The sequence below is a fragment of the Zasmidium cellare genome (assembly GCF_010093935.1).
Source record: "Zasmidium cellare ATCC 36951 unplaced genomic scaffold M409scaffold_52, whole genome shotgun sequence".
Taxonomy (NCBI): Eukaryota; Fungi; Ascomycota; class Dothideomycetes; order Mycosphaerellales; family Mycosphaerellaceae; genus Zasmidium; species Zasmidium cellare.
In genome coordinates this window covers 82,851-219,816 of record NW_022986996.1, presented here as the reverse complement: position 1 = coordinate 219,816, position 136,966 = coordinate 82,851, and the positions used below count along the sequence as shown (strand labels likewise).

General features: G+C 53.5%; 31 protein-coding genes across 31 annotated transcripts; 18 read left to right on the top strand and 13 right to left on the bottom strand.

Annotated features, from left to right (window-relative positions):
• Nucleotides 1-436: 436 nt before the first annotated feature.
• Nucleotides 437-1,320, top strand: M409DRAFT_60321 (uncharacterized protein; the record flags this gene model as incomplete). Its single annotated transcript, XM_033814436.1, has 2 exons — nucleotides 437-725; nucleotides 839-1,320. 2 exons carry the CDS (start codon nucleotides 437-439, stop codon nucleotides 1,318-1,320), a joined length of 771 nt encoding a protein of 256 aa, XP_033660958.1.
• Nucleotides 1,321-8,819: 7,499 nt separating this feature from the next.
• On the bottom strand, nucleotides 8,820-9,701 carry M409DRAFT_29515 (uncharacterized protein; the record flags this gene model as incomplete). Its single annotated transcript, XM_033809506.1, has 1 exon — nucleotides 8,820-9,701. One exon carries the CDS (start codon nucleotides 9,699-9,701, stop codon nucleotides 8,820-8,822), a length of 882 nt encoding a protein of 293 aa, XP_033660957.1.
• A 3,099-nt stretch (nucleotides 9,702-12,800) lies between these two features.
• On the bottom strand, nucleotides 12,801-13,466 carry M409DRAFT_29514 (uncharacterized protein; the record flags this gene model as incomplete). Its single annotated transcript, XM_033809505.1, has 1 exon — nucleotides 12,801-13,466. One exon carries the CDS (start codon nucleotides 13,464-13,466, stop codon nucleotides 12,801-12,803), a length of 666 nt encoding a protein of 221 aa, XP_033660956.1.
• A 5,529-nt stretch (nucleotides 13,467-18,995) lies between these two features.
• M409DRAFT_60318 (uncharacterized protein) lies at nucleotides 18,996-20,673 on the bottom strand (the record flags this gene model as incomplete). Its single annotated transcript, XM_033814435.1, has 5 exons — nucleotides 18,996-19,278; nucleotides 19,338-19,623; nucleotides 19,692-19,904; nucleotides 19,940-20,023; nucleotides 20,226-20,673. 5 exons carry the CDS (start codon nucleotides 20,671-20,673, stop codon nucleotides 18,996-18,998), a joined length of 1,314 nt encoding a protein of 437 aa, XP_033660955.1.
• A 965-nt stretch (nucleotides 20,674-21,638) lies between these two features.
• Nucleotides 21,639-22,665, top strand: M409DRAFT_60317 (uncharacterized protein; the record flags this gene model as incomplete). The annotated part of the gene is made up of 3 exons (XM_033814434.1): nucleotides 21,639-21,893; nucleotides 21,952-22,106; nucleotides 22,191-22,665. 3 exons carry the CDS (start codon nucleotides 21,639-21,641, stop codon nucleotides 22,663-22,665), a joined length of 885 nt encoding a protein of 294 aa, XP_033660954.1.
• A 1,578-nt stretch (nucleotides 22,666-24,243) lies between these two features.
• M409DRAFT_29512 (uncharacterized protein) lies at nucleotides 24,244-24,627 on the top strand (the record flags this gene model as incomplete). Its single annotated transcript, XM_033809504.1, has 1 exon — nucleotides 24,244-24,627. The coding sequence occupies one exon, from the start codon at nucleotides 24,244-24,246 to the stop codon at nucleotides 24,625-24,627; it is 384 nt and encodes a 127-aa protein (XP_033660953.1).
• A 10,853-nt stretch (nucleotides 24,628-35,480) lies between these two features.
• On the top strand, nucleotides 35,481-36,002 carry M409DRAFT_60316 (uncharacterized protein; the record flags this gene model as incomplete). Its single annotated transcript, XM_033814433.1, has 1 exon — nucleotides 35,481-36,002. The coding sequence occupies one exon, from the start codon at nucleotides 35,481-35,483 to the stop codon at nucleotides 36,000-36,002; it is 522 nt and encodes a 173-aa protein (XP_033660952.1).
• A 736-nt stretch (nucleotides 36,003-36,738) lies between these two features.
• M409DRAFT_29510 (uncharacterized protein) lies at nucleotides 36,739-38,458 on the bottom strand (the record flags this gene model as incomplete). Its single annotated transcript, XM_033809503.1, has 2 exons — nucleotides 36,739-37,070; nucleotides 38,299-38,458. The coding sequence occupies 2 exons, from the start codon at nucleotides 38,456-38,458 to the stop codon at nucleotides 36,739-36,741; spliced, it is 492 nt and encodes a 163-aa protein (XP_033660951.1).
• A 905-nt stretch (nucleotides 38,459-39,363) lies between these two features.
• Nucleotides 39,364-40,911, bottom strand: M409DRAFT_60314 (uncharacterized protein; the record flags this gene model as incomplete). Its single annotated transcript, XM_033814432.1, has 4 exons — nucleotides 39,364-39,537; nucleotides 39,746-39,976; nucleotides 40,122-40,575; nucleotides 40,634-40,911. 4 exons carry the CDS (start codon nucleotides 40,909-40,911, stop codon nucleotides 39,364-39,366), a joined length of 1,137 nt encoding a protein of 378 aa, XP_033660950.1.
• A 1,700-nt stretch (nucleotides 40,912-42,611) lies between these two features.
• On the bottom strand, nucleotides 42,612-42,995 carry M409DRAFT_29509 (uncharacterized protein; the record flags this gene model as incomplete). The annotated part of the gene is made up of 1 exon (XM_033809502.1): nucleotides 42,612-42,995. The coding sequence occupies one exon, from the start codon at nucleotides 42,993-42,995 to the stop codon at nucleotides 42,612-42,614; it is 384 nt and encodes a 127-aa protein (XP_033660949.1).
• A 7,114-nt stretch (nucleotides 42,996-50,109) lies between these two features.
• On the top strand, nucleotides 50,110-50,817 carry M409DRAFT_60313 (uncharacterized protein; the record flags this gene model as incomplete). Its single annotated transcript, XM_033814431.1, has 1 exon — nucleotides 50,110-50,817. The coding sequence occupies one exon, from the start codon at nucleotides 50,110-50,112 to the stop codon at nucleotides 50,815-50,817; it is 708 nt and encodes a 235-aa protein (XP_033660948.1).
• Nucleotides 50,818-57,095: 6,278 nt separating this feature from the next.
• M409DRAFT_29507 (uncharacterized protein) lies at nucleotides 57,096-57,936 on the top strand (the record flags this gene model as incomplete). The annotated part of the gene is made up of 2 exons (XM_033809501.1): nucleotides 57,096-57,200; nucleotides 57,778-57,936. The coding sequence occupies 2 exons, from the start codon at nucleotides 57,096-57,098 to the stop codon at nucleotides 57,934-57,936; spliced, it is 264 nt and encodes an 87-aa protein (XP_033660947.1).
• Nucleotides 57,937-58,809: 873 nt separating this feature from the next.
• Nucleotides 58,810-61,212, bottom strand: M409DRAFT_60312 (uncharacterized protein; the record flags this gene model as incomplete). The annotated part of the gene is made up of 5 exons (XM_033814430.1): nucleotides 58,810-59,089; nucleotides 59,149-59,736; nucleotides 59,807-60,375; nucleotides 60,446-60,807; nucleotides 61,041-61,212. 5 exons carry the CDS (start codon nucleotides 61,210-61,212, stop codon nucleotides 58,810-58,812), a joined length of 1,971 nt encoding a protein of 656 aa, XP_033660946.1.
• A 4,274-nt stretch (nucleotides 61,213-65,486) lies between these two features.
• M409DRAFT_29506 (uncharacterized protein) lies at nucleotides 65,487-66,413 on the top strand (the record flags this gene model as incomplete). The annotated part of the gene is made up of 1 exon (XM_033809500.1): nucleotides 65,487-66,413. The coding sequence occupies one exon, from the start codon at nucleotides 65,487-65,489 to the stop codon at nucleotides 66,411-66,413; it is 927 nt and encodes a 308-aa protein (XP_033660945.1).
• Nucleotides 66,414-66,614: 201 nt separating this feature from the next.
• M409DRAFT_29505 (uncharacterized protein) lies at nucleotides 66,615-68,119 on the bottom strand (the record flags this gene model as incomplete). The annotated part of the gene is made up of 5 exons (XM_033809499.1): nucleotides 66,615-67,255; nucleotides 67,334-67,429; nucleotides 67,520-67,648; nucleotides 67,719-67,835; nucleotides 67,891-68,119. 5 exons carry the CDS (start codon nucleotides 68,117-68,119, stop codon nucleotides 66,615-66,617), a joined length of 1,212 nt encoding a protein of 403 aa, XP_033660944.1.
• Nucleotides 68,120-68,628: 509 nt separating this feature from the next.
• M409DRAFT_29504 (uncharacterized protein) lies at nucleotides 68,629-69,288 on the top strand (the record flags this gene model as incomplete). Its single annotated transcript, XM_033809498.1, has 1 exon — nucleotides 68,629-69,288. One exon carries the CDS (start codon nucleotides 68,629-68,631, stop codon nucleotides 69,286-69,288), a length of 660 nt encoding a protein of 219 aa, XP_033660943.1.
• A 181-nt stretch (nucleotides 69,289-69,469) lies between these two features.
• Nucleotides 69,470-70,840, bottom strand: M409DRAFT_29503 (uncharacterized protein; the record flags this gene model as incomplete). Its single annotated transcript, XM_033809497.1, has 1 exon — nucleotides 69,470-70,840. The coding sequence occupies one exon, from the start codon at nucleotides 70,838-70,840 to the stop codon at nucleotides 69,470-69,472; it is 1,371 nt and encodes a 456-aa protein (XP_033660942.1).
• A 989-nt stretch (nucleotides 70,841-71,829) lies between these two features.
• On the top strand, nucleotides 71,830-73,669 carry M409DRAFT_60310 (uncharacterized protein; the record flags this gene model as incomplete). The annotated part of the gene is made up of 2 exons (XM_033814429.1): nucleotides 71,830-72,102; nucleotides 72,161-73,669. The coding sequence occupies 2 exons, from the start codon at nucleotides 71,830-71,832 to the stop codon at nucleotides 73,667-73,669; spliced, it is 1,782 nt and encodes a 593-aa protein (XP_033660941.1).
• Nucleotides 73,670-74,707: 1,038 nt separating this feature from the next.
• Nucleotides 74,708-76,426, bottom strand: M409DRAFT_29501 (uncharacterized protein; the record flags this gene model as incomplete). The annotated part of the gene is made up of 1 exon (XM_033809496.1): nucleotides 74,708-76,426. The coding sequence occupies one exon, from the start codon at nucleotides 76,424-76,426 to the stop codon at nucleotides 74,708-74,710; it is 1,719 nt and encodes a 572-aa protein (XP_033660940.1).
• Nucleotides 76,427-76,651: 225 nt separating this feature from the next.
• Nucleotides 76,652-78,596, top strand: M409DRAFT_29500 (uncharacterized protein; the record flags this gene model as incomplete). Its single annotated transcript, XM_033809495.1, has 3 exons — nucleotides 76,652-77,083; nucleotides 77,132-77,247; nucleotides 77,303-78,596. The coding sequence occupies 3 exons, from the start codon at nucleotides 76,652-76,654 to the stop codon at nucleotides 78,594-78,596; spliced, it is 1,842 nt and encodes a 613-aa protein (XP_033660939.1).
• A 2,098-nt stretch (nucleotides 78,597-80,694) lies between these two features.
• M409DRAFT_60307 (uncharacterized protein) lies at nucleotides 80,695-81,925 on the bottom strand (the record flags this gene model as incomplete). The annotated part of the gene is made up of 2 exons (XM_033814428.1): nucleotides 80,695-81,635; nucleotides 81,760-81,925. 2 exons carry the CDS (start codon nucleotides 81,923-81,925, stop codon nucleotides 80,695-80,697), a joined length of 1,107 nt encoding a protein of 368 aa, XP_033660938.1.
• Nucleotides 81,926-84,686: 2,761 nt separating this feature from the next.
• M409DRAFT_60306 (uncharacterized protein) lies at nucleotides 84,687-86,669 on the top strand (the record flags this gene model as incomplete). The annotated part of the gene is made up of 4 exons (XM_033814427.1): nucleotides 84,687-84,892; nucleotides 85,287-85,801; nucleotides 85,853-86,371; nucleotides 86,545-86,669. The coding sequence occupies 4 exons, from the start codon at nucleotides 84,687-84,689 to the stop codon at nucleotides 86,667-86,669; spliced, it is 1,365 nt and encodes a 454-aa protein (XP_033660937.1).
• A 2,342-nt stretch (nucleotides 86,670-89,011) lies between these two features.
• M409DRAFT_60305 (uncharacterized protein) lies at nucleotides 89,012-90,998 on the bottom strand (the record flags this gene model as incomplete). Its single annotated transcript, XM_033814426.1, has 3 exons — nucleotides 89,012-89,803; nucleotides 89,858-90,797; nucleotides 90,856-90,998. The coding sequence occupies 3 exons, from the start codon at nucleotides 90,996-90,998 to the stop codon at nucleotides 89,012-89,014; spliced, it is 1,875 nt and encodes a 624-aa protein (XP_033660936.1).
• Nucleotides 90,999-91,618: 620 nt separating this feature from the next.
• Nucleotides 91,619-92,714, top strand: M409DRAFT_37821 (uncharacterized protein; the record flags this gene model as incomplete). Its single annotated transcript, XM_033810801.1, has 2 exons — nucleotides 91,619-92,186; nucleotides 92,221-92,714. 2 exons carry the CDS (start codon nucleotides 91,619-91,621, stop codon nucleotides 92,712-92,714), a joined length of 1,062 nt encoding a protein of 353 aa, XP_033660935.1.
• A 3,277-nt stretch (nucleotides 92,715-95,991) lies between these two features.
• M409DRAFT_60303 (uncharacterized protein) lies at nucleotides 95,992-98,523 on the top strand (the record flags this gene model as incomplete). Its single annotated transcript, XM_033814425.1, has 1 exon — nucleotides 95,992-98,523. One exon carries the CDS (start codon nucleotides 95,992-95,994, stop codon nucleotides 98,521-98,523), a length of 2,532 nt encoding a protein of 843 aa, XP_033660934.1.
• A 3,673-nt stretch (nucleotides 98,524-102,196) lies between these two features.
• M409DRAFT_60302 (uncharacterized protein) lies at nucleotides 102,197-102,734 on the top strand (the record flags this gene model as incomplete). Its single annotated transcript, XM_033814424.1, has 2 exons — nucleotides 102,197-102,314; nucleotides 102,427-102,734. 2 exons carry the CDS (start codon nucleotides 102,197-102,199, stop codon nucleotides 102,732-102,734), a joined length of 426 nt encoding a protein of 141 aa, XP_033660933.1.
• Nucleotides 102,735-104,572: 1,838 nt separating this feature from the next.
• Nucleotides 104,573-106,420, top strand: M409DRAFT_60301 (uncharacterized protein; the record flags this gene model as incomplete). The annotated part of the gene is made up of 4 exons (XM_033814423.1): nucleotides 104,573-104,650; nucleotides 104,721-105,003; nucleotides 105,056-105,174; nucleotides 105,293-106,420. 4 exons carry the CDS (start codon nucleotides 104,573-104,575, stop codon nucleotides 106,418-106,420), a joined length of 1,608 nt encoding a protein of 535 aa, XP_033660932.1.
• A 6,465-nt stretch (nucleotides 106,421-112,885) lies between these two features.
• Nucleotides 112,886-114,055, top strand: M409DRAFT_29494 (uncharacterized protein; the record flags this gene model as incomplete). The annotated part of the gene is made up of 1 exon (XM_033809494.1): nucleotides 112,886-114,055. The coding sequence occupies one exon, from the start codon at nucleotides 112,886-112,888 to the stop codon at nucleotides 114,053-114,055; it is 1,170 nt and encodes a 389-aa protein (XP_033660931.1).
• A 9,131-nt stretch (nucleotides 114,056-123,186) lies between these two features.
• Nucleotides 123,187-124,137, bottom strand: M409DRAFT_70685 (uncharacterized protein; the record flags this gene model as incomplete). Its single annotated transcript, XM_033818847.1, has 1 exon — nucleotides 123,187-124,137. One exon carries the CDS (start codon nucleotides 124,135-124,137, stop codon nucleotides 123,187-123,189), a length of 951 nt encoding a protein of 316 aa, XP_033660930.1.
• Nucleotides 124,138-132,379: 8,242 nt separating this feature from the next.
• On the top strand, nucleotides 132,380-132,832 carry M409DRAFT_29492 (uncharacterized protein; the record flags this gene model as incomplete). The annotated part of the gene is made up of 1 exon (XM_033809493.1): nucleotides 132,380-132,832. The coding sequence occupies one exon, from the start codon at nucleotides 132,380-132,382 to the stop codon at nucleotides 132,830-132,832; it is 453 nt and encodes a 150-aa protein (XP_033660929.1).
• Nucleotides 132,833-135,217: 2,385 nt separating this feature from the next.
• On the top strand, nucleotides 135,218-136,711 carry M409DRAFT_29491 (uncharacterized protein; the record flags this gene model as incomplete). Its single annotated transcript, XM_033809492.1, has 1 exon — nucleotides 135,218-136,711. The coding sequence occupies one exon, from the start codon at nucleotides 135,218-135,220 to the stop codon at nucleotides 136,709-136,711; it is 1,494 nt and encodes a 497-aa protein (XP_033660928.1).
• Nucleotides 136,712-136,966: the final 255 nt, after the last annotated feature.

Genomic DNA, 136,966 nt, shown 5'->3' with positions numbered 1-136,966 from the left:
TGGATGGCCAGAGAACCCGTCTTGGACATGCTGGTGCTGTATGATCGTGCGGTATGCTGATGGCGATTGTACTGGTCTTGGTTCAGGAATGAATTGGCCGGTGTCGATGCACTGGATGATGAGAAAGCGAAGACGCTGGAGTTTTGGTTGCCGGTATGCTTGCTGCTTTCGCGGAAGAGCTTTTTGACTGGGTGGCACCCTTTCCCCATTGATATCTTGCCGCTGATTACATCGATTCTGGTGCCCCTGCTGACAGAACTGTCTTTCAGCGAGCTGGGTTGCGTCGGGAGAATTTCGCTCTCCTCCGCCCTACCTTATCTGAGGACTCTCCTCACGGGAAAGTGTCAAATGACCACGATGCGAGTGGGACGGCTACATACCGACCTCCAGTAGGTATGTTTGAAGTAGGGCGTTGTTGTTGCCATCCGCATTCAATATGCTATCGTGTGAGAGACTGAAGTGCGAGAACGGGAGTGACAGGATGAAGCCGTTGAGCGACTTGCTGATGCTGTCGCCACGACAACTGAGCCTCCCAAGGACGGCGCCGGAGAAGATGCAGTGTATCGCAGGACTGATTCCGCAGCCATTACCGAGCATTCAAAAGGTCGCGATCAGCACGGTCACGGATGAGTTGCTGCGACGGCTTCCTTCTGAGTTCGAGAATCAGGTTGGACCACATATATGTTGGCAGGAGACCAGATCTGCGTGTCAGAGCTTGCCGAAGAGTGCGCAGTGCCGTTTCGGACGATCTGCTGTGAAGATGGGGTGCGGAAGACTCGGACGGGCAGAGAGTGGCCGTGTCCTTTCATTCCCGATCCTCTACTCAAACGCCGCACAGTCCTATACTGGATGGCCGTGCGCGGCATGTTCTCCCCGTGTCCGACTGCAGATGCATCTGCTTTCCCTACCTCCTGTCCATCTCTTGCCAGTCTCATACCTCATCATTGCCTTGTCCACCGCGCACACGGCGCATTGCGTCCTTCTACCACAAGACAGCATCTCCCATCATGGACGAGCCAGCCGCCATGGGACGCATCCGTCGCGCATCCACCTCTCACCCCTCCAGTACTCCTGCTGCTGCTTACTCGGCGCCGTGTACGTTCGGCGGTGGATGGCGTGTCGTCTGCGCCGGCGAGAGGAGGGGAGGTTCAGGTGCTGGCAGCAGGGAGGCAGGAACAGGTGCGCAGGCGTGAGGTTTGCGGATGCTGGCATGTGGTGATGGCTCGTCGTGGTGGATGCAGAGGGAGGAAGTCGGGAGGTGTTGCGGATGGGCCGGTGGTGAGGAGGGGAGCCGATTTTGCGGGGGCGGTGAGGTGGTGATCTTGGCGCTGGGGACAAAAACTTCCCCAGCTGGTGAGGATGATGTCATCCGCGGAACTCGGTCCGCTTTCCGCGCAACCTCCCTTCTCTCACCACTGCCACTACCGTCCGCTCTCACGTCCCTCATGCTCACATATATATGCCACCTACCTCGACAAGATCCAGTCGGCCGACAATGCAAATCTCCGACTCACGACAGACGACTCGCTCGAGCACATCCATCTGCAACCCCCGTTCCATTCCAATAAACCCCTTTCATCTAGCAGGCTGACGCATTCTCCCTCCTCACCAACGTCTTTTCGTGTCAGGTGCATGATGCGCTTTCAGCTTCATCCTCAACTCTCCAGTTACTCATGCTCCAGGACGTGGAGATGTGGGTTATCGTCGGTCTCCAGCTTCCATCGCTGCTCCAACACACGCTCACGGCGAGAGCCGAATCCGCGACGCAGGCAAGGCAGGTGGAGGTGCTTAAAGAGGCAATGAGAAAGCGTGGTAGGCGAGGTACTCGGTAGGTATGTCAGGCACCATCAAGGACGCATCTTTTCATGGCAGGCTCGCAGTGGACGTTCTATGGCGAACCTTCGGCCAAAGCCGGGGGAGACATTGATGAACGGTGTGCTGAGTCGTGCCGTCAATCACTCATTCGAATCTTCTACTGAAGCAGATCTCGATATTACAGGGAACGAATACAAAGTCTTCTCCATCCTAGGCTACGAGGAAACGGCATGTGTTGGCGTACAGTGAGGCTTTGATTCTCTCGGGCCAATCAATCTTCTCACGACTTCCAAATTGGTATCCTGCTGGAATACCAAGAGGGACATTCGCAGGCATACGCGGATATCCTGTGATTGCAATGTCATCCGAGGACGAAGGCCAGGGCACAGAAGTTGGTGTGGTTCGGCACTTGGATTCCATGTGGTATTGCAGGAAGGGTTCCAAATAACGAGGTACACCTCGAAAGGTACGAACACAGTAGCTCAGGCGGATCATTCGAGGCGAGGGGGAAGTGGGTGGAATGGGGTGGCAGACCAAGCGGCCAGCGAGGTAGGCATGCAAGCCGGCCGATACATGCAAGCCTGCTGTACTGCGGTCAGGCACTCCTCCCCTGCATTGCTCATCATCGCTAATACACCCCGACAAAGCCCATATCCATGCCCATATACACCCAACTGCTACCTCAGACCAACTGCCACCCCAATTCACCCCCACACCCAGACCACTCATCTACCCAACTTCTTTGCCGCACCCTCTCTCAAACTACAGTCTCGCTTTCGCCAAAGCCCACCCCAACCCCCAAACCTCCACACCAAACCCGCTCCCACCCCAAACTCCTACCCCAAACTCTCCCCATGTTAGGATCTCCCCGTGCCAAACTCACCCGCGGCCCAACTCTCTCGTCACCCAGCTCTCTCGTCGAACGCTCTCGTTATCCTCCCTTATTAAAAGCTCCCTCACCGAACCCCTCGTCAAACTCACCTGCCAACCCACATCTACACCAAACATTCTCACAAAACCTACAAACTCCTTCGCCCCTTCCCATTCCCCAAATCATCCTCTCCCCTACCGCAAACTCTCCCCCTCTCAAACTCTCCCCTAACCACAACTCTCCCCTAACTACAAACTCTCCGCCTCTCGAATTCTTCCTAACCCCGATTCTCCCCCAACCACAACTCTCCCCTAAACAAATTCTCCTCTGACTAACTTCTCCCCTGAATTACTTCTCCCCCAACCAAGCTCTCTCTAAGACCAACTCTTTCCCCAACCAAGCTCTCCCACTTACCAAGCTCTCCCTCCGCCAACTTCTCCTCGAACCAACTCCTCCTCGAACCAACTCCTCCTCGAACCAACTCCTCCTCGAACTAAGGTCTCCTCGAGTCAACTTGTCCCCCAACAACGCTCTTCCCAAACCAACTTCTTCCCCAGCCACGCTCTCTCCCCGACCAAACTCTTCCCCAACCAAGCTCCGCCCCGACCAAGCTCTCTCCCTAACTGAGTCCTCACCCAACCAACTCCTCTCCCAACCAACTCCTCTCCCAACCAACTCCTCTCCCAACCAACTCCTCCCTAGGTCAACTTCTCCTCCAACCAAGGTCACCCCAAGGCAAACTCTCTCATCAGACTCCATTATCAAGCCCACCTGCCACCCCCACATCTACACCAAATCACCCCCGCACCAAACTCTCTTGGGCACCAAACTCGCTCCTGCGCTGAATCTCTCACAAAGCCAAGTCCCCTGCTAAACTCCTTTACCCAACATTCATCCAAACAACCTCTCCAGTCCAAACCCCACTCCAATATCAAAGTTCCTTACCATCCTCCCGTGCCAAAATTCTACACCAAGCTCACACCCACACCAGATACGCTCTACCAAACGCACTCACACGCCCAACCCGCCCTTCAAAATCTCTCGCTTTTCTCCATTCCCTCACTGCCGCTTGTGTATGAACGGAATCCACTTTGCAGGCCAATTCTCCACCACTTCGAACGTCAGCCTTCAACATCCAATGCACTCCAAACCCCTTGGCCGTTGCCAGAGGAGCTACCGGTTCGGTGTCGCTTCCGGATCCTGAGATTGCCGTCCCTCAAAGATCTGCGATCCTTGCTCGCTAACCCTTACCACTCAACTACCAATTCGTCTCGTTCGATGAGGTTGTAGAAAACTTGAATTAATACATCACGCAACAGACGAACTCGGTTATCGTTTTGCTTCAGCGATTCTACGAATGTCCCACGTTCAACTACAAAAGACAGGGAACAAACACGAAGATCTTGAAACCGTTCTGAATGTGGTTTTGTTGAGATAATCATTCAAGTTAGCCCCAAGATCGATGATGTCCGATCACCAGCTACGAATCCATTCGTAAAGAACGACAAGATCCGTACTACATCAACCGCTTGTGCTTGAGGGCAACCCAACCTTTATCGTATTCAAAGCTGCCCATCTGCAGCGTACGGCTCATATCTTCATCAAGACGATGTTCGCTCCCAATCATGAGACTGTATCCCATCGCGACCGCACTTGCATTGTGCACAGAATCATTCCGACCTGTACGGCTTCATGCATACTCATTCAGCCTCGTACCCCTGAAAGCAAGACAAAACATGAATACCAGCCTCGATTCCCACCTTCTGCGATCCTTCGACGTATTTTGGATTTGAGCCTTGTGCGATCGCAAAGGTCAGTTCGAAAGACTTCATCTCGATCCACTTGTCGTCCCTGGCCACGAGCATTTCTTCTACGAAAGTGGCCTACAGGGATCGGCGTGTCAAACCCGAAGCTGTTAGACAATTAACAAAATGTCAAGAAACCTCTTCAAAGCATAGTAACAGTATCATGGCGTCTGTAATCCAAGGTACCCGCGGCCGACGAGCATTTGGCGAGAGCACAGTTGGACAGTTCAGCCAGGCTCTTCTTCATACTCATTCACTGCAGGATGTTGCCAGGAAGCACTCTTGCGGCCATGTATGCATAGATCACACCTGAAACTGGCTTTTGTCGTGGACTGAGGGTCAGCAGTTCGATCTGCGGCTGCCAGACTCGTAAAATTCCACGTACCCCCTGAATCCCTGAACTGATGAACCCCTGAGCCCCTGAGCTCCCGAGTCGGTACGTTCAGATATGTCAATGGATGGACAGTCAGCTGTTTTTTCTTCGAGAATCTTCAGCATACGGACGGACTGAATGGCAAACAGTAATTTGGCCGGGTGCTGGCACGATCTAGTTGTTGACATCGCTTGGTCTAGCAAATATGTCATCCCAAACAATCGCTCCTTGGGCAACGGCAGTTCCTAAGACCGCTCTGTTGGAAATGATGCGACTTCCTCAAACTTATATTGCATTCATACTCATCCTACGTTTGAAGAATAGCAAGCACAACGTTTCACATTGCTTTCCGCAGAGCTTCGTAGCTTGCATCGTCAAACGGCCACAGCTGCAAGTATGCCACAGACATCGAATTCTCTCGCTTCTGGAGCAGCCCAGATTTGGCAGACAGAAGCTTTCGTGGTCATTGTTCGAACTTCACCCCCTCTATTCCTACACCGTGACCTCTTCCTGAATCTTGGCCTGACTAACCACTTGCTACGATGCGTGCTCCAGCCGCTTCAGAGTTGGCATTCCGTCTTGGGCGTATTGCGTTCTGGAGTCGCTAGCTTTTATTACAAGGATGGTTTTTCTTAGACTACTAACAAGTGGTTGCAGTACATGATGACAAGCCACGACTGTTGATCTCAAAAGTCAGGCCGGCCTCTGTGGATTCGAGGTTTTGGTACGACTTCCGAGTGTCTCGAGCTAACGCTCCCGCTCCATCTTGAACAACACCTCGTTGTTGTTGGCTCCGTGTTTGATGTTGAGATGTTTAGATCTGCCGCGGCTCTGGCCATGAGATTGTCGTTTCTCTCGTACTTGACCACATCAGGGAGGATGAGGCAAAGGCGGACGAAAGCAATCGAGAAGGGACAAAGTGGTTGGGTGGTGCTGCAATCTCCTCGACCATTCTTAGTCGATGTCTCTCAGGTCTCGTGTGATAATTTCCAGTGCAATGCAGGCAGGACTCTGCGGCCGTCGAAAAGGAAAGGTAGAGGAACATCGGCGCGAACTGGAGCTGGAGTACTCGAGATTACATTCTCGGAAGTCATGAGGCAGCTGTCAGTCCCAATCTGTTAGTATTGTTTTTATTCATCATCGTTCGTGGTTGAAGTTCTGGTGCAGGCTTGCTTCTTTGATCGGGCTATTTTTCTCTAGGAATCATCCATACCCTTGACTGAGATCGTGCCCGTTCTCGAAACCTTGCCGTTGTCATGCTCACTCCGGCGACAATCCTTCAAAATCAACGAGGCCGCGTTCTACGATCATGGACTTCGCTGACGCCGAAGGCTGCCTTCAGACTTGCTGAGCTGCGGTCATCAAGACTTGTGCCGGACTGTTTCGTCCGCCATCCAATGAAGAACTTGAGCTACAGACCGATGATGAGATGTTGGCGTTGGAGGCCTTGACTTCTTCGATGACGGGTTCTCGACGAAAGCATGAGGTATCTTCGACCTCAGGAAGTCCCTCATGGGTTGTAGAGATGCTTCGTTTGAGTCTTGATGATATTCAGAGATGGAAATGACGAAATCAACATTGACCCGGTATAGCGCCTCTTCAACTGTACTCCATGGAGCGTTTTTGAACAATACATAATCGGGCTGAAGCTACAATGTATTTGCCTTAGGGCTGGGCGAAAGCACAAACTTGAACGGAGTTGAGAAGTCGTCTCTGCGGTAGAGAAAGGGTACCAATGCTGATTGATTTAGGGGAAGCCTTGCGTGACTTGCTAGGACGAAGCGATTGTACGACGCCGACCAGGCTGACATAGTCGTATGCCAACACGGGTATGAGCATTTTGGAGACGCTGAGATAGGTATTGTCGCCCATTTCATCCAGGCGTGGTTTGATAGTGCGTAATACCGTCAGTGTCCTCAATCCGTGCAACGACAATAGTTGCATGAACTATCTCTGGTCTTTCAGCTCAAGTATTTCGGCAATTGGGAAGCTGCTCGCGAAATTCGAAGATTGTCTTGAAGGCTGTACTGGATGATAGGATGCGTCGAAGGGAGTGTTGAGGCCATGTACACCAGACCTTCCACATACGTAGGCGCTGAGATTCTGGCCGACGCACTGGGCAACAGACTCATTGAGATTTGGTTCCGATCAAAAGGTCTGCGGCACTCGTCGACGTTGATTGTCATCGACGAACCTTATAACTGCCTCGTTCAATGCGTCGTCTTCAACACGAAGCAACATCCAGATAGACCACCATGTGGTCGAGCGAGACGTTCACCGGCAAATGCAAATGAAAGATGGGCTCGCACTGGTACTTGGAGAGATAGCGTCCCTGAGATATGCAGAGCAAGAAGCGCCCTCGGACAATGCTCAGGTACGCAATATTCAGAACGATCAGGCAAATCTGTGAAGCTTTCTGCTACTTATCTCCAGAACCAAAAGGAATGCCCCAGAAATCATTGAATCAACATCGTTCCGCAGTGAGAGTGCTCTTGGGATCATATGGTGAGTCCTGAATGCCTGTGGAGGTGTTTGCCAGCGGCATTTGAAACCGATCAGGCTCTGGAAGCGACAGCTCTTCTCCAGATGCGGTTCGCCCTGAATGTTCCTCGCAACACCACAGAGCTTCTCTTCTTGCTTGTGATCTGATAAGCCCTCAGCATATTATGCTCTGCGACAACCTCAAGAGCCCGTTTGTGCAGAGGTGCGAGAGGGTTGACGGGTTTGAACGCTGCGTGGTGTGACGCCTGTGGGCATGATTGCTTGACGCTCTATTTCGTCTATCAACAGTGCAGATTGCGTCCGCGGCCGCACTGCTGAATTCGAGGTATGCTTCTCCTGTGGACTTGCCGTTGATCTTCTGATCTCCAAACATCACATCGAGAAGCTGATCTTCCCCGGATGCAGTCGCGCAGAATGCACGGAGATCTTCTGCGTTAGTTGTGGTATGCGCCTCCTCGACCTCCGTGTAATCGGCTGAACTGCTTCTTATTTTGTGCTCTGCCGTCTTATCCTTTGAATGGGTATCTCATGGGCAGGAAGTGTAAGGGGTTGGCTTGCCTCCCTTCGGTCTCGCCTTTCTCTGCAATGGGGGGTGATGTACGGCGGCTCGATCACAGATGCCATCCGATCAATTCTGTCGCCCCTGAGTCTTATCCTTCCGGCGAAGAGCCCAATAGGACTCTCTTCTTTGGAGCATCCGCACATCTTGCAATGTTTCATTTCCTGCGGTGACGGCAATGTTGTGGATGTATGCATTGGGGCCAGCGATATCCCAGCGCCGAAGATGGGACTCCTCGCCCTCGCTCGAGTGACTTTCCTTTCCTCCATGTCCAGCTCAAGCTCGTTGCTCAGATGCTTTCTGCAGGACGCAATATGGCTGTCGCTGGCGAAGCAGAGTTCTCTTTGAAATGCTTGACCTTGGTCTGCGAAGAAGGAAGGATATCAACAGTGGCGATAGGGGTTCGTAATGTAAAGGAGCGTAGGTGTTTCAACCATCAGTCGGCGTGATTGATGAAGGCAAGGATGGCAGATATCGAGTGATGCTGAAGGATTGGCCGACTTCCAAGACATCAGAGGCAGTATTTGGCAAGAGATGATTGCGGGTCTGCTCGCACGGCGTGCAGCCAGGCATGCGGCTCATCAGTCGAAATCCGAGTAAATTGTAGAATGGTGTTCTAGGCAATTGGAAAGACATATTGGGACGACAAGCTTGGCAAGGGGCTTCGATCGCTGCAACGGGTAGGGCGCTTTGAGTAAGATTTCAGCAAGGCTACCCTAAAGACTACATAAGTCCAACCCGTTGTGAAGCTGGGGCGGCAGCGAGACATAACAGTTTCCATCCATCAGTATACTCAGATGAGCAATTACCTTATTTGTTAGTAACAGGCCGTTAGCTTGATGCATGTTGGAGAACTGGAAATTGCTACCATCGGTTCTTCACCCCCTGAACGCTTCACAACTCGCGCTTTCCAACTGCCGAGAAATAAACAACCGCCGCAGCTCCTCGCAAACCTGAGAGTTCTCCTTCCATTCCGCGTCGGTCGGCTGGAGATGTATTGGTCGGAGCACCAGCCACGGCACCCAATCGTGCACTGATAGGGTGATACCAGCTAGGAAGATTCCAATCGTCCCAGTGACTGTTCAGCGTGGCGTACTCCCCGGACAGCATCGTTACTGTTTCTCCAAAGACTGAATTGATCAGGTCCATATCGTATGTATCTGGGCCGATGCTATCCATTGCATCCCTGATAGAACTCCATAGACGATCAGACGGCGCAATAAGCATCAAAGTACTGGAGATATAGTCCTTTGAGATCCAGTAAGCCCTTGGCGCTGCTAGATCGGTTACAGGTATGCCGTGAAAGAGGTGGTCCAGATTCTGCATGATGAGCTGATCCGCGTCGAGGATCAGCACTCTGCGCAGACCAGGACTCAATATATGCATTTTGAACGCGTGTAGCTTCACCAAGCAGTCCTCGTAGTAGAAAATTCCGTCACGCAGCGGTAGGACATCTTGCAGATGCACAGTGACATTTTCAGATGCGAATGCAGATAGGCTGTCCTCGCCCACTCGGGACGACGACACCAGAACATGAACCGGATACGCTGACCCTAGTTGCTGGAGCTTGCGTATATTGACCAATACGGAGCAAGCATATAAATCGTTGGTCGCGTAGAAGACGAACGCAAATCCATGCTCTTCCCTATTTGCGAACGTCGCTCGGCTATCCGCCGCTCGTATGAGCCCGTTCTTGCGCTCTTGATATTTCGATGCAGTCCAGAGGCCTGCAATGAATGATGCAGATACAGAGCCAATGAGCAGTCGCCATCGCATACTGGGCATTTGCTTGTGCTTTCGTGCTGCGAGAGTTGGGAGGAACGATCTAGAGAGCTAATGAGTGAATTCTCTCTGTGGTACCGTAAATAAGAGTTGAGTCGCTCTACGCACGCGAAGCAGTTTAGCTCAATTACGACTTGTCTGTGAGGTTCTGGATTGCGAGCATAGCAATATAATCGACATTGCTTCGCCAAGGTCCAGTATTAGTCGTGAGGAGAGCGGAGGCCGGAATTTCTGGTGAAAGCGATGGAGGCAACTGACGACTCGACAAGACGACATCCCTCGTCCAGCCCTAACCAGTATCCAAACATGGCGTAAAAAGACTTCCAGATAGGAATCTAAGACCTCCTTGCCGTAGGGAACGACATCTCTGAACTATGGAGGCAGTATGATCTCCTTGAATTGGGGGCGTTTTGGGGCACGTACGGCGTTTTATGAATACGAACGAATCCTCCTGCACATAGCGTTTGCAGGATTGAACGGATAAATATACATGCATGGAAAGTCGATACCTCATGCTGAGCAGCTGTTGTTCATGCGACGATACTGACAGCATCCCAGGACAATCAGACCCGCCGCCCGTCTTATCTCCATGGTCATGATGCAAGTTGCCGAGAAGCATATGAGACGACCAGGCGGTGTGGCAGCCTCGCGATTAAGTCGCCGGCAAAGGAGGAGAAGAAGACGAGAGATTCTGCGAGACTCCGGAGATGCCTGGGGTGTCGGAATGAGCATGTTCACCAGCGAGTTGGCAATCATACCACACGAAGACGTTCATACGACCTCATCTTTTCGGCGCCAGTCGGCGTCTGGAAATTTAAGCTTCTGGACACATGATTGCCGGTCTCGCAATGCATGAAACGCCAACTCTCAGCGTTCAAAGTCACCATCGACATCTTCTAGAACGAAAGAACGAGCAGGGGCCGACAGAAAGACCTTGAAACCCCTATGGGTGTTCCTGAAGTGCTGGCGTCTCGCCTTTCTCCGTTTCGAGATCGCAAAGGTCGACGAAGGAGGCGGTGTTGATTGCCGACTCTACTCCGAATAGTCTCGGGGGCATCAAGTACGCCGTGCAGTATATGAGGAATCTGCCGAAACTGAATGTTGCCAATCCCGTTGACGCTGAGCGTCATCATCTGGTCCTGCGAACGCCATTCAAGACGTCGGTGACATTGGAGAAAGCCGATTGATGTATCGTTGAGGATACTGTACGCAATGAGAGATGACGGCGAAGAGGAGCTCGGTCAGATCCTCATATCTGAGCCTTCCAACGTCGAATGACTCGCCCCATCGTGTTCTCAGCACCGCCTGATGCCGCTCGACGCTATGAGGTTCACAGCGAGCAAGACGTGAGGATATCCAGATCCCAGGCCGCCAGCACACACAGCTGAGACGTATGGCCAGCCTTCGGCTACCTTCAAACATACCAAAGGGCAAAAACGTTCCAGCGAAAGAAAGCTGCAAGTCTGCAATGGTCACGGCGTTGCTCGTTATCTTATTTCTGATCGTGTCGTGCTCGAAACCGCGGTCAAAGCATGGGAGATTCCTAATCATTGGGCGAGGAATGTCTTTTGCGTCTTCGATTGAACTCTCGACATGCTGATGTGACTTCGTCGTGCCGTCACTGGCCAGATAGAAACATCTTTGCTCATATCGATGACCATTCTAGCGCTGCTCAAGACTCGTTCGGTACGGTCTATGATGTCTTCTCAAACCAATCCCTCGGTGGTGGTGAGGAAAGTCCTAGGAAACACACCCAGAGCGTTCACGATCTAGCATATCATGGCTAACATCCGCTTCCCCAACGCGAAGAATCAATCATCTTCTGCAACATTCTTGAAAAGCTGCTGAACTCAGGAGAGCCACAGTCGAAAGCGTCGCTTCGTGATGATACGATGTGACCCGGCTCTCTGCTGCTCGTATTGCGTATCCCTTCCAATCATTCGCATCCACTCACAGGAGCCGGTCTGGGCAGCAGAGACCCGATCGTACATGACACGACGAAGTAGCAGTCACTGAAAGGAACAGCTTTCAAGCAAGCTCCTCGATGAACACCTGATGAAGAGGACGTTGGCGGTTTTGATGTGGGTGAGAGGAGAAGTCGTAGATGGGTTGTCTCGGGCAACGTCAATGAGCTCTTATGTCGCTGTAGTCGAAACTTCTTGACTGGAAAGGGCTGATAGCGACTCTGAAAAGTCAACACCCGCGAGAGCAGCGAGATGGAATCCAGCGCAGATATTTAAATGCCGGTTCGAACATGTTCTGGTGTGCCGTTATGCGATGGAGAAGAGTAAGTCGGCCCTGGCGTTGACGGCCAGGATCAACGACGGAAGTCCCAACGAGAAACCAAGGTTCGACTTGCTTGTGCTCATGCGTACCGGGAGAGACTATCGTCCAGTCATCGACAATGAGAGTGAGACCAGCGCCGAACACTCCAGTAACGATCTTTCCAATTACCGCACTCGCAGCCAGAAGGATGTATCTTCAAAGATAGGATCGGGCGCCGATACTTCGATCATCTCCATCATAGACAACTTCGTCATCCCGTCCTCGTATCGCCAAGCTAAGAAAAGAAACAAGCCCGGCAGTTCTTCGATGCACGACTGCAAAGTGCCTCTACCATGTATCCCAGAAGCCCGCCACATTCAACGCCCCAGCTCCTGCAGTACGACAACGTCGAACACGTCGAGCGTACGAACGACGAGAGCACTCATGCTTGTGAACATGCTGCAATCATCCATATTGAGCCGTCTCTCGCTCTGAGTACCCAGTTCCTCCCACTCGTCCGCGTCATAGTGGGCTCCAAGTTCACTCTGGTAAGTACGAAGGCAATCGTGACAGTATGCAAGGGCGAGGTGATATCAACGGCCGTCTGGAGAACTCGAGGATGGTAGCGTCGAGGAGCATGGAAGTCTGTGAGGTGATCGAAGGTCAAACGAATGTCTTCGCTGCTGGCTTGCATTGATTATGTCCGATTCAGGTGGATAGCTTCCACATCTGGAACGTCCCTCAACCATGTTCTTGCCACAGAGTCCCCGACGAGCCTCGGCGGGATGTGTATCTCATTCGTGCTCAAGTTGAGGAAACGAGCGGCTTTCATCCGGCCTCTTGGCCGTAACGAGTGTTGATGGGAAATCGATGAGCTGAGGATGAGGGCGTTTCTCTCTTTGGACGGGCTGAAGCTGAAGACTTGGCCTCATACAGGGTGCTCTCTCTACCCTTTCGATATAGTATACCCTCGGCGTAGTCAAGGACAACCATGGGACCAAAGAGTCCGGACTTGCCGCAATACACATGCTGCTCATTCTCTCTGGGGGCGTCTTCTCGGCCAATCTCCTTCTTGATCTTCTTCGACAGCTCCTCCGTCTCCCTTTCGATTCCCGTCGTCTCATCCTCCAGCCTCTCAGCTCGCTTCTCCTTCTCGGCTTCCTCTGGCGACATTTCATCCATATTCTTCCTCTCTCCCTCCAGCGGTGCCAAAGCCATCTGCGTGGTCTCCTGCACGAGATCGAAGTCCTCGGACTGCCGCAATTTCGCCAAAGCCAAGTTGCCGATGACACCATGGACGTGGGTGACCAGTCTGTGGCTGCCAGGCTCCACATCCTCAATCGCTCGACCGCAAGAGCGACTCGTGGAGACCCTTCCGATGTGCCGCCGTCGAGCAACTCTTCGGTGTGGGGGATTGGTGCGGTACTGAAGAACACAAAGGAGGCGCTGGTCTTGGTATGATTGGTAGGAAGTCGTGCTCAGCACGCAGATCATTATCTCCTCGAGTATAGGGTTCCACCGATGCAGCGATGTAGCTCTCCTCGTTAGTTGCGTGCCATCCAGAAACGGTGACGAAGAATCTGGGCCACCTGTCTGCGCCTCCGCCGTACCCAGTCCGCTTCAGGTCTGACAACTCGAGTGTCGACATCCAGGCGTCGCCTGCCATCCTGTCGAGCAAGGAAGACGCATTCATATGCCGCCAAGTCCATCACATCAACTTCACCATTGATCTTGCGGTGGTGGGCCATCGATATCGCATTCGTTGGAGAGACTGACCTTCATACCCTCATCATTCAGCCAGCCGTCGCCGTTCTTCTGGCCAGTGCTGCCCATGAACTTCCCGATCGAGATGCCGTTGGCGTTCGTCCGTGGAAAGACGTTGCTGCGGCGGAAGACGAAGTGTGGATGAAAGCACAGAGCTCGGACTTCATACGTTTCCAATGCGGTCCGCGGCAAGAGACAATCGGCGAATGCTATCAGAACGAAGCAATCGTGAAGCCCATCCATTCAGGAGGCGAAAAGCGCTCGCAAATCGTTTGTTCCTCGATTCTGACTGATCGGATGCGAGAACTGCTTTGGGGTGGCCGAGATGAATCATGCCGTGCTTAAAGCGTATCAATTGCTTGGACTCCTCGTTCGGCGTCAAGGCCACCGCTCAGCTGCTGAACGCGGCGTGTAAGTTTGGGTGGGTACCAGGTCGATCTTGTCATTGCTCGAGGGAAGCATGTTGTTCAGGTCGAGCTCGAGGGCGCTGGTGTCTGCGGCTGCGGCGTACAGACGAACTTTCCCACCGCTGGAAAGGAAGCAGCAGAATGCGAATGTCCAGTGCCACCCTGACCGAAGACGAGACCAAGCAAGAAAGCAGGACGCAACACCACCCTCTGGTTCACGGCGACGGAATCAACTCGCCAATTCGACATGCGAAGTGATGGTTTTCCTCCAAGTTGAACTTCTCGAGGATCCAGCGTTCAGAGGGGTGGTCAGCGTTCAACGATGACCAATGGAGACGGCATTGTTATGCGAAGCGCACCAAGAAGAGCCGTGTGTGGTGTCGACGATCCTGGCATCATCCACAACAATCGGCGTGCACAGCAGCATGCTTCAACTGAGGTTCAACAATTGGAATGTAATCGACGTACATGTCGCCTCCAGACTGCACGATCGGGTCTCAGCGTGGAACTTTCTTTCCTTGTGGGCTCGTTTCCGTGGCAGTGCCGTGCTGGTCCAAGGAGTTCAGAAAACGCCGGCTTGCGAATCGATCCCTGCCATTCACTGCTTTTGGCGAGATGCTGTGCCTCTGGTTCGGCCATTCGACACCCAACGGGGTGGCAAAAGATGCGTAGCAGACGTAGTTGTGGATGAGCGTCGGCGAGTCTGCCAATGGAATGGATCGACATCTGCGACTTTGCTTCTTTCATACCAGAACGTTTGATCCTGAATCAGGACGTCGTCTTGGCAACCTGCTGCGTCGGGGAATGTCCGGTATCCTCAGACGTGTCGAACAGAAAAGATGCCTGCAAAAGGTCGAAACAACCCAGACTGATGTCAGCAGTTACAGCCGAGCGTACGTGCGGAGAACCAGATGATCCGGTCCAGATTGTGGAGATGACAGAGTAACCTACAAGAATTCGTGAAGGCAATAGCTGAGCATGGTGAGGGAAAGCTTCGACTTGACACGATCAGGTTCGAGACGTGTGAGGCGTACGAGATTGAGAAAGGACGGTGGATGGCTGGGTGTTTAGGGACAGTCTTCGTTCAGCGATTGCCATCACGGACCACGCCAGCACGGTCCTTGGGCGTGGGATATGATATTCGCGGTGATCACTCAAACGATCTTCCTACCGGAGGACTGTGATTCGTAAACTCGACAAAAGTTGAAGGCGTTGCTTCCTGATAGCCGAGTCGTGAAATTCCGCCATGTCGTTTGTTTCCCGACTATCACGGCACCTTAGCAGTATCACCAGCTCGTCGCTGCGCTTCTGACCCAATCGTTCTCCTCTCCGCAGATGTGATACCTTGTTGACTGGTGCATTGGATGATTGATCGCCATTTGCGTCCGAGAAACCTTCGATTCCCACGACAACCAGTCTCCAATCATGTCACGAATCTAGATACGTTCAAGGCCTTGTTCCAGCTCCCGAGGCGCATCCGTTGGACTCTCAACCGGCGTCGTTCAAGCTCTCAAGTGGCGAGATTCCAGTTCTCAAGGCGCGCCGCTCGTCTCTCAGAAGTCTCGCACTTCTGATTCTGCTGCGCGTTGAAGACGGTTCGCGGAAGGTCGAGTACGGGAAGCGCTCATACGGTTAGGGTCAGGGATCCTTCTTTTCCACCGCTGGGGAGTATCTGCCACCACCCAGCGCTCCATGTTCTTAATATGCACTTCTGCGAGCCCCCCGCTCATCTCAAGATCATTGGGCGATCTCGAGACTTCGAAAGGGGACGTTTCTTGCTTCGGCAGTGAAAGATTGTGGACGTACGCGGGAGGTTGGCGGTGGAGTCGTTCTGGAGGGGAGACTTGGCGGGGTCAAGTAGCGTGGGTAGGGTACGCTTTTGAGCGCCGCAGCGCTTGTTGGTCAAAGGAGAACGGCAGCGCAACAAGGGAGGCTACCTGTCGTGGTTGATTGAGATTAGGAAGCACCAGACGTCTGCCGGCGACGCCGGTTCTGCTCGCAAAGCGCTGCAGACCCGGAAGGAAGCATGGCTCCTTGCAGCGCAGAGAGGAGGGATGTCATCGACATTGGCGCGTTGGATGGAGGCGTTCGGCGCGGTGTTGGGCGTGTCGTGTGTATGGGTAGTAGTAATAGGTCATGGTTGTTATAGGTAAAGTGGAGCTGGACCCTGACGCGGAGCCATCTCCGCGTTGCTATTTTGGTGTGGACCCTAGAAACAGCTCTCTACCGCTGATAACAACAACAACAACAACACCACACACCAACCTCTACACAACCTTCACCACGAACAATATGCCCTACCTCTCTCAACCTCCCCTGCGCTGTCTTACGCGCGGGAATCCTCACATGCGCTGCAACCACCGCCCTCCCTGAGACCGGCAACTCCACGATCGCCAGCATCCTCCCCAGCGCCAACTCCAGCGCCTCGACCATCGCTTCCACCCAGACTCCACCGCCATCTTCGATCCGCTCGCTGATAGGTGAGGTGGAGGTATAGGAAACCGCAGCAGCTCGCAGTGATTGCATTGCGCACACCCTACTCACACATCCTCAGCTCCGGCTTCCCCTCTACCACCCGGTCGAACTCTTCTACCTCGCGCGTCACTCGTCCCGATAGAGTGCGGTTCCAATCTACCAGCAGCGATGTTGAAGCGCTTCACTGCTTGTACGACTTCACAGCTCGCGCCTCCTCCATCTCCAGCCCTCGATTCCCCTCGAACCGGTTCGCCGAAACGACAGACCTTCGTGGAAGCAAGACGTGCGCCGTGGAGATGAGGGGTTGTGGAGTATGGCAAGCAAGAGCACGAGTCAATTGTGAGCGAGTATAGCAGCAATAGCGCGCGCGGCGGTGCAGAATACAGGTCGGGAGACCTTCATAGGCAGTCGAGGTGGAGGGATGGGGAGGCCAGGCGGTAAAGGGTACACCGTGGGTAGATCCCACGTCATTGCACCAGAAACCGCGAACGCCGCCATCCACACCTGCAAAAGCGATATGAGCAGGATACTCCTCGGCACAGCGCTCGCGTGGAGACATGGAGGTCGCAGGAACAATACCAAGGACATGGCCGACCACGAATGCCAGGCATGAATCGGCATCGAGGAAGTGGGTAGAGATACAGAGGTCGCTGGCAAGGAGACGCAATTCATGTACAATGCAGTACAGCAATCGAACATGAGTCGCAACGATATCCTCTCCATGCTTCAATCCTTCTCTGCCCACTCCTGACCTCCACGCTCAAGGAAGGCAGCAAACCATCCTCATGCGAGGAATCCACCACCACCCACCCTGCGTTCGTTGACTGCAAAACCTGCGAGAACCTCGGAACCTCGAGAAGCCCATACCCCCCATTGCACAACACTCCATACCTCTGCTCCCCGGTCGGCCGCCCCAAACCCCAGGGAAGACAACTCCCATGCCCGTCCATGCCCAGAACGGCAGGCTGACGGACCTACTCCCTCGATTCGACTTCGATTCAGGCAGCACCAAACAGCCTCACAGGAGAAGTCTTCCAACAGCACCCCGAAGAACCTCGCCATCGAACGGTAGGTTCGTCTGGCCAGGCCTGGCCTGGTATCTCCATCTCCACCTTCACGTCCAAGCCTCTGATCCATGAAGCCATCCTCCTTCATCCCCCTGGAGATTCGAGCAGACTTCCATCCACCCATCCAAATTCACAATCCCACGAGTGAAACCACGAGGAGGAGATGTACAGATCCGTCCCTGGGAAATGGAACATCCCTCAACAGAGGTAAGCAAGATCCAAGAGCCGCAAGGAGAAGCACTGGGTTGGGGCTGGTTGCATCTCGCAGTACCTCTCACTCCCTCTCCCACTTCCAGTCCTGCCTTATGCTGTGATATCCATTCGATCCGATGCAGCCATCAGCCAGCCAGGAGATATCTCTCCATTGCCATGGAGAAGCCGCAAGCCGATATCATCCTCGCTCCTCCATCCATCCACCAAGAAAGGCCACGCAGTCACGCACAATCTTCATCTCCGTCAAACCACGAGTTCGAGCCGCATGATCGGTGGACGACGGAGACCTTCAGCATCTGCCTCACCAACCCGATGACCTCGCCAACAGTCATTCGTTCGTGATACTTGTGGCGTGGGCATGAAATCCCATGCTCCTCACCAAGTTCGTGGTGTCGACATACCACGATGGCCTTCGACTTCCAACTCTCAGCCGACCTCTGACTTTTGGGCGAAGCCAATCACAGCCCACTCGAGCGCAGCATCCATCGCGGCATGGACATATGCTTCACCTGCGAGCCTTCCTGCTTGCGATGGCCGCTGAAGGCGTCAATGCTGCGCAGAACTTCTAGCGAAATCACTCGAATCGCGGGCGATAGAGATAATGAACCTCGGCGACGGCGCAATGTTCTCGCAAGTCGAAGTCGGAGGCAACATAGATCATAGATGCACGACATGCATGGTTGAAGGTTGGGAGTTGGGCAAGTACACGGCATGCGCGGTAGTTGAAGTCGGGCATAAGTGAAGTCGAAGTCGAACATTAGCGAGGTGGTTGAAGTTGAACATTAGCGAAGTGGTTCAGGTCAGAAGTGGTTGAAGTTAGAAGTAGTTGAAGTCGGAAGTCGGAAGTGGTGGAAGTCGGAAATGGTTAAAGTCGGAAGTGGTTAAAGTTGAAGTGGAACGTGGTTGAAGTTGAAGTTGAAGTCGAGGTCGGACATGAACAACTCAAAGTCGCTCATGCCAAGTTGCCGGAGTACTCGAACTGGGGACGCGAGGTCCACCAGGACATGTACAGGTCGCGGGGTATTTACGAGGTTCGCAGACAACACCATATTCAATGGAATAGGCCGAAACCCCGGTGCGCTGGTACCCCCTCAACCCTACTGGCACAAAGTGCCCGACGACCCAACCCGGAGGAAAGTGTACTTGTGACCGGAGCCAACAAGCACGAAAGCCAACAACCCAACAGTAATGCTGCCGAAGTCAGTGGGAACGCAAAAGGGTATACTTCTCTGAGCATCTCGCAGTCGAAGAGCGAGGATGCCGCCGTCGGTCGGCGTCGAAGGCCGGCGTGGCCGATCATGAATGAAGAACAAGAGGGGAGGGGACCAGGGGAAGTGAGGGCAGGCCGCTGGAGGACATGGCGGCGGTGGAAACGAAGTCCTGGCGTGGGTCAGCAAGGGTCAACGTGAGAAGCATGCCGGAGATGAAGGTGTACTGACCGCCTCATGTCCTCCGGCCGGGCATCACTCTTGTAGCCACAACGTGGTCTTGACAATGCCTCGTCGACAATGAGGTCTTGGGCCTCTTCGAAATGAGGTGCTGATGGCCTCTTCGACATGAGGGCTTGTGCTGATGGCCTCGTCGACAATGAGGTCTTGAATCCTCTTCGACATGAGGTGCTGAGCCTCTCCGACATGAGGTGCTGATGGCCTCGTCGACGAGAGGGCTTTGAGCCTCTTCGAAATGAGGTGCTGATGGCCTCGTCGACAAGAGGGCTTTGAGCCTCTTCGAAATGAGGTGCTGATGGCTTCTTCAAAAAGAAGGCTTGCGGCTTCTTCGACAAGAAGGCTTACCGGCCTCTTCGACATGAGGGCTTACAGGCCTCTTCGACATGAGGACTTGAAGCCTCGTCGACAATGAGGTGCTGACGGCCTCTTCGACATGAGGGCTTGAGGCCTCTTCGACATGAGGGCTTGAAAACCTCGTCGACAATGAGGTGCTGATGGCCTCTTCGAAATGAGGGCTTTTGTCCAAGTCCGCCGCTCCATGGAGGAGACATGTCACGCCTACATGCCCACGTCGCTGCCCACGTCACGCCTACAAGGTGTGGCAGCCGTCGCTGGTCCGCCAGCGACGGCTGTCACTGGAGGCGAGCTATCGAAGGGAGCTATCTGCGGCCATGCGTCTGTGAAGAGTCAGCGAGGTGGAATGGTGTCAGGATGGGTGAAGAACAAACCTCAGCGCCCATCACCCAAGGCCATCCCTCCCACATCACCGTCGCCGCCCATCTCGCCCAAAACCACCTGCCGTCCATCGAATCCATCACCTGGAATCCTGTGAATGAAGGTCAGCGCGTTGTCGATGAAGGAATGGTGAGGGATGCGTACCTGGAGACACCGGGGTGCCGTGCTTCCCACTCGGTGCATGTTGAATGCTGGCATGTTGAATGCCCACCTGAAGTTCCCTTCCCACCCTCGGCAGCGTCAAACGCCCTTTGTGCAAGAACACAAGACGCGGGCGTCCCCGGCTTGGAACTGCAATCAGGCGGAGCTTGTGAGAGTAGTCCGTTCCCTCTTCGGTGTGTGGTGTGGTACTGGGGAGAGAAAGAGAGGAGGAGGAGGAGGAAAGCTGGGGGATTGAGGGAAACAGCCCGCACGGACTCCGCGCACGGACTGAGCAAATTTCTCGCTGGAGCTCCAGCACCCCGCCTCTGAGCAGGCAGCGGCGGTGCAAGTAGGGGATGTGCACGTCGGGAACGCCGAGCGAGGAAGCCGCATAACGGCATGCGCGAGTTGCGGCGACGCGAATACCATGGCAGTGCATGTTGTAGAGCATGTTCAAGCATGTGCAAGATTCATGTGTTACACTGGAACGTCTCCCAGCAACCTCATTTGCATCACAGACACGGTTGGAGAGTTGTTTGGAGGTGGGGTGGTGGGAAGCTGCTCCAGCGTTTGGGGAAGGAAGCTCCGGGGTAGCAGGAAGCCGCACGTCGGACTTGCCGTTCGGGATGCCGAGATGCCGAGATGCCTCAGGCTTGCGCAACACAGCGACGGACTGGCCGACAAGTCTTCTCCATACGTCAAGATGTCTGTATTTCCCCAGCGATCACGACCGTCTTGTGGAATGCGATGCATTCAGCGAGAAACGAATGTCAAAGCACGCGCAACTGCTCCCATCTCGCACGCCTTCACCAGCGGTGGTCACCTCCAAGCACGAAACACGCACCCTCCGCCGACTCTTGCACCCTCTGCCAACCTCGCACGAGTTCTCCACGCCACGACACAAGCAAACCGCTTTCATAAACCGCTTTGCAATGCAACGTGTTCGAAGGTAGACTTCCCACGGAGAGCGACGGATCCAGGAGAGGAAGTTCAGGCTTGTAGGAACACCGCCTGGGAAGATGTTGGATATGGGTGGATCAGTGCAGCATTTGTGGCATTTCAGGCATTCTAGGGACTCAACAACACATCTGAAGTGGGCGGCGGGCAAGTACTGTATGTGATATCATCAGCACAGCTGCTAATTTGGCGGACGAGGATACAGGAACTTGAGCAGCGGCTCTGGCGACTTAGCCGACGATACCACAAGGATGCGTATGATAGCAAGTATGAGTACAACTGGTGATCTCTTGATTGCCGCTCAAAGTCATTTTAAGCCTACCCTCGTGCAGCGTGCCTTTGAAGCCAACATTCGTTCTTGAACCGTTTCATGTGATGCTTGCGCCCAGCCATGGAGTGTTCCAGATGCTTTGTTCTGTATCGTGCTTTGCAGAGAGTCTTCAGGTCGTGAATGAGACAATGTCTACCTGGGCTACGATGAAAGAAGGTCACAAGTTCTTGTTCACGAGGATCGAGCTGCTGGCTTTCCGGCGCCCAGCCGTCACGTTGTTCCCCTTGCTCGATGACCTCGCAGCTAACTATCTGGTTCTTCAGAAGCACTCTGCCTTTGTTGCTGGTGGTCGGTCTCGCTTCGTTACAATCTTGGCCAGCTCTGGTGGTCCTGGAACCTCTTGGATGATCACCGCTTCTGGGCACTTTGTCACAGCTCTCCAAGTAGTTGTCTTGCTCTTCTTCCTCCAATCCGAGCCCTGCCATATGACCAAACATTCAGTCCATCAGCTCTTCGCGCAGCTTAGCAACTACTCAAACCGATCGTCCTTCGTGCGTTCCAGATCGCAGTCGCTGGCGTGAGGTGTGGGGCTTCGAAGAGGGCGGTGGAGGCGGTATGTCTCGTGCGCCGTCGGTCGTGGCCGTGAAAGAGCCATGGTAGGTTGCACATTCGAACCCTTTTGACTTGCTCGAGGTAGGAAAGTCTATGAATATATTCGAGATGATGTGTACGAGCCGAAGCTGGGGGAAGGGTGTTGCTCAACTGGTAGAGTTGTGTCGCGTGAGGGAGCCGGGCCCGAATTTGCCTAAACGCCGCTTATCTCCACGCTGGCGGCTTCGAGGACAACCACCCCACCCACCTATGCTCACCTTTGCCAAAACAGCACATTCTGACACATCCCTCCATGCTTTGATACATGACGCGCCAACACCATCAATGCAACCGAAGCCAGCTGCTCACAAAGCTCGAAGCGCTTCAGACGGCAGCGTCAACATGTCCCAAGCTGCTTCATCTCCGCCAAAATCCCCCTACGATCCGGGTCCAGATACCCACCGCCAACGTCGATCGAGTCAGACGCCGCGCGAAACGCACAGAAACCGAGCACAACCACGCGAGTCCAAACAAAGAGTCCATCTCCGAGCATCCTCGAATGTTGCCATTGGAGAAGGGTGGGGCCAGGAGAGGACAAAGCAGAAAAGCATCGCTGAAATGTAGACGAGACCGCGCAGATCACCAGCTCTCTTGCAGCAGAGATTCTGTACAGGTTGTCTCCATGGCGAAGCCGTCATACCTCAGGTGGTGTAGACATTGGAAAGTGGTCGACGACGTTTGCGAACCAATGCAAACTTGGCAGAGCAACTTCAGGTTGCGGATACTGAGACCGTGACAACCTGGCTGACGAGATTCCAAGATCGTTGCTTCACGTACATCTCCCGCATTGAATGCTGGTTTTCCCTTCGCTTTGCTTGTGGTCGTACTCAACTCCATTGAATAAACCCTTCTGGATGTCTCCAGAAGCTCCCCAGCCACAGTCGAACGGGCTCGGAATTGCTTCTGCCAGCAGTGACGGCGGTTACGCACGCATTCGGCACGCACGACATTCCCAGACAGGCATCCGAGCACCTCTTTCTACGGTCCTCCCGTCAAACTTCCTCGCTCCACCTCGCCCGCAAAGCGCAACCACACAGCTCGCCTGAGCACTCGATTCTCGATCACCCGCACCATGCAACGATGAGGTGGATGGAGAGTTTTATAAGAGGAGGCCTGAGCAACCTTGCGACTGAGTAGAAACATCCCAAGACGAGGAAGAATAGCAGGGCACGAAGGCTTCGACATTCGGCCTCGCAGAAAAGACAAGACTTTCTCGCGAGATCCACAATCTCTGCGGCATTCATGACGACATGGTTGACCCTGGTGGTTCGAGAGCTCATTGATATGACTGGAACGGGGTTCCTGTTCTTGGTCGAGCAGAGCTTGGCCGACGAATACGTTGGAACTGGGCCGGCGAGATTGAGGAGAGATACTTGAGCACCTTGTCTATCTGAGGCGTCTGGAATTGCATTCGAAGCTGGGATGGAGTTCTCTGGCGCTCTGCGATCGGAGGGAGAGATGGAGAACAAAGCTGCAGTCCTCACAACCAGAATCGAACTCGTTCAATCTTCCCTTCCACAAGCTGCTCTTTCTCTTTTCCACGTAGCATTTCGTTCAAGCGAGTGTGGTCTTCCTGACGTCCTTTGCGAGCCCAAGCTGCATCACTCACGCCATCTCTGAAGTCACCACGCATTCGATACCGGCCTTCTCGTGAGAAGATGACTATCGACTGGAAGACGTATCATCACATCTCTAGTGTTGGTGGAACGGCGCGCAGTAGATGCCCGCATTGCAGATGCGACAATTCATACGACATCATCATAATCCTCGAAAAAGATTCTTGAGCCGGTGTGGAATGGAGACTGGAAGTTGCAGGAGTGTTGTGTTCTTGGATGGAAATGCCGTAGACAGCACATCACATCGTTTGCTGATCAACTTGTCTGCTACCATCGTCTCCTCCACACCGGACTGTACCTCGCATTTGATGCTTCGTCGATCAAGCGCGTTGATGAAGCCAGCTCGCCATGAATCTTTCTCATTCGCTCTCAGCTGATTACGACTGGAGAGATACTACCACCTTCGAAGATGGTCCAGCCCGACCATGGAAGAACAGTCCCTCGTGGCTCAGCTCGTAGCCTTTCGATAGTATGTACATACATCCCCCGTGCTGGTGCTGAGAGCTGAAGAGCCGCCAAACACACGATGATCTTACCCATTCTTTCAGCTTTTTCCACGAACACCTCTGCTTCAGTACAACGTCCAGTTGCGAGAACTTCGTCCCAACTCCCGTCATCCCTGGTTCGCCAGCAGCAAGCCCTCCCACAGGGACTCGACCTGTACCGTCTGGCGAGGATCTCTGCAGAGATTTTAACCTCCCAATCATGTCTAAATTCGACGCCCCCTGCCGCAAGCAACATCGAGTCTGCGCTACTCCGAACCAAGACCAAGAACCAGCTAAAGAAAGAGCGTCAAGAGCATGCAAAGGCACTCGAAGAGGAGGCCAAGACGAAAGAAGTGGTCAAGCCGAGCGTGGAGGAGCCAGCTCAGGAGGAAATGGTCAGTCGCAAGAAGATAACGGAGAATTAAACGCAGCCCAAGCCAGGTAAAGCCAAGATAGCTGGCGAGGTGGAGCGACTGGCAAAGGCGCCAGCGCATACCAGCAGATGACGCGCTTGAATGATCTCTTGTTGATTGAACCTAAGGGACGTTGGGGACCCGTGGGAGGAGTTGTCGGCGTAGATATCTGCGATGGGCCGAACAAGGGTGGGTAGGACGATTTGGGTTGACGTTGCGGACACAGTAAGATGCTGAAGCTCTGGAACTTGTTGAGAGTGGATACATGTGCATGACCGTTGAGGGCAAGAAGTTTGTTGAAGCTTTGGTTGAATGGTATCTGTTTGGGATCTCGAAAGTCAACGTTCTGCTCAAGGAACGTATTTTCTGGGGACCACCCTCGCCGAAACCAAGACCGTATGTTCATGCGCTTGTATACCCCATGCCAGTTCCTTCACAGCTTTCCCGACGTCCTCCATCTCTGTTCATCCTGCCTGAAATCGCGAAAGCTCACCAGACATGTCCATCTACAGCTCTTCTCTCCCCCTCCTCTTGTCATGGGATGAAGGATGAGCTTCGCCGGCGGGATTCGAGACCACTGTTTCTTTCTCCGTGGGTGAGGATGTAGAATGAGGCATCGATTGTATCGTTCTGTTGCGCTGTCGATGGCAGGTATTGATGTTTTCGTAGCATGGGAAGCCTCACAAGGAAGTTGTATAAATTTAGATTTAGTTCAGGGTCCACCACGTGGGCCCGGAAATCCAGGGTCCAGGGTCTCCGCGCGCTGGCGACTTCCCCCAGTGCTCAAACTCCACCACTACAGCTACCAGTTCTCGCGCCAACCCACGTCCCACCTACAGGAAGCCAACAACACCCAGTACTGAAAGCGCCGCACCGTGTGGACTCATACACTCCCTATTCGGCCAGTTCAAGACGACAGACCTGCCGGCGCGATCCCCAAGAAGCCACTGCCTACGACAAGCCCATGGGATACGAGCGCAATTCGAGTTAGAAGTCTCCAAGTCAAGCCAGAGCCAGTTGTCGCAATGGCGCATCAAGAAGACGGATATGCAAGGCAACCGCGAGGCCTTCGCCTGATTGATGCAGAAGTGGGCGAGCTCAAGACCTGGGGACACACAAAACTGCTCGGCCATTTCTGAGGCGATAGGTGTGGGTGAGTTAAGACGTCACGAGAGAGGAACACAATCAGCATCGAGGGGAGGATGATAAGCGAGGGCATGGGATCTGATGCACTTTGGCGTGGCAGCGATATCGAGTTCGAAGAACCGACCAAGGAAGCGGTTGGGACAGAAAGCAGCAGCGCCGTGATTTGAGTGATCAAGGCCTGGTACCTAACATATGATGGCTACACCAGAAACCAACACGTTCGATCCTATTGGCGCTGATCATGGGCGAAATGCTGAGCGCGTTTGTCAACAAGAAGCATGCTCCTTGGCTCTGGTCAGAAACCCCCAGAAAGCAATCGAAACGATGCCGTGCAATACCACGGCCTGCGGTGGTGATGCATTGAGTACTTGAGATCGCCAATACAATGTGGCGTACACCATTCGTGCTCAACCTGAGTGGCATCTTCCCCGCCCATGGTCGTCCACGAGTCTCGATTTGGCGACTGTTCCGGCTTGGTTCGACTGTCTCCAGCTTACGCGATGCGTGGTACCAACGTATACCAGAATACTGCCAATCCGTACCGCATTTGGCCCAACACAATGGAAGAAACCTTCTTCAACACATCTACCTCTGCGCTTCCCAGGTCTTCCTGCATTGAGAAGCACAAGCTCGACTGCTTCTCATGGTTCAAATGCCGACACATGTTCGCCATCTGACCAATTGCCAACGAAAGAGATATTTCGATGCCGTGGGAGACAAGCACCACAGCTACGAGAATGGAAAATTGAAAGGCTTTCTTGGACAACGAAGAGAAGCTTCAACAGCAGATCAGCCTGCATCAGATTGAAGTGCTCGAGTCAAACTCTTTGCACGGGATCATCGAATGACTGTCTGCAAAGGAGACTCAAGGATCTCAGCCATGGGGTTGGAGTCAAGGTTGAACTCAGAATCTTGACGGAGCCTGAAGTCTTGGAGTCGTAGCTTTGCGCAAGAAGTCTTCTTACATGGAGCCGCAAAACAATGGAAAGCGCTTCTCTTCATGGTCAACAATCTCGAGTTCTCTTCCGCGGCATAGCAAAATTCTGTTGATCGCGCAGCAGATCGTTTCTAGGCCCCTATTGAACGCCCCCTGAAGCCTAAATCCAGCTACCACATGGACCTAAGCGATATGACAGGCACCGCAGCGCAGCAACTGTACTGAATCTGCGTCGTTGCCAATGTATAGGATGGAGTATGCACTTCAGGAGAGCACCGAGTTCGCAGGGAGGTCCTGCCTCAACCATGTCGCATTCGTCCTCGACCTTTTTACGTTGTCGACTGAATGTTCGACCTTGCGTTCTTGTCCATGATGAGTGCCTCGACCGCACTCGAATACGCCACTTGGAATGCTGCAGGGACCGACGAAGTGATTTGGCGTGAAGAATGAGCATGCTGATATGAAACCATTCCAACAATCGACACTGTTGCAGTCTCTCGCCAGCACGCTCGCAACAGCGGTGCCCAAGCGCGACGCATCGGCTGCGCATTCGACATCCACCTCGAAGCAGCACGGCAGATATATCTCACGAACGTGCAGAGTTCAGCGACCCATTCGGTCTTCTGATCATCTGTACAGTACATCAGGGGAGCGACCATTGCAGGTGTGGCAGCCCAGCTATCAACCGTAGCTAACACATGCTTGGGATGATACTTCGGTCGTGCCGTGCTTCCAAACCATCTCGTCCTGCGAGTCCGTCAATCTCCTGGCGGGCCATGGAATGACAAGCACAGATGTTGGGGATCTTTGTATGCAATGTGGCTTGAAGTTTGGATTCTCCGTTCACCGAGACGGAACTATCTCGACCCAGGCCAAAGCCATCTACGTTGTGAGAGAGCAGATGTCATGGTCAATCTCATTCATCAGCCAGGATCAGGATGTTGAACGCCCAGCGCATCTGGTGTCCGGCGAACGATGACTCCAATCATGCCTGGTGTGTGACATCAGAAATCGGAATCACCCACAAGGTCCCATCCACTCCTGCTGAGATACCTGTACGATTTCGGAGCTGACCTCGCGAATATTCAACCTCCTCCATGCCGAGTCATTACTTTGCTATTCCAAATCTCCATGAGAACCACCAAGTCTCGTCCGTTGGGGAGCCTGTCGAGGCAAAGTCATTCGATGCACGCCATTCCCAGGAGCGGTTTTCGGCGGATATCAAGAAGTCCACCAGATCTCTGCGCAAGCCGCTGCTTTGATCTCAACATGGCAGTTCTGGGATCCGCGAGCTGCAATGGGGAGACTTTGGGACATGCTCTGTTCGATCCATTGGTGTTCAACCCTTCTCCTCAATCCGCTCAATCATCTTCTCGATCGTTCCACAGCCGCTCACCATACTCGAGCATTTCAATGGCACATACCTCCTGCCTGCGCAACAAGCAGCAAGTGGACGATAGGCATGATATGCTGACGTGAATGGCTTTGCCCTTGAGCTTGTGACTATACTCCTGCACTTCACCAAAAGATCCCTCTGCTCTGACACATCATCGCCGACCTTTTTCACGACTCTCTTCGCATCAGGCCATTTGAATCCCAGAACTTTGATTGTTATAGTGGAGCCTGCGTGTACGAACACAATCCTTTTCCGCTGACAGAGCTTTTCGACGGGAAAGCGTCGACGCTGCATGCTGAACGTCTGATCATGATTTGAGGCTGCGAAGGGTGGAGGACGGAGACTGTGTGCCGCATCGAATCCCAGCCATCATCTTCTACAACGATCTTCACAGCGTCAGTACTTATGTCTTCCCCGTACGTTACTCTTGCACATCACTTCGATCAGCGGGCATCGAATTAAAAGCAGATTGCTGTCTCCAGAGGCGAAGATGTGGCCATGCACTGTACACCGCCACCCAGACCTTGGATGTTCAGGTGATCACACGCCGAGCAAAGCGTTGATGTATGGAGGTATGTCGATGGGGATTTTCAGGGGTGACGCATCCATTGCAGCGGCAAAAGCACAAGAGTTGATCAATCGCAGGGTATTTGAACATATCTCCCACAAGTCCAACTCCGTCAACATCCATTTCCTTACTTTCTCAATAAACAGCCGCGACCAACAAAGGATATATACGAGCTTGATGGTACGGCATGCCTCGCAATGCTGTTGCTACGGCTTCTGAAATGCACGATCGATCGTTGAGCGTAGATGGCCTGGAGGCAATCGGACTTTCGACATCTCTTGAGTTCATGAACCATTATGTGCCCAATACTTGTTGACTTTGAGTCCTTCGAGATACAGGCTGAAATCTTCCATCCTACCTTCTGCTATAGTCGGTCGACATCCCGTTGAAGGAGGGAAGCAGATATTCAAGAATTTGCCTCGGTTTGAGATCGATTGCTCGACCTTCGTAGATACGCCATACGCTGGTTCAACAGGCAACTCTGTCTACTGGTTTATCTGGAAAAGTTGTTTCTTCACATCGAGCTTCGTCATTTCGTCCAGAGATCTTTGCAGACTTCATCAGCCCTGAGCCGATCTTGTCCGTCTTCAGCAATCTTCTCGCACGCGATTCTTGAAAGATTGAGCGGATCTCAACGTCAAGTTCTCCTACTCCCTTATTGATCGTCAACCTCGCTCGTTTGTCCTGTTTTGTGCTCTTTCTGCCCTTCTGCCGACTTGGAGCATCTCGTGTATGAAGTAGTAACGATCCTGTGGCATCATGGAGCGATACCAAGGGTGATGAGCTTCGAATGCCGCAAAGTCGCTATTTCCAAGCAAGATGAAGAAGTAAAAGACTGCTCACGGTCAAACTCCTAGCCTTGAAACGATGAATACACTTAGAAACCCTGAGGATGGTAGAGCATTCATGTGTCTACATCTTTACCGTAGTCACTGGCTAAAGTTAAGAGACGCTGGATAATCGAGGAAACTAGTATTCAAAGCTATCCAGCTGCGTATGACGAGGCTGAACCTGCAAGGTGTATTGGAAAAGATCCACCTGCTGATCCATTATGATCATGGCCTGTCTGGACAGCAGCGAGGAAGAGAAGCAGTCGTTGATAATCATCCCAACACCCCAATGATCTCTTCGTCTCTCAGTCGATTGTACGAACTCTTCCTCCATGCACATGATGCTCAAGGCTCCTATATCATCCTTCACGCAGACTTTGTCTAGGAATTGAAGCCCATGCCTTCTTCTCAATACGGTGATCTCTGATCGAACTGACAATGATGATCTACGTCTACGATAGTCTGAGACTGCTTGTCGATCCATGTACGAGTATCAGTAACGGCACTCAATACGGATCAGGCCGTTGGCAGAGCTTCGGCAGCCCGAAGGTAGGAGATGGACTACTGATCGTGCGGGCGACGAGCCTTAGATCATGATCTTCAAGTCGCATGAACAGGTTCTCCCAGTGATGGGCTCGCCATCGTTGCACCGTTCGGACGGCACGAACGACTTATGAGGTCTTCGGCTTCTATCATACAAGACAGGTACCGAGGAATACAAAAGATTGCATACTGTCTGAATGATTCACCATGGTGAAGCATTGCCATCTACTCCATCCGTCTTTGTGTATTGATAGACCGAGATGTTCAAGCTTTCACAATTGTACTTCCCATGGCAACAGTCTGCCAAACTCGCTGCCTCGATCATGTCACCTTGTCTTGGCCTGCTGTCTGATCGACAGCAAACCAGGAACTCTTTGCACATCTCGCTCCACTCCTTAAACATGATTCATCCCTGAGACGTGGCAACATAGTCCAGCCGAGAAGGCTCAGATGCAGAAAACGTGCGGTAGAACCCCGCCCTGGGGAACGGCAGACTGGCCCTCGTGGTGGCGAATACGGACAACCGTCCAATTTGTCCCAGGCTGACTCGATCTCAATCCCACACCCTTCTAATCTCTCCTGCGGGCAACGTAGAATGCTGGAAGCTTTAATCAATGTCAGCGAAGCTCATCACCCAATCATTGTCATTCCATGCTCGAGCATGATATCTCCACGGAACTCGTCTCGTGTGAGAACATGGGGTCGACATGATGGACTTTGTCCCTGCCTTGGTGCAGGAGATCATATGATCGATGCCCGAAGCAACCGTGAGAAGCTGTAAACAATAAATGGAGAGGTATCGAATGTTTATTCAAATGAGGTACGGTGAACGGTCCTTTGGGTGCGTGAAGTTCTGGTCAGGGTTCAATGCTATTTGTGCATTGGTGTAGCTACAGCTACATTGTCGCTGAGCACGGGTCCACTGCTTGGGTCTGCAAAGAACATCATGGTTTGGACGAAGCACCCACCCACACGGCATTTGTTGAGAGCTGAGGCGGAGAAAAGCGTTTTATTTGCTGGGGTTTTGGGCCATTCGAGGGCAATGGGAACACAGATCGAGAAAGCCGCGAATTGAAGACAAGGCATGCCCTTCAGCTGCAGCAAGTGGTTCTGCATGCGATTGACGTCTCGATGTTCCTTAGATCTTTGCCGTTCGAGATGAGCAAGACGAGTCGCTCCGGGAGGAGATGTACGTTCCAGAAGCTTGAAAGCAGGCAACGTTGGGATGGTGCGATTTGAGGTTGTTGTTGCGCTCGGGAGGTGCTTGGCTGGAATCGGGGAGCTTTGGAGGATTGAATTGGACCATGGAGCCGCACGCTCAGACGCTGTGTTCTCCCCCTGTTGGTGGTGGCTTTTGGGGTTATGCTGATGGAGAAGATATCTTTAGCAAGCAAGTTCTGAATAGAAATGAGAGACACTTGCGAGGAAGCATGGATTTATCTCATGAGAGCGGGATGAGGGGGAAGACATCACTCTGCTCAGTTGAGGAGGCTCTGGGATCTGTTGCGCATGATGACAATAAACGACGTTTGTGACTTCAAGCGCTATATCACTGTGATCGATGAAATGATCAGCCCGGACGAGTCATTGCTCTTGGGAGCATGACTGCTACGATGCCCCTGTCGAGCCCCTTGATTGTTGCATATGCCAGATCCGTATGCTGATTCTTGAACTTCTTCGAGTCTTATGGCCGTGGTCTTCCTCGATGCTCTACTCCACACCACTCTCGAAGCACCACAAGGTCCATTCATGAAGGTTGAGTACTGCCTCCGTCTTGCACTGGCGTTCGCTTATGGACACTCCAGCGTCCCATCTTAACTGCTCCTTCAACAGTCACTGAGTCAGGTCACGGTGCGAAAGGGGACGAGGCGTGTGTGCCGGCGAGAGGATACATGTGCGGTGATGTGAGGGTCTGCTCTCACTTTTGACGTCTCAGGAGGAAGTGTTGTGGGATGGTCGAGAGAGTGGGACGTCGAGAAACGATGATGGTCAGAGGGCAGTCCAGAAACACTTCAAAGGTGGATCGCGATATTCGCTGTCAATTCCTTCACCATCATGGGCTGGAAGATCTCGTACGGTAGTAAGGTGAAGCATTCCGGCTCTCATGCGTGCTGGATACGGGTTTCTCCTAGTTTGCGGCGACCTCCAAGACTTAATCCCCCACCCAGCCGTTGCCCCCCACCTCTGTCTCGATACCCCATCTCTGTGTTCTGTGTCATGCGGGCCCAGTCGTGCATTTCCTCAAGACAAGCAGCGCAGAACGCAAGACTGATAGTAACAGGAGCACTTCGTTCCGTCTCCTGATGTGCAGGCTTGCGCATGGCAGAGCCCCGGTGGTTGTCAGCCGTTTGGAATGCATCCTGCAGCGGCTGCTTGGAGCTCCATAGCCAGATTTGCTTGTGGTACGCCTCGCCAGCGAGCTCTGCCTTCCCCAAGCAATCTCTCTCTCGCAAGCTGGACATCATACGGAGACAGACCGGAGGCTTCTCGAAGCATGCGCCGCGGCGCAGGATGTCAGCGGTAAAGAGAGTGCGTTGATGTGTCTCTGAATGTGCGAGTCTTCGTGCCCTTCAAATATCTGACGAATGGCGTGCACTGCTGAGCGCAGTCAGGGGATCGAAGGTGCTTTCTGTACTACCTGTAGGCGAGCGTGCTTCCGCGAGAGACCAGATGTCGGATTCGCTGTTGTTTTCGAGATGGGATAGTCTCAACAGGTTGATCTTTTGGGCCCAAAATTACACATTGTCCTCGATCTGTGTTTGACTTTGCTGAGGATCTCATCGTACAACTCCAGTTAGCGAAAGAGATGGCAAGAGTCCTCTTCTCCTCAGGCAGCAGATACGACTCCACTGCTCCGTTGGTGGTGTAATTAACTTCAGGATCGTCATCGACGATAGTAATGTCATGGAACCGACTATGCTTGAGCGGCGATTATGTTGACGTTGAACGTAGAGCTGGGGTAGCGTGGCGAGGAAGGCAAGGCTCGTGCTTGCTATGAAATGGAGCACCGAATACGCTCCTCCTTAGCTTGCTCCTATCCATGGTAGCTGGACTCACCACCACCGTCCAAGTGATCGCCGCAGAAGACGTGCGAGCAGTCCGCTATCCAAAGCTTCGCCGTTCGGGATAGCGACGCTCTGGTCTCCAGAGCTGGAGAGTGAATGTACCTTGTCCTTGTCGGCGTAGATCTCTGAGACCGTCGCTTGGCAGATGCCTCATCTGAAGACGGTCTCTTCGATGGAGATGTCGAAGTCGTTGGTACTGGTATTGAGCGGTGATGCTTTGACACTGGAGGTTGAATTGGGGGAGCGCAGTAAGGAAGGCGAGGTGTCGGCGTATATCTTGGACACGGTGGATTGGCAGACGCCTCATCTGAAGATGATCTCCTCGATGGAGATGTGGAAGTCGTTGGCGCTGGTATTTGAACTTTGTCGCGCCGCCATTGCATTTGTACGTGAGAGCGTGGAGAGATTGAGAGCATGTGTGAGAAGACGTTATGGGCCACCTGGGTCACCAGCACGTGCCAGCAACGTGGCTTGTGGATACCAGACCCTGAACTAGCGTCTTTCCTTCCCAACTGTGCAATCCCCGGCAGTACACCATCCGTATACTCCACTCCGCCCCTCCGCAATGACAGATCCGCCTCCATCCACTATTCATCCAGGAGCTGCCTTTCGAACGCCAGCCTCAGCCATCCTCTTCCACTTCGTATCGATTGTTCTGCTACAGCAGACAGACATTAAGTGGTCTCGACACGGCAGCTTCAACCCTATTCCGACAGCTGCGCCCCCGTCATCCTCTCCAAGCTCCGATTATCAGCTGTGTTGTGGATTGCTGACTCATGCCGTCTTTTCGCGCAGCAAAAGGGAGGCTCGGCAGACTCAAAGTCTTGAAGACTCTCCGGTCGGGAGGCAATGAAAGACAAAAGAAGCAGGCACTCCGAGGAGGAATGTCTTATGGAGGAACAACATGAGGAAGAGCGAGTTCCGTACCAGTCAGGACTGATGGTAGTCATCAACTTCTAAGCGTCAGCCCTCGACCGTCAACTCAAACCACATGTCATCACATCAGGCATCTTGTTCTCTCGATGCCTCGGAGTTTGATCCTCTCGACTGAAGCTCAAACGACCTCAAGACGGCAATCCTGCGTACCAGCCATGAACTATTGAGTCCCTCCATCTCTCCGCAATGGCTACTTCATATGCCTCACAGGCTCAGAGCTCTTGCCAGATCAACGGAAAATGTGGTCGAAGGCCCGAATTGGTTGCCTGAGTCTCGTCGTTGAACAGACTTGATTGGATACTCAATCAGCAGAGGCAGAGATGACCTGAGCTGTGGTAGTGGTGACGAGGTGCAGTGCTGTTGATGCTGTGGACATCAATAGCAGCCGAACTGACAGTCAAGAGAAGATACTCCCATGGCGTATCACATCATCAACACCACCTGCAGTGGTTTAGTTGGTTGGCTCGTCGTCGAGCTGCCTCGCTTCTGGCCATCTCTCGAGGTCCGTCTCGAAGTTATTCGTCTTGGATATGGCGTTGCCGAAGCAGCTGGACGTTGCGGACGAAATACGCAGAGGGAGCAAAAGCATGCAGCCTGCCAGTTTAGCCATGTATTCTTGTCATCTGGACACCAACGCAGCGGCAAGACTCAGCGCTGCACGGAACACGGCAGAAGCCTGTCAATCAGGTCGTTTACCAGAATCATGAAGCCAACCAGTCCTGGGTAGATCGAGCAGTCGGCCGTCCAGCTGATTGATGATGCTCAACCCAAGATCTTGTTTCACATTCCCGCAATGCATCGTTATCTGGCTTTCTTTCTTCAACGCCGCTCAGATCGCCAGCGTCAAAACGATGGTGCTCGGTGAGGCCATCGCTTCAACTCATCGACTCGTCCAATGTGTGAATACTTGCACGCTTGATCTCCACGTTGGCTTGATCATCTTCATCTCAATGCCAGTCTTTCCCGGGTCTCCCGTCCAAATCCAGCTATCCTGGAAGAACCAGTCTAGAAGTTGCACTCTCCTCATTATGAAGATGAGCTTGTTGAGCGTAAAAGCTAGGCGACTGGCATGATCTGTCCGAAACGTGGATTGTTGTCAAGCTGTGAGTTACTTGATTGTAATGGTGCTGCCAATCTTATACCATTCTGCGAAGGATGGAATTGACGCTGCTGGAAAGACAGCAAGTGTCTGGTATTTGAGCCTTGCGAAGGGGTTTGCTCGCAAAGCCGGACTGCACTCAGATTGGCGATCTTCTTCAGGTGTGCGATCAAGGATGATGGAGACGAGCTAGTGAAATGAGCTTTTGCTGTGTATGATCGTAAGAAAAGCGGAAGCTGGATGCTTTCTCTCTGAATTTCTTGTTGGAAAGTTTGCAACCTTGATCGCGCTGGGAGTTGACCTCATTTGGCTCTTCCTCTCCTTCGATATAGGTATGGAGTCGCCATGTCCTTCAGCTTGCACAGTCACTCTAGCAAAGGGCAGAATATCGTGCGTGCCTCCTCATCCGGATCATCATTGGAGATGGTCTCTCACGACCAAGTCCAGGATGCTGAGTCGAAACGAAGGATATTCCCCATCATCGAAGTCCATGACCTGGGCAGCTCGAGTAGAAGGGTTACTGTTACATCTTCGCAGCTTGAAAATCCCGAAGTCCCTTGCATGGTCTTCACCAAGCGAGGAACGAAAAGAGCTGCAGCGGTGCAGGAGTGCGACTGCGGAGTACATCGCCTTGTTGGAATCACATCTTCAGCAGATGGACCGCAGTACGATTGTAGCTTCCAGATGTACTCAGACGCATCATTGATACCGCTATCGATTGTGGTCACGGAGCAGGCAGTCGAACTGACGAGACGCAGTCGTGGAGAGAACATTCTCGGGGGTTTGTGGCAGTGGAATCGCCAGTCTAAGAGCTCAGGAACAGGAAGACCCTTCTACTGTCATTTGGCTCTTGGGTGCAGGTGTTGATTGTCGGTATACATCGTAGAGCAATCATGAACGTCCTCCGATGATGGGAACCATCGAGGGATCTGGTGCCATAATGGATGGAGATTCAGAGTTCAAGTCATGAAATGCAATGCATGATCTATTGGGCTGACATCTTTCCCTCGACATCGAGGTTCAGCAGCATGGTTGTACGCCGATGTCGTCGAGAAAGCTGAAGAGAGATATCCGGACGAGATGTGTTTACCGAGGAGTGTCTTGAAGTATCTTGAGTCAAAGTGCTGGCTTGCTGTTGAGACCATGGAGTCTTTTTTTACAGCCTGTAGATACATTGCTTCTCACAATCTCGACAAGACATCTCGATGTGAAGCCTTGAGCATCTTCTTTCGCCATGGTATGGTTGTGCCGTAGCCAATCTCATTGATGCTCCCTCTCGCATTCTGGCACTGGTATTTCAGCAACCTGGCTCTCTTTGTCGTATCCTCTGACCATCAAGACTTCATCGCCCTCAAAACGAAGAGTCTTCCCTTTCCAGAAGCCAGCTGCTTTTCAGTCGTATCTCTCCAGCAAGTGCCGATGCATGTCGAAGTTTGAAAGCGGTGCTCCCAAAGAAGATGGGAGTATGAACAGCTCTCGCCTCGGAGCTCTTGCTCTGCGGGTTAAGCTGGCTGGCGTTCCCGACAATGATCTCGCTCGCATGCGCGGTGGCTATGATGTTGATGCAATCTTTGATCTTTGATCTTTGCCTTGGGTCTGTTGTTCATCTCGGATTCGCGTCCTCGAACAGGGAGGTTGCAGCACTGTTGCCTGCATCGTATAGCGTGCTTTCAGCCGAGGAAGCGTCTGTGCCCGTCTGTGGGAGAGTCTTGTCGGAGAGTATCCAGATATATCGAGGGCATTCGCCAGCTCTCAAAGACTGCTTGATACGGGCATCAGCCTTCTTGACCCTTCTCCCACGGTCGAACGGATCTTTCACAGCCAACTTGGAGGGCGTTTCGCTGATCTTCGCCTCGTCATTCTGCCTTGCCGTCACCTTCTGAGCATTCGCGTGAGCTTCGTCTCCTTGGCGACCCCTTTCTCCGCCCTTATCCCCTAGACGCTGCCCAGCACATTTCTCCTCCGCCTCCAGTCTCGCGCCTCTTTTCTGCGTTGCTCTGCCTCAGCTTTGAAACCGAATGGCCGCTTCTTGCAGTGCTGGCTACTAGGGCGAGGAGGAACTTGGAGGGACGTTGGGCCTCTCCAGATGCAGAGACGTGGTGAGTGAATGCGGACCGTTGGCATGGACTGTTTGCCGTCGAGTGTTGCGAGACTGAGTGTTCACAGCTTGGATGTGCGCTGATGCTGTAGATATGGAGGGATGAGGTCGCCGATGAGACATCGCCGCGGGTTGAAGAGTCGTCGAAACTTGCATGGAGCAGGTAGGGCATCGCTGAGGGCTTCAAGAAACAAGGCGGAGATGCGATCAGTTGAGAACTGGGGTGATCGACGCTAATCGCCGGTATCTCCACCGGCCATCACGGCGTACCAAGCCGGGCCGAAAGTGACGCCAGCGCCGACTCCTACCCCAGCTGTGCCCGCTTCCTTCCCCAACCGTGCAGCCGAGTGGCCTGTGCACTCCTTCTGAGACATCACCTCCTGCCTGCCGGGTTTGGTCGGGCATCAACCACGCAAGTGCAGGTGCATGACAAAGATGAGAACCGCGATATAGGATATGTTAATGTGTCTCTCATAGAAGAAAGCTATCATAGGGAATACATCTTGCAAATCACCCTGAAAGTACCGAAATTCCAACTGCAACGACGGCACAGCGAATACGTCTCTCATTCGAAGCGGCATTGTGATTTCCTCCTGAGAAGGCATCTGAGACCGCCAAGATTGCTGCCTGCACACCGGAGCCTCTCTCGGAGGGTAGTCGCCAACTGAGGTGGAAGTCGCGGGGTGGGGTAACCTCATGTTCTTCACTCGTCAAGGCCGGATATATATTGCTGAGGCACATGAAGTACATATATTTGTGATTATGCACGTTGGAATTGATCTCGTCGATCTGAACATCTTGATTCTGCGCGACGCTGGCGATTATATACGTTCGATTGGGAGAATTGGAGGTTGGTGAAGCCCCTTCCTCCTGCGCCTTCCCCGGCGGACCTGCAACTGCCACACCGTCCAGCGCCTGCCCATTCCTCTACCTCTCGTTGAGATGATGCAAGAAAACTTGCGCAGATGACTCACCGCCGTCGCCCCAGCTTCTGTCGACATTTTCTCCCCCACCTCTCCCTCTCTTCCTCTTCCTTTCCCCAACCACGAGGCGCCCGACGCCAACGACCATCGAGGACGACGACAACCTCCTCTCCACCGGAGTTGACTGGACTGGATTTTCGTATGTCTTCGTCGCCCATTGTGATGTCCATGTCGTTGCTCATGTCGCTGCCCGCGTCGCTGTTCGTGTCGTTGCCCACGTCGTTGCCCACGTCGCTGCCCATGTCGTGATGTTCTCACTCTTGACCTCTAACCACAGCACTGGACTGGACCTCGAGCTTCCATTCTGGACTGGACGAGCCTCCCGTGGCTTCGATTGGCAAGTTGACTCGTTTTTCGGTCCTTGACAGGCTCACTTGAAGCAGATTTCACCATGCCTCAGCCATTTCAAAGGCTCCAAGAACCTCAGCCATTTCGAAGGCTCCAAGAACCCGGCCATGTCGAAGGCATGAAGACCCAGCCATGTCGAAGGCATCAAGATCAGCCTGATTCACCGGCTTCGAGACAAAGCCATGTCGAAGGCGTCAAGGTCAAGCCTGAGTCGCCGGCTTCGAGACCATGATTGCTGGCAAGATTGATTGTCGCCGAGCTGTACGTCGCACGCCCCATCTCACCTCTCCCAAGAAAGACCTGCTGACATGACTTGCAGTTTGCTCACCTTTACTTTGGCCTATCTTCGCTGATCGTCCAACCTTCGGGAAGGCATCGCAAGTCGCTCCGACTCAAAGGAGGCCAGTTTGACTGGTTGGTTTGGGTGGTTGAAACTGTTCTGGCCTTCGGGTTCAATGATTGTCCCTCACCACCATCGCCGTACATGTTTGCTGCGGGTCCCACGACCCTGGCGATGAGTGCGACGATGAATGAATATTCTTCCATGATCACGGTCCACCCCCGTCATGGCCATCAACCTTCATCACCGCCATCAACCTTGAACAACATCTTCCACCTTCATCCACACCACGTACCTTCATCCGCAGGCTTCACCTTCATCAAGAATGTTTCCGCCTCGATCAACCTCAATCATCGTCACTTCTGGCGATGTCCCCAGCGAGCTTGATAGATGATGGCGAGGATGCGGTGGGTCGGCCATTGGTAACTGGATGGTATTTGGGGATGATTGAAGACTTCATCAATATTTTCCGCATCTCAACCAAATTTCGCGGCTGATGGAGCCCGCCCTGTTCAATTCTGGGGCATCTGCGCCCGTTCTCCGCACTCGCCCACCAGCTCCCCATCCAAACCGCTCCCCATCCACTGCTTCACCTTCATCTTCGCCATCCTCCCTCCTCAGCACCCTAGCATCCTGTCCCGGATCCAGCATGACTTGGCGGCAGCGGTTGAATATGATCATGGGCGACGGCCTCAGCCTTGGCCTCGCACTGGCGCTGATTTCGCGGCGATGGCATAGGGTGAGTGAATCTCTCCCGGCGCATCGTGTCTGATCTTTCTGACTCTCTGCCAGCGTCATCAACCTCCTCAACGTCCCCCATCCACCGAGCCACGAGGCTCACCAGACGACCCCCTCGGTGCCGCTCTCTCCTCGACATGCGCCCACTCTTCCCCTTGGCTCCTCGCCCAGCAGCGAATCCAGCACCCACCGGCTGCCATGTGCCAGGGCCAGATCCCCACCTCTCATACCAGCCTCTATCACCTCGTGCACCGACGTGATGGCTTCGTCGCCGGATCCAGCAGTGAGAAGGAAGGACGTCCTCTACTGATAACCGGCTGCTGCGAGCCATACTCTGGCAGAAGAGGCATAAGTTGGTCGGCCAGGGCCAAGAGACAGGAGAATTCCACCGCGATGAAATTGGGCGACAGCGAGAGCATTGCTTTTACACCAAGACACCTTCGGCAGCGCAGGTTCTGCCACCACCGTCGCCGCGTTACTTTCAAAGACACCCTCCTCCAAATCCACCACTCGTAAACCAGCAGCTTGAGCCTCAATTCCGCCGCCGCTGCCGCTGGCACAGTTGCTTCGTTCAGCTGCTCCACCACCATCACCATTGGCAAACAGGCAGCTTCCACTATTCCCATTTGAAGGCCAGCAGACTCCTTCACCATCCCCATTCCCAAACCCGCATGCCTCGATCTTCGAGACAAGCGTATGACTACTGGCAGGACCAACCAGCTAACTCTCCTGGCTGCCCATCCGGCGGCGCTCTCCACCATCGGCACTCGCAAACCAGCACCAGCCTCCACCATCCCCATTTGCAGACCGGCAACCTGCTCCACCATCTCCATTTGCAAACCAGCAACTTCCGCAACATCGCCTTTCGAAACCCGGTGCCCTCCTCCACCCTCCCCATTCAGCACCCTCCACCACCGCCATTCGGAAAAACACCTGCTCCGTCACTATCGTTGCGCTATTTCCATGGGCAACCTCCGCCACCGCTGCACACCTGCCACCGCCTCGACCCGCCGCTCTACTTTCAACAGCGCCGTCCACCATCGTCACTCGCAAGCCAGCAGCTTGAACTCGTCTCGTACAGCCAAGACAATTGTCGGAAATCATCGTATCGTCCCAGGCGGCGCACGACCGCACCGTCCCATCCATCGAGCCGCAAAAGGATCCACTACGAGTTGGAATGGCGTCTGTTGGAATGGCGTCTGTTGGAATGGCGTCTGTTGGAATGGCGTCTGCAGCAATGCAACAGGTGGAAGGTGTGGTGGAAGGCATTGCCGGAAATCATCGCATCGCCCCAAATCCCACGACCGCCCCGTCCCATCTATTGAGCAGCAAGGGACCAGTGAAGAGTTGGAATGGCGTTTGCAGCAATGCAACAGGCAGGAGGTGCGGGCGAAGCCATGGTTCCGGGGTTCTGAAGAAGAATCGTGAGAGGACAAGACTTGAGCGCTCCAAGAGCCGGACTTCGTGGTCTTCGTGGGTGTTTGCTTGAGCATACGAAGGAGATGCACCTCCCCCAACACGCGCATTGTATCTACCGTCTCCAACGAGACGATCCCGGATATACTCCTCTACTTTGCGAGCTGCAGAGCAGCCTACGCCACATCTTCCTCTTCAAATATCAGGCCTCTGACTCCTTCCCTTGCTGCACCTTGATCACGACAGCGCTGGGCTCGGTCTCTACTGACCATGAGTTGCCAGATTCCCTCAATGCCGCTAAATTGAGAGCAGTCACCGCAATTCCCAGGGGCGCGGACGCTGATAATCACGGTTAAGATTAAGCTTTCACGTTCTGCAATCCCAAAGACTTTCCATCACCATCTCTATCCCAGTCTACGCCAGGCGCCCGGAGAGAGTCTTCAGCAGCCTCATTTGCGGCGAAGATCCTGATGTGTGCCGCCGTATACTCCGTCTCCTCGAACGTCGACGGTCTCGAAGGTACTCCCTGCTCGTTCTCAACTCCTCTCGGTAGATCTTGAAGTTAGCACCTGACAGGAACGCACCTCTGGAGGAAGTACCAGGTCTCATCGTGCCCATGGTCGTCTCAAGCATTATCTCTGGGATTTGAGAGGGTTTCGACTTGGTTCGGGGAGGGCAATGTGCTCGAAACGGTCTTGATGGTGCCAGAACTGATTTGGATCGCTGAGAACTGCCAAGATGAAATCGAAAAGCGATGTTGGTCGTTGAAGGACGTCAAGGCGGTCATATCATTCATCTTATCGACATCTCAGCCTGACGTCGGACTCCCTGCCTCGTTCGGGCAGACTGCAAGGCGAGACGCAGCATACTTGATGACGCATGGTATCGAGAGTTTGGAGAATTCGACGGCTGTTTCTTGCACAGTCGTCATGAGACATTGAGAGACCATTATCTTTGAGGTCAAGAACTTGGCCGCCTGGAGGACATTGGTCACCACGATTTGCATACTCAACCACGAGGCTTGATCTCCAGATCGCCGAGAGGCTAGAATCTCTGCCCAATCTTCTTATCTGTACGAGGATGAGTACAGGATAGAATGCGATGAATGCAGAACATCTTCATGTCTGGAGGAGAACGAAACGGAGCCCGATCAGCAGGCCGCGGCTGGAGGACTGAACATTGAAGAAGATGAGCACCTTGAGCACGATGAGCATCAGGGAGACAACATCACCGCCTGAGAGGGCTTCAATCGACGGCTGTTGGGTACTGTGAACGTTGATGAGGATGCAACGTCAGCAAACATCTTTCAGGACGTACGTATTCCAGCTCATCAAACCGCTGGTGATTCGCCATGTCTACTGCACTGCGTTTGAGCGGCATTCAGCGTATTTGGACCCGTCTGAAGGACCCATTATGCATCGAAGATCGCTGAACTAAACACTTTATGTCCATCGGCTGGCAGAGGCTCTACAACATATACCTGTCGAAGTACAGAAGCGGATCAACCCTTCTGAAGGCTGCACCATCGACCAGCAACTACTATACTAGTACTGCTAGGCGTACTCCTTTTCGTGGCTGCTGAACTGACGGACTCCCATCCGCAGCTCCAGTACTCGGCTTATCAACCTCCACAAGATTATCGCTTCAACATCGACGGATCCGAAACCGATTCTACTTCCGCCAGGGAACGTTACAGGGGCAGGCAAGGATACATCCAGATGGAGTCTGTGAGCCATGGCGTGGTTCATCAACTTGGAGCTCGTTTCGACGAACACCGATACGGCCCGAATGCCTTGGTCGGATTCGAACTTGCTACCGATCGACAGAGCGCCCATGACGTTGCTGTTCACCAAGGAGAGCACGTATCTGAGCACTCGGACGACGCTGCAGCTTGATGTATCCGGAGGTGATCTTACTTGGAACATGTTGTACTCCATCGCTGTAGATCTCTGGCGCGTCCGACCCCTAAAGACCGGTCTGAGCGCCCCAAGCGTCTCTCTTCCACAAGTTCTCCTGTCGTCGATTCTGGACTCATATAGCTCCACGGGTTGCTGATTGCGGAACGACGGATTGTGTTCAACTTGTCAACGGCGTGGCCTGAGCTATACCATCGCTGCGTCCTGTCTCAAACCCCTGAACGAAAAGAAACTTGCTCTTCGACTTCCCCGCAACAACATAGAGATACCTCAGCAATCTGGGCTTCGAAAGATCTAGAATATCGTGCGTGCGTAGGGCTGCAGCATTTGTTTACGAATGAAGCGCTGAGAAACTCCTTTATCGACTATCGATCTTTGCGTTCGAAGCCTGGCCTCCGTTTCCCCCCTATACGGGTGTCAAATGCTATACGGTAGGAGAGGACTTCCAAAGCATTGCCCAGGGTCAGCAAATCAACGAATCAAGGTATCGCGAACAACGTGTCGATTCGTCGGCTTTGACATTCCTCAAGCAGTCGAAGTTCGCACCGAGACAACTTCCAACGGCGCAGCCCTGGATATTGCGAGCACATCTCGTTCGAATTGGTGAAAAGATACCGACATGGGCTCCTTTCGATCCTCAGAGCCTTCAGAACCTTTACGAGGCTCCCAAATCAGAGACATTTGCCCGTTCCTCATATCAAGCAGCGACATGGGATGCTCGACTTGCTCGGCGTCTTCTCAACCCCTTTCCTGAACAGCATTTCGAAATGCCACCACCAATGCCACGCTCAGGTCCAGCTACCGCTGGGCTCGGATCCGAACCAAGTTTTGCGACGACGCCCAAGGGAATATAGCTCGTGGAGATCAGCTTCAAGAACGAGTTTGCCTCTGGAACCTACGATCTCAGGCTTCTCGTACCATGAACGCGAGAGCGTCAGTCGGTGGAGCTACGATCCCATCGAGGAAGATCACAATCTTGGCACGAGAGACGCTGAGGGAGACCATGATGAACACATGCACGAGCCGCGGACCAGAGAGACAGACGAGGCTGAAGATCAGGATCCGTTCGCTAGCGCTGCTGACCCTTTTCGTCAAACGCTAGAGAATTGCCTTTGCACACACGATCTGCTGCCTCGATGCTTTCGTTGTGATGTTATTCGTTACCGACGAACATTCCAATAATCATAAATCCAATACATGAACCATGGCAGTTGGCAAATCCACCTTGGTTGGCATGAGCAATCCCCGCTGGTTGGCACGAACGTCCAGTTCGATTGCATCAGAAGCTACCGCCGAATATCTTCACGAGATCCCAAAAGTGATAAAACTCCCTCGTTGGGAACTTGGACGAGCGTAGAGACAACACGATTCAGCGCCATTTAGCACGAAGAACGATCAACGTCAACATCTACGTCTCGCTCCTTCGCACGAAGGCCGTCGACTTCAGGCAGCATCTCGATGACGAAACCTGTTCACCAATAAGCAGACAGCAACCTCTCGAACCTCTTACATCCTCGAGGTCGAGTGCGCTGTGTTTAATCGCATGTTCTTCGACCTGTCAGAGATCTCGTAGAGCTCCAGGTCCAGGACTACATCAACGGAGTAGGCGTTGCAGATGATGCATCATGATCATCAGGAGGCGTTCAGACGCTGTGAAAGGGGCTGTAGCTAGGTTTCTCGAGAGGAGCAAGGGGACTCCCCTAAGATCGACAATGAGTGTATTCTCACGACGAAAGAGAGGTACAGTGGAGCCTCGAGGGCTGTCGGGCTTGTGACTGCTGCGACTGTTGTGGGTATGGAGAAGGAGCGGGAAAGGGGCAGGAAAGGGGTATCGATTAGGATTGAATGGTTCGAGGACTTACCTCGGGCACAACGACATATTGCAGGCTTTCTCGATTCCAGCGAATTGTGTTCGGCTGCGACCTTGGGATCTGACGGCTCTTGTCCATGTCGGCTTCGAAAGATTGTCCTCAGAAATGGATTCGGCCATCGCTATCCATCGCCGCCGCATTGCCACATCATATCTCCACGCCGATCCAGAGACAGACACCAGATCCATATCATCATGTCCAAGCAGAATATACTGTCGTCTTCGCCAAAGAACGATGAAAGTACTGCCATGGGATATCATTCAAAACACCTGCGGTTCTGCCCGACGTTTGAAAATCGGCCCCTGAGTATACCTCCTTCGCTCCCGCCTCTATAAGATCTGGATTGGTCCAGGTCGTCTACGACATCTGCATCACCGTGAATCTTTACTAGACGATTTTGGACATCGTTGGATAGGACTCCTCATCGGCAAGGAAGAAGACGATCGTCTAGCGAGTTCGATAGTTCGAAGTACGCCGCCTCTCAGCGCGGCGAGGATGGAGTCAAAACGGCATCTCTCCCAGAGCGAAGCCCAGTCTCACATCTTCCAGGATCATTTTAGCGCCCCAAGATGTTGCTGCTCAACCTTTCGCCCTTCGACTCTTCACAACCTGCGTAAGCGGATTCTCTAGTAGTACTCCTGATGTCATCCCTGAGCACGAACTTGTGTCTACTCGGGCTATTCTCGTCATCGTTTCCTACTTTCAGAACCGAGTTCTCTGTCAAAGACATATATTCCTCACCCCCAGGCCAGATGCACGAGAGATACGTACGGGGGGTCGAGGATGGGAGATATCGGGCGGAGCACTGGTCCACTCGACTGATACGACATTTTCAAGAGAGAGAAATAGGCGGGCGTTCGAAGTCTCTATCATTCTCTTACAACTCTCGGGACCTCGTTGTCAAGGGGAACAACGACGATAGTAAAGCGTCTCGAATTAGGACGAAGGAGAATTGCCCGATCCCTTTCCTCGTTACGACGAGTGGAGTTCTGGCAGCGATTTGAAACTCGTCGATAAAGGGCCTTCGCTGCACGCAAACCGCTGATGTTGGTGGAGCACTCTTGGTAACAGATCATCCATAACCCTCTTTAACGTTAGTCTCCATGTCATCGCTGTTGCGGAACGATCCTCCGCACCTCCACATACTACACTCCTTTTCCAAAGCCTCCTACTCCTTTTCCCAAAACGACTACCCCGATCCCTTCTGAACTCCTATCTTACCCGATCCCTCAACTCCCCTAAACCCGCAAGTCTTTGAAACTCGATCCAACTTTTAAGTCTCCGTCGAATCTTAAGTTTTCTCAAATTCTTTAACCCCTCTCCAACCCTTGTCTCTCTTAAACTCTCTCCATCTAGCTGACCTCCCTCCGAATGTCAACCTTCTTAAACCTCGCCACTACTCCCAACCCTCCCGCACTCTCTACCCTCCAACGATTAAAGTTCTCCAATCTTCTAAACATCCTCAACTCTCAAATCTCAACTCCTAAGCCCTTAACTCTCAAACCCTCTTTACTTTCCCACACCCTCAAACCTGCCGAATCTCTCAAACCGTTAACAACTCTTACACCCCAGCTCTCAAACCCCAACTTCCAAGCTGTCTCGAACCTAGCAAACCTTCTCCACACTCGTCTCTTAACGCCTGACTTCTGAGCTCTCAAATCCGCAAATCTCAGACCCTCGCACCCTCAACTCTCAATCCCCCTTTCTCAACTCTCGACTCTTAAGGCCCAACTCCTAACCCTCAATCTCCAATCCGTAAGCCCCAACCCTCGATCCAAATCCTCAACCCCTCCCAAACCTTCTCGAACTTCCTTGACGCTCATCTCTCAACTCTCGACTCTCGATTCTCAGCTCTCAACCCCCAACACTCAAATCCCCAACACTCAACCCCCAACCCTCAATCTTGACGACGAAGACAAGATTGACAAGATTGACGCCGACACGCACTGATTCTGTCCGATTGTCCTCGAGGGAGGGTCTCCAGACATACGGAGGATGTGTCACTGCAGACTTCCGACTCGAATCCTCACATACGACATTGTCGTACTGCTCGTCCATCCATCACTCACCCACAAGCCGTGTGGCCAAGCTCCAGATCGTACGTCTTACGATGACCGCCGTTTCCCACACAACCTCGAGCACCTTATGCTCCTGAGCAATCCGCCGCATATGCTCAAACAGAAATCCACTCCGTCTTTATGCATCTTGTCCCACCAACCGACTCCTTTCCGTCCGTGGTCTCGTCTCATCTGTGGAGGAACCGTTATCTTCGGGAAACAGGATAGATGCTAAACATATTGTACGCAGCGAAGTGAGTTTGACTTCTTCCAGTCGTTTGGAGATCGAGGTTTTGATCCGGTCGGTACTCGATTCGCTATCTGGGTACATTCTCCCATCTTGTCGCCTGGAGGGTTTCTCCTGAGCTATATAGCCATCCGGAGGAGCCTTCGAGAGAGTTACGGAGATGCTGTACAGCCTGCCCGACATCCGTCGAAGCCGTGTTAGGTAGTAAAGGTAGCGGACGTATCGGCAAAGGTAGCGAGGTGGGAGAGGAGGAGAAGGAAGAGGAGGGTCAAGTGAAGGAGGCAAGAAGCAGGATGCAGCCTGAGGAAACAGGCGCCGGGCGGCAAGTGAGTGAATCACGTCGATGTATCGAACACGAACTTGTCCAGGGGCAATCGCTGGCGGGCATTTGTCTCGGCCTGGAAGGTGTTGATGAGCAGTCTTGGAGCTGAAGATCAACAAACCCTTGAGAAGAAGGCAGTGCAGAATCTACAAGTCTTCCGGCCACGAAGCTTCTCTTCCCAGAAGTCCCGTCGTACATAGTGGACTGTACCTGTTCGACGGCCGAGCACTAACTTTGACTCCATTCCTGCTATCTCAGGATTCACGACATGGCTGTGGTGTTCCTAGAGGCGTAGGGCATCGGGAGCCGCAAAGACGGAGAGCATAGCCTCGTTGCTCTTGAAGTACCAGGGGAGGGATGCGGGTAGCCTTGAATCCCATCAATTTACCAGCCGCTTCGACGGAATCCACATCCTACGCCTAAATCCTCGACTTGAGACGTCACCTTTAACGAGTGCACGGCGGTCTCGGCAATGCTCCTAGATATCCTCAATGAGCTGATGACTTCTTCCGGGCTGAAGTTTGGAGAGATCGCTCTTTTACGCACAGACTGCGCCAGGTTCAATGGTGAAACCTCTACAGAGTGCTGTGACTGCTGTAGTGACCGTCTCCGTAGTATGAAGTCATACACCGCTGCAAGCGTATGGTGATGGGAAGTTGAAGACAGTGCTGCTGAGCGAGAAGTCGGTACTGGCTGGTGAGACGGTGGCGTCGCAGACGAAGATTGTGGAAGAGCTTTGCTGGGGGAGGTGGAAGTTAGAGGCCTGGAGATGTATACCTCAAGGAGGTCTAGTCAGATCCTAGAGCGCAAAGCGTTAGGATGCGGAGGTGTGGGGAGGCCAATGCGTTTGCTTTTCGTCCCTTGCAGTCATTGCCATGTTTTGCGTCTTGAAAGATCCGAGTTCTGCGGCCAACAGTATCTAGGTCTCTTCGTGTGTCTTGTCTCGAGTGCCATGTTCCGATACGAGTGCCGCTGATGTTGCTGAGTATGGACACTGATGCCAAAACGAATTGACCTGACTTCGGGCTGTGCGAATGCAGGTTCTGTCGTAGATACCAACATTCCGCGGTCGCCAGGCGATGAAATCGTGAAAGCTGTCGGCGATGAAAGTCGTATGAAATGTGCTGTCTTTTGGAATTGGCCTGTCAGTCGCGGCAATACCGGCAGGTGATCATGTTCCCGATGTCGATGCAGACCAACGCACTGCCTCTCACCATCTACGCCGTCCTTCGACTCGTTGAGCATCACCCTGGTCTGCATCTTCTAGCTATCCGGCGAGGATGAGTGATCCACAAATCGAATAGTCATGACCTTCTGTCTCTTCTCCCGCATTCTCATTACTCTGCGTTCTAGAAGTGCATGATCAAGTGCCGATTGTAGAGCGTATAGATTTGGAGACAGTATCTAAAAGATTATCTTCGAAGGGGGGAGAGTCTGTGCCGAGAAGGAGAAGGAATGCGGAAAGTGTGTTTCAAGGACACCGTTGCTTTTTTGCTATTAACGGCGAGTATCTGTGGAGGGATTCGACGAGACGAAAGGTGACATGAAGCAAGTAATTTCTCGCAGAGCGTCTGGGTTATATGACCAGCGAAAGAGATGGGACGCACGATGATAGTTGTGGAAGTGAAATCACCTTGCCGTGTACAGGCCTGCCACAACCTACCTCGTGAAATCTCCTCGGTCGTGGTACGTCGGCCAGACTTCTGACGAGACGAGACAAGACTCTGCGACGCCTGGTCTCAACCTCCTCCACGGGTCTACGTCCCCACCTTTCCCTGAACTCGCCCGTGACTCTCATGTGTTGCGCAGGCATGTATTTCCCCATTCTCACAACGACTCTTCGGCAATTATGCCTGTCGCCGCCTTTATCCCTCTTGATTCCTTAGCACACTCTCCATGGACCTTCCTTTCCAGACCGCACCGATTCCTCGTTGTCGTCCTGATGGAGAGCACTCTGCCATGCGCATTCACGTGCCGAATTGCCCGTTTCTTCCCTCTGCTGCCTTGCGAGAGTGGATCCTCGCTGTGATCCGGCGCATTGCGTGCTCCTGTCCCTCGGTGGCAGTGTTCCATGGCGGTGATCAGGATAGATGGCGCGGAAAGTGTTTGGCATGGATGCACGTTGAGGGCGTCTTCGCAAAGTGTTGTTGTTGGTGTTGATCGAATAGAAGTAGGAGGGGGAAAGGTTGAAGTGCTGCCGTCTCGAGGTCGTCGGGAGTGTCCGCCGCTAGCAAGCGTGCCTGGAGACGGCGCCCGCAACGTCCAACTTCATCCACGCCTGTTCAACAGAACGACCAAAAGTCAGGCGTGGTGATGAAGTCGAGATTCGTCGACGAACAACACAACTCCCCAGCAATCCCCTCGCAATACCCCACCTCTTCTCCCCCTCCGCCCTTCAACAACACCGTCCGCGCCATGGCCAACACACCACCCTGCGGCGCATCCCCCATGCGATACCTGGACCGCGCTCATGTAGCACAAGCCCACCCACCCTGAGAATTCTGCAGGTGGATGCTCCCAAGTACGCCATGGAGACCGCGAGACACGATACCACAGCAGCAACCCCGAAACCACGCTCCCGCACGCCAGACACCGCTCCCCGGACCAAACACAAAGCTATCTCACCCCTTCAACCGCCATGGCCAAGAAGCTTCCTCTGTACGATCAGCTCCTCTTCGCAACCGCCCTCCAGCTTGCCACATACTTGGACGCCGACGAACCACCCTCTGGCTCGGACACTGACTCCGAATGCGTCACGACCCCTGGATCGGACGACTTCTCCGCCGAAGCCCACACCAAGCGCATTCGCCGGCTGGAGCTTGATCGGGACGAGTATGCGCGGAGGGGAATGCATGCTCAGGCGCAAGAGAAACAGGAAGAGAAAATCAGGCTTGAGAGAGCACATCTGCGGCGACGGGGCTTCAAGAGGGGAGGCGAGGAGCAGGAGTGTGATGACGGGGGGTTTGTCAAGAAGAGGCGGAAGTCGAGGGAGGAGAGGCAGTGGAGTGGTGTGGATGGCGATGTTGTGGGGCCAGGATATGTTGAAGATGGAGAGGTCGAAGATGGAGAGGGTCAAGATTGCGGATTTCAATGTGGTGAGGGTGGAGGCGGCGGAGAGTGGCAGGTGTATAACCATGTGATATGGACTGGACAAACCGGAAGTTGTTCTCTCTGTGGAATCGAGGCGTATTCTTCCCGCTGGAACTCCAAAGCGGCGGCGCCGATCATTGCCGACCATAACAGCGCGGACATGCACAGCGTCCGGCAATATCTCCCACATACTGCCGACAATAGCATGGACCATGGCGAGACCCAACCACCCAGTCATCAGTCACGTTCTCACTGATCACGGACGAACGCTCACCAGCTCTGTCCCCATGACCACCGGTTCTGAATCGAACAATTCCTGCACCATGCATCGACCGCCGCATACTATGTTCGTGGTATGCATGCCGTGGAGTACAACACCAGAAGAGCAGCTCCAAAGACTCTTCAAGAGCCTGTATCCCGAGAGAAACGCAAACGCCAGTCCTACGTGAGGAGCTGGCACAGAAGCCCGTAGTATCTCCTCAACCCACCCCTGAAGCGACACCAGCAAAGCGCAGAGTGCCACAAACAACATGGTCGTGCAGAAGAGGCAGACCGGTAGTGTCGACTCGTCGAAGGACCACCGATCTGTGGAACCTTCTCGCAAGTTCGCAGGGGTTACTCCATAACTAATACGTACACTCCTCCAACCATCTTCCCATAAACACCGCCGAGGGTATTCCTCATCGACAGGACTCGCGAAACACTTCATTGTCGTTCGTGTCGAGATCCACCTTCCTACCGGAAACCTCGCAAATTCGAGATCTTCAGCACTGGGCCTTCCAATTTCACGTACCGACCGCTCTTTAAAGATCGAGGAAGGGGAGCTGGAAGGAATAGGAGATGTTTAGATACGAGTACAATCAGACGTGGCGTGCGGGATCTTCGCCGGGTCTACAGACTATGGAGTAGGTACTAAAGTTCTGTGGGCACGGCGATAGGTAATGAGATTCCCCTTAAAGATGTAGAACAGGCCTATAGCTTTCGGGGCATTTAACCCCCAACCCTTCCAACACTTCAACATCCCCAACCTATCTCCCCAGCAGCAGCCTGCGCAAAACATCCAATCTCCTAATCTCCTAGTCCCCCTCGCACCCTACTACACCCTCCTACTGCCCTCACCCCAAACGAACCTCCCAATCCCCTCCCCTCCCCTCCTATTCCCCTCCTCTCCCACCTACCTATTTACAAAACAAGCAAACCCATCCAAACCCCTTGCATCCCCATCCCCTGCACACACACCCCCCAAACGAACGAACGAACGGCCCATCTCTGCCCCAGCCTCCCCAACGCTACTGGGTGTACCCGCCTTCCGGCGCAGACCCTTGCTTAGGGGACCGGGTTGTCGGGATTTTTCTCCGCTGGGGTGTGGGGAGTGTAGAAGGGGGGGTGTAGGTAGGTGGGCATGGGGTTGAGGGGTGGGCATAGGGTGGAGGGGTAGGGGCTCGTATTGGGAAGGGTCTAGGGTTTTGGAGGGGTCTAGGGGACGGGAGGAAGGAGGTTAGTAGGTTGGGTTTAGGGTTAGGGAAGTAGGTTTGAGGATTGAGATAACTGTTAAGAAGGTTTGGGAGGCTTGGGAGTTTCGGAGGGTTCGAGGTTAGTTATAGAAGGCTGCGTTACAAAGAAGGGGTAGGTGAGATTGAGGCATCTTAAGTCTAGACGTCTGGCAGGCAAGAATCTCCATGCCAGACCTCGTGGGCAACTCCTCCCTAATACTATCTACGGTAGCATCGAGCGGGACACCACGTCTCGTGTTCATCTTAGATTCCTCGTAAAGACAGGCTGTCCAAAGCCCTCAACGGCGATGTGCTGCATAGCATAAGTAGCCGGGCTTTGGACGAGGCCGATGTAAGCTTTTTTCCTCAACGCCATCGGAGACGTTGTCGTGCCCGGTGTCGAAGAAGAGGATGCTCGATCTCGATATCGCTTTGGGGCTTGACCGAGGTGGATGGAGTTTGGGAACGGCGTTTGCGGCTATGATCCGCTCTTGAGTGAGCTCTCACGTCAAGCGTTGGTGTATGACAGTATGGCATGAGTGCTTGCAGAGATATGTCATCTCGAAGACGGCCGGTTGGGTTTGATTTCTACCACGATTGTGGAGGCTGTAGATTAGAGTGCTTTTCCGTACGCAGGATAGATGCCGTCTCCGTCGAGTCTGCGGTCCGTCTCTCGAGAATTGGCGAAGCGAGCGCCCGCAGTCATCCACAGGCCACCGTGCCAGAGCGGACTGCTTTTGAGTCAGAAGCACCCAGGTCCCCAAACGAAGACCTGTTTGACTGCAAATGCGCTGGACTTCGCCAGACTCAAGGCGGAGATCCTAGGAGCAAGCTTGGAACATCATCCCAAGGCTTGAGTGCAAGCTTCCAGTGGCATGACATGGTCGGATACCAATACAGCGGAGTGGAACTCCTGGTGTCTGCACTGAACTCGTCTACTCTGCTGCGGCGTGCGTATTGAGGAGACCATAAACGTAGTATTGTTGGGGATCGGTGGCTGGAATCTCTGGAGTTGGAAATGTGTCGGTCCTGCAAATCAGTGGGGCGTGAATGAAATCGCGAGATTGATAGGGAGGAGACGAAACCGAGAAGAGAATCGATCGACAAGGAAAGGAAGAAGTTTGGAGCTGAGAGATTGGGCAGCGTTCTTGGTGTACCTCGTTGACGTGAGGGCGATTCTGGTGGATTGGGGGTAGCTGGATGAGAAGGCGGCCGTAGAATGCCATGGCGGATATGCACGAGAGCTATTACAATCTTCCAGAAGCGCCGTTCATCGTACCATTCACCTCCCACCCGCAGTCTTTGAGAGCATGCCTCAAGATGGAAACTCAAAAGAGGTTTTCGGATGGTTGTTAGCACGAAGTCATCTCCGCGCTGTTGGGCAGACTTGCATGCGGAACTGAGCGCACATCGTTCTCGGTCGTCGAAAGAATCTGAGGGCATAGCGAAGAAGTTGGCCGCATAGATTTGGAATGAATTATGAGGGAGGACGATCGATATAGAGGAGACGTCGTTCGGCAATCGATTGCGTGCGATCGAACGGACGGGCTATATGGAGAGGTTTATTTTGCGGCCCAGAAGCTGTAAAGGCCTTACTTCTGCTCCCCGCTACCCACTGCAGCCGATCACGAAGTCTCTGAGACCCAACTTGTCGTCCTCGTGGGTATCTCCTCCCTCGACTTCATCTCCTCCCCTGTGCCTCAGACACCCATCCACGCAACATGTCGGCCCACTTCGTTGTCTCCCATTCTCCATATCAAATCGTATCTCAACCCTTCACAATGCCTTGCTGCTCAACGTGGATGCCATGCGTCCAACGTTGCTGCCCAGGAGTCTGGGCGAGAGTTTCGATGGCATGTGGGGGGAATGGCGTGCCCATGGTCGTGGGGTCGCTGAGGATATGTGAGGGGGTGCCATCAAGCTCGCGCGACCAATTTGAAATGCTCCATACGGCAGAGAGTCGTGATGGGCGTAGTTGGGGTGGTTGGCGCGCGAGAAGTCAGTCCGGAGGCCTATCGAATTGGTGCAGCTGGCGTTTGGGCGGGCTTTTGCTGCTGTCATGCCAGTGCACTTCCATTGAAGGAGGCTCTGTGCTGGTTGGAGAATGTTCCTTCATCGCGGTTGTTGGAGGACCAGGAGGAAGCTGAAGATGATGTTGTGTCGGCGGTTGTTGACGCGGCAAACTAGTCTCTTCCCGGGCCGAGCTCCGCGACATCGATTTCGGCCCCGATCTCATCAACCTCCGTCTCCGCCTCTTTCCCTTTTCTCACCCACAACATCATCGCCTTGATCTCGAATCGCAAAACCACCGCCTGACGACAGACCTGCCTTTTCCCCGATTGCCTCCACGACACCATCACCCACCTTGTGAAGGCGTCAACAGGCTTGCCCAGAAAACTCCACCAGAGTTTTCCACAACCGACCGATCTTCATGTGTTGGACGAAGAATTATCCCCTCCGAGGACCAATGTGCTTGCAGCCAGCCGACTTGCAACACGGCAAAGGTAGTTAAAGCCGTTACACCATCGCCGATCATCAAGAGCAGGTGTTTGTTGAGTCATGGGGTGTGGGGGTTGGTTACGAGATCTGGATACGGCATGCAAAAGACGATTTTGAGGAGTTTTACAAAGTCTCGCGTTTTGCGAAGGAACTATGTTATCAACTCGATGAGGACTGTTTCGAGTCCATGAAGGTCACAAGGCACCTTCAAGTTCTGCGATTTTGGAGATTTTCTGGCCGAGACCTTGTTGCTTCCCAAGATCAAGAGAGATTCCATTGGTCGGCATGGGTTGCACGTCTACATCTGAAAGACCAAGGGAACGTCCAAGCAGCCCAATACCGTGACTGGCGCCGAGATGCAAGATGCTTGGGATTGGAATGAAGCTACGCCTGAACCAGAGGGTCAAGTGCACACGCAACCAGTCATTTATGACAACGCATAGGCTGTGTACACGATCGAGAAGAAGCCAATTCAAGGTTCAACAAAAGCCAACAAAAGATGGACATTCAAGTCGTTTCGACATTCGAGAGGCCAAGAAGGCAGCCACGCAGCCGAAGAAGAAGATGAAGAAGAAGAAGGTGATGAGAGAGACGAGGAACGATGACGAAGAGGTCGACAAAGCTACTCCGTGCGAGTTGAGCAGAGGTTACCCCAGCTATAGGCTCGTGGACGCCATCCTGACCAGTCGCCGAAGATATTGCCCAGCATTCCGTGATCTTCCACTCTCAGCTACTGAGCGGCAGAAATGGAACAACCGACCTCAACCACGCGAATCCAAACAAAGAGTCCACCTCCAAACATCCTGGCCAAGCATCTACAACAAGATCACATTCAGCGTCAGGCTCGGGAGATCAGCGGATGTACTGAGGAAGCTGGAGTGTCAGCGGGCAGTAAGAGCTTCAAGACCCGGCTTTCTCGGTAGGCATTTGAGGTGAGCTGAAGTGTGAAGGCTGACATGTTTGAGAATTGTATTCTACGCTTTTGCTACACATGATATCCAATTTACCGGCGTGATGTCCCTCTGCCTGGCCTGGGGCAGCAATCGTTTCGCAACCTTGTCCCCTTATCCCAGCTCGATACCTCACCTCTTGTGCTCTCTCATCCATGGAAACCAACCTGCCACTCACGCACTTTGAAAGGGCACATCAGTGAGAGTCACTCATAGGCTTCAGGGCGTCTGGAACCATCGAGCCAGACCCCATCACTACTTTGATCACGACGACGCTGCTGCCGATGGCCGGATGTAGAAGGGAATGGCAAATCGAACGTGGTATTGTAGAGTAGACATTTGATTCGATGATTTGAGAATGGTACTGCCGAGAAGGCTCACATACATGGACAGCAGTGTTGCTGGCTGTCGAGTGCGGCATTTCATGTTCCATCAATGTGTACTTGCGGGGTGGCGGGGGAGGAGTCTTCGCAAGTACCCCACCGCTGGCGGACGGCTGATGGCGACGCATGTTCGCTGCAGAGTGAAGCCGGTAGGCGAACGATCCGTACATCAGAGCAGAGGGAGCAGGCGGGCGATCTCGACTGCAGAGCAGAGGGAGCAGGCGGGCGATCTCGACTGCAGAGCAGAGGGAGGAGACTAGCGATCCCCCACCTCACAACAGCAGCGGGAAGTGACGGGCGGCCCCTTCCACCGAACAACAGCATCACAAAGTGACCCCAGTCGGCCTCGCTCGCACGCACACCACAGCATCACCCAAGTGGCCCCAAGAATGCCGAGAGAGCGCACACGCACCGCAGCAACACACAATGGTGGTTAGTCTAGGCGGTGGGAGAGAAGGACGAGAGAAAGCGCTCGCCTCGCAATAACAGACTTGTGGCTCCAAGAAGGACAGGCGCTCGCCTCGCAAACAGCAGACTTGTGGCTCCAAGAAGGACGAGCGCTCGCCTCGCAAACGGCAGACTTGTGGCTCCAAGAAGGACGATCGCTCGCTTCGCAACAGCAGACCAGGGTGGTCAGTTTAGGTGGTGGGTAGAAGGACGAGCGCACAACAGCAGACCAGGGTAGTCAGTAGGGATGGTGGCTTGTAGAACGACCGCACAACAGCGGATGAGAATGATCGCTTGAGGCGATTCGCTTTGATGGCGATTTCACGACAATAAGCAGGATTTGAAGTAGAACGAGTCACTTCGACCAGGATCCAGCATACGATGAAGTCCAGATTGTGGTTGAATGTCTCTAACACCTACTGAGAAAGAGTTCACCAGGCAGGGATTGATTTGAGAGGTCTGTAGCTCAAACAACTGTATACCTTGGAACTGGATCGTGGAGAGATTCAATACCGTCGATGAGCTCAAACTTTCACGATCTTGGACGATTCCATCCTGGATGTTGATTTGCAGAGCATGAACCGAGCCAAAATCAGGTCAAGGGAACTTCAGCATGAAGGGTTTCTATTCAACAACTCTCGCACAAGCTGTGTCGAGTCGTCCATGACAAAGTTATGGCCTCCGCATCCCCAAAACTCCAAACCTCCAGGCCTTGTGAACGAAACGTCGAACACCAAGTTCCCCTTCGACTGGAGTGCGTACATGTCTGGTATCCACGACAAACTCTTCAACTTCACCACCTATCACTTCAACTCCCCTTCGAACTCGTCGAGCTACCTCGAACTCCTCGACTTCCAGTACGTCTCCGTACATTCCTTATGTGCAAACCGAACTTGTGGACTCAGGCTGTCCTCGACAAGCGAAAAGAGAGCCTGCAGACTTGATTCGCCGCTACAATGACAATGCGAGCTTGGTTTGAAGAGGCAGAATCGGGCTCGATGGGACTGTATTGTACTCGAGCTTTCGGCAAAGGATAAGAACGAAGAGCGTCAAACATTGCGTATCCTGCAAGATGACGAGTAGAGAGCGTTTGCGGGGACAAAGAGCGTTTTGCCTTGGATAGCAGGCGGGTCATGATCCAGGTTCCTGGCGAGATGAAAGGGGATGGAGCCTGCGATTCTATTGACTCGTGCACTGGATGTGGTATTACCGCCTTCTTCCAGTGGGTATCGATGCCACCGGTACAATCGCTGCAGGTGACTCCAAGAAGGTGCCAAAACACACATGGTTTCTGCAGAATACGCATCCGGAATTGTCGACGCCATTGTATGATTTGCTGAAACTCAAGCCTGATCATCGAAAGAAACACCGTAGCCGACTTGTGCTTTTGGGACCTGGGCAATGACTACATCTTGGAACTGCTGTAGTCGACGACATCGCTCAGTTCATGATGTACGCCGGTGCCGTGGCTGGTAGCAGTCATGCTCAGATCGTCAGCGTGGACGGTGCAACAGAACCTCTCGCTGATTCCCTGGATCCCAATGTTCCACCCAAGAATGCTGACCCGCTGAATTCGGAACCTTTCAGACCTGTTCTGCCCTAGGCTATGCAAGACATCCATGTTGTTGAATCATCGAGCCCACGGCCACAATGTCATGATTGCGGTCTTGATTCTACGCCGTGCACAAGGCAGCCCATCGTCTTCATTCAACACCCTGTGCTTCCGTATGCGGGACGTACTCTTTCTTCTCGGGAGACTAGAGCACCTTCGCTATCCACAGGTTCTCTTCAGTGCCACTGGTGGTCCCTGGCAATGAGGCAGAAGTACAGTCCAGAGCTCAAGCGTCCATTCGAGATCAGCATGCCATGCGCTGAATCTTCAAGGGCTTGAACGCATCTCGCACGCACATTCCTCTTGTGGCTTACTGTTTTGAGAACCGGATTCGAGACAAGATCTACGCACACTACCTCCTCAACTCACACTGGACCACTTCCTGCGCTGACAACGCAGTTCCACTTAGAACTCGGTTGTTGTTCGTAATAGCCACGGGATCTCGATCTTGCTATCGACCAGTCACATTGGCTGAGCTAAAGGGAGAAAGATGTAAGGAGAAGATTGAAGATCAGCAGAGCGTCACGAATGCTTACGAAGTGATGAAGCTCTTCCGGCAAGGCATGTGTTGAACCTCCTTGCGGCGAGGCCGGTTGCAGCCGTTGGCTCGAGAACTGCACTGACGTTTTCTCTGCTTGAGACGAGAATCACCTTTCTGCACTGCTGGGGCCAACGACAATGACATATCACTCACGCAACAGTGGTTACAGCAACGGTTTGGTCAGTGTGTTCTTCGATGTATTCGATATGCCTGGCCGTTTATCTAACGATTCAATCTCCTGAGCTTTCCCAGTTACTGCAATCTCGTCAAGAGAGCTGAAGACTCCGGCGCCGGAGTGTCGTTCCCCGATCATGAACAACGGACTACGACTTGATGCTGCACGCAGATAGCCGAGCACTCGCACAAGATTCAGAGATGACTGCAGAAATGTTGGAGGCAAGACAATAACCGCTAGGGTAGATCGCAAGCCTCAGGTCTCGATGAGAAAGACTGGGAGAGCTGGGACCCCACGAAGCGGCCTTAATTGCCTTAACCCCTGGATACGCATGCTCAAAGATCACGACAACAACCCCACCCCCTTCAGCTCCTACCAAGACAACATGAAATTCCACGAGAGGTGTGATCACGATTTCAGTACATAACCTACAGTGTTCAAAACGCTGGGACAACGTATTACTTCTGGAAATGCTTCGAGGACCTACAAGCCATACCGCAGGACAATCGACCAGACAACGGCCATTCCCCATTCTGTAACATGTTCTTCTTTGATGAACTGCCCGCGAATGTCCACGTCTCCAGCCATCTCGACACCCATCCTGCAAAGTCTGCTTCCTTGATGAACTGCCCGCTGGTGTATCTGTCTCCGAGATCCGCTTCTTTGATGACCTGCCCACGGATGTGTCCGTCTCCAAGATCTGAACCACGCGTTGATGAACTGCCCACAGGTGTGAGTTCTGCTTCTTCGATGAACTGCCCACGGATTTGCGAGGTCTGCTTCTTTGATGAACTGCCCGCGGATGTTTCCACTCATCTCGACGTCCATTCTGCAAGATCTGCTTCTTTGATGAACTGCCAACGGATCTGGAAGGTCTGCTTCTCTGATGAACTGCTCACGGCTGTATGCTTCTCCAAGGTTTGCGTCTTTGATGAACTGCCCACGGGTGCATACTCCTCCAAGGTTTGCTTCTTTGATGAACTGCCCTCGGATGTGTGCCTCTCCAGTGGTCTGGCATCCATCTTCAACGACATTTGAGTTGAAGTGACGCCCAATGCGGAAGGTGTGGCTTGGTCTGTTGGCGTGCTTGCTGGCCGGTTTTGCCTTGACAATACAAATCAGCAGGCGTCTCTGTTCTCGCCCACAGGCCGGTAGTCTTGGATCGTCGGCGTGCTTGGTGACAGGTTTTGTCTTGGCAGCGTAAACGAGCGGTCCTCTGCGCTTGCGGTGCGACGTCTTCTTGGGTCATTGGCGTGCTTTCTGGCCGATTCTGCGTTGGCGATGAAGACCTGCGGTCCTCTCTGGCGGCACATCCAGGGCGTCGTGGGTCTGCTTGCCGGCCGGCTTCGCATTGACAATGCAAACTCGCAATCCTCTCGGTTTCGAGAGTTGTGTTTGATAGCCCGAGAGCTCTGTTTTGGTAATGACAATGCAAACGGGCTATCATCTCCGCGCGGAGAGCTGATTGTAACTGTCCGAGAGATATGGTGTTGGCGTGCTTGCTGACTGGTTTTGCGTTGACAAAGTAGAGTAGCTGTGCTGTCTGCTTGAAGAATCGATTGCAGTATCCGTGGAGATCACATGATCCACTGAGAACACGAGTAGGCCGAGCAGGAGTCGCTTTCTGCGTTTGACGTGGTGCACGGTCCTTGGCGTGCTTGCTGACCGGTCTTGCATTGATGATGTAAACTGGCAATTTCCTCTGCTTGCAAAGCTGCGGGTAGTCATCGAAGAGAGATGGCGTTTCCCGCGAGAGGAAAGTGAGTCCCGCTCGAGCCTTGTACGGCTTCGTTCGGGGTGCGTGGTCTGGGTGTCCAGCTTCTTCGTGGCCAGGACGTGACTCTGCTCAGCCTTGTACGGCTTCGCTCGGTGTTTGGCGATGGTGTGAGCGTTTCTGGGAGGAAGATTGCAGTTGGTTGGCGAAGTTGAAGTTGGTCGGCCGAGTTGGTGGTTGTCAGCAAAGGAGCAGAAATCTCCCCTGAACATCCAGATGATGGCGCAGAGGCTGCTGGTACGGGCGATAGGAAGATGTTGTGATGGGTGATGATGAAGATGGAGATGAATGGAGCGAATAACGCTCTGATTATGTTGTGTCTGTTCTTCCCCCTAGCTCCTGCCACACGGGACGCGAGCGGACCCCGAAAATCTATTTCGAGCGTAGCAAGGACTTGCGCTTCCTACTACCCTACCTCCTCTGGTACCCCGTCAAACAACGCAAACGCATCAACCTTCTATTCTTCAGCTACAACCAGATCTATACCGACCACTGGCGCCGAGAATCCACGCAACAGCAAAGCCAAAGCTGCTCGAAACCGATGAACCGGGCCAGACAACAACATCTCCGTCAATTACCAAGCTCCAAGCCCTTCACCATCTTACCAACGCCTTCAGTATCCACTGCAATACTCGTCGCTCGCCCTCTGCACTTCCACTTCCACCTTGCACCCTCAAAACCAGTCCATATCAGGGTCACAGCACCATTGTCCTGGAAGGTGGAGAATGTGGGATCCGAGTCTGGAACAGGATGTGGAACAGCTCGACACCGAATCATTCTCATAAGCGTTTGGTGACCTTAGATGTATCTTCTGGGCAGGTACCATATACCTGACGAGGAGGAGAATGCTTGGTGTCTTAGAACCACCCTCGAGACAACAAAGCCTTTCCAACTTCCCGCCAATGGCGAAAGCACCCGCTCAGCAAAGAGGCAATGTACAAAGAGAACGCCGGCTACGACGGTACAAGCAAAGACTGATCGTAGGAACAATCGATGCTCGGCGCGCGGCGTGCGTCGAAGACGGTGTTTCTAGGAGCAGGGGGAGATCTATGGATTATCATGACGAAGAAGTTTCATGAGTACGCAAGCAATTAGGCAGCGGTAGTGATTGATGCGGAGATCAAGTTGGCGAGAGAGTGATAGTAAGTGTCACGATGCAGGTATCGTCCCACACATTCGCTGTCGGATATACGGCAACATCGGCTAGGAAGGTGCTGCCCAAGATTAACAAACTTCGAACCGACACGACTTGCTAGCATGGAGGAACTGTAGGCACCGTTGACCAGTTCATGGGGATGGAGTTTGCTCTTGCAACAGCTATTGCGAGGAAAGCGATGTGAGGTTATGAGCAGCAATGGGACAGAATGGGCAGTTTTGAGAGACTTGCTCTGCGGATGCTCTTCACGGCTCAAAGGCAAGACTTCGTCAAAAACGAGAGAATACCCCGGGCTGCGCACAAGATATTTGAGACCTAGAGTACTGACCTGATCACGAGGCGTGATTCAGCTGAATATATGACAAGGTATATATGGGCTTTTCCCAACAGCATACCCAAAAGCTCGTGGCTGGTCAAGCTCAATTCTATTCGAATACCTTCTGCAAAGTAACTATCAACGAGAGTCGCAGGTAAGGGATCACATGCCGGTATTCCACAGGTTCAAGAACACAACTTCAACGATGCTAACGGCAACACCTCTGCTCCTGGAACGCACATCACCTCCAGCAAATCCAGCAGCCCAAGAACAGTTCAGCGCCCTTCTGCATCGTCCGGTTCGACTCAGTATTCGTCTCGAAAGTATCCTCGTATTCAAAACGGCTGGAACGTGGTTCTCGACGAGCAAGTACGGTACAAGGCAAGATATCCCGTGCAGGTGCAATCCCTCGACTCCTTTGAGAACTACATGGGTGTCAAATCTGGACCAGCTGTCCCAATCGTTGAGACCTGCACTCGCTGTTGCAGGATTCTGTCAAATGTAGTCACATCTTACAGCGTTGACTGCACTGGGGTAGCATTCGGGCTTGTCGTCTCGAAAACAGAAGTTTGGATCAAAACATCAGACGCTGTGATGCATTCCCTTGCCGAGAGGTTTGCAATGCTCTTGATAGAACCTGTATACCAACGTTCAGTGCTGGCTTTGCGATCCGTTGCACCTTCAATGAGCGAGAACCTGGCCTTCAATTGAAATCTTCCGCTCGACTCAGAAGTCCTCGATTGGGACTCAAATGGCAGAACAATCTGCGCAAATCGAGGGTTTCCCTCTCACGTTCTGAAGATGCTGATGGAGAACACATTAATGGGCGTCGCTGGTATCGGATTATGACTATCTACCGTTGCGAAGTCCTTAATCCCGACCCTCATCTTCTGTGTGGCGATGCCAGGTCGTTGAAATGGAAGAGCAGGCCATCTGAAGGCAAGACGGCTATGTTGTCCAGTTTCAGACCTCGACTGTTGCCGAGGAGGGAAGTCTGGGACTCCACCCTGGATCGCTGGCAACGAGATCCACGAGTTGATTCTTCCTTTCCAAACATTCTTGTGGGCATGGAGAAGTTGGAGACTGGTGGATTTCGACACACAACTTCCTTCAAACTGAGAAGACTTGGATGCTGTGGAAGCTGGCATAAAACAATCTCATCGTACTACCCTCGTTGAGCAGGTGATCTCTAGGGAACACACTCTTCCCAATGCCTTGTCTGGTCGTTGAAGAGTGCTATCCACGCGCTATGGAGCCTCGACCCAAGCAGGCACTTCTCCAAGTTATACCTCGAAAAGGAGACAAGACCAGCTCTGATTTCGAGATTCGATCTGTCAGTGACCACTTTCATCAGGCCACGGCCGATGGAAGCTTGGCTACATGAATGCCTGCAGAGAGAGCAGCACTCTCAACGTCTTTCTCAACAAGAATTGTCAGAATTGTAGCGTTGATGACATGGGCCGGACTACACACATTCCGCTTCACAGGCAACTCCTCACGACCTATGCCGATTCAGACAGCCGTCTGCAGCCATTGAATATACGTGCACTCTTTTGGAGATATTCGCAGAGCTGCTGCGATTTCTGGCATCTGTGGTCGTCATTTCCAGGACACGAGAACTCGTCATTTCCAGGACAAATTTTTCATCAGCCTCAGGATCGAAATGTCCAACTCCAACAACGATAGAGCAGCTCAAACCATCGACGCTAGCTATGATCGAGCCATGCGGTTTCAACTGGAGAGCATGGAGTTCAAGCATGAAACTTCTCTTGCCGGTCGTCAAGCAAGCCTAAGATCAAGACAACAATGGCTGGTTCCGCAATCTTAGTTGAACTTGCCGAGCAGGCAACTCTATGAAAATCGTCATGCCCCTGATTGTCACCACTCGAGAACAAGTCTTCTAACACAAGATCTCGACGCCGTGCTTGTACATCGATACGAACGCTCTTACCGCTATGCCCTAGCTTCCAAGCCTCTCGTCATCGATCCCCGGCGAGAATGTATTGCCCTTAGGGGATCGAACATAACCGACCTGAGCTTCAGATTTGGTGGGCTCAGGCTTAGCGGCAATGCCATGACAGGAGTCCATGATACTATTCAAATCATACCTCATCATCCTCATTGGCCTCGACAACGATACAATCACCGAGTTTCAAGATCTTTAGCTAGGACAGCGAGATCCTGGACGTTAACGATCTTCCACTCCGTACGACTAGCACGGAAGATGTATCGATCAAGGTGAGGATCAATCAAGCCATCAGATTAAAAAGAAGAGGACTTGATCATCTCAGGCCCACCTCTAGACCAGCAATCCTTCATCGCGGGCAATTTCTTACCACGCTGCCTACGCTCGTACAGATCTTGTCCTAGATTCCCCCTCAATCGAAGCAGAGCTTGTAATGCGTGATCAGACCAGCACGATATGAGACAATACAGTTGCGTTCCATAACGAGATGACTGCAACGTAGACGAAGTCCCCTATTGGCGGCCAAAACACACTCTATGCTTCATAACACCGCTACATTGCATACCTTCTAGAGACATACGATTCGCAGTCCATCCGCGGTGAAGCAACGGACATTGGAATATCGTTTCTTCTTGTTTGATGACAACCTCCATCCATCCAGGTGCACATACGTACCCCGTGGTCGTCTAGATCCCTCCTCCGCCGAAAAACAAGACATCCTGCCCGTCCAAGAAGTCTTCCTTTCTTGATAATGGGTTGAGCAACGGCCCACAGCTCTTGTCGAGATGGCCTCGAAGGACTTGACGAATCTCAAGCCAGACACAATGGGTGATAGGAGTCAGTCGCCCAGACTGGGAAAGAAGGAAAGGCTTTGGGGGAATTCTCAATGTGAGACATCTTGTAAACCATTCATTCGCATCTATCTGCGGTTCATGGTCTTTCTTCTCCTTCTTCGACAACCAGTCAGTTCATTGGAAAGATGCTCCTGGTGCCCGCTGCCCGATATTCGAACGCCCCGAACGGAGAGAGAAGGCGGACTGGGGGTTTTTCAGCAGCAGACGGGGAACATGCTAACGGATCACCCACCCACGCATGCTTATTCTTGTGACGAGTCGAGAGGAGCAGAAGTGCAGAAGAAGAACCACCGAAAGCGGAGGAGAATGAGTATGGTGCTTTTGCGATTCAGATTGAGTGGTGCCATGATGCATGAACAGCCGTTGACCGGAATCCGAAGAACTGGGAGCGATCATGCAGGCATCCGCGTCCCGTGTGCAGGGGGTTCGTTCACATTCATTCATTCCATCCCATATCGATAGCATGGTGGGAGTCTTGTCTTGCAACGGGAAGGGCGGGCGGGCTGCGTCGACCTGGAGATGGGTTGTCGTTTGTATTTACATGCACCACGGTGAGGCGTGATCAATGCGGACGATGTTTCTTCTTGATTATGGACCTGCCAGTACACAAATCCCATTTCCAAACCATCCTTTCTTTCTCGCCTGATTCAAGGCAACGCTTCCGGTCTTTCGCACTCATTCTTCCTCTCGTTGTCCATAAGCGGGCGAGAGATCGGATCGTTGCCTTTTGTGCCTTCGCAGTCTGATCCGGCAAGCGACATGGATCTCTCGCAGGGTCCTTCTCTCCAGCACTTCCAACTGGGAAGCAGCTTCACGCCTGAGAACCAGATGTCCACAATTCCGCTTCCAATCTCGCCGCATGATCCTGGCCAGCTCCCATCGACTGTATGCGACGACAATGCCGGTGCCAGTACCGTATCTGATCTTTCTCTTCCATACCCATCACGGACATGCGCACAACATCACAGCGCCAACTTGTCGTACGCAGCTGAGGGTGCGGATGGAGCCGAGCTGCCGGAGGAGATTGACGAGATTTGGCGAAAGTTGTTCGAAGAGGAGGGCATCATGGATACTCCAACGCCATCATTCCGGTGCCCAAGGGGACCGGAGAGGGATGTGATGGTCGCACAGCACGCTGCTGGTGGTGATACGAGCGCATCTCCGACTTACCAACACCGCCGCCATCGACCGGCACGCAACCATCACGAGGCATCTACTATAGCCGGGCCCTCGCCTCGTACATCACCGCCAGCACCGCAACGAGCTTTCGCAGCACCAGCCCCGAGTGTCGCACGGAGCACCAGTATCCGCGCCTCCAACCAGAGATTCCGCACCCTCTTACGACAGCAAGCAGACCCGTCGCCTCCAGCTTTTTCGCGAGCACCCGTCCATAACAACAGCGCCCCCTCAGCCCTAAGCATATCACTCCTCCTGCCCAAGCCTGCATCACCGCCGTACCACGAGCTGGGATTTCCCGATGCGCGTGCGGCGAGCAGCTGGACGGGACGCGCGCAGCATCAGCAGGGCTTTGTGGTGCGACGCAGCGTGAAGAGTATGCCATTGCCTCAGCCGGAGCTCGCGGGGGCGGTGGTTCGAAGCTGCGCGGTGGAGGGCCCTGGCGGGCGGTATGAAGCGGAAGACGTTTTTTTCGGGGTGGGGGACGATGGGGTGGGAGGGAGGCGGTAGAAGGGGTGAGGAGAGCATGGAGCAGTGAAGGGATGTCGAAAGTTGACTGGGTGTGTGGCTGGGCTGATAGTGGCGAGTGTCTGTGGCTGAAAGATATATATGTGCCTGAGGCTTATAGCAGACGCACAGCATACTTCACACAACGAACTTCATGTTCCTCGCACTCCCCACTCCCCCACGACCTACGCCTTTCTTCTCCCACTAGTTGTTGGGAGAGCCGGAGAACGCACTGCCAATCTTCTGGAACACATTGGGGATCGGCTGCCCATCCTCCTCGCCCTCCTCCGTCTTCGTCTCTTCGCCCTTGCTGGCCTCTAGTTGCTTTCCCTCGACACCCAGGGCCTGTGATGTCTGCCCTCTGCCTTCGACTTGAGCGGCTTCCTTCTGCGCAGTCTTGACGTCTTGCACCGGCGACACTGATCCGTAGGCGTCGGCTGATCGCTCCCAGGGGCGTTTTGGCCGCAGAAGGGCAGGAAGGGGGTCTTTGGCTGGCGATGAGGGTGGGAGGTTGGGGTAGGGGAGGGGAGGGGAGTGGCTCTTGGGACGAGGTGGGTGGACTTGCCGGTCGTCCTGCTCGGCCTTGAAAGGGTCCTTCTCCTCAGGCTTGCCGAACTTGTCGACTCCGGTGTGGTAGAAGAGTTGGCGGTCAGGATCGGACGTCAGGGGGATTTTCTCCTCAGACTCAACGGGCCGCCAAACGTGGTGAGGCTTGGAGAAAGTCTGGGTCTTGTGTAGCAAATCCTCCTGGGTGGGTGTCTGTGGGAGCTGAGCACCCCCAATTCGTGAGATCTCGCTCTTTCTGGTGGCTGACCGCTCGTGATGCGGGAACTTGCCTGGGAGGGCTGGTAACACGCACAGAATGACTGCGTCAGCCTCAATTGTATGTAAGCCGCCACCAAACACCATTGACACGGACGTACCTGCAGGACTTGACTCGGGCCTGGAGAAGGAATACGTCCACTTGGACACACCGTCATCACCATGGCTCGGAGCTGAGGCTTTTTCGATCGCGGAGACTGGCAACGAATGAGTAAGTCAGCTCAAGACGCATGTAAGGGGCGATGGCATTGGTCAGGCAGCGCTGAGCAACTTGAATGCGTACATACCAGCGGCCAATGTGGGCTTCTCAGGCGACACCCAATCCTCCTCCGGCAACATCTTCTTTTTTTCACCACCCTCTTCCCCCAAGGCGGAACCTTGCTCCTCGAGCTTGAGGGTCGGCTTTGGACTGAGCGCTATATACGATATCGTCACCGAGTCAGCGCCAAATGACTAGGGGAACAACATCGAGGCACAGATACATACGTGGGCTTCGCATCTCACCCGGCGAGGTGCGCTGCGACATTGGAGTAGTGAAGTTGAACGTCTTCCCAGTGGTTTTCAAGTAAGCCTCGTTGGGGTCGAGAGCACTCCTCTGGCCGCCTGGATGGAGAGTGAGCAGCCCGTCGAAAGAAAAGAATGAATGGAGCTCACGAACCTTCATTCTCTGGAGAAGGCTTGGCCGCCGCCAGATCGCTCATGCCGGCGTTTGAGTGATAAGCGTCCTTGCTGCGGGATGCTTTTGGTCGAGGAGACAGAGACATGGCGTCCATCCTGTCGAGGAGAGCGTCAACGTCGTCGAGGTCGCGGATCTCAGGGGCGTAGGTGACGCTCTTTGCCTGCTCATTGTTGCGGTGAGGCGGGGGATTGGAGGAGGACGGTGCCATGATCGAGGGAGAGCTGTGACAATGAGTCCTGGGTCGACGGAGACTGAGGAGACGAAACGTAAGGAAGAATCGTATTGAAAAGTATTGCCAAGACGAGAGACTGGAAGAAGAAAATCGGACAAAGAGATAGATATCACGCTGACAATGAGACGTGAGGACATGTCAAGTCAACAACGCATGCGTTGTGTGTGCGACAATGCCCCTGTGCAACAAAGCCGCCGTGGAACCATTGGCGCCATTGTATCAAGCCTCGAGCCCTGCCGGCGCTGTGCAACGTCGAGGCTGGTGGGAGCGGGAGAATGCATTGCGGCACCGGAATATGACATTCTGATGGATATAACCCCCAACGCACGCGGTTCCTGACAGTATAAGTAGCACAGAGATCCCAGCTGCATGGCCTATCACTCTCGACAGAGACTCCCACCCTTGCACCAATTGCACTACCTATTGCCCCACATCCACATCCGCATCTTCGTACTCATCTCGAACCAAGCATCCAACCAACCACCATGACCAACAGCAACAGCACTATCCTCCAGAGCCTCGAGTGGCGCCGTTTGCGAGACCGCCAAGCCGCTCTCGAGCAAGACCAAAAGGCCATGGAGCAGGAGCGCAACGAGTTGGAGCAGCAAAAGGCGCAGGTAGCCCGGGCGTCGTCGGCGGTCAAGACGAGGGAGTGGGCGGTGTCGCGGCAGGAGGCTGCGCAGCTGTCGCAGGAAAAGGAGGTGGAGGAGGTGGTGGTGGACGAGGGCAAGGGCACCGCGGTCAGCGCATCGTGTCGTCGTTGTGGTACGAAAGCGCGAGCCGAAGCAGAAGCCGACCTGCGAGCATCCGTGTACGAGGAATTCCGCGCGAAGCAGGACCACCTGGACGCCGCGCACACCGCTCTCGCGGCCGACGAGGCGGCTTTCCGCACCGACGTCGCGGCGTACAATGCGTGGGCGGCGGCCATGGTGGCGTGGTGCGCTCGTGAGCGGAGGGTGTTGCGCGAGTGGCGAGATGCCCTCCGTGTCTGTGCTGGTGAGTGGAGGCAGACAGGCCTGGATTTGATGCAGATGATGGCGGCCCAGCGCACCGAGGACGGCGAGGATAGCTTGGCCACACCGCCGCCGGGTGAGCCCATCCCGTCCTTCACCACTGGTTCGAGCGGTGATGACTTGGTCGAGTGACCGATGGTGGCCTGACGAGGAGGAAATCATCGTATTGTAGTAGTACAGAAGCGAAGTGAGTACAGAAAACCCTTTCCCCCCAAACCCATTCCACATTTGACCCCAGCAGCTTCAAGTTTCAAGCTCAATGACCTTTGCATCAGCCTCTTCTGTCTGGCTTCCTTGACGGCAAGAGGATCAATCAGTTCGCCTGCTTGTCAGCCTCCCCAGCTACATCTTTAATCTGCACCACGAGTGCCACCAGTCGAGCTGTCTCCAGCACTGCCGTATCTACATGACCCACGCGGAGAGCCTCGCAGATACGGGGAAAGAAGGTGTTCTGAAGGATGGGGATGAAAGGACGAGTGCCGTCTTGCAGGGACCCAGGAATGCGTTGTGGAGATGCGGAAGCACTTGATGTATCCTTGCCAAGGGGGTTGTTCTGCTGGTGCTCGTGGTTCTTGATCTCCGGCATTTGATCAGCATCAGGATAACCATCTTCCTCGTGGTCGAAGAAGGGAGGTGGGGTCTGGCACTTGGCTTGCAGATGAACGTGCTCGGCTTTGTCAGGTGTGGAGGCGCACCCAATGTCGTCAGAGAACGCGGCAAGACTCTCGACATCGCTGAGATCGCAGGCGTAAGAGGTCCACTGCGGCACCTCGCTTGCCATCTTTCCAGAGACGCGGGCAGACTGGCGGGTTGGAAGTTGGGCATGCTGCGGAGGACGAGGTGGCTGACGAGAGTTGCGTGTGGGCGTCGACGGTGCCTGTTGGGTCTGACCATGTTGCATAGGGACGTCGAGCATTTGCTCCTCTGCACCATAAGTCTTCCCATGCTGCCGTGAAGTGCAACGCATGTCCTCCACCTCACCATACGTCTTTCCATGCTGCCACGACGTATCGCGCCTATCCCCTCCATGAGCATGACTCTTCCCATACTGCCGCGAAGTATCACGTACATCCTCCACATCACCATGAATGTCCCCATGCTGCCATGAAACATCATGCATATCCTCCATCGCACCATGAATCTCCTCGTACTGCCGTGGAGCATCATGCATATCCTCCATTGCACCACGAATCCTGCTGTACTGCCGTGAAGTGGCATGCGTATCCTCCACACCACCATGAATCTGCCCATACCGCCGTGAAGCATCATGCATATCCTCCTTCACACCGCCAATCCTGCTGTACTGCCGTGACGTATCATGCATATCCTCCCTCACACCACGAATCCGGCCGGACAACCGTGATGTGTCCGGCATCCAATCTTGGCCTTCGCACTCCTTCTTTACGAAAGCCTTCTTCTTCTGCATCGACTGTGTCAACAGTGTCTGCGTAGCCATCTTTTTGACCGGATGCTTCAATTCAGGGAAGTGCCGAGCAATCCAGGCGAGGAGAAGTGTCTTGTTGCGAAGCTCGTCGGCGGGATTGATCCAGTCGAGAAGACTGTAGAGGGCGTTGAGCTGACCAGGCTCCAGATGGACCAGGTAGTCCAGACGGATGTCGTTGAGGAATGATTGGATGACTGGCTTCGAGGCGGCATAGTCGAGAGCGGCGGCCGCTGGAGGCATGATGGCGGGAGATGGTAGGTGTGGACGGTCACTGGAGGCGGTACGGGGGGTAGTGGCAGTTGTCGAGGAGAACGGTAGGAGTCGTGCCAAGCAGCAACAGTAGGAGTGATCTTGGAGGTTGTAAGGTCGAATGGACACATAGCCAGCCCTCTCACCCTGCTGCCGGCGCAGGACGCGGTGGATGAGGCGCGCGACGAGACGCCATCGCGGGAGCGTGGTTCTGGCGACGCGGGAAGTGAGGCGGCGGCGGCGGCATCTGAGGCATGGGGTGGGTAATCTGGGTGAGGGTGCTTGGGTGAAGCCAAACAGATGGAGATGAGATGGAGATTGACGACAAAGCGCATGGGCCGCGTTTCAAATGCCGCTAGTCTGTGCTGGGGCAACGCTTGGCAGCAACCGACACCTCAACCACAGCATTCATTCACTCACGTCCACTTTGCCACCCATCACGCACTCACGCACTGTATGAAGCCGGCACTCAATGATACCCGGCGGCATCGTAACCTGCATGCCCCTCTCGTTCATCCGCCAGCGGAGATCATCCCACGCGACGTATGTAGACACACCACCAAACGACGACCCTCTCCCCGGCCCACGGCCCTGGCTTATGACATCTCCTCAAGCGCCCCGTCTTATCGTAAACTTCGTGTCTTTGCTATTTCACTCTGCCATGCCTCATTTCCCTCGTTGGTTTCTTGAAGATTGAGCACACCAGCTTGCCAGCCATGTTCTTGACACCCTGATTTGGGGATTAAAGCATCACGTCTCTGGCCTTCTCTTCGTCAAAGTCCCATTCATCACTCAGCTTCGTCCGTCGTTTTGCTCTACTCTTCCCAACGCTCGTTTTTCCCTTTGCCCTCAGCGACGCTCTTTTGCCACTTTTGACCCCCTCAACACTTCGACAGTCACCCATTTCAACCCTCCTTCGTTCTGCCTCTCTTTTCCCCTCTGCTTTACTAACTCCCCCTCCAACACCTTGGCCTCTCACCATGGTGGCAGTGCGCGTGCCTCCCTCCTGGTGCCAGCCAGACACGCTGGCCTCGCGCCACAAGACTGCCGATGCCATCATGCTTAACAATGGCCACGCCCTTCCCAACGAGCCGACTCCTCTCCTCCGAACCAAATACATCCATTTTGTTGTCTTCGGATCCGACAAGGTTGGCAACGGTGCTCTCAAGCTGGGATATCTCGCTGGTCAAGCTACTGCGGCCGACGGCTGTCCTAGCAGACTGTCTTACGATGATGCCGAATTCAAAGCCAAGGTCAGTACCTCTGTTCTCCCTGCTCCATCTCTGCCACTTGCTAACACTCTTCTTCAAGATCATCGCCACCGCATCCCAGCATGGCATCTTCCGCAAGCCTGCTGGCAAACCAACCCCACAGGCATTCATCTCTTTCGCCCATGCCCTCGGCATTCCAACTTGTTTCGGCATGGCTGTCTGGCGCGATGTTGCATTTCGCATTGCCAGCGGCGTCAGCACCTGGGGCGACGCTGGCATCAGTCCCTATCCAGCGCGTCAGTGGCGTGGCAAGAATCTTGGGTGGAAGAGTGTGATTGACGCTGCCACATCCCAACTGGCTGCGAGCGGCGCCTTTGAGTCCTCGTTTCCTCGCGCGAACACACCAAAGATCCTGGCTGCCCCTACCGTCCTTCCTGCTTCGACTGTCGAGATATTCCCGACGCCGCACAAGGCTACCGCCAAGTCGACCCAACTTCCTGGCGTCCATTTCGGCGGTACCGCTCCAGCCACTCCTCCTCCGACTCCTTCACCCACCAAGTCTGAGCTGTACCACGACAACCCATACCAGGATGACCTGAACAGTCACACCCATCGCCTAGATGCCCACGACAATCACCTGGCCCGCCATGACTCCCAATTCGACCTCTATCACCACCACCTCAACACTCAGGATGGACGTCTGTCTGCCCATGACATCACCCTCAAAGACCATGGCAGCCAGCTCTCCAATCAACACCAACGCTTGACATCCAGCGCTGGCCTTCTCCGTAACCAGAGCGGCCGTCTCGACGACCTCTCCAACATAGTCGGCAATCTGGGAACTGTGTCGAAGGAGGCGACTGAGAAGCTCGTGCAGGTCTCTGGTGCTGTCGATGAGCATGGCACTTGCCTTGGTCGTCAAGCTGAGAAGTTGGCGAATCTTTCAAACGCCGTCGAGGGCCACGAGACTCGCCTTGGTCTTCACGCCGAGAAGACAAACTCCCTCTCCAGCGCTGTCTCCCGCCTTGATGGTTACGCTGAGAAGATGGGCAGTCTCTCTGGCGTTGTCAAGGACCACACCACCAAGCTTCACCATCAAGCCAACGACATTGGCCGTCTCGCCACCACCGTCGCTCAAAACTACAACCGCATCGATCATCAGTCGTCCAGCATCCGCAACATGTCCAAGAACCTCGACACGACACTCAAATCCTACAGAGAGGACATCAGCAGCACCCGCAAAGCTCATGACGACCTGGCCTCTTCGCACACCGGCCTCGCATCCTCTCACAAGGCCATCATCCTCACCACCGCCCAACACGGCAAAGACCTCTCCCAGCTCTCCGACGCCCTCGACGCCCACACCGCCGACACCGAGCGTGCGGCCACCCAGAACGAATACCTCCAGCAACGCACCGTGGCCTCGCTCAAGCGCCTGGCCTCCGCAACTGCCAACCTCAAGGGCTTCTGCGGGGACGTCCAGGGCCGTGTTGAGACGCTCGAGGATCGTGTTGATGATCTGGAGGCCGGCGGTCGTCTGAGCAAGCCCACACCCGAGGAGTACCTTGCGACGCCGAGCAAGGGCATGAGGTCGTCGCTGAGGATTTGAGGAAGAAACACTGCAGAGCATCGTGACAAGACAAGAGGGTTTGGGATGGGAGGCGTGAGGTGTAACAGTACAATGCGGCGAGACGTTTTTTTTTGTTCTTCCATTCTGCCTTTGTGTTGTTGTTGGCTGTACGATAGCTGTTTTGTGATTCGAGATTGTCGTTCGATTCTTCGACTTGGAAGTTGATGTTTTGTTCACCTTGGGAGATGTGTGTGTGTGCGGTGGTGGTGATGATAGTACCAGAGAACAGGGCAACTTCAAGAAATATGTTCTCCATCAACGCCGAAATCTCCTATCCACGTCTTCATCAGTCTGCTGCTTTCCTTTTCCCTTTTCCTTGTTAACGATAGGTACCTAGGTACTCTTGCAAATTCGACGCTTCCTATCCTCACTTCATATTCCTCCAGGCCAATGGATAACGCACAGCTGGTGATCTATCCATCCATCGATTAAGGGTGATGGCGTCATGATAATTGTATGCAGATTCGACTTCACCTTACTTGAACCCTCACTCAATCAGCAGTCCGAGCTCGCCCTGATGATGAATCCGGGACGAGAGAGAATGGCGGGAATGTTTGGATTCAGGGGTCCGGTGAGGAGAGACATTTTGATGGACGGGGTTGTTTGTGTTGTATTGTACTTAGAATCAATCCATGAGTTGATGGATACATTCGCACGCCATCGTGCGTCGGGCGAAATCTCCCGGGCATGAGACGGAGGAGTGAGAACTTGGAAGTAAAGATTTGTGCGGGTCGCTGTCACGGTGTGAGAATTGTATCCCTGCCTCTATTACTCATTTACTGTACACGGACACAGAGCATCCACGCGGCGGAATCCTCCCACTCACCCCTCCAAAGTCAGCCAGCTCTCCATCGTCTGCAAATCTTTGCCATTCAACAGCCATACATCAATCCTCTGCCCAGCGAAACCTCCTCAGCTCATCCTCCTCCAGGTATCCACGTCCATCAGCTCTGCCCGATCCTTCAAGTTTGACATGTCCCGCCCTCTTTTCACCCATACAGGTCCATTCTCATTCTTTCAGCCTTGATGTTGAGCCCACCTGGCCCGGACCTCCCACAATCCCTCTCTTCGCCATGAGGTGGATGGATGCGATGCCGAGGTGGCACTACACCTGACTTTGCCCCTGCGCTTCGGATCCAGTAGCCCAACACGCTCGTGCAAGAATGGCAGGCTCGGCCACTGGGGATCAAATGCGTCCGCGTCCGATGTGGTGCTGTACCAATGGCGGAGGAAGAGCTGCGGGTGCGTAGTGCAACCCATTCCTTTGAAGTCTCCAGTGGGATGCTCTGGGACCGGGCTGACGTGAGAGGAGTCGGAAGTCGTGGCCATGTCGAAAGGTTGAGGCTGCCGCCGACACGGAACCTGTGCTCTCTCGTCGATGCAGTGATCGAACGTCTGAAGAGCCCAGTCTCGAGCGCCAAAGTACGTGGCGTCGGCGACCGCGGACGCGAGGTGTTCGCCATTCCCCTCGTGCTCGACCGCCTGGCGCACCGCACGGCCGAGAGCCGTCAGGTTGTGGTACACCCGGGCCGCCGCGGCTTCCACGGGAAGATCCAGGAGTTGAGGATAAGTCTGGATGGCGGAGGCCACGGCGGCGAGGTCGGTCGGCATGGGGTGGTCGGGGGGGAGGCAGAGCAGAGGGTGGATGATGGCCGCGGCGGCGGCAGCGAAGCGGCGTTGCAGGGCCGTCTCGTGTGCGATGGCGGCGTCGAGGCGGCGGTGGACGATGTGGGACGCGGCCCGCAGCGCCAGCAGGCGAGATTCGGCGCGGCGAAGGTAGACCAGAGCGGGCTGGGCGGTGGAGGACCGGGGGCTGGTGGCCTCGAGCGCGGCGGTGACGGCGCTGGCCACGGCATTCAGCGTGCGATCGAGTCGCCGCAGCTCCTCCCGCTCGGCGAGGTACCGGGGGCGCTCCAGCGACAGACGGAGGTGCCAGTCCTCGAGGAGAGCGGGCAGGAAGGCGCGCAGCGGGACGACGGGCGGCGGCGGCGACAGGTGGCACGACACGCGGCGGAGGAGAGCAGATGGCGCGTGGCAGGCATCGTATCGCGTCGACACGGCGCGCAGCGGAGCCAGCAAGGCGAACGGGCGGGTCCAGGGCAGGAAGTGCGGGCGGAGGATGTCCAGTTGGTCCTGGAGGGATTGCGCGTGGGAGAAGGCGGCGTCCAGGGCGGAATCCACGGGCAGGAGGGTGGCGGGCGGCGGCGTGGGGAGAGAAGGGGCGGCGGAGCGGAGCGTCTCCAGTAGCTGGTCGAACGGCAGGGCCAGCAGGCGCGTCGTGTTGGCCAGCTGTATGCACGGCGCGATCTGGTTGGGGTTCGTCGCGACGTGACAGGGCGGCGCCAAGTCCCAGGCCGGTGCGGGGGCGGAACCAGGCCGCTCGCGCGGAATCACGTGCAACTTGCACAGACTGAGGCCGAGGCCGAGAGCGCACCAGACCCACACTCGCCACGGTCGTCGCCTTGCAGCCTCAGCCTCGCCGTCGCCTTCATCTTCGCCACCACCACCACCTCCTCCTCCGCCGTCTCCTTCTCCATCTCCATCTTCATCTTCGGCGTCCCCACTGCCACCATCATCCTGCTCGAGTCCTCCGCCCTCGCTATGATGTGAATTGCCGGCGCTCTCTCCGCTGTCGCTGTCGTCTTGACTGCGGTCGGAACCGCTCCCTTGGTCCTGCCGAGTTTCCTCAGCCTGGCGGGCCTGCTCTCTTAGCACCATGGCCCGTGTTGTCACCATCGTGCGGGCCTCCTAGGTCGGACAAAGGAATTGGGCGTCGCGGGCATCTGGCAGAAGCACGATATGGAAGAAATGGGAGAAGCATGATTTCGACAAGAGTGCATCTAAAGAGTCCCCCGTTTGCGTGCGGTTACACCGCATACGGCACGTCATGTCTCGACCGCAAACGCACAAATTCCACACTCTTACATTCCATCTCCCTCCCAACCGACAACAAAGACCACGATGGCAGACACGCCCTCCCAGTGCACTGGGCTCTGCGCTTTGGTGCCCTTTGCCCGGCCGCTCGCCATTGTTTTCTTCGCTACCGCCGCGGCCTGGATCTTTCTCATCGACGTCCTCCTTTCTCGTTGCAGACCGCCCTCTTTGGCCCACTCCCTTCGCCGCCATGTCACCCCAGCCATCAATCGATACATCTCTTGGACCTGGCCATTGTGCGCCTGTTTGTTCATTGACCCCGTCTACCAATCTGCCCTGTTCGCCCTGGCCCTTGGCTACTTCTTCTGGACTCACTGGAGTGCATATCGATGGATGAGATGGTTTGGCCTTGTCGCTGGAGCCGGCCTGAGTGCGACCTGCATCCTCGCTCTCGCTATTCTCTGCATCGTCTTGGATCCCACCATTCTCGCCCGTCATGATGCTATGAGCCCTGGAGTGGTCAGCTCATCATCTCAAACGTTTGCTATCTTTGCTAACACATCCCAGTACCTGGGCCAGTCATATCACGATCATCATCTCCTCGGCCGCCACTCTCCTGTTGCTGCCTTCCACGCGGGAGCTCGCTTCGTCGAATCGTTCAGACCACTGGATTCCCACATCCCGTGAGTATTATTGCCTGGGAAGTCCTCCTGTCCACTGGGCTCACTCAATCTTCAGCTTGATGGCGGCGGCATATTGCGAGCTCGACAACATGCTCATCACAGTGTGTCCAAATGGTGTTGACGAGTTCGTGCGTCAACATCCCGACACTCAAGCTTTTACCACCACCTTGCCGCGCACATCTCGACTCTGTGACCGGAAATCGTCATCATCTCTGTCTCCATCCTCATGGATCTCCACCCGCAAACCCTCTTCACGAGAAAGCGAGTGTCTGTCTGATGACGCCTATGTCACAGATGTGCTGATCCTCCGCGACCGCCTTGCTCGCCAGATACGCTGCTACAAGAGCGAGTTCGCTCCCATGTTGGATGAAGTGATTCGAAAACTGCAGGACCTCAACAACCACTTGCAATCTCATTGCATTTCTTCTCCATCTGACCTCCAGCCGCACCCCTGGTATCTCGAGTATCTCGACAATCCTCTCGGCTCCACATGTCCCAGTCCCCGGACTGCTCATCACTTCGTCCATCCCACCGTGGCAACCTGGTACTGCGTATACCTCCGTCCTCACGTTCTCTGGATCCGCCCAAGTGTTCAACAGCTCTTCCCGGTCATCTTGCGTCGTCCTGCCCAGCTCCGCCAGCACACAGCCGTCCTGCTACTCACCCTTCAGCATGTCTTTCCTCTGCTGCCGTCTGCGACTCTACGTGCCTTTGACTGGGGTCAAGAATGGGAGCACAGACTTGGCTCTCTCCGCGATCTTCCAGATCCTGCCAAAGTCGGCCGGACGCTTGATGGAGACGATCTCGACGTGATACAACAACTTCATCTCCAGGTCACACAGCATGAGCTCGACAAGCTGCACCTTGACGTTCATACCGCAGCTCAACTCAACTACTGGAAAGACCATGTGATTGACATCGCCAACAAGATCAGCGCTGGCGGCCGACAAGATCGAGTGTGGGATGAGCTGAAAGAGGATCTCCGTAGTGAGATCTCCAAGACCCTTTCGAAGGCGTTTGGCGTTGTCAGTGATTCGACATCCCACAACCACCACCAACACCAACGCTACGGCTTTGACAGCTTCAACAGCTTCGCGATGGAAGAGGAAGATGTCTGTTCCGCCTCATGGCAAGGTTGGGGGAACTTGACGTTGTGCGAGTTGGAGGGCTGGTCCAGGAGAGGCCGACCGATCGTCCCCGGCGTGGGAAGCGTGGTCATCCGGCCGGAGGAGTCCCAGCAGGGGAAATGGGAGGGCACAGTGCGAGTGGCAGATCTGAGCCCGATGCAGGATTGTTGGCAGCGGGTCGTGGAGTGGAAGAGCTTGAAAATGTCGCTTCCGCAGTGGTGATTGGAGGGAAAGCTAATGTAGAAGAGATGAGCGTTGGTCGTGGTCACAGGGTGATATTTACACAGAAAAGACATGTGCGGGAGGATTGAGAGAGATCTTCTCGGGAGCTTGTTCAACGTTTCATTGCACTTCTCCCTGCTCATCATCCAGATCAGCATTTCCCTCTCCAGAATCCTTTTCTTTTGCAAAAGCCTCACTCCTCCTCGTCGAGTATGTGTATGTATATAATGGGTTGGTTATGCAGAGACGACTCGCAATCATCTCCACCAAGTCGAAGTTCAAGCGACCTCAACCTCCACCGCCGCGAATGAGTATAGTATGGACAAACATACAGCCAGGCAAGAAACATCCAAGCGAGGTTCGTTTCCCTCGTCGACGAAGAAGAAGAACAGATCACTCACCCAAACACCGCCAACAAGAACAGCCTCGGTCGTCGAGAAATGAATCTAGCCAAGCTAATGTATCGTTGATTGATTTAAAAAGAAGAACCCCTTCTGGCTACTTCTTCTTCTTCTTCTTCTTCTTCTTCTTCTTTTTCTTTTTCTTTTTCTTTCCATTACCGCGTTCGACACGACTCTTGATGAGAGAGAGGACGTTCATACATGCAAAGGGGACAATGAAAGGGCCTAGTAAGATGAAGAGAAGAGAACAAACCCTTCCTAGGGAGAGGCTCTTCAAGCGTGGATGAAGCATTCAGGGGGAAATTCAAACACCTCTCTCCTACAGTCAGTCCTCCACGGGTAGGTTTGATGTGGCCAAGGTCAGGTACGACGGAAGGATTGCATGTCTCCTTTACTTTCCTTTCCTTTCCTTTGCTCTTTCCGAAAGCTGTCGCGATCCTCGGGTTCAAGTTCGAGGCTTTGATAGCACAGCAGAGATGAAAATCAGGTGGAGATGCGTTTCCTTGCTAGTGTGATAACAACGTTTCATGATGGGATCTATAACTTTTGTCGGTGGGTTAAAGCCTCACCCCTTCATCCCCAAAATCGGGAACGCCCACGACCAGCCTCGCCCGAGTTCCGACGTAGATGTACATGAGCAGTCCAAAACGTCCTAGATCGATGGAGTCTTTTCACTATATGCTTGCTTGCTCGGATTGACAGACAATCTTGACAGTTCCCCCCTCGGACAAGCCTACTCCATCACCGTCCGTCACCAGCACTTCGATCTCTCTACCATCAACTTCGGTGATGAGGGAGAAAGAGAGGTATCACGAAGCTCGGCGGGCGGGCAAGTCAGTCAGTCAGCCATCGCAGATGGCTAGCTGGAGGGAGGGGATTTACTCTTCATCTCCACGTGCGTTAAGCCATCCCTTTCGTATTTGACTTGTGTTGTGTTGATGTGAGATGACCATGGCTTGAATTGAGCGTGAGAGATTGGGTGTTCGAGTTGTGTTCCTTCGAAGTCCTGGTGGGATGGTGAGGCATAGCGGCAGTGGAGGTTCGAGGGCCCGTCTTCGTCGTTGTTTGAGACGAAATGAGACATGAGACGTGAGCATGCGATGCCTTGCTCTTGAACGACGAAAGACGGGCTGTTTCTGTAGCAGGGTGGGTGGGCATTCTGTGAGGCTGTCGTCGTCGTCGAGACTGCGCGTCATTTCTCTGGGTTTTCTATACTTCTGATATACTTTACACGCACCCACTTCCATACTCCAACATACTGCCCCAACTCTCCTGAAAAACTTCCCCGCACCCACCTCCACCCACGCATACAGATGAAGACCTGTCAGCTGAATGGACACAAGCTCATCGTAGTCTGAAGGTCCTCACTTGAACCCGAGAACTTGTATTGCAAGGCTGGTGAAGGGATTCGACGGGGAAGCCAATGGATGTGTGATTGAAGTCGCCTGCCGATATCGAAGTGAAAACGAGCATGTCGCATCTCCCAAACCATGCACTTTCCAGCCCTCAGCCACATTCGCAAGCAATACAAGTGGAGCGCTCAAAGTTTGCAAGTACTGCAACCGAAACGGAAATCCTTCTCATACTCGCCGACTGACTCGCCATATTACATTCCAGCACGCAGAGCAAGCAGCCAACCGTCCACCACCAAGATCCAGTAACTTTTGCAGGTCCCTGCCACATGCACAGCGCCGTGACTATTGCTGCGAGCGGAGAATGTAGCGCGGCGCTGGAATGGGCAACGGTGGCGAAGGCGGTGAGGTGAATGCAGGCGTAGAGCGGGCTTGTTGCGAGCGGTAGATGTGTTCGGGAAGCAGGTGTGGCGACGCGGGTCTCGGCTCTGGTGTCCGAGGAGTGCGGGTCGATGCCAGCAACGATGGCGAGGATGATGGTGAGAAGAACGCACGCTCAGCTTGCAGCTGTCGAGCCGCTGAGATGGTCATCCCGTTGATTGAATCGGCAACAACTCGTTGAAGTCGGCGTTGGCGGTTGTAGCGATGGTGACGGCGGTCGAGAGATTGGATGCGATCACAAGCACCGTGCTGCAGTTGCATGGAACGACGAGGAGCTGCTGATCCGGCCCCAGAACCGCTGGGCACAGTGGACTGCTCCCGAGCAGTAAGGCGAAGTTGTGCGTGAAGCAGCTGGTTGGACCTGCGAATCGAACGGCTGGCTCTGATTGGTAAGACTTGGTGACGCTGAGGTGGTGCTGGGATCCTGGCAGCTGGGACTGGGTTGTCTGGAGTTGCTGGAGGTGGTGGCTGAGTGCATGGTGAGAAGCCATACTCGCTCACAGCAAATGCAGAAAGAGGGTTGGCAGTACGACGGTGAACTTGAGCAGAAGGATAGGCAGGGCCTGTAATCGATGCAGAGGAGGTGGACCTGGGCGGATTCCAGAACTGAGTGTTGACGCTCGTCGGTACGTCGTGGGCTCCTGCAGGCTGGCGGTATGGCTCTTGTCCGAAGTTTGGATCCATATGCCAGCCACCATCTGCCGCGAGCTGAGGATTGACGCTCAACGGAGGGTCCTGTGGTCCTGGAAGCTGGTGATACGGTTCTTGTCCGAGGGCTGAATCCGTATGCCAGCCACCATCTGCTGCGAGCTGAGTGTTGACGCTCGACGGTTGATCATGGGCACCTGCAGGCTTGTGGTATGGCTCTTGTCCGAAGTATGACTCCATGTGCCAACCCCCAACTGCTGTCTGCTCTTGAATGCTGCCCTTGCTCTCCCAATGCGGCTCCATGCTCCTTGCCCAACTCACGTCCACTTCGGCCGCCCGGATCGACACTCGACGATAGTGACGACGTCAAGGTAGTTGGGTTGGTGAGAGGGTGTGCTGTTCGGGCCTTTGGTGATGCGACAGTGGTGCGGGAGGCCTGATGAGGTGGAGGAGAGGGATGTGGGACTCTGCCCATCTGACAGGACATTGCCGCATCCAAAGTCGCAGCATCCACCACCGAGCAACGGCACCGAAAATGGGGACTCATCTGAGCTGCGCGTACCCGTCGAGCGCCTCGGCATGGATCAGAAATAGCAGGCGAAGAGGGACGTCGATGTTGAGCGAGATGGAGGGAAAATGAAGACCCAACGCGGCGGGTTGTTGCATCCAGAGCACTGGGCGCTCACCCGTCGGATCCATTAGGTCTACCATTGCGGCGGACGGGTAGACGGACAGAGGTGAGGCATGGTGCGGGTGGTGTTGAGGACCCATGCTGCTGCTGCTTCATGTGCCGTCCCGTCGTGTGTCAGGAGCCGGCGAACAGGAGGGGAATTGGGAGACGGCGCGCATGGCGGGCGGGAGGAGTCCACTGAAGGCGGCGAGGTGAGTGGGCCAGGTTGACGAGGCTGATTGCCGTGACGGAGCAAGCGACGGAGGGTAGTTTGGGATGTTCTGAAGGTATGGACTGTGTTGCGTGGAGTGCCAAAACGACAGGCGAGCTAGTCTGATCTGGGCTACAAAAGCGGGAGCGCCCGCCAAGCGCCCGCGATCCCGAGAACTTCACCTCATCTCATCTCGTCCCAGGATGTCTGGAGATGAGGTGCTGCAAACATGTGTTCGTACTACTGAACCCGCGAGCCCCGTCGATCCATGCCGGCACACGAGAATTGCTGGCTAACTTCCCTTCAAGCAAGACATTTCTGCTCTTCATTTTGCGCCGCGAACGAGCCTGGATATGGACGGTCCTCTTGCAGCCTCTCCTCGAACGACGACCTGCCTGCCGCTCTGTCCTTGCGTTCCATCACTGCGCTCTGCACGGAGACTGCAATAATCACTCCGAATCCTGCCCAATGACCCTCCACCATCTTGTTGTCGCTCGACCTCACCTCATCTCATTCGTGACGGCCAATCTACACAACCACCGCATGCAGTCTCGTCAAATGCTTGGCGGTCTGGATACTAACGCTTGTCTTTGTCTTCTTGGGACTGCCCATGGAAATCTCATCTCAGACGCGCTCGAAATGTTGTTCTTGCCGTCGTGTTGTGATGGTGGTGGTGGTTGTTGTTATTGTCGTTCCGCGCAGCGCGACGCACATACATAGGATCTTTACTCAGCTCATAGTTCCCCCATACCATCTCGCACTTCCATCTCTCATGCCTCCTCTACATTCTTCTAGTGGCCAGCGAACTCCACTTCTTCTATCTCTCCGGGACATCTTCCACTTGACGATCCTCAATCTACACATCTCGCAGCAGCTCATCATCTCGACTATATGATCATGAATCTGAGTATGTCTACTAGTCTACTACCCAGCATGCGTGCCTTCTTGTCTCCCAACTTCTTACTAACTTGAGTTCTTAGGCTGCACCAACCAATACGCAAAGCCTCTCCCGGTTTCTTGCTTTACCACCTAAGCACACTGCCTCGCCCTCTATCATGATACCACCTACTCGCCTTATGCTTGAGCTTCCGGCCATCTTCCATCGACATGCTTTCGTCTTCTGGCTGGCTTCGGGCAGTCGACTGGTTTCCTAGAAGCGCGCCTGGGACATTAGCCCGGCTGTCCAAAGTCCAGCCAGTTTCGTTGGTCTGCCGTTGCAGCGAGGAGGGAGAAGCGTACCAGCGAGATCCAACAGACAGATTCATCAGCAGCATGTCTCGTCTCAAAGCCTGATGGCTCTGCAGTCGAGATGAAAGCTCCATGCTCTACCTCGTTCCATCCATGTGTACGTCTCCTAAAACATCAACCACGCGGGCTTGACTGACCAAGGATCAGGCACTCGAAACCAGAAGCTTCGCTGGGACTTCTAGAACAGATGCCAGCGACTGTTATCCCAGAGCAACCTCTCGACACAACTCTCGAGTGCTGGTTCAGTTCTCTTTGCCGGATCCGGATTCAATCGGCTGTTCTTGGCCATCACCGCCTCGAAAAACTTTGAAGACAAAAAACTCAAGCAAGCACACACATCTCCACTGTTCCGAATTGCTCGACCAAATCTCGACTTCAAAACCTGAGAAGAAAGCGCAACAGGAGGAAAAGGCGGGAGAGTATGTGCAGGCAATGGAGGTTTCCAAAGGCCTGGCCAACCTTTGGTAATCGACTTTGCCTGCACATTTTCTCCTTCCTACCCTCTTCGTGCGACAAACCTCTTCAAATCTTGGTCATGAGATCCTTCATCGCCTTTCCCGCCAACTCTCGATTCCAAAGTCTGAGAACAAAGCACAATAGGAGAAGGTCGGGGAGAATGTGCAGGCAACGGAAATTACCAAAGACTTGATCAACCTTTGACAATCGACATTCCCTGCACATCCTCTTCTCCCGAACCTCTTCGTGCGATCAACTTCTTATCCTCTGGGTCATGCGATTCTTCATCGTTTTGCGACCCCGTCCGCCTGCTCCTCTCCCTCGCTCTTAGGGCAGAACGAAACCAAAGCAGCAAGAACATCAACGCATCCGCCCACCCATCAGAAACCAAACCAAAACATCAATACCATGGAGGCATTCCCACATTCATCACGGCGAGAAAGTCCCAAGCTACAACCCTCGAAATCAAAGGAAAAAAACCCCCCAAACCCCAAACCCCAAAATCAAAGAAAGGCACCAAACTCTAAACCTTGAAGTTTAAAAGAGACTTCAACCCCCAAACCTCCAAACCAAAGAAAGGTCCCCCCAAACCCACAAATCTTCCACCAAGAAAAAACCCGCCGAGCCCTCACACACAGCATAGCATGTGTTGGAGGAGATGAGATGGAGACTGAGCATATCCATCCCCTCCTCCTCCACTCTCAAGCAGTCTTCCTCCTCCCAGAAGACACTGGCTCCGCGGGTGGCGGGTGGGCCACCAATTACCAACCACGAAAGGGAGAAATCCTGTCTACCCACACGATCTCTCCCTCAAAACCTCCTAAGGCGCGAGGAGAACCATCAATCAGAAGAGGCGGGAGGTTCATCGAGTGTGTGTCTGAACAACACGAATAAACTTATAGCACGGAGAGGAACTGTCTGAGGGAGGGAGAGAGTGGAGCGTGGGAAGGAGACATGTTCTCGGGGCTTCATCCAAGGAAACCCAGACTGACGAGTCTGGGTTTCTTTGATTGGCATCTCTTGGGACTTTTGGGGGATCTCCGTTGATCTGACGGGTTTGGTCGTGGTCTGTGTAGAGCAGGAGCACTGAGAGAGACGGTGGGGAAGGGGGGAGGGAGAAGAATCGTATGTACGAAGCTTATCAGAGAGAGGAAAACCAAAGGGGGAGTGTGGGTGGGAGAAAGCGAGAGCGAGAGCGAGGCGCGGTGACTGTCAAGCCGTCGTCATTGCTGATCTTCGCTACGACTGTATTGCTTTTCTCAGAAACATCTTTCAATGTGACCGCATGTGTATCCATCTCGTGTTGTTCATCGCCTCATGTCGTCCCCCTATGACCATCTCTCCCGCAATCTTCATCCATATCCATATAGTCGCCATGTATCCATCTCTCGCATGTATCCATCTCCCCCGCCATGTCCATCCCACCGTCTTCCCATACCATTCACCCTGCCAAATCAATCTCACTGCTCTTCTGCCTTTTCCCGTCTCACCATCGAGACATCCCCCGACATCCTACGGCGTGATGACCACCCGCGTAGTCGTCATCACCTTCTGCTCCAACACCACCTCTCCAGCTCTCGTGATGGGTTCTGTGCGCACCAACGTGGTGATCAGCGTCTTTGTGGCGCGCGTCGTCTCGGCTGCGTCGTGCATGACAAGGTCCTTGCTTGTCGACGAAGGCGCTGTTGGAGTGCGCAAAGCCATGGATACGATGCACCAGAGCAGAGTTAGGACCGCGGCGATGATCAAGGCGCCAATGGCGCCTTGCAGCCAGACGGGTGGATCGTCGAGCAGGTCATGAATCGGGGTATCGACTGTGAAGAGAACAGGGGATCAGTTGAGGTCACGCATGGCTGGTTGCTGGAACCTTCGTCTTACCCTTCTTGCGACAAGAGTAGCACTTCTGAGTGGTCACGTCAGACTTGCGGAGGTGCACAAAGGCCGAGCCACGCTTGAAGCAATGGCAGCCGGTGCATTGTTGTTGGTGGCAGGAGGATGGGATCCAGTGGTCGGGCACGATGGACGTGGGCACGCAGGGATGCACGCGCGTCGACGTCAGGGCGTGCTCCTTCACCATGATGCGCTCCTTGGTCTGGCTTCGCGGAGGGAGGGAGGAGAACGTCGGCGGAGGAGGGGTTGCATCGCATTTGAAGGCGAAGCGATCAAAGGGTTGGTGTCGTTTGCTTGTCTTTCGTGTGGTGCAGGGAGGTGCAGTCGGCCTTCTGCATGGACATGCATCGCAGAGGCGGTGGGAGAATGGCCTGCGCATGGACAAAGATCTCTCGGGCCATCGTGTGTGCTCGGCGTGGCCACATTGCCGCAGACAACAGGTGGGGTGTTGGTCCTTTGTATGTATGAGAGCGTCATGGTCGTCGTGGTGAGGTTGAAGTGCGGTGACGCTTGGCGGACCGGCGGCGTCCGATCCGAACCGGTCGCCGAACCTTGTTTTTAACATCACTCCGTCTCCTCCCTCCACCATGGGAAGGACATTATCACGCTCAAGGTATCTACCTGGTTTCAGGCTTCAGCGACACATCCGAAATGGGTGCACCCGACACTGGCTGTGCAAACAACTTCTCCACCCTCCAGCCTGCCTGTTTCGGCAACATTCTGTGCGCTGAAATGCTCCCACATCGGACGCCGTGACCTCGAACCATTCGACTAACTGTACGATGACGACTGGTGGACTTTAGAATCGTGGAGGCACTTGCCCGGCTGTGAGCAGCAGGGCGAGCGACGAAATTTTCCGCAGACTCTTGGAGATCAACATCGAGCTGCAATCGGTTGAGGAGGACTTCAAGCCTTGAGGGTCCGTTTCCGGCAAACCGTTTTGGCCTTCGAGCTCTTCAAGGTTCCCAAGCAGGGCTTCTTTATCTGGAGTGTTGAGAATCATACTACCTTCTCGCCCTACTCAACGTTGGCCTCTGATGGACGATAGCACGGAACAAGCGGACGCTTCATGGGAGAGAAATGGTCGGCTTTGGAATGGTAAGGATGTCAGAGTCAAATCAATCAAAACCAGTATCACGGCCGACTTGTAGGTCTTGGGAAGTTCTCGAATGACTTGTGGTGCTCGTAGCTGCCTTCCTCTTCCGAAACATGGGAGATGGATGGTGAACCAACAAGCAGAGGCAATTTTTCTCAGCAAGCCATCAAAAGCCACGAGATATATGCCTTCCTCCCCGATCAAAGGCAGAGGAACCCATGCTAGATACATCGTCAATCTAACTTTTCGCACATTTCACGATAGCTATCGGCAACAAACACCACCTCCAACCCACGACATCGCCATGTCTACCCCAAACCCTGACAGCAAGACTTTTCCAGCCAACCACATTTTCCTGGTGGTCTCGCTTGTTACAACACAAAGCAGCAGCTAAGATCATCCGCACTGTCCCCTATAATCCGTACCACTACGACAGAGATGAGTCTTGATCAGTGTCCATCAAGAGAACCAGCCGCCATTGTAGCCGAGACAGTCGCCCGTCAGGACCTTGGACACTTGTATCGTACAGGAGTCTTCCAGTCCTCCACCGCTATAGCTCCTTCGTCCAGCTGGAGTGGAGACTTCATCCTCAGCGGCCTCGACTTGTCGCTTCTCGTCGATGAGACCTGCACCCAGGAGGAAGAGATATCCTCCCTTCCCTCATCCAACCCAACCTCTACCGACAACAAACATCAAGTTCCCAACTGCCTCTCTTTAACTACCTCTCACCACCGAGGAGATCTCAAACGCCCAGTATCCTCACTAACTTTCGAAGACACCACCGCCTCTCGCCCTGCTTTACTCCTGAAGAAGCAAAAGGTAGCAGCATGAACAACACCGATTCCCCCGCCAACGCCACTCGCACCCATGTCCACAGCCGAGGCCTTCACACCGCAATTCAGCCCGGCCATAGACCTATGTAACAAGCCGAATCACCTGTTACCACGCTGTCCGTGAGGATCATGCGCTGGCGCAGAGAGAGGGAAGCCTCAGAAGTTTATGCTTGAGAGGCTGATGCTTAGGAGGCTGTATCGTATTGGGGAAGATAAGGGGTTGAGGGTGCTGTATCGCACACCGTCGAGAGATTCTTGCCTGGGCAACATTTCCTTGGCCGACGAAGGCCCTCTAATTCATTGAACTGAATTGAGACCAGACAGAAGCGTGAGATGACTGGGCGGTATATTCCACCTCGAGGTATGCAGAGGTTCGTCGCACAGAGGTCTAAGAGATATGTATACGTTGTTCAGGGTGAGCTCCTCGTCGGCATTGTACGCCGTGCTGTTCAAAGAGTCCGTATCCTTGCAAGGAGGCTGCAGAATGAGCCACTCTGGTCCGTTCCCGGGGAGCAAAACATCCCGGGGACTGTGGGAGCCGTATAGACGACATCACAAGATAGAAGTAACGCACATTATGCCGGGAGTAAGTAGGGGACATTCAGAAGTGGAATCTGAGGCAATCTCTAATATCAAAGAGGTGCAGAAGAGGGTTGGTGATGTGTTTCGGCTCTTGGGTGGAGGTGATATCCCTGGAGGTGGAGGGGAGGGAGTTCGGGGCGGAAAAGGGAGAGCGCTTTGAGGAGTCACTCGCAGCAGCTGGGAGGTGAAGTTTGCGGCGAGAGAGCACTGGTAAGGAAATGTTCACCAAATGCTGGAAAGGGTTGAGAGGGAGGATGACTGGCAGTGCAAGCAAGGGATATCGAAGGGCTCAAGGATGAAGCGCTTGACGAATGAACAATCAAGATATACGTCTTTCGGTCTGTCAGTCTTGGAAACGTCTCGACGGCATGCAAAAGTATCAAGTGAGAGGAATGAGATGGGTTCTGAGAATGACTTCAATTCAAATTGAGAACAACTCGAGGTTCTCTTGCGATGAACGTTGTGCGATGAGGTATCCTTGATGTTGAAGGACGTACTGTAGCGACGCCTTCCGCGAAGGGCTTGTTGAGGTGTGCTGTGGAGATCTCCCGATCCTAGCAGACTTGCGATGGATCGATGTGCAGCAATCACTGCATAGCGCAGAGAGGCGACGATCCTCCATTTCCGCCAGGACCAGACATGGCAGGGGCAGCGCTCTGGCCGTCGAAGGTGACGGTGGCGTTGCCGATGTCTTTGCCATCGGCCGAAACGAGGAAGAGCAAGACCCCGCGACGATGGCCGAATTGCACCTTGTACTTGAGCTCCACTTGGCGCAAGATCCGGCCGTTGACCACTCTACTCTGATATCCGCTCAGATCCACATTGCTCATGTCTATGCTGATAGTGGCAAGCTTGCGGACTCCTGCATGACGGACATTGTAGGGGGCATCATCAAGGTCGCTGATGTAGATGTCGGAGAGGCATGGCTCGCTGCTCGAGTCTTCATAGACAGTCCGATAATAAGACGTCTCAATCTCGGTGGACTCGTTCACAACATCGCCCTTGCCCAGTGGCCAGCCCATGTTGCCTGCGCCTCGCGCAGTTCCATCCCAGTCCCAGATGAACCGGTCCTTCTTCTTGTGGCGCATAGGATCGAAGGCCTCGTGGTGGGTGAAGCCATAATGGAAGCGTGCGCGACGAGAGGCAGGCTGTATGCTGTGCAACCCGCTGAACGCCGCGCCCCGAACAATGGCAGACTGGGGGTGTTCGGGGCAGATGAGGCGGAGTCCTCTACGCTCACACCACTCACGGAGGACAGAGTTGAGGTAGGTGGAGTCGCCGAAACCACCAACCAGCAAGATGGTCTTGATGGTGACTTTGCCCGTCTGGCGACGCTCGGAGTCAAGCTGTGACTGCAACAGAGCCTTGATCTTGTCAACCTGGAATGATGTTAGCCTTGTGCAAAGAGTTGCCCATGTCACATTGCTACTAACCACCGTGTCGAACATGCGCTTCAGCTCCACATACTGCAGCCGAACAATTCCCTCGTCTTCGTCATATAATTGCGAGTCGGAAGCGTTCTTCATGAATAGCTGCAGCTCGAACACACGGCGAACGTCTTGAGACTTGCCAAAGTCTCGCTTGTGTCCCTCGAAATCCTTCATCAGACGGCTGGCCGGTCCACGCTTGTCCCAGGAAAGCATCGTGTACGCCTTTCCGAACCTAGCCTCCATCCACTTGATGAATTCTCGATCGATGTAGGTAGAGCCACACTTGCCGCCGTTTCCCACAATCAACTCTCTGAAGGCAAGCTTAGGAGTGATGGCGGTGATCTCGTAGCTGGTGAGATCAACAGTGCCTCCGCCGCCATCGCATACGAGGACGCTGTCACCGACATCGACATGCTGAGAGGACCCGCCTTGAGTGAGAGCGGAGAGTGCAGCGACGGCGGCAGCCTCAGGCTCTTGGATCAGAAAGACGTGGGAGTCTGGATGCGCGCTAAGCTTCGCCTGCTTGGCCGCCTTTTGAGCTGCTCTCAAGGTGTCGTGTTTGGCTTTGTCGCTCCAAACGGCGGGGACCGTGAACCAAAAGTCCAAGGGCGATGCCTTGAGGAGCTCAGGGGAGATGCGCTTGGCTAGAGACTCGTAGGCGAAACGGGCGACTTCGGTGAGGAAGTCGGCGCAGATGTCGACAGGAGTCTTGTTGAAGGGCTTGGAGAGGACGCCTTCGCCTTGGGTGAGTTCGAGACTCGGGTCGTCGTACTTGGTGGCGACGGCAGGGTCAAGGAGGAGCTTCATCCAAGCGTAGGACTTCATGCGAGGGAGGACCTCATAGCCCCATGCGTTGGTGGAGAGAGTGGGGTTGCCGTCGTCGGCGTAGGCGATGCGGGTGGGTGTCTTCCAGGAGTAGTCGCCGTCACGACCAGGACCTGGCCTGTAAAGGGCGAGAGTCAGCAAGATGAGACGAAGAGGAGCTGGGGCTATGTACTCACCAGTCGTTGATGCAGTGCACATCGTCGAGGACCTTGACGTGGGCACCGTCGGTCGACACCCAGCTGATGCCCGTGAAGGTGGTGCCGAAGTCGACGGCGACGACAATCTTGTGCGTGCCAGTCGACGGAGCGGGTGGAGGCATGGCGGTGTACGGTGGGGGAGGACTGAAGTGGGTGGTGTTGCTGGTGCGAGCGACCATCTCTCGTGCCGGCGGTGGAGATAGCGCGTGGTGGTGTTGTGGTGTTTGTTTTGGCACTTGTCTGGAGAGCAGGAGGAGGTAGCCTGGCATTCACGAGACGACGCCAAGCCGCCAAGCTTTCTGTGACTCCGTTTGCTGGTCAGCGCTGCACTTCCTTCCACCTCTTCTTCACTTCACCTCATCTGTCACTCACCGATCCGACACTCGCACCCACGAAGATCAGAATCCAGATGACATTTTCAATCCTCAACTACGCCAAGGCAGTCGTCATGGGCACCACGTCAGCAGACTCTCCAGATGCGCCCGCCGGATCTTCGTCGCCCGCAACGCCAACTGATGAAGACACGCCCGGCCCCAGCGTTGAGATGCCGCGCCAGGTTGATGGTGCTCGCGGACGTCTTGAAGAGAGGCGTGCTGAGCGCTCCGAGCGGCCTGAAGCTTCCGAGTCCAAACCCCTCGCTCCCCACTCCAGAGAGCATCTCCACTCGCCGACATTCTCGAGATCTGCCCTGGCCCAGCACAAGTACCGAATCACCAAGAAGTTCAACAAGCAGCTGGCCAACATGACCCATGAGATCGAGGAGCTGAAGGATCAGGTCCGGACCTTCTCCAAGTCCCAGCGCGAGGCTCAAGACCAATGCAGCGAGCTCGAGGCACAGCTCGAGGCTCGTGAGCGAGACATCCGCAGTCTTCAGTCGCAGAAGCTGCAGTCGGTCGAGTCGGCTCAATGGGCACCGCTGTCTAACTCATTCGTCCAGCACGAGATCAGCTCCATCATCTCTGCCATTCGCCAGTGGAGTCAAGCCAGCACTCCGGACGAAGACATCACGCTCAATGGGAAGAGAACCCGGAACATCCACTTGAATCTGTTTTGGCTCGGCTGTCTGCCCGCTGGCTTAAGTGAAGAAGAGCTACTCACCACACTGTCGGTCAACAACTCCCTAAAAAAGCCCGGCAAGGCATCCGCCTTCCTGCTGTCCACACTCACTTCGACATATCTGCTTCGCCAAGTGCTGGCCGATCCATTCTTCTTCTTCCAGGGCCCACTGCTCACTGGCACTCAGCCGGACCAGGTCAGACCGGTCCTGAACGGTGTGCAACGCTACATCTCGCATGGTAAGGTTTCGAAATGTGGCAACGATTCATGATGCTAATGGAAGATCAGGCAACAAGGAGGACGCCGAAGCCTTCAGATGCAAACTCGCTCGCTCCATCAACACGTCCGCACAGCAGACCAAGTCTGCGGCAGACGCCCTCATCCGCCAGATCACCAACACCTTCATCCAGACCTACGCCGCTGCTTTCATCACCGATACTAAGATGAGGTTCGACATGTACGACGGCCTCGCACCCATTGTCAAGCAAACCATCGACCTCGCTTGGCAAGTGTGGACTCGCAAGGCTCGGCTCGACGTCTTGTCCTGGTCGCAGTTGGCGAGCGAAACCCCGCATGGAGAGTGTCCAGTCTATTCTTCCAGCTCTGGAAAGCTTGAGCTGCATGCGATGCATGGCAGGGAGATTGACGAGGATCCTCAAGCGCTCGATGATCATGAAGTCTTGCTCATCTGCAGCCCTGTCGTGGTTTTGTCCGGCAATGCGGATGGCAAGGAGTACCAGAAGCAGCGTGTGGTCAAGAAGGCGGTCGTTTGGCTGGGATGAGAGGCATATCGTGAGCAATGTGCCAGACAACAGGGAGATTGGTCGGTCGGTCAAGCGAGAAGTGGTGAAGGCTGAATGGGATTGATTGCTGGCTTCTTTGTGAGCTTAGTTGAGGTTTTCGCATGATGGCTCTCATAACACGAAACAACAGTTTGAGTTTGTGATTTTCGAAAAGCGGAAAAATGGAAGGTGTTAACTTTCTCCAAACATGCCCCTGCCTCACCTTCACCCAGACCCTCAGCCATCGCAGGCGATCTTGTGGATCAGTGCCTGAGCTCCCGTTCCTTGATCTATTCTCACTCGCCGAACGTGGTAGGTTCCAAGCGATCGTCGTCGATAATAATGCAAAGCACTCTGCTGGCCCTTTCCCAAGGACGCCCGATCGTTGAATTGGAAGATACATCCAGTTTTAAATCATACCCAAAACTGATGTCCAGACGCCAGACAAAAACAAAGTTCCATGATGGCTCAAAACCAATCGCAACACACATCCTCATATCGCGACCCGAAAACAACTCAGCAAGATTATACCACCTACCAAAAGAAATGCAAAAAAGAAATTCTGCCCCCTCGAGGATTCGAACCCCGGACCTCCCGATCTTCAACATGACTAGTCGATCCAAGCATCTCCAGCGCCCCACCGGAACGAGAAGATTCCTTGGATCAAGTTCTGCGCGATCCCCGACGAAACGGAATCTGATCTCGTCACGTTGTGGTGTTGTGGTTTTTTGTGATCGGGAGTGCCTTACCACTCGGCCAAGGGGGCTTTGGTGGATGTTGGAGGCGGGGTGTGAAAGTCGACGTATGTGGATTGGCTTTGAGGTGGGGTATCCTCGGAGGTCGTTCGCTGCTTCACGGCTGGCACGCTGGCGATGCTGTTTGGGGATGCGATTTGCTGTCTTCATTGCCAGCAACGATCATCTGCATTGCATCCTGGAAGCATGGGACATCGTCTTCGCCAGCCTCGTACATCATACTTGCAAAACTTGGGCGTGGTACTTTTGATGCACGAAATGCGCCTCACCTCCACACCACGCAAACCCTCGTCATGTGTTCGATCACCACACATTTCACATGGACAGACGAGCTCGAAGCCATCCAATGACCACATATCAACGTCGGAGAGCGGCCTTTGGGGTATGGATTTACTCTTCCTCTCCCAAGGGATCCTCGTCCATTGATAATTTGGAGGGCATCAGCGCCGTCTCAACAACCCAAGAAATAAACACTCGCTTTCCGTCCCTAAACGTTCTCCCATGCCACGGACTTCTGACACAACTTCAGAGAGGTAGATTGTTAGCAGTCAAGCTGTAGGATAAGACGGTGTTGACCATTCGAGGGGCTTAGAGAGAAGATAGCAGCAAAGTCTGGGCTCCGTTAATATGCGGAGAACATGAGAAAGATGCTGATAGTTCGGCGGGTACGATTCACTTCACCTCTCGACTGCCAAAGATCTCTAAACTCGCCACGACGATAAAGTTTGCAGCATATTCAGAACACAATTCTCGCTGTCGTTCGAGTATCTGCATCATCCATGCATTTTCTTTGACTACAGCCGTAATCTCGACCTCCCCAACCCCTCGACATGAGCTGGAGTGTAAAATTCTACATACCACCATCGTACATGTTCGTTGGGATCTGTATCTATCTTTCAATTCTTCGTTCAAGCTTTGATACCATGGATGAGCGAGGACTGTGTGCTTGAATGGTCATTTCAAGGATCGCTGTGGGACATATCCTCCTCCCGGGGAGTCTCCAGATCATTGGGTTATCAGATGTTGATCACATTGTAGAAGAATGAAGTGAATATTCTCCTCCTGCGGATCATATGTTACGGCGGATGCGAAGATACCTCTCAACCCTCTACGACGGCGGATATCTTGCCAGATGGAGGTGCTTCACGCCGTCTAAAGACAGAAGTGGTTCATAGAGTGAATCAGGTAATTTGGCTACAGCGTACATACTTCTCGGCTTGTCCTTCCACCAAGCTTCCCACCGCACCCCTTCATTTCACAGCTTGAGCGCAAGCGCATTTTTCTTAACATCTCAGCGATGCTGATTCGCTTCGATGTACTCTTGCCGGTGTCAATCTTTAGGAGCTTGCCTTGCCCTACTTACCCTCTCGCGTGTGATCAATTCCAAAGGAGCCTCCTCCGGGAAGTTCGTGACGACCTTTACATCATCCTGCACTCCAGGCTCAAACTCCTGGAGGATATGGTCGATGTCTTAAGGCTTTTTGTGCTTGAGGACCATGCTGCTGTAAAGGCGGCTGAACCTTTCTCCAGACAACAGTGGCCATCCTATTGCAAGGCCTTTGGGTCCCACCATCCATTACAAGGAGAGAGCATGTCTTTAGTCTGCTCGCCCTCCTGCGGGTTTGACATCCCCCGTGCTCTCTTGGGATGAGGGATGTGTTTTTTCGTAGCACATCGCTCACCTGACATTGTCACTCTCCCCCAGGTTTCCGGCGAGCACAAGAAGGGCGCTCCTGATGTCGTCTCAAAAAATCTTTCCCTTCTTCCTGCCTTTGAAGGGTAGCTGGAGTCCCCTTTCAGGTGTTGAGCGAGGTATGTGATGCTGCTTTCCCTCGTTTGCGAGCGAGACAGTCGAATGAAGTGGTTCGTTTCCTTGCAAACGCATGTGATCGGCTGCGCGAGGTGGTACTGGTCTTCGTCGCTAGTTCGGCGTGCTTTGGGGGAGCCCTTTCACAGATGTTAGCGATCTCTCGACAAGAGAACACATCATACTGGTTATCTCCCCATCCTGGCCGAGAGAGCTTTCTGTGCGGTCCATATTTATCGTGATGTCTATCACATGGATTCGAGATGTAGTATAGTTTGTCTGCTTTTAGCTTGTTAGAACTTCTGCTATGCCAAACCGTGAAACGTTCGGACTGAGGTACATAGCGGTCTTTGATTAGCTTGTGCTCTGTCATTAATATGGTTCTGCGGTACACGGGGATAGTGAAAAGCGAAGTGAAGGTGGGGTGTACAGGTAACTATTTTTATCCCGGCTTTACGGTGTTTTGATTGGTGAGCGGACCGTTCACAAGCGCGTCCAGGAGCCGAGCTTCCGGGGGACGCTCTGACCCCTCCCCGGTTCCTCAGCTGCCTTCACCCTTCTCCCCAACTCTTCACTATCCACTCCAAAGAACACCCCACAACTCCACCACCCCCTACCCCAAATATGCTCTACATGCTTTCTTGGATTGGAGACACCACCGCGTGATTGCACTAACAACCATCGGCGCGACTCATGACGAATCCTTCACAACACCATGACCATTTCGCAGACCACCTCACCGTACGGCACGCGCTCTCGCTCCGTACTGGACGGGTCGATGGACGGTGTAGTGAGAAGCAGCCAGCGACATAGTGAGCCACTGAGTGAACAGAGCGATGTGTCACATGTTGAAGAGGAAGATTGCATCCAAGTCGGATCGGCGAGCCTACCTAATGTTATCAAGAACGCTGCCGATCACCGCATGCAAGCGCTCCAGGACTTGCGAGCGCTCTGGCACAGGAACGTGTTAGAGGGTGATGGCGGAACTCAGTCTTCCCTTGATGAGGAGCTCGCCAGCAGCACTGATCCAGGAACGCTTGACGCTCTCTCGTCACATATCAAGACCGGAATGGGCTCACACTGTCTCAACCATGCCAAACAACTCGCTACATCGCCTTACAACCTCAGCATCTTCCGATTGTTTGCCCTATTCGGCCACGACGGGGTCAAGAGCAAATGGTTTCTTCAAGCACTGCGCGACTACATCCCCTACCAACCAGATTTCGCCATCGCCTTTACAACATTCCACGATCAAAAGAGAGAGCGGCAGGCGGGGAAGACGAAGCTACCTGGTGTGGATCGGAAGGCCGAGTGGGTGCTTTCAGACATTACTCAAGCGGCGAAGAAGATGGGGTACAAGCTGCCTCAGCGTCGAGGAAGGCCGGCTAAGAACAAGCGGAAAGACGATGTTTCCAGTCGACCATCCATGTCGAGTACTCAACAAGCAGGTGTGTCGTCAGCGACGGGTCCATCACTGCCGCAGGACGGGGTTGCTTCAAACCAGCAGCTTGCACGTGACAGCGGAGAGAGCCAGGCGCAGGCAACCCCTGTCAACGACCCGCCCCAGAACTCGCACCCAGCCGCATCGCTTCACTCGACATCCTCCCCTCCATCGAAATCGTCACTTCATGCGGCGGCTTCACTTCACCCGGCGACTTCACTTCACCCAAACCCAAATCGCTCCTGCCTCACCTCACCCGATCCGCCGGCAGCAAACAACTTTACCCCGCAAAACCTGCACCTCCCCGCTAGCAACAACAGACTTCCTGACACTAACAACACCGGCGACGAACAACGTGCGGGCACCCTGCCACCTCTGCACTCGGATGACAGCAGCAGCGACAGCACCGGCAACACGGAAGAAAGCGACGGCGACAACGACACCGATCAGCAGATTCCCGATCCCAGCCACCTCCTGTCCTTTTTCCGCAACAACACGCCGCCACCCAGCCGGCTCGAGACCAACGTCAGGCGGGCTCGCCACACCAAAAGCTCACCCGCGCAACAGCCGCACCCGGATGCTCAGATAGTCGGCAGCATGAGGGACAAGCGCAAGTCCGTCTCGTCAAAGGGAACGCCGAGCAAACGGCAGCGCCGGCCATCTTCCATCGCTGCGACCCTTGAGAACTCATGGCTTGATGTGCTGCAACCTTCATCCCTCGCCACCGGCATAACTTGTCACGCTCTTCAAGATGGGTACTGGTGGACAGACTCCTCGATTGCCCCCGTTACGCCACCAGGTGAGACTGCCAAGCTGGTCAAGTTGGGCAACTTCATCTCCGTTGGCACATTCTCTGGCCCAGAACACTCGCCCGACGAAACGAAGAACCCTACCAAATGCAAGATGCGCGGATTTGCTAGCCTGCAGATCAGCAACATGGCGATTACAGTCTTTGGACTTGCTGATGCCGACTGCGATGTGGCTGAACAAACGATGCAGGCGTTGATCCAGCGGCCAGGCATACAAGAGCTCTTTCAGGACAAGAACACGCACACCACCTCACGTTGCACTTTTCCCGCACCCAACACCACAGACCAGTCGCACCTCTTCATTGCAGTCATGATGGGATTGGCTATGAATGGCTGTCAGCCTACGTCGACCCCATTCGTGGGCGCATGGGAGTACTGCATTCGAATCTGTGTGGATCTTTGCGCCAGCGAAAACCTCGAGCTTGAGACCGAAGAAGACATCACCTCGCTGTTCGATGATCAAGACTTTGAAGATCCCCCGCAGGTGGAACCACAAGACTTGGCCAACTCCACTTTCGAAGTCCTCCAGGCCGATCTCCAACGACACAAAGAGCTCGTCAGAGGCCAAATCGCACATATCACCCAGGTCGCTGATCAATTGCAGCATATTCGCAGTTTCCTTGTCACTGTTCGGAGTCGGATCTCAGATCAGTCGACGTACGTGACTCGGCTCAAGGCTGCCATTTCCAGCATCCGCGACGTGCAGAACCACGATCCTTCTCAGCCAACGCCAGATCTGGTCATAACCTTCGAGTCGCGGCTTCGAGATCTGGAGCTTACCGAGAGGAAGACTGCTATTTTGGAGAAACTCGCCGGGCAAATGAAGAGTGACTTGGTGGTCTGTTCGGAGAAGAAGCAACGCATACGCGAGACGGCTAAGTCTTTGTTTCAAGCGAAAGCAGACCAGTACGAAAGCACTGCCAAGGCCATGCGAGATCGTGCTTCCTTGCTTGAGCAGGAAGCGAATGGGATGCGGGGAATGGTCGACCTCGACTGATGTTCATGGGCGCAAGATCGTGATTGTAGACGGTACGGGTTCACGATTGGTTTCTTTTGGCTTGCTCAAGCTTTGGTCACAATACGATTGGCAGATGGTAAAGGTCGAAAGAGTCAGGCAGGATGCTGGACGAGGAGGATATCAGCCTCGATGTCATCTCATGTTCATCTGGCACACCACAGCCCTCCAGGATTACATTTATGTAGTCTTACTGGCAACATCGCAAATTGCTCAGCACGTTTCACAAACCGCCAGGCCTGATCTCACTGAACTCTTTCTTTGTCATAGCTGGCGATTCGAGCGGCTTCCCCGATCTCGTCAGCGCAGTAGGATCAGCCCAGGTACCATTCCTGATTCCTGTCTCACAAAACCCTCACTTGTGCAAGGCGTCTCATCCATGCCGGCGACCGTACACGAGCTCACGGCGTACAGATTGGCTAGAGCCGTCATGACGACAGCACTTCCAATAAGCTGGCAAGAGCCGTTTGAATTGGATGATAGGTGATATTTGAGCGTGTATCAGACATCTGAAAGAGATACAGTGTCCAGAAGCAGCGCAGAACAGCAATTGCTGTCCTAGATTTGGAGCGCCAATGAGTGTACGCAACGAATTTCTTACAAAACGAGGTGGAATCAAGACCCTCGGGAACTGTGTCCTCAATTGACGTTTTTGGTGGAGAGGATTTGGTACCGCAGAGAGAGAACAGGGAGTCGCCGCAAAGGGACGCAGAGAGAGAACTGCCTTTTCCGGTCCAGCACAACTCACTCTACCCACTGGCTGCTTCTTTCCTTTCTTCGAACAATGAACAAACATCACCGCCAACCACAGCTTCCCCAACTATGTCATACCCGTGGGCGTGTGTGTCCGTCTCCAGGTCACACGAAGGATGAAGAAGCGGTTCGACATGGATTGGAACTAGGGGAGGACCTCAGATGACGAGAATACCATGGTCGCATCGTATTGGAGAACACGATAGTTCCAGTGCCAAACCTGCAGGATGAAGTTGGGCGCATACTCAAACCTCGTGGCTGGGTGATGGCTTGGGAACATTTCTGTGCGGCCGAGCAAGACTTGCTTCACTATCATTCAGCTCTTCGTACCACCAGTCTCTCACATACAATGCTCCGTGGGTTCCCATCCCACAGCTCCAACTGATAGAGGACGAGCTTTGTTACAACGCAACTCCTCGCCGTGTCCCCCAAACCCCAAACGTCCATCCACTCAGCCTCACCCAAACCACCACAACCATCCATCCACAGTCACTCAACTCTTCTCCGACCCCCACCCCTGGCCAGGAACCTCAACTTCCTTGGCTACCCACGACTCACTCAAAGTCCGTCCACCACCACCTTCGCGCCGATCCCAACAGGATACCAAACTCCCCATCTCCCCAACCCCGGAGCAGAAACCTCTCCTACCGCCCACAAGCCTCTCACCCATTGCTCACCCAGATCCCAGCCGCAGCCTTCTCCATCTTGCCCCACAACCAAAATCCCTCACCTCTCGCAACCCCTCAACCAACTTGAACGTCCCTACACCTACCACAACCTGTCTACAATCTCTCCCTCCTTCGCGGCCCGCAAACCCACCTTCTCAACCACGCGAGTCCAAACAAAGAGTCCATCCCCTGGCATCCTCGCCTGTTGGTGTTGGCGAGGAGTTGAAGATATCGTAGATGAGGATTGGGGGGCAAGGGTGGAGGGCGGTGGAGGGAGGAGGATTGGAAGGACGTGAACCAGATATGAATAGGCAGAGACGTGAGTCGTGCGGATGGTGTGGATGCTTCTTTAGGATCATTAGTAGGAGGGGTTGATGGGAGGATGTGTTAGTCTGGAGTGAGGAGTGCGGGTGGTAGGCGTTGGGGTTTGGTGTTGGGGTTTGGAGTTGGTTTTGTGGTTGGTTTTGAAGATTATAGGGGATTGGGGGTTGAAGGGTTGTTAGGGGTGGTGAGAGGGTGGTGAGGGGGTTTTGAGGATTGAGGCCCGCTGGGGATTGAAAAGTGTTGGGAATCGAATGGGTTTGGGCATTGAGGAGGGCTGTGTATTGAGGGGGCCTGAGGAAGGCTATGGACTGACGAGGATATTTGGGGATTGGTGGGGGGTTGAGGATTGTTAGGAGTTTGAAGGTAAGACTACAAATGATATACGTAGGGATTGGGTCTGGAGAGTCTTCCGGGTTGCGTTTGGGGGTTTGAGGTTTCTTAAGCATTGAGGATATAGGAGGAATGACGGTTTTTGGGGATGAGGAATATTGTTGAGGATTAAGCGTAGTTGGTGACGGAGGAGGCTTGTTGGAGATTGAGAGTAATTGCCGGGGATTGAATATTGTTGTTGCTTGACCATTGTTGGTTATCTGGTTTTGCGGAGAAAGGCTGCGAATGATGTACGTGAGGATTGAGTCCGATTCGGGTGGAGAGTTAAGAAGTTTGAGATCGAGGGGCGAGGGATCGAGGAGTTAAGGAGGGAGGAGTTGGGGATAGAGGAGTTAAGGGTGGAGGAGTTAAGGATATAGGAGCTGGAGAAAGAGGAGTTAGAGATGGAGGAGTTGGAGGTGGCGGAGTTACGGATGGAAGAGTTGAGGATGGAGGAGTTAGGGATCGAGGAGGTGGGGATCAAAGGCGTTTGGTATGGTGGGCTTGAAGGTTGAAGATTCTGAGGATCTCTGGGCCGGGATTTGGAGGGCTTAAGGGCTCGAGGGTTCGAGGGCTCGAGGGCTCGAGATCAAGGAGTTGAAGGTGAAGGGTTTGGAGTTCAGTCTGTGTAGATTGGCTTTGGGGATGAGGATTGGGAACGTTTGTTAGGTCTTGAGGTTCAGGAGTGTCGTAGAATGTGAGTATTGTCGTACGAAGAGTCTTAGGGAGTGTGCATAAGAGACTTCTGCATCTGAGTCTAGCTGGAAAATTACGAATAGGGGGTTGCGACTGGGCATTCTTGGATCGTCCCCAAGTTTGGAAATCAAGGAGCCTCCGTAATTGAGAGGTTTTGAGGGTCGAGCATTGTGAAATCAGGCCGGCCATGAGTCACCTCGAGATTAGAGTCTGGAATGTGAGGAGGCTTATGTTGTTGCCTCCGCTGATGAGCTGGTCGACGCCGTCCCCTAAGCTAAGCTGTGAAGTCTCGTAGAGGAAGACGATGTTGTGGATGCCGTCGACTTAGTACACTGTCGAATCTTCCAGCGATGCTCATTCTACTATGAGGATCGTCCCTTCGAAGTCTTTGCGTCTATTCGGGCTGAAATCTTGGAGGGACCGCACGATCTTACTAGCCTGATATGCCTGGCAAAGTTCGAAGCGAAAGCAGCATGAAAAAAGTAGTGACGACGGTGGAATGGACATCGCTCGCCAACTCACACAACAAGATTCCCACTCCAGCAACACTGGGTCTATCTCTCGAACCGTCATGTACACCATCGAAGGGGCGATTTCATCCTTGCCTAAAGCATCCCCGTCATCGTCAACACAGTCGTCTCTCCTGACACCGTTTCTCACTCTTTACCTCTCCCACCACAGCCGTCAATCCAAGTTCCCACATACGTTGGATCTGGCAACCCTTCCACTTGAAACCCCGTAAATAGTTTCCCCAGCCTTCATGGCTTTAAGTTGATCCTGTGGATGATCTCAATCTAGGAGGTACGAATCCGCCGAGGATTGCGGTGAATACGGCCCAGCGTCGGATGAGTAAAGAGAAAACTCTGTTAGGGGTGGCGAGCTCTCCCAATCCTCAAGATATTGTTGTCAAAGATCATCATTTTGATCGCCTCATTGCCCGTATGGAAAGCTCAGCCATCGCCGGTGAGTCGCTCGTCGTCTACAATAGGTCTCCAGGTACTGTAGTACTTGCGGGACGTCTTGATTGTTCAAATTGAAGTCTTTGAGGTGTGGCATAGTATCTACAATTGTGTAGTTAGGTCCTACTACGTTAGCGTGGAAGTATACGCTATCGACGTAGAAGTCTACGCTATCGACGCTGAAGCGTACGGTGGTATTGTAGAGGTCTACGCTACCGTCGTTGAAGTCTGCAGTGCCATCTCTGAAGTCCACGCTGCCGTCGTCGAACTCGATAATGCGGTAGTCGAAGTCTGTAATATGGCCATTGTACTGCTTCGTGCGTTGATATCGTTTGGAGGGAAGCAGATCTCACGATGGTTTGGGACAGATTCCATGTTCGATTACTGCATGTCTGACGAACTAAGATTGACTGCAAGACAATAAAACTGTCTTCGTATTGGGTAGGCGATGCTACAATAGAACGTTCCCTTGTACTTGGTGAACGCCTCTGGGTAAGAACAAAGTGATTGACCCAAGATCGCTCACTTGGCCACCTCAGTGGTCGACGAAGCAGCCTCTGTACATTGCTCTGTATCGCCCGTGAGTTTCGGCTTGGATTCTGCGTACATGCCCACAGCCTCTCGACAAGACTCCAGGAGATGTCTCTTCGCCAGCTGAGATCCAAAAGCTGCCTGCATCAAGTTTTCTCGGCCAGCAGCAAGCTGCGAAACGCAAGTGCTGCGTGTAGATACGGCTTCCCACATGCTTGCATGGTATGTGAATGTTTCGAAACCCATGCCGCGGCGAACGGGCAACTGCAGATTGGATTGAGTGTGATCTTGTGATCTTGGTGAAGATGTTCATACGCTGGGTTGGACGAGGCAGCCTGAAGTTTGGGTCCGTAGGAATCAGCCCAGGTGTTCCGTATGCCCGAGTGTGTCTCGGACAGGATGCTGTTTTCCAGGCGGAACGTTGGATTGCATCATATCGTCCCTTCAATGCAGAACAGCGAGATGGTTGAGCTGCTCTGGAGTAGCGCAAGAACGGAGCCTGCCTCTACGGAGACGGATATGTGGCCTGATGATGTCCCTCAAACCGAGTTCGACGTCCGAGTATGGCTCCTCCTCGCCCTGAAGACTCGAAGCTTTAGACAGCAAGCATCTTTCGTATCCTCTCGATCTGCGAACCATTCGTTGGGGAACCCTATCCGAAGCCCATGCCAAGTTGGCGGAGGTCGATCTTCATTTGGCATCGAACGCTACTGCTCTGCCGACAGTCGTTTCTGGTCGACAGAAGGACGTCAACAAATTCAAGGATTGAAAGGCCTCAGACAAGTGGACGACCAGGTTTTCGTCCGTTTCGGACGGAGGTTTGATGAATGGGGTTGGTCCAGAAGTTGTACTTGAGTCTCGTACAAGAAAGTGTCATTTGATCGTACTAGAGGCAAAAAATGTGGATGACATGCTTGGGGTTCCCACGAGTTGTCATGTCTCGGTCATCAAGTGAATCGCAACAAATTGCATGGTCTGTGGGTCTCTGATCCAGTACATTTGAAGGTGGATTGAACGTCGGTTGGAAAAGCTGCTCCGCAGTACGGTCAATCGTGTCCAACGCTCATCCTGGACTTGTTCGAACGTACCTCCTGAATGTGTGGACTTCGCCATGCTTGTTGTGTGACTTGCTAATTTAATACTCGCCACGAATATGCCGCGACTTCTGAATTCTGAGTGTCCGCCATGCTCAAATAGTGGTTTCTCGATCTGCCAACTTCGCATTTCGCAGACTTTCTCTTGCCGATTCTCAAGACTTTGCCATGCTTCAGCGGTGACTGCACCATATCTTCCATCCGCCATGATCGAGCTGTTCTTGCTGGCCGAGGACTTTTCACCATGGCTGAACTGTGACTTCTCAACACCATCGTCGGGCTGTTGCTTCTAAGCTCTCGATCTTCACGATGGCTGAGCTATGACTGTTCAACGGCTCAAATTAATCGTTCGTGGTCGGACCGGGCGCTTTGGATGCTACTGCGATGGCGATCTCGCACACTCATCAGAATCTAGCATTCGACCTAATGTATGTTGTAATAAAATAGATAACGATGCCCTGCCAGCATGCTTCGTGCATTCAAATCCTCTATAGATTCGTCTTTGAGCAAATCTCCTACGTCGCTGCCGTGCAACGAGCCTCCGCCACAGTACCTGCTACGGCAACCCTTGGCTAACTGAGGGTTTGGCGAAGGGTCGAGCAGAGGAAGGTATAGTGCCGTTTGGTAAAGTCTCGAAATGAGGAAGGCGGATCGTCTTGGGTACGGCGCGGGTCTGGACAACGCGGAAAGGGGTTTGGTAAACGTGAGAGGCGAGGTAGGCGTCTTGGAAGCGTGGTGAAATGTAGTGAGCTGGAAGGTATAGTCTGTTATAGCGAAATGTTTAGACGAGGAAGGAGAAAGAGCCGTTGCTGTGGAGCCTGATGAATGCTGTCTTGTTGCTTTGCGATTTGCTGCCCGATTGTGCAAGGCTTGAAGATCGAACTGCGCTTCCAGAACACTGCCATACCGTCGCCCTCCGTGAGACCAGTCGCTACCAGCAGAGCACCGAAATTCTCATTCGCAAGCTGCACTTCCAGAGATTCTGCCATATCGCCGCTCGCCGTGAGATCAGTCGCTACCAGAAAAGCACCGAACTTCTCATCCGCAAGCCTGCCCTTCCAGCATCTGGTTCGTGAGATCGACCAAGACTTCAAGTCCAACCTGCACTTCCAGAGCTCAGCCATCACCGTCGCTCTCCGTGAGATACGTCGCTATCAGACGAGCACCGAGCTTCTCATCCGCAATCTGCCCTTCCAGCGTCTAGTCCGTGAAGATGGAGCCTCCCGCCGGCCTCACCGAGTACGAGCATGATTTTGCGCAAGCCATGCAGGAGAGCCACCCGACCGTAGCTGGCGGGCGAGCCTTGCAATGTAGAATCTGGCTGGAAGAGAATGTGCCTCGCTGGAGGAAACTCCAGCACCGGATATACGCCTATTGGGGCGTTTATAGGAACGAGGCCGCCGGCGAAGCAGAGTCGTGGCTGGCGCAAAGTAGATGGAAGCTGGAGCTGGATGGCGTTCTTCGTGTCGAGCAGGATAGGCACAATCGAGCGATCCAGCGTAAAGAGTCAATTATAGGCCGCTGGCGTGGATGGGACTGGACTGTTCGCAGCAGCAACGGCGACATCACGCCGCTGTTCTACTCTTTGGACCTGCTGAAGAACTTAGTATCGTTATCTATTTGCGAGGGGGATTACCGGATAGCCCTGGCTGCGTGCGCGGTTCAGAACGAGAGCCGTCGCAATGATCGCCATCGAAGAGCTCCGAAGAATGTGGAGTTGATGGCCATAGATGTTCAGAATGCCATGAAAGCCCTCAAAGAGAGGCAGGCAAGAACAGCAGCAGCAACAACAACAGCACCACCACCACGACGCTCTCGCAGCCGAGAAATCGAGCTGCCGAGAAGTGCAGCTCCAGAGCCCGAAATGGGCCAATCTTCACCATTCGACACCAATCCGCTCGCCACGCCGCCGCCTCGCCATTCGTCGCCTGCTCCTCCTCCCATGAACTCTTCGCCGCCGCCGCCTCCACCACCACAACTTCTTGTAGTCCGCTCCCCCTCCCCCGTCTCTGATGGCTTAGGAGGCTTCGAAGCCCAAAGCCCAGCAATGCCACAATCGGCATTCGAAATGCCAGGGCCAGAGCCAGAGCCAGAGCCTCAAGAGCCTGAGCATGATGCAGCACCACCACCACCACCAACAACACCAGCGCCACAAGAGCGTGGCAAGAAGCGAGCCGCCGAAAGTCCCTTGACCAGGGCACCGCAGCCGCAGCAGCAACAGCAAGCCCCCATCATGGTGGGCTCTCAATGGGGCAGCGTCGCCCACAACATCCAGATGCAGGACCAAGCCCACCTCGACCATCTCTGGTCGATATACACGAATGCGCCTTCGGGCAGTGAAGAGGAGGCTCGAGCTCTGGCGAGCTGGCAGGAGAGCAAGACGTTTGCGCTGCGTCTGCAGCACATGATGGAAGAGGCGCCGAGAGATTGGCGCGAGCAGCAGGCTTCTGGGGTGTATCGTTTTGATCCGGCGGGTATGAATTAAAGAGCATTTTATCTTTGAAAGCGCTGGTTCTGGAGAGCCAGCATCATGAGCGAATGCTGACCGTTTTGATCATTCCTTCAATCTTGGAGTTTCTTTTCCTTTTGACGATGTTTCTGAACAGCCTCGTACCGTCGCAAGAGCTCTGCTATCCAGCATTGATCTTCAGAGTTATGTTCTCGACTTGTGTCTTGCCTGATGTACTCACCACACTCCGTGATCTTCGAGCCAGTCAGGAAATAGTCTTGTCTCAAGTCGTTCCGCAGATTGCAGCATCGGTATCCAGATCTGTTCATCGCCGAATCTGTCTTTGCCTCGCAACTCTCGCAACTCTCGCAAGTCGAAAAGGGGCAGTACGTGTTCTTTTTGCATTACGTTCTTCTGCTGAACATTTTCATGGACATCAAAACAATTCTCCGTGCTCTACTTTGAGCAGAATTGTCGGCACAAAGCATCACTCAGCAAACTTATCTACTCAGCAAAGTCGTAGAGCAACGACAGAGTTTCGTGCGAGAGCCTAGAGGATGCCAATGTAACACAATTCCTTGCTGGAACGCATTTCTCTTGACAACACCGCCATGACCCTCAGCTTCCTGTGAACATCTCTCGTATACAGACAGCGCAGATTTGGGCACCTGCTGGATCTCAACGGCTGCTTTCGAGCATTTCGAGCACCGAAGTGCGTTTTCTCACACCTCGATCGGATGGATCATCCGGCAATATTAAAGGTTCCATGCGGTGTTCGAGATTGCGAAATCTTCCAGTATTTCCCATCAGATTCGTGATCAACCAGGAATGAACATTGCCGTCTGGCCGGAACCAGGGGCAAAAGACTCCCTGCGAATGTCCGTAAAACGGAGTGAACTCCAACGCCAGTTGAATCGCCGGTGTCCACTTACACCAGTGGGAAGCAGTGATCGAGGATAGCGATGGCTGAAAAAGCATGCTACCCCTGTTGAGGGGTTGCGAGCCGCCGCCACACACTTCAACTGTGACTCTTGTCGTTTGCTGATTTGCCAGAACCGACCGCCACCTTCCCCCTTCTCTTCCACCCCTCGCTTTCCAAGCAGCTCGCGCACTGCAACTCCGTCACCACCCTCCACCGACGACTCGCAAGATGAAGTTGGACACTACCAGTACCACCGGCACGCCCGCCCTCGAGAACTCGCTCCACTCCTTCTCCCACCCTAAGGCGAGCAAGACCATTCACCCAGAACCGGCACAACTTGTGGGCGCCGCCGCCCTGCCGACTACTCCTCCACAGACGCTCGCCTCCAGAGAGACGATCTGGTACAGCTAACAAGTACTAATAGTCGTTTGGATCCGTGATCAAAGTGCGTGGGGTGATGGCGGGAGCTGGTCCTTGGACGAGTCGCAGTGCACTATGCGATGTTGCGAGAGGATTGTCCTGTGAGACTGCTGGCTTCTCCGCGAAGACAAGGTCGGCGGATCCTTGTTGCCGAGACGAAAAGCGACGGACTCTCTCCTCCGCTCCTTCAACCTCCTCAAAGCCCGTTCGTAATACTCTCTCGTCGGCTTCGCATGTTGTTCGTAAAGCTCGATTTGAGCCAGCGTTTCCTTCGCGATGGCTATTTCGGAAGGTGGAGTGACTTTGCGGATCAAAGGTGGTGGTTGTGAGAGTGGATGGGTGGTTGTGGAGGGGCTGCCTGGGCCGGGGATGTAGGGGGTTGAGAGGGTTTGGTAGAGGAGGTGGAAGGCTTGTTGGGTCGAAGGGATGTGAGCTTGTTTTTGTTTCTGTGTGTGATTGCGGGGTGGTTTGATCTTGATCTTGATCTTGGTCTTTTTTGTTCTTCCAGGGCGTGCGTAGAAACACTCGCTATCTGTCAATCGTGAGATCTCATATCCGAGCCAGAACTTCGTTTGCGGCCTGATCATTCGTTTCCAAGGAGGAACGACTCACCGATCTCTGTTCCCTTGACATGAACGGTGCTATGTTTATTCTGATGATCGGCAGTATCTGACAGAGAGAGCCATGGTTAGTGTAATCGAAGAGACGGCCGCTCAGATCCAACATGCAAGACATCAGAATCGAGGCGATGTCGAGGATTGGAACAGCTTGCGGAACCACGCCAATTTCCTCGTTTCTCCAAGCAGTGAGGTTGTGATGTTGGGAAGTAGGAAGGAATTTTTGGCTTCGGCGCAGGTTGCAACAAGCCTGGCCGCTGCAGCGAGCTATTCGTCGAACCGTGCGTTCTCAACAAGGTGTCGTGGGGGTAGATGGTTTTGAGGGCACAGCCCGTTGCATTTTGGCTCGCAACAGTGGAAAGCTCGTGGACGTTGGACCAGCTGCGGTGAATAGTCTTCCTTCAGATCACGTATCGAAAGGCCAACGTGAGCGGTATTTCTTTGCTTCTCCTGACTGATTGTGCTTCTGCAAATGTCGCAGATCTCGTTGATCGAAAAAATTGTGAAAGTCGTAAAAAGAGTTGTGGACAAGGTTGATGACGCTCTCAGCTTGTCTCGCGAAGATATGGAATCCCACATGCGTTGAGAATAACGATCCAGGCGCTTCAGCACATCTCGCAGCGCTGTTTGCATTGAAAGCCGGTCTCGATCGGTTTCTCGAGGCAGATACCAGAGATCGGCTGATGGTTGTCGAACATCAGCCATCTCGGCTGAGCTCACAGAGCATGATGACCCTCATACGTATCGCTTGGAGCTCTGCGAAGAGAGCGAGGGAGTGTCGCCTAGGATATCTCTAAGCAGTCCATCAAGAGATGCTCCTCTCCAACCTCTTATGGCCTAGTCTCCATCCTCTTTAGGCTCTTCTTAATCAATGTTGTTTCGTCAATGCCACTATGTCTCCACCTCACGAACGCTGCATCTAGACTCTACACAGCAGGTTTCTCGAAGACTGTGGCAGGTGTCGGGGCAGGCGCTCCGTCAAGCTAGATGATGAGGATGATCTCGATGTTGCTGGAGCTTGAGATTCGCCACGTTTGCGATGCCGTGGATGCTGTGAGATGAAGGTCCAAGCATATAGGACCATCTCTCACGAGGAGGGGAAAGAAAGAATCTGTATCTAGGAGCGGCCGTATCGACACAAGAATCTACAAACCCTTACAAGCAGCGTGAAATGATAACAAGGGTTTGCGCTTCCAACGTCATCCATACCGACGAAATGAATCTATAGCATCGTTCTATAAACCGAAGACTCTCATCTCTCGCGGCTGCAGTAACCGCTGCGTTCTTCGATACGGCGTCGCCCATGTGCGTACTGCCAATGCCGCGAACGCCATGCTTCGCTGAGAACTCCAAATATGCTAGTGGTGAGCTGAGGCAAAGCCGAAGTACTCGCTTCCCGCGGTGATGGCGGTGTAGAGCGTATGCGACGCTGGAGATGTCGAGCAAGGACCAGATCGAGGTTGTTTGCTTTGGATGAAGGTTTTTATGCAAGCGCTAGACACCAGCAAGTGCTGCTCGGATCTTTGCCGTCGTCAGCTTCGAATCGCGCATAGTAAGAATGTTGGCCAAAGCAGTCCTCGTACGACGCTTCTCTGGCTTTGAACAGGAAAGCAAGCGGGTGCAGCCAGAGATCAGCGAAAGACATGTATTCCAGCTACCGGCTGACTTAGTAGCAATTAGATGAGAGATGTACATATACAAACGGACGTCACTCGCCTCATTGAAGGAGGGCCAAATCGAGCGGCGAGCTGAATGCGAAACACACCAGTTTTTGAAAGCTGAGGGGACCGCGTTCGCAGCACTGTGAGCTCCTATGGATCCATTCGCGGAATTGATATCAACGCCAGTGTCCATACGAAAGGAATGGCAATGGTGATGTGCGTTGTTAGTGCCGTCGTACGTCTGGGCCTGACGTTTGCGATTTCGAGGAAAGACAACGGCGACGTGAGGAGAATGCTCCTCTCGTGACGATGCCTTTGGGGTAGTCTTGATGTTTATGTACCGCGAGGGAGCAATGAAGAGCAGCCGTCGTGCCCAGCGGTCGCCAGCTGCAACGCCAGAACAGTTGGAGAATTGGATTCCAACACTTGAAGTAGAACTACTGCGTTGAGCCACAGTTCGTTTGGAAGTCACTCGACCAACTTGACAAATGAGAGTGGGTCATATCCGCTAATGTGGTAGTTGGATATCTAGCTAGAGATTGCTGCTGGATGGCGGTGTTGTTGGTGGCTCGAGGACGGTGTATGAGTGCAGCTGATTTTGGGGAGTTTTGGCCGAGGGGAGAGGCGTGTTCACCACGAGGTGTCATTCGAAGTGGAAATCGAGCTCGGTATCGTCTTGATCGCTGTCAGCCGCCAATTGACTAAGTCAACATGGATTTGAAACTCATGACAGTCCAGCCCGGGGACGTTGAGGGGTTTCGCTGACCGTGTTCTGGGAAGGTGGCATGAAGCTCAAAACAGGTTGAATAGTCCGGCTCATCAACGCGGGTTTTGACGCCGGTCTCAATTGCTCTTTCACAGGCAATGAGCAGAGATGGCTATTCTCTTCGCTCCCGTTTCTTCGACGCTGCGAGCACAAGTGTGACGAGCCGTCTGGCATGGCCAGAACAAGTTGATGTGGACTTCTCATAGCATTCGCCGTGATCTCCTCCGGGCTGTCGGCTTCTAGTAAGTCGCTCGTCATTGATCTTTGACATGATCGCCCTGACAATCCTCACCTTGCGCTGCGAAGAGTCTCTGCTGGAGCGACTCCTGTGGACTAGATGACCAAGAACACACTGTCAGAGAACTCGTGCATGACATGCCGTGGTCAACCGTCGATTGATACCCGTAGACCCCTGCATTGCCTTTTGAACAGCCAGATTGTCGTATGTGAGCTGATGTACAGCACTACTTTCGATCATCATATCACCGGTAGGCAGTGTGAAGTGCATTCAGTTGCGATATCGAGGCAGGTGCTGGCAGTAGCGAAGGATTAGCTCTGTAGTACTGGGTTTGCTCTTGAATCGATGGCGTTTGTGGAAGAGAGGTCGTCGTGGAGTGCTGCGTGAGGACTGAAGTCGGTCGCTCAAGTTGGCTTAGGTAGTCGTTGGGAGTCTCAGTCCGCGGGATACGCAATCTCGCTCGGCCGTTGTTGATTGATCGATACAAGAGGGACCAAATGTCCAGTCCACGGAACTGTACCTGTGGAGTAGGTCGAAAGAGGAGATTGAAGAGGAAGTCGAGGCAGATCAAGTAGCCGGCACTGCCCAGACCACGGCGATTGGACGCACTCTTCTTCGGCGAGAGGTATGTCCATATCCACCGCGTCTTTCAAGACCTTCACGAGAGTATCAGTTGCCGTAATATGACATCGCCACCACTGTACCCCGTGGCCTGAAACCGGCAGCCGTCCACAATGCCATGCAGGACCGCATCTTTGCTGATTCCCCAGTATGTCACTGCTCGACATCTGCGGCCTTGCGAAGAGTATGCCGGTGGAGGGTGTCCGGACCAAGCCCGTTGTCCTGATCTCGTCCAGCATGACTTTGTCCATGTACTTCTCGAACATGCTTGTCGTGGTGGTAGTCCTCGGAGGTGCCGTCAACAGAGACGCACCAGGCTCTGTTGTCAGACACGCGGTACTTTTCGCTGCCACCCCATTCCCTCAAACCAGCCCAACCTCTTTGGCTTGTGGATTCTTCTTCTCTGCTTTCTTCCACCGTGACCAGCATGACTCGTTGATTGCGCGCCGCCAAAGCACGCCTCGAAACGGTGATACATAGTGATCATTCTTGCGTGCTGTCGAAAGATATCTGCCTTTCGAGACACAACATGCTGCCGGCTTGTAACGCAGCCTTTGCGGGCACAGGAACCTTCTCTTCACGCTTGCCATCATTTCCACTGCAACCTCGTCGTCTCGGAGTATCTGCTCTTCCCCCACCCATGGACGGACTGGTGAACCAGATTCATGCCCAGACGCCACCGGAGCAGTGCTTCTTGCTGTGCTTGAAGGCCAATCGTGGCGATGGAGGAGATCGAGTCGTCAAGAGGCCTGTCGGACGTTGCCGATATCTCTGGTATAGGAGTGGTTCGATCACTGGAGTTCGAGTGAAGGAAGAAGCGTGGGGGGTGGTTGTTAGAGGATCAGGATTGTGCAGACGGATTGATTGATTGACGAGGTCAATTATTGATTCAAATTGATGGCCGTTCCATCAAATTGTAGGATCCTGGGATTTTGGACCTCACCTCATCGCCGACGGATCCTCACGCCCGACCCAGGACTGGCACAACCTGATACACCACCCCATCTGCTTTGATCACCGCCGCCTCCCTCCTTGTCGATGGACAGTATCCCCCCGTCTCTCCGTTCCGCCCTGGTTGCGTACGCAAGGAAGCCCTGGCCACGCCGCCAATCTTCGCGAATCATGCACCCACCTCGCCCTTGACCGCCTGCTCATAAGTGAGGGGCCTCCACCACCACGTCGTCGGACAGCAGCAGCATGGTCACACTACCCATTGTCCATACGGGATCAGTACCGTGACCACCTGGCTGTCCACCATGCCCGCCGCCCTCCGCCCGAGACGCGCCTCGCGCAAGCCCGCTCCACCGCCAGCTCAACCGCCACGACCACGACCATCCAAGCGCCAGCCGCCCCCCTTCGACCGCGACCAGTATGAGATGGACTGCGAGGACTGGCTCCAGCAAGCCCGCCTGGCCTCCAAGCTCGCCGACGAACGCATCAGGAAGAGGGACGAGCGTGAGCAGAGGATGCAGCAGAGAGCGGCGCAGCGGCCGAAGAAGAAGCAGAGGGATACGGAGCAGGAGGATAACAAGGTCGAGATGGCTGCAACCACCGCCAACACCCCGGCACCCGCGACCAGAGTCGTGAGTGAGGCGCAGGCTGATGATGAGGATCCTACCTCACCCCAAGCGCAAGAGCAGCCCGATGACCCCGAAGCCGAAGCAAGGCGTTGCCAGGTGAGACAACTATGGGGCCATGAACATGGAGAGCGCTCCAGCTCGCGCGAAAGTCAACGAGAGCCTGATCCGCCCTGTTCTCGCGAGGCTTCAGTAGAGTTCGTCGCTTCACGGCCGCTGTGCTACACAACCAACCAGATTGCCACTGCATGCTCGGCATCGCAGTCCACGGTCCTGACGCCGCGTCTTGTCGATACAGCCATGCCAATCCTATCCTCATCACTGTGCGAAAGCCAGGCCATGTCTTCGCCTGTCACGTCCGGCTTGGCTTTGCAGACACCCAATCCACACCCGTCCCAAGATTCACGGCTGTGGAGCTGCTCTATCCATCCTCCTCATCCTCAGCAGCCATTGCACCCACAAGTGCAGAACCCAGCATTTGTTGCTCCTTCTCACTCCAACCCTCCACCGCCAACCCTCCCTCTACGCCAAGGATTCATCCCGCCTCTGAATGGCTACATGCAGACGTTTGAAATTGGAGACAACGGCATGTTCTACGCTTGTGCCGGTCCACTTCAGCGTCCGCAGCCATCAGTCCAGCGTCGAATTGATATATCTGCTCCGTCCGACGCAGTCCGTCATCGAAGGCTCCCCGGCTTGCAAGTGAAACGATCTGCGTGGCCGCGCGCTATCTCTGATCCTCCACCCGACCGACTGATACTGTTCGGTAAATCCATGCCTGTTTCCAAGTCCAGCATGCCCAGCGTTCAGGCACGAGGACTGACTCACCATTTCACGACATCAAGTTAATGAACGAATCATGGCTCGTTAAAGGCTGCATTTATGGTTTTCCGATGGGAGGACAGGAGAACTACAGCGCTGGAAGCCTGTCGAAGCGCATTGCCATCGCACTGGGAGCAAACTGTGTATGCGATGGTTGCAGGAGTGGCAGCAATGACTCCTGCGGTGCCGAGTTACGGTCTCATCTTGCCAAATTTCGAAATTTCGTCCACAGCACGGATCAACAATCTTTTCCATCAATCGAACATGCCGGCTATTCCGATGAATCGTCCCTTCTCATGCCATTTCCATACATCTCCAGAATTTGAATGGCGGCAAGTTGCTCGCGAAGCATCGACGCTTCGGCTTGCCGAACTGCATCTTCAACGTCACTTCTTCCACAACAAAGGTGCCAGTATGTACAACATTGCCCAAAAAGCGTGCGAGTCAGACTGAACCTCGCTTCCACGCCCCACACAATGCAACCTTACTGTTGGATCTACCAAAACCAGCACAAGTCGTTCGCCGGACTTCCAGCTCGCATCGATGGTCCGCCTGGCAAGTAGTCTGCATCTCCGATCCAGTCGCCAAAGAAGAGATACATTTGCCAGGCGTTCGACCCAGATGGATCTCCGATGCCCAAGAATTGAGCAACCTGCTGAGTACACGCATGATCACAAGACTGTTCTGGTGAACAACAACGGGGAATCCACTTGACTGATCGAAGCACATCATCGCCCCTAGATCCACTTCCAAGTTCCATCGCTCTTCGCGCGATATAGGTCTCAAGCACCTCAGCATCCTCAAAGCGAACTCTGCCAAACCATTGCGGATGGAAGGACATCCCCAAGCGCAAGTACCGAGTCGTTGAAGTGAAAAGGGGTCACCGAGGAATGTGACTGTGCTGAAACCAAACATCGGTATTCGGGGAGCAGCTGCAGCGGATATAATCGAACTTGCTGGGGAGAGCTTCTGGGGGTGTTTCAAGGCTCACCTGTGTTCAGGCCGCGGATAACTCCGATAAATATTTCTCTCCAAGGTGGTGTGAGCCGCTCTTCGCGAGCTGGATATTGCTCGCCGCATGTTGCAATCAAATGCAGTCACAGTCTCGACTGCTTCCTTGTCATTCTGGTGGGGTGCGTGGTTGCTGGACTCAGCCTGCTTTTGAGTTGACACATCCAACGCCAGCAACACTGGCAGCACGATGCTCATCGTACGTCGACATCTCTAACCATATCATTCCTCCATCGACATCCTGCATGGCCTGCGCATTCCGCTCACAACAGCTTAGCCAGATTCCTTGTCCCAGCAAGAAGCGCTCGAAGGCATGCTCATCAACGGTGCTCTTCCAACCGATAGACTGCGCGATGTGCTTCGCACGAGCACTCAACAATGTTCTGGACCTCTTTCAGTCGTCGCAGCCCCTCTTCGAGAGGGATATTTACCTCATCCTCCACTATGTCGTACATACCGCCGACGCTGCGACCCCCGAGTAACCCCAGGTTGCCAGCGTGAAGATTCAGAACATACTCGAAGCCTGATGCTTGACATTGAGAGCACTATACGACGGTCCAAGATGGCGAATGAGCTCTTGTCAAGGGATGTCTATCTCAGTGCTGCACTCGAAGACTGTGTGCGAACGAGCAGGAAGCGTTCTGGTCGAAATGTGGCTGTTGGGACCTTGCGATTGATACTTCAATGGGCTTCTAGCCTGGAGCTCGCGATACACAAGATTGAGCCAAAGCGCATGCGTGTTGATCGCCACAAATGGCTGACATGCTCTCTGCTCTTTGACTTCACGAGTTCCGATCTCAGAGCAGCAAGTCTTACATCGCGCGGGGGATGTTGCCAGGTTCTGGTTTTCCACGAGCCGCAGAGAGCCAGTGCTCCGCCGAAGCGAACACCATACCAGTTCCACAACCATCCGTCGTATGGAGCCGAATCGGATGAGACGAGGATCGACTGGCAAGATGAATGGTGCTTGAAGCCCTGGAAGAACTGTGAGATACCATTGGGTGCATGGATCGTACGAGGCCGCGGGCCTTGGATCTGAAATGCTGCACCACCCAGTGTATAGATCCATCATATCCAAGGATTGCCAGTATTTGAAGAGGCTTCCACCATCGCACATCATACCAGCTTGTGGGCTCGGTCTGAGCCATCTCGTTTCAGGAGTGGACTTCACGAACATCGGACGCTCGGAAGATTGCAGCTTCTCTTGATCGCCAGCACTTTGGCAGTCTCATCACCGCACAATGTGCATGCTTTGGGGACAGTGATTCATCGTAAATGTACCCGATGGTATGTATCACTCCATTTCAAACGCATAGCTCGCAGCACTCTTGTTTCTGTGCTTCCTTTCTGCAACACTTCCCATGACGCATGATGTTCTCGCGAAGCGATTGCACGTCCTCGCAGCCTTGGACCTCTCCATGCTTTGACCACCACCTCCACACACATATTCTCTGCAATGTCTGTATCAGATCCTGGGGTTCATGTCGTCTGTCCAACTCTCAGGGCATGTTCCACAGCAGGTCTACCCAGCTCTACCGTTCGTTGTCTGAAGCTGAGAGAAGTACTGCATGAATCCCTCATGGCTGCGCAAATTTTCGTGACCACCCCTTTCATTCCCTAGCTATGCCCTTCAGCAACGATCTATCCACCCACAACGACTCGGCGGAATTCCTGTCAACTTCAGCACATTTGGCGATGTGTAAACCATCGATCCTCCACAACTGATCGCCGCAACGATTATGTCAAACCCCGTGAGCTCACGATTCCAGTCGACCTGGCCCAACGAGAGTATGCATTGAAGACGGCTACACAAGGCCGTGTCAAGTCTGCGAGTACTGGATGTCTGGAGAACAGCACAACCTGTCTACAACACCTGACGAAGACAAGCGAGAGCCACAGCCGTGCGCGAAGGAAGACGTTCATGCCGATGATGCCTGGGCTGGTCAGACAGCTTCATCCCATGCAGGGCGTTGGACATCACTAAGCGAAAGACGTTAAACGGTTTTCGAATCTGATCGTTTCTAAGCGGAAGGCTCTCACGATTCCTTCTCTTGGTCGTAATCATCCTCATATTGAGGTCTGGATGTCCTTCCTGGCCTGAGAAAAGAGCTGTTGAGAGCTCGTTTGGACTGTGTTCATCCACATCCGCCATGCCCACAGATACGCAATTGAAAGACCATGGACTCTTCGGCGATGAAGTGTTCAGCCTCACCGTCTTGGTACAATCCATGTCCAGTTGGCTAAGATTATACATGGGTAAACACCGCACGCCTGCTGACGGGCATGCTTTCGACTCCACGGCAACACTTCACTTGACTGGAAGATCTACTCCTATCAAGGCTTCACAGATCGTCCAGGGCAAGGCTGGACGATATGAGAAACCTCTTCCGCAATCATCCTGTATACGCATGCTGCCCGGACTTCGAGGCTGAAGGGTGCAGAGTGCAGGAACTCGGCGGCAGGGTGCGTGTTGAGCATTTAGTCGTGAGTACTGGACGATACGAGATGCCCTCATGGCAGTGACTTCTCGACGAGCATTCCCCGGTCGTGGATGAAGCTGAGATCATGGACCCATCCCCGGGACCTTGGTGATCCGGTCGTGGTATCCGCGTACGACCAGTATGAGGTGATCGCTCGATGTCGGAGTCTGGAGATCAACCAGCTGTCACACCACAAGAAGTCGACTGCATCATCTCCATACAACTGGCAAAGTACCACAACTTCATCTCTTTCAATCATTCTACGATTGTCAATAGCACATCCTGGACTCTGAGCACAGGTCTTCTCAACATACTCCCATACATCTCCACAGGAGTCGTTCCGCGTCCTGGAAGAATACGTGGGGATCTTCATGTCGGCTTTGCACCTTTTCGGGCTACCATCGACCGATTGAGTGGCATTGCGAGAGTTCCGCAGGAAAACCTCTTACCGCTGGCATGGTTATAAGTGGTAGCATGGACATCTCGTATGTACCTTTGCTGATCAGGTCCACAACATGGACAGAAGCCCGGGCAGGGATCTGCAGGTGTATTCTGGAATCCGAGGATTGAGTTGTTCGAATCACGCAATGGCAGGCCCGAACTCGTGTAGTATCAAACGGCGAAGGAGAATTCAGCTCAGACCCGAACGGCGGTCGATAAACACGAACAAGGCCCCTATGATCCCAAATCGATATACCCAACTCTTCTTCCAGCCAGTCACTGCGAGCTCGAGATTGTCAAGTTAGAGACGAGCTTCAGTCACATCAACGAAGCGAATTCGACCACAGATCTCAACAAGCTCTTCAAGCCCTGAAACCTCTTACAGACCCTTTGCAGCTCGAGATGTACCAAGAGTTTGTGATCTTACAATCATCTCTTTGAAAGCGCCTCCTCCGAACCTGGACGGACTCATTCGACGGATAGAGTACCCCTGCTAACTCTGCAACTTCGTTCTCTTGGAACGATTGTGGATACTTTCAAACTGCAGGACCGGCACCTCATGCACCGCAGGCTGTCGACATTCAGTGTCGTTGGAGAACGGACAGGTGTAGAATCCGACGTCCATGGTTTCAAAGACGTAAGGACTTCATACACATCCGCAATAGCAGAGAATACGAATGCAAAGAAAAGGTAGAGGCTGAGATCAACAGAGTGCACGGCTTGGGACGATACGATTCCATTTCGAGAGAGGATTCTGGGGTTTCGGAGTGATGTAAGATTAAGATGTATGATATGATTTGGAGTACAGGAAGAATGCGTAGTTCCGAATTCCAAGGCAAGTACGAGGCTGCGTGAGGTTCGTGAAGCGAGACGCCCCAGAAGATTCTAACATATACGATACCTATCGTGCTAACCGCCTGCGGTCTCTAAGACCGTCACAAACGTTGGAAGCTCCTTCTTCTATGCCGTCCTTTTGTTGGGAGTCGAAGACTTCTTCGTCGGCGCCGTCTGGTTGCTGCTCTCCCCATTGATACATGTCAGCAGCTCCTCCGGATTTCGCCGGTCTCGAAAACCACAGCAGTCCTCCCACACACATCACGGCCCAGGCTGTGATGTGTGGCTAGTTGAGAAGATAGAGCGAACATGTATCGTTCGCTGACATTACCAACATGCCACCAAGTGTTTGCTTTTTGGCTGCCAGAAATTCATTCCACAAATGCCCCTGTGACCTTTCGAGGATGCTCGGGGTGCCGATGCTGAATCGTTGCGCTTCATCTTCAACCACAAGAACAGTCGCGGGGAAGAGAGAGCTGCCGATTTAACCGTTGAGCAAGTATGATTTCGTCCTAATGTGCTTGCCATACTCGCTGCCGACTGTGGCATCGATGACCGCCAACGGTGTCCACTTCCAACTCGACCATCATTTGTCGGGAAGGAAGAACGCTTCGAGACCTTCTTGCTTGAGCACACTTGCGTTACAAGTGCTAAAAGAGGTGGATAATCATTCGACCTCGCTACAGCATATAGCCTGTCTTTTTTGCCAATCGCAAAAGCATTGCAACTTCGACAAGCACTCGATGTTGACAAGGTCATTAGAGGTGATACGCAGCCCACGCTCGCTCTTGCCATGAAGATGCCGCTGAGCCGAGCCAACTTCAGGGTCAATGTAGATGCGAGATCGGTGGCAAGTCCGGCAGCAAAAGCAACGAACTCAACTGGAGGACATTTCCGAATGATACGAGTTCCACTCCGGAGAAAAAGAGCGAGAACACGAGACGAGAAAGGCTTGTTTGATTTGGCCCACGATACAAATCCCCTCGAGTCCGATCCACCTTTGGCCTTGGTTTTATTAATTGAAAAAGATCAAACGACACCTACCACGCATTGCTGCCGCGGGATGTGTGGGTGGAGCGCCTAGCGAGGCAAAAAGGTCTTTCTTCGCATGATTCTTGTGTGAGCTGACGGAAGGACGTCGGGAGAAGGATCAAGAGATTCGTATGAATGTAGAGGAGAACGTACAAGTGTTTGCTGCTTACACCAGCTGGGATTGGTCGAGTTCCCCTTGCTGCCCTCTTGCTGAATCAAGTCATACTGTCGCCAAAAGGTGAAGGCAAGCACCGTGGAGCTTCAGACATGGTCTCCGAGCCTCGCGGCTTCTACAGCATCTGGAGCATGATTGAAGTCCAGAGATATGCAGCCTGATCACGAAGACCAGCCAGCTCTGGCGCTGGACGATCCGAGCAGGGTTCGAATGTATGTCGGAGGAGCGCCTGGCTGCTGGCGTCTCTTTGTGATGGGTGATCTTCAAGAATGTGAAAGGGTAAGTTGACATCATATTCAAGCTCACCGAGAAATTCAATCCGCAGACCAAAACCACCGAAGCCAAAACCACCGAAACACATCGAATAGCACCACTGTCGATCCGATCCTGCAGCAGACGACGCTTTGCGGGCTGGAGTCAAAGGCGCGGCGGACACAAACAGCGCAGCTACCATGGGCAGCGTCGTACGTGTTAGCATCTGTGTTTTGAGGCCAATCTTCCTCTGGTTGCACTCTGATTCGGTCCACCAACCGGCAACATCACTCAGCAGTGCGTCTTGCCAACATGGAACAGTTCGCCGCAGCCAGCAAGATGGTCTGGTCTCCTTATCATCATACCCAATCCTCAAGATCCCCAGATCTCCCGCCCATCTGTCTCAGCTGACCTCTTGTAGGCTTTCACCCTCTCGCTACCTGCTACCTGGACGCGAGGAAGAAGATGTCACAAACTTGGAGTTACCAAATGATCAACAGCTTTTCCAGAAAGGTCAGCGTCTTTGGTGCAGTCCTTCCTCAAGAACAGACCTTCTTCCCGGAGGCAGCAGCCTTCCACTCTTGAAAGTGCTCGGCCTCAGATATCGGTTCAAGTGCTGGATGTGAGAAGATAAAGGGATGCAGATGCCGCGAGTTGCAAGAGATAAAGCGTAAGATCGAAGTACGAGCTGACAGACTTGATGCAGCTTATCAACACATCTACCTTGGACACAGCAAGTTCGTGCAAGGATCTCGACAATCCTTGCATGGATCTCCACAGAATCTGCGATCTAACCCTGCTCGTAACTGCTCTAACTTCAATCGCATCGCTCCAACCTTCATCGAATGATCCCGTCATGGCGCTGGGCTTGCCGGCTGAAAACATTCTGAAAGTCCAAAGGTATCGCACCATTCCTACATACGATGCGCCAGCAAGCAGGTCCATGACCTCGACGTGGTATTGCGCCACATACATCAAGCTATTAGGCAAGCCAACGGCTCCACCAGATGCTGCACGCCATCCATCGGATCCGCAAGCAAGCCATACGACACAGGTTTTCTCTCCTCGAACATCGTCTCTCTAAATCGATTTGTAAGCCTGCTTCAGACATCTCTGGTACGACGTTCCGGATTGTCGCTGGTCTTGAGAACGATGCACATCTGCCACTGCGACACAATATTCGGTGTACAATGGGATTTGTTTTGGCGAAGACTTCCACGCTAGAGGTTGGCCTGCTTTCCAGCTCCGGATGCGACGAAGCCATTCTGGAATCGTGCGGCACTGGAAGAACCCCTCAACTTTGATGGAATTTCAAGCCCACGGCGACATGCTCTTGATCTCTGCTAATTCAAGTGTTGATGAGACTTCTTCCATTCGCTCCCCTGCTCGCTGGCACACCGAGAAGACCTCCGTTCATCAGATCATGAGTGCTCATATCTGTACATCGGCTTCCTCGCGAGACAAACAATGGCAGCCGTTGTTCCGAGCGATCGTCAGCTCCTTGAAAGCTTGGCCGTGTGCGACAACCTTCTTGGATACTTCCAAGAGGCCGTCACTTTGATCCTCAGCCGGTACGGCGGACATCCCAGCCAAAACATCGGCATTGAGAAATACCAGTTCACCAAGGGCCGACCATCGTACGCCTCAGATGAGCACAAAGAGAGCACCAGATCGTCGATGAGTCATGGGGTTTGGTTGTCAGGAAGCAGTATTCACCGCCACTCTGCAATGTACACGAAACACTCTTCAAAGCCGTCCTTCAATCTGACACCATCGAGATATCGCCAGGCAAGGACGGCAAGGAGCGCTCTCGCCCGTCTCAGTCAGTTGAAGCAATGCCCATCGCCCCTGAATCGGCTTGACTCCAGCTCGCAGAAAGACGGTGCGTCAGCAGGCCAAGCGTCTTGAACACCCGCAAATTCACATCTGGTCACCTCCAATAGGCGGTCGTCCTGCTACACCATGTCCTGACGCTCAATGATCGCAGCAGAAGTCATACGAGTCTGGATATGGCATGAACGGGCTTGTCAATCTCTCCGCTCCAATCACCAAATCAGGCGGATATGTGGTCGAGTCGGCGGTTAACCTGCAGGTATCTAGCTGGTAGGTATCGCAGGTATATGGCCGCAGGTATCGCAGGTATTCGGCCGCAGGTATCTAGCGAATACCCGCATGTATGTAGCTCGCAGGTATGTAGCTCGCAGGTATGTGGCTGGATACCCGCAGGTATGTAGCAGATACCTGCAGGTTTTTGGCTCGCAGGTATGTACGATACCCGCAGGTATGGCAGGCATCTGACTCGCAGGTATTGGGGAAACCTGCAGGTATCCAGCTCGCAGGTATTCGGCTGCAGGTATTGGGGATGCCCGCGGGTATGTGGCCGCGAATGCTGGCCCACCGACACGAGGTAAGAAGAGAGAGATAGCCAAGGCTTTGTCGACGTAACCAAAAGCGTACAACAATGTATACGGTACAGTAACGAATGACAGACTATTTACCCAGAGAAAGGCTCCGAACCCAGTCTTATCCTGGCTTTAACACTCATTTCCATCTCTTGGTCCTGCTCGTACGCCGCCATGACAACCAACAGAGTGGATTCATCCTTCATCACTTGTGATCGAACAGCTTGCCACCTCGGAGATCAGGCAGGAGAGCACGAAACGGAGACGTGCTTTTTGAGCGGGTGGTCTTTGGTTGAAGAGACGGAGTTCGGCCTTCGTTCTGGCGATGGCCTTTGTAGAACTCGAAGTTCATCCAAGCCGGCGAAGAGTCTGCCTTGTTGCGCGTTGGCCGAGTGGTGGTTTGCATGTCGTGAGGACCTGACGAGGTGGTGACGATCGTGCGGCGCAGACAGCTATCATGCGGCCATCTCGAGATGCCACTTTCCCCAAGATGCGAATTGATTCGTGATGAACCCTCCCATCGACAAGTCATCACCCAGCCTCCCGTGGCGTCGAGATTCGAGAAAGTAACGGGTCCAGGATTTGCTCAGTAAACCACGGCCTCCATATCGTCTCAGCCCATGAAGCCAGGTTGCGAAGACCCGCAATCGCTTGATAGCACCCCAGGATTGTCGCCGTGTTGCCAAAATGGAAGCCATCTGAGAAGAAAGAACCTCCCTGTCCTCCACCCCCCTCATCTCTGAAACACCACAAGGTCCATGCATCACCAGCAACCATCACTAGAGGTAGAGGGGGTATTTGAGCGTTGGGATTGCCGGCCTTGTAGAGCAGCATTCGGAGATGGGAAATGTGTGCTGCAGCCCATGTTGAGAGTTGCACCTGCGCTTTCGGGGTCTCAGCTTGATCATTCTTCGTCTCGATGCTGACCGCAATGGGGTTGTATGTGGTGGGAAAGTAGTCGGTGTGGGTGAGACAAATGTCGGCAGACGCGAGCGGCTTCACGAATGAGCGTTCCAGCTGGAGGGACATGCAGAAATCGACCTTGCAGTTCGGGATCAAGTCGTCGTTGGCGACCGTGGAGGAGATGCTTGCGGTTGTGATGTTGTCGCAGAGCAGCTTTTCTCGAAATCGTGAGTCCTGCAGAGCGGCATCGAGGACGTTGTGATGAACGCTGGAGTTCCAATGAGCCTCGCTGACGACACGGGACTTGTTCTGGCGCGATTTGGCGACTATATCGCGTGTCCAGTCCAAGGTAGGGACCGGCTCTTGCGGTGGTCCCGTAAAGACGACCTTGAACAGGGCCTCGTCCTCCTCCGCATCGCCTTGCGTCAACGCTGCCCGAAAGGCATCTGTATTGCACGTCGAGGGCAAGACACCAGCCGTATCATTCCTCAACTGTTTGAAGTATTTGGTGAGGTTCTTCACATCTTGCGGCACTGTTGCCCAATCAGCCAGCAGACCCTGGCGTAATGGATAGCTCATAGCATTCTGACGCACAGCCAAGGCTTTTTGAGGGCTTTGTGAGCGTCTGCTGCTCTTGGAAGGGCGAGCGGATGGACTGCCGTCGCCTTCATAGCCGCTTCGGCCACGTTTGTTGGAGGAAGTGGTCGAGGAAGCGGTCGAGGAAGACGGGGCAGGGAATCGCGGCGCAGCGGAGTCGAAGAGAGTCGAGGTTCGGTCCGGCTGATCGGCCTTGGGGGTTTGGTCGCAGTCGGTGTCTGGATCGTGAGGAGGAGAAGCGCGCGCAGGCTTGAGGCGCTTGGGTGTGGTGATGGGGACGGCGTTGGGGTCCATTTCCGCGAGAGCACGCTTCTTGGTGGTCTTCTCCTCAGTCGACAGGGGGAGGCACGCGGGGACGGCGCATTGCTGTATCCACAGCTCGATTTCCATGGGGCGAGAACATGGACGCGTCGAGGGTGGAATACTAATTTGGTGCTAGGTTGTAGGGAGTATGCGGTCGACGTTGAGGTGTTGGTGTCCGCGTGAATCGATGTGAGCTTCGCGTTGCCCCGCACAACCGGCAGAGTAAGCCTAAAAAGGTATAGTGACCGGCTTGGCATTTGACTTCAGCTTGTCGATCTTATCATTGACAACAAACCCCGTCAACCCAGTGCGCTGTGTGACATCTCACCATACGTTTGTTCTTTCCCAGAGCATTATGATCATTTCGTAGCCCATCCAACGTGACCCTTGCAACGGAATCACGACCGCTCTAGATATCGTGCAGGCATGCACTGCACTCAACCCTGGACGTCCAAAGCTGTCGGAAATGCAGAAAGAAAGCGTTTCCGCACGGATCCTTGAATACTCGATCCGTGGATCTCCCAAGGCGGTGATCGGGTGCTTTTTCGAAAAGGCATGATCACGGCAGACTTCCAATGAGCGGAACCTGTCTGCCTGGATGCCGGTGCTTCTTCGAAACTGGAACGTGGCGAAGTGCGTTGTTCTCTACATTCCTAACGAGTGCGGACATGCTCGCTAGATGCTGTGAAAACATGTAGTGTAAAAGGCACAGTGTCAACGGGGATTCAATGATCTTGGCAGCTATTTGCCGCCAAGGCCAAGCCGCTTGCTTCGCTGATATTTGAGCCTCATGGCAGGAGACAAGGAGGTTCAAAGGGTTCGAGCGTACGAAAGACGACTGAACTGGATCATTGTTGGAGGAGCATGCCAGGCAATGAGTGCAGCTTGGGAAGCCAACTCTGTTCTCGTTCAATACTTCCCCCTCTCTGCCGGCGATTGCTTCCGATGAGAATCCGGAAACGTTTTGGTATGCCCGCAGTCTTCGTCGCAAATCCGATCCGCGTAACAGATGCTCATTCTCATGTCATATCCGTTGGAAGCCCCTTACGAGCCTGCGGTCTTGCTCATCTGGTCACACAATTGTCTACAATGTCTGAAACTCATCGCAGCTCATGGATTGCACCTGGCACCTCAACGCTGCTTCTGACGCTCGCACAAGATACCACAGCCTGGTCGTATCTCCGCGCTCAGATAATTCTGTACTTGCCTCCTTGTGAACGACTACGACTTCCCTTCCTTTCCGGCTGACATTTCGAGAGCAATGCTGTCTTTTAGAGGTCTGCTTTTGCGGAAAAAGATGAGCCTTTAGGTTTCGAAGAGAGCTTCGAGACAGAACTTGAGTGTTAGAGAATTCGAAAGGGAGCTTTGAAGAGAGATTGGAGGGTTGGGGAGAAGGAGAACGAGAGAAAGAGAGTTCGGGGGAGAGAGTGTTTGACAGAGTTCGAGAGTTCGGGAGAAAGAGTTCAAGAGGGAGACCTAGGAGATCGGTCTTGTAGTAAGATGGGTACGAGCTGGGTCTTGGTTCAGGACGCATTCGAGCAGAGTTGGTGGTCGATTTGAGTTCGAGATAGCTTGCGCATGGGTTTATCCGAGCGCCGTCGCTAGGAGGAAGCAAGGTTCCAGCAATGGAGTAGGTGGGCTTCAATAGGACTCATCTTCCACAGATCTCACGGCCGTTGTAAAACACGGTCCTGGGGAGGTAATAAGTATCTGTCGTTGGAAAGAGGTGCCCTAAGTAGAGAGACCAACTAAAAGAAAACAAAATCAACTGCAAGGTCCTTAAGAACGTAGGCCGCATGAAACAAAGCCAAGTCGCACACATGCCTATCCTGCAGTGCCCATCCTGCAGGTGATATAGCGGGCGAACGCTGCGAGGGGTGCATAGATCTCGTCGATGCTGGTTAACAGCTTGCGGTACAGGACGGGGTAGATGGCGCCGATCGAATGGAAAGTCGATTGTCCGTCCTTCTAACAGAGACTGCCAGCGCCAATTCGAGCTGCCAGGTCGATGTTCGCTTCTTCGAGCGGTATTCGGATCCTATACCTTACACGATTCCTTTGAAGATGTGCTAGCGGGCTTCTAGGCCTCCTCCTCGTTACGAATTCTGGGACAGGCGGTGCCGCGTAGATAGACGTCTTGTCTGACAATAAAGGAGAGCAATAAGAGTCGCCTATAACAGCCTCGGGTTGCGGTCCATAGACTTGGATGGTTCCGTAGTATGCTCTATATATTTAGTTTGTGAGCCCGTTAAGAGCCTGCTTTAAGATAACAGATTAGGGTACAGAGGCTCGCTGCCGATGCCTAGACAGGTAATAGCGGTGAGCCACTATCTAGGCGGGGCAGCGGACCCCCGTAGCAACGCGAATACGTGCAGTATGTACAAGGGAGGTGGGTGGGTACGCTATAGCACTCTGATCGCTTACGAAAGGTGTGTGTAGAGAGCTAAGATTAACTCGAAGTAAGACTGCCTCTTTGTCACAGACCCCTACATTTGGAGATATGTAAATATATCGCTTATCGTTAGGGAAGACAGCTTCAGCTCGAATAGGCCGCCCTTTCAGATCGTCTTGTCCTCCGTTTCTTGAGGTCAAGGCTCTAGCAGACGTGTCGTAGTCGTGGATGCCGGGATCGATTACACTACGATGGAAAATGAATCCCTCCTTAACGGACGCCATCTTTGGCTCACATAGCTAGCCTCTCCCCCGCTGCGGCTCTTTAATGCTTTAACGATTGGACTCTTCTAGACGACCTCCGTGATCTGAGACAGTGCACGAATATTACTGCAAAGTGAGCTGTGACACAAGCACAATGTGGGTATCGTTCGCTGTTCTCAATGTCGTATATGCCCGATTAAGTGGTATGCTCAGGTACGTAGTATTCTATAGCTCTTATGGCTGATCTGCAGAAGTCTCTCTTGTTTACACTCATGAGCCCCTATGCAAGTGACATTATTGTCGGCACCAGTCTATGTTCGCTAGGCTGCTACGACAAGGCATTATTAAGTACATTGAAGATTTCTGAAGAAAGGGTTTGCTGAGCTAGACGGTAACGCAGCTAAAAGCTGTATTGGGAAGTTTACTCAAATCCGCCCTAGCCTAAAGAGAAAGAGCACTAGCCTTTTGAGGCTAAAACCTTAAGATTGAGACATTTACTAAACTAGTAAATCTAGAAGGTAAATCCAAAAACTAGAGTCTAAATCTAGAATCTAAATCTAGAAGGTAAATCTAAAATCTAAAATCTAAAATCTAGAATCTAGAATCTAAATCTAAAATCTAAATCCAAAATCTGAAATCTAGAACCTAGAATCTAAAATTTAAATCTAGAATCTAAATTCAAAATCTAAAATCTAAAATCTAAATCTAGAATCTAAATTTAAAATATAAAATCTAAATTCAAAATCTAGAATCTAAATCTAGAATCTAAATCTAGAATCTGAAAACTAAGTCTCAAATCTAAATCTGAAATATAAAATCTAGAATATTCCTCTAAAAAAAGGCCTATAAATATAGGCGAGTAAAAGAAGGCTATAGTTAGTTACTACACTTACTCCTCTATCCTATTAGTCGCTATAAGGCTCTAGCTTAAACAGGCCTCTTATTTCTACCTCCGTACGCTTATTACGGTTCTAGATGCATACTGCTCTTTTGGGAAGGGCTAGGATGTCCTGTCTAGTAGCTCGGTAAATAGCCCTACTTCAAGTTCTAAGATAGCGCATATACTTATTACTTTTAGACCCGCTACTCCTTGTGTGCAACAAATAGTAACTTTACAAAGGCACTTGCATTATGCGTAGTAGGTCCTATTGCCTTAATAGAGAAGCTAGAGCTGTTATAAGTATAGATAGATAAATAGGTAAATAGATAAATAGGTAAATAGGTAAACAGGTAAACGGGTAAGTAGACTAGTCAATAGATAGACAGGGAAACGAGTAAACAAGTAGAGAGATAGAGAGGTACATAGGCACAAAGACAGGTCTGCGATTCCCGCCTAGACAGCACAATTACTCGCATGACCAAATCAGGACAGTTGTACTCAGAGGAAGTAAGCCAAAGCGTCGCCTGCGTCTCGTTTTGGCAGTTTACACCGGGCTTTACTCCATAGTACTGCCTCTACAACGCGAAGTTAGCGAAGAGAAAGCTAAGACGACTGCTTCTTCTGTTGTCTCCTCAAGAATCTTCTCAAATGAAGCTCTATACCTAGATGCATTGCACCTGTAAATTGCTCACACCTGCACTTTCAAGACTACAGGGAGCTAGCCGGGTTTGCGTTGAGACTGCAATGTAGGCTGCAAGGGCTGCAGATCCTCAAAGATTAGAGTAAGTCCGACGTACAGAGCAGAGCATTGCCTCGTAGTCTGCAATCATTCGAGGTAAATTGCAATGCTCCAGTGCTCGTGAACAATGACAACGCCGTCCTGTTGCATGTAGTAGCTCAAGGGAAGTTTATTGGGTTGTCGCAGAAGCGTCTCGATGGAGATTCCAAGTGCCCGACGGTTTGGAAGTCAACCTGCTCAATAGCTGACTGACTATTGCGTCCGTCCACGAACAAATTCACAGACGTCTCGTTCCGCTCCCTACCCGACCTATTGCGGCGAGGACATCGCAAGTCCCAGGACTTGAGGGTTTGTCGATGCGTAGGAGGATATAAGATTGATCGGGGAACCCATTGGCCTTATTATTGCGAGTCCTTTGCAGGCAGTCAAACATCCCGAGTGGAAACCTTTGTCGATCGACAGCTTGTTGCTTCCTGGGACGCCTCGATGCCTGGTCGATTCGTTCGACAAGAGGATGGCACCTGCGTTCTCTCCCTCTATTCTGGTCGCTCGTCTCCAGGATCCATCGTGTACGTCTCCCCGTCTTCTTTGTCCAGCAATTCTTTACCCGTGCTTGCTTCCAGCGCTCTCCTAACTTCGCAACTTTGCAATCTTCAACTCTCAACAATTTTTAATTGTTTCGAGAGAAGTCTGCGAGGGATGGAGACCAAACGGAGGTCAACACGTTCTCGCTCCGTGGTGTTATTATACGATTGATGCTCCGTCCTGCTTTCTTGTTTCTTTTATCCGCAGGAATTGATCCTGGGAATGTAACCCGCATCGAGACGTGCGCTGCATTCGTTACTTTCCGACAGGCATCTACAATGCGCCGGAATGCCGATGAGCGAGTTGCTCTCTATGAGACAACCGTGTAGAAGATTGCTGGTGAGGCTCTGATCATGCAGAAGATAGTCGGTCTCCGTCCATTCAGAGGAAGCAGAAAGAATGGGAGTGATTGGACAAAAACGACCTGCCCTCTGGAGGACATGCAGTGCGTCGTTGCTTGTTTATGACCATTCGCTGTTCCTCGAGCGGTCATGACGTTGCTCCTGCGCCGAATCATGTTATGAACGAAATCCTAGCCGAGAACTGTCTTCTGTGCCCGGTCAGGCTGCAGGTAAGCTTCGTTTGGATTCAGGGGTGGAAAAGTAAGCGGCGGGCACTCTGATATCTGCAGCAGATTGGGAGTGTTTTTGACGAGCTACAACTTGTCCTTCCGCGCCCGCGAATTGAGCTTTCGTGAATCAATCGAGTTAAGACTTGAACACGCCTCATGATACGAGCACTCAGATGTTACGCAACTCTAAAAGACACGCGGCAGATCGTGACCAAGACCCCGAGAGGCTGCGTCGTGGCCTTGAAAGCGAGAGCATACGCGGAAAGCATGTTGATCGACGAGGCTGCTTTTCTCGCGGCCTGTAGTCACGACTTTGCTTCCTTCGCGGTCGTCCACTGACCACCTGATGTTCTCCGACCGAAGACGTAGGACCCGAAGAAAGCATCGACTTTCCAGCTAATTCAATCGCTTCAGCCTCGCTGCTGCACCTTTTGAATGACCGAACGATCCATCAAGAAGATTCCTCATTCAATGAACGTCTCGCAGGGAACACCTCGAAGCAAGATCTCTCTCTCTCTCTAGCTGCCGCATCCATTCTGGAAACGGGCAACCCTACAGCGCCGCTTCACCACGTACTCCCTATGTAGGCGCAGTACCACAGCCGGCTCAGCCATATGGCCATGTCGCACCTCAGCCAGGCGCCCTGCTTAAACGAGCTCACGGCCTTTTGAGTGAGCAAGACATTGCATACTGCTGCTTGGTCTGTTCGACGCCGACATGCCCCTGCTGTACGGTGAGGGCAGCAAAGCCTTCCTACGGTTGCAACAGCATGTCTTGCATCATTCGGCAAACCTGAAGAGGATCCAGTGCGACGGTTGTTGACAGATACGCTGTCCAGGTAGGTTCCAGAGTACTTTGGCATCTCCGGCTCGGACAACTTTCGCCATCCATCGATCTTGTCATGTGCCTGCTGCTGTTGCTGCGTATCATCAAGATGTTTGCGGCAAGCACTTTGGAGCGCTTCCACCGGCCATTGCTCTGGCGTTATCGGGAGGTGCTTCGCTAAATGTGTACTCCTAGGTGCCTTCTTGTATCGAGCAGGTACTTGGGATCTCGCAGGTATGTGGCCGCAGGTATTTAAGACGCCCTCAGGTCTTTGGCCCTCGCACGTATTTGGCCGCAGGTATTTAACCGTCGCAGGTCCTTGGAGACAATCTCGAAGCATTCATGCGAGTCTTTAGCCCTCGTAGGTATCCGAGGTTCCCGCAGGTATCTGGCCGCAGGTATCGAGCTGCCGTCTCTCTACCTTTCCGTAAAAGAAAGCGCCTCTACAATCGAGCAGCTTGGTTGGATGATTTGCAAGCCGTAAACAGTTCAGGGAATGCATAAAAGCTGGATTTGCAGGGGTAAGCAACGCCATCGTTTCTGCCCTGGTCACAGGCTATAAACATCCACAAACCCTTCGTCTGCTTCGTCGAACTCGGCTCCTGATCCGACCGGCTATATCGTCTTGACCGTCTATCTCTATCGACGTAGCCTCCCCAAGAATATCAATCTCGTTCTCTCTTCCAACACGAGGCATTCAAGACGAGCATCGTTGAAGGCGGTAATGTCTCAGTGCAGTTATCAGCTGGTCATTTCGCCCTCAATGGGTGCCAAATCCTGGTCACAACGTGCTGTAGCTTGGAAGCTGGACGATCCGGTTGTAGCGAGGGAGGAGTCAGCGATGTTTACCCACCCGTTCGGGAGAATTAGCGATTCTCGGAGATTCGTGAAAGCTATGATGAGGGCGTCGATATGCGTGACGAAGATGGGGGCGGACGTTCCCAAGTATCGAACGGAGTTGGCGAGGAGCAAACGTACAGCCAGGGTTTAGGGATTGCGCATTAAGAAGACTAAAGTAATCCGCTGATGGCCCTTCCGGAGACGGACTGCACGTTGTTCCGATCGTTCGCATCGCCTCCGGAATATTCAAGCATAAGCCAACGTCTTTGATAAAACGAGTACGTACGCGAAAGCGCAATGATTGTCGGGCATCTGATGCCACAACGCAGTCTGTCGTGCACGGAGTCACCATTTGGTCCCACGACACATTCTGCTCTGCTCCCAAGCTGCTCCAACAGTTCCAGCAGCGTGGAAACCTGTGCCAGTGTACAGAAGCCTCGTTCCTTCAGCTCTAGATCGTTATGAACATAATGATGGGGACATTCTTCGAGGCAAGGTCATGGACTCCTCGGAGCAAGTCACCAATCGACAACCTCTCCTCAAGACAGGTGCAGTCCGACGTTCTCCATTCACGCGCCATTGTCTTCACGCAGCAACGTCCGGGCTTTCGAGAGGGTGAACGGTTTTGAGCAGACCTTCCTCGTCTCAGGGGCAGTCGTCTCTCACAGACTGCATCTGCTATGAGCGATCTACAGAAAACCGTAAGCGTGTTGTCCTCATCTGTACGGGTTCAACTTCCCTGCTTTCTAACATAACACCTCCAACTCCGCTTACCTGGTCGGTCCACCGCTGCATAAGGGCGGACGAGAACTCTACAACGCCGACTATGCCGTATGAACCATCATCTGAGACATGCTCGAGCCACTACGACAGCGACGACATCCAAGCGGCCAACATTTTCATGTTGATGCGCCACGCGGATCAAAGCTCAGCTGGCAACTATGCAAAGCACTCGTCTGGCGAGATGGGAAAGGCTCTTCCCCCGGTGCCTCCGAGTCAGCTCGTCCGTGTGACTGAAAAGGGATCTCAAGCAGCTGGCCAACCTCCTACGTCCGGCGTCTCGGATTGTGGTTGTCGATGGCATCAGCATTGTATCGTTCTTCCAACGCGAAGTTTGCCGCGGCACCGGTCCAGCGAAGCCTTCAGCACCAGGGCTCAGCTTCGCTTCTTTGACATATCTGAGTACACGAGCATTCGGATGGACGCATGTAGTGTGATGAAGTCGCTCCGATCGAGCTTCCGGCAAGCGTTGCCCTTCTGGCTTTCGTCGGACTGGTGAACGCTGGACATCCGGCCGGATTTCAACGTCCTGCCAATTGTTGGCTCTCTAGCGATCATTGATAGTTGTATCGCTCGTCCCCTGGATGGCTCGTCCTACAGCTGTGGCTATTCATCCGTGTCTGTGATCTTTCGTCCGGCAATCATCTCGATTGACGAGGCCATCGCTGCTCGGGTGATGTACGGAAGCAGTATGCCCAGCCGCCGAAGGAGAGTTTCAGCGTCTGTATAGGGGCAAGATGTCTCCACGCTCTCCATGCTCTCCACGATCTCTGTGATCACGCAGGGTGCGCTGCACGAACTTTCGGAGGATTTCTGTGCGAGCAGGGCTCAGAGTCTCTCAGGTCTCTTGTTCCGTACTAAAATGAATGCGACAGGTTCGGCACCTGGACTGGTTTCAACAGGAGCTGGTGCCTCCAGCGCTGAATGGGGCTGCCTGTGCTCGTCGAGGGACTGCCACGAGCACCAAGTGTCTTTTGTGTCCGAAGGATTCGAATACGCCATACCATCACCGTACCAAGGCAAAATAAGCGACGGGAGGTGGGAATGTCGCGGTTGGAGTATCTTGCTGGATCGGGGGTGAATGAGTCCGTATGTCTGTCCAAGATCCAGCCCGAGAGTCGGTCCATGCTCATGAGGTTGAAAAGCATCATAATGTTCGAAACATGCTCGTTGGCGGCAGTGGCAGAAAAGCTCGATGTCCTGGTCGATTCTCAGTGTCTTGTCGAGCTGGCAACGCCGGTGTCTCCAGCAGTTGGCAGGAAGGTATCAAACCAAGTCTGATTCTTGCGGAGAAGCCTGGCGGGAACGTACACATCGTGGCAATCGTATCCGGAGCTCAGCGTGAACGTTGTGTAACGATAGGACGTCGGAAGCTTGCGGAGTGTGTTGGGGCTTGACGAGACTGGGTGAAAATAGCGAGCTCTGACTTGCAGCGCTGTTCTCAACAAAACTCATAGAGCAGAGTCGATGTTGATCTTCTGGAATTCAGCACAGTAGGTCTGACTCCTTGAGCTTTGTCTTGATGGCCGAATGCAGTCTAAGCTGGCAGGAATGGAAGTCAACCCTGTTGTGATCACCTTCCCTCATCCACGCGGCCTCAGGGTCAGCTTAATCGCTCTTCAAAAAATCGTACGAAAGATGTGCTGAGCGAGCACCTGTGACCCTGGGGTCCACGATGATGTGGATGAGTGGCAGCAGCGAGGAACACAGCGGAGTCTCTGTCCTCTGACAGGTTTGCAATTTTGGGCTCAGGCTCAGGCTCTGCAACGACAAGGACAATTCCGGATGATCGGATGGTAAAGATGTTGCCGGAGAAAGCATTTGGCATCCTCCCGACTCCGGAAGAGGACTGGGGTGGTGTTTTTGAAAGCAAATGTCTCCAGCACGACGTTTGATCCTCGTTGGACGTTGAGTCGATGTTCATAGGAAATGCTAGCTCCGAGGTGTCACATGGATTGCAGTTTGAAGTCTCAATCATGAAGACCAAGCTGTTGCCGAGTGTCAGGCGTTGATCTGCAGCAGCGGATGTTTGTGCCGTGAATGCGAGTCGTGCAGCCAGGCGGAACACGAACGAGGGAGCGAAGACGATCTTGTACGAAAAATCAGCCTCTCATGACGAGGGCTTGCCAAATCAAGAGCAGACTCTTGTAATTTTCAGATATAGACCGCAGGGTTGATGGAGAGTCGTATGCCTTTGACGTGCTGAGGAGAAGGCAGTTGAATGATGATGGCTTGTTCCTGACGTTGATTCGATTGACGTGACTGTTTTAAGCGGCAAATCTCGATCAGAGCCGGTGAAGATGATAGTTTGGTCTCCGAAGTGTTTTTCTGAGCGGTCGAGGGAATATTTCGGTCGTCTGCGGCCGGCAGAGCAGAGGGAGGGACCAGAAGTTCGACAAGAAACTCTTTGACATCTCCAGGAGAGCAGAGCGAAGGCAATATATCAACTCTTTCAGATCTCAGTCAGAGCAGAGGGAGGTGACCAGAAGCCCGACGACAAGCTCTCTGATCTCAGGCAGAGCAGAGGGAAGAGACGAGCAACTTGCCAAAAGCTCGACGAGAAACCTTCCGATATCTCCACCAGAGCAGAGGGAGGAGATGGCAACGTGCCGGAAGTCCGACGAGGGACTGTTTTGTGTTTTGTATCTCGGCCAGAGCAGAGGGAGGAGATGGGCAATATACGTACTCTTTCGAATCCCAGCGAGAGCAGAGGAAGGAGACGAGAAGCTCAACCACAAAGTCTTTGATATCTCCAGCAGAGCAGAGGGAGGAGACGACCGATTGTCGCACGTGCACATCGAACGCATCCAGGCCGGCCAATCGAGTGAAGACGAAAGTGAAGGAGCGCCGCCGCCTCCCTCTGCTCTGCCGTGCGACACCGTGCATGGACAAATCTTCCCAAGTCACCGCCGAGCGACTCGCTTCAAGGACGAGCGACACCCCACCTCTTCGTCTTCCTCCACCTCGACTCGACACCCTCACCAACACACACAAATCGCCATCGTCCGGTCGCGACGTCACCTCCCTCTGCTCTGCGGCGACATCACCCAGTACTGCTCATCACACCTTCATCTTCACGTTTCGACACCCACCTCATCTCGCCGTCAACCACCACCACGTCCTCGAAAAGCCACCACCTCACACACCCCACAATCACCAACCTGCCAATATCATGGTTGCCGACGATCAAGACAAGCAACGAGTTGCCGCCTGGTGCCTTGGAGGGGAAAAGGTCATTGTCCAGATGAAGAGAGAACTCAGAAAACAGATGGCCCGTCAGCCTTTCAACGACAAGCCGTTTCTCGGTCAGCCTCTCAAAGCAGACAAGCACCGAGTCGTGAGGAAAAGGATATGGGCAGCGGTGGAGACTACCGACGCCGGCCAGACGTTCAAGAACAAGATACCCAAGGACATGCACAGCAAGATCCTGGATTGGATGATGGGCATGGTCAACAAGACTGCACCCGTAGCCAGATCTCGCCTATGGCCACCCGCAATCGATCCAAAAACCTCAGATCCTACAGCTCAGCAGTCTTTGGATATGCAGCAGATGCTACCAGACTCTAACGAGATCAAGGAAGAGCAGAACGAGATTGGAATGATATCAGACCGCCCAAGCATCTCCGACGACTGTCCCAGTGAGATATCTCGCGGTCCATCTCCAGCAGCTCCCTGTATGAGAGGTGATCAGAGAATCGAAATGACGGAGTTGCGGGGGCAAGAGGAGGTGCTCGAGAGCCGCAAAAGCAAGCGCAAATACGAGGAGTCACCACACCGTACCAGCGCCTCTCCCAGCGGCCAATACGATACGCCTCGCCGCCCAGCTGCTCCCCGCAATGCCGAGAGATTGGATTCGAGCGTTCCGCGGGCTCCCAAGAAGTCGCGGAATATGTTCGGCACTCTACCCAGTCCGGAGCCACAGAACGAGCGCCAGCAACCATTGGAAGAGAAAGACGAGAGTCCTGACATGGTGCCGAGCTATTATTACGAGCCACCACCACCGCGGGAGCAGCTTCTTGTCCTCGGAGACCATGTCGCTAAGAATTGGGGACCCAACACCATCGGAGATCTCGCGAGGTTGGAGGACTATATCGTGCAGGTTCTGAAGAAAGAGGAGCCTCCAGCTTCGGTCAAGGGAGCTCACGAATCGTCCAGTCCGGCCTGTCACCAGCTCTTCACGACGTTCAGAAAGATTGCGGCCGAATGGCGCAAGGATTCCCGCCGGTATCCACTGGGAGAGAGGGATGCAGTGCTCCAAAAGCACGTCCAAGAAGCCGCTGCGCACCTCCTTGTTGTGCATGAGGGCCTGATGTCTGACGGTCTCAAGGCGCTGGAGAGCGTTCTGAGCAAGATGGGCGAGAAACGTGACAAAGAATGAAGCAGATCGGACCATGGAGAGATGTACGATATGAGAGTGGCAATGTAGCGAGAGATTGGAAAGCGGTCCCGGGGATCTCTTGCCCCTCGAAGAGCCTTCAAAGTCCAAGCAGCAGCGACAGTCTGTACCAATATATTCGAGAAGCGATTTGTGGATGCACGCTCAATGATGCGTCCAAAATCAAGGCATCAAGAAAACCAAGCCCAAGCCCCAACAACTGCCAATCTCCGAACATTCCTGAAGATCTCGCAATGC